The sequence below is a fragment of the Erithacus rubecula genome, assembly GCF_903797595.1.
Source record: "Erithacus rubecula genome assembly, chromosome: 1".
In the NCBI taxonomy this organism is placed as follows: Eukaryota; Metazoa; Chordata; class Aves; order Passeriformes; family Muscicapidae; genus Erithacus; species Erithacus rubecula.
In genome coordinates this window covers 107,009,694-107,144,852 of record NC_136658.1, presented here as the reverse complement: position 1 = coordinate 107,144,852, position 135,159 = coordinate 107,009,694, and the positions used below count along the sequence as shown (strand labels likewise).

Sequence of the window (135,159 nt, the reverse complement as noted above, 5' to 3'; positions counted from 1 at the left end):
ATGCCCTGCTCATGCCCAGGAGTGCTGCTGAGGATGAAAGGAGCTGGAGTCCTCACATTCCATGGACTGGGACTGCCCAATCCCAGCCCTCTCCATGGCGCAGGCTGGTTACCCCCTGGTGGACTTTTTTTCACCCTGTTTTCCTTTAATAAATAAGTTTAGTGGCAAACACAAAATCATTACAGGCCATATAGCCAAAAGGAATTTTAGTGAAATAATAAAAGCTACTACCACCTCCCTATCCCATGCCCCCCTTTAATTCTAAAGACTGGCCTGAATAATAAGCATAAATTCTGAACAGGAGGGTAATACCCAAGGTTGGCAGCCTTTTGATTCCAGCTGAATTATGAGTCAGGCCCCACAAATGGCTTCAGGAGGGCTGGAAAGCCATGGCATTATTCATAATGCTCATTAGCTGCCTGCCAGGACAAAGGCAATTAGAGGTGCTGTCAGCAATCCTCAGCTGCAGGGAAACCAGGGAGGGATTTGACATCCCCTTCATGGGTACCAGCATCCAGCACTTCACTGCATCAACACATTCAGGTGCCTTCTTCAGCCTGGGCTCCTCCAGCTGGGGTTTTGGGGCTGTGCTGTTAACCAACAAGGCTGTTTGAGGGCAAAAAGCAACTTTATTAATCCTAGAAAAGGTTGAGCTTTGTGTTTAATATTTAAACAATGGCTTGCTAAATCACTACTAGAAAAGAACCCTTGTCAGTAAGAGCAAACACTTCCAAATAATCTAAGGCACACTTTTAGAGGTCACCTGTGTAATTCCCTGGATGTGAATAATTCTTCAGTATTCTTGAGGCTTTTTTGCCCCCTTGACACAATTCAGGTTCTTGCAGCAGACAGCTGAGCAGCCCTGGATGCACCAGGAGTGCCTTGGATGGGTCAGGGGGACAGGGGCAGGGAGAGATGAGGTTTTCAAGTGTGTGATGAAATTTCCACGTGCTGCTGGTTAAATACACATGGTTGAAGGCAGCTGAGAGGTGGATTCAGGGCAGGGCACTGCAGAGCTCTCCCTCCAGCTGCCAGGGAAGCTCCCAGTGAGCTGTTTCAAGGAGCTGAAACCACAGCTAGCCAAAAATGGGATTGCTTTTCACCTGGATCACTCCCTGAGCCCCTGCCAGGGATAGTGCAGGGGTGAAGGGCTGCAAGGAGGAGATAGATGCTCAGGAAATTGCTTGGGACCTTGTAAAGACAGATGGTGAGATCCTCACTTCATGCAGACATAAATGAGGGTAAGGAGAGGGCTGTTCCTGGGTCCAGGGACATGGTGATTTTGGAGTGATTCTGGAGGAGGGAGGTGATTTTTGTCCTCCAGGCCCTGCCTGTGGGAATATTCTGAGAGGGTCTGGGTGGAGCTGATTTACCCCACCACAGTCCCCAGGGATTGTTTTATTGCCTGTCAAGTGCAGAGCAGAGGAATGCATGAAGTAATAATGATGCAATAGCTGGGAAACTGTGCAGCTGCTGATTTATTGGGGCAGTAGGAATGTTTGACTTCACTTTTTATTGATGAGAGAGAGACACAGGGACTACTGACTGGTGATAAGAATCCAAATTTACTGTGAGCTGCATATGCTTATATACCACTCTAGGAAGGCTAATAATTTTTTATTACATTGATTGGGTTAAACATTGCACAAACAATTTTAAACATTTTGCAACATTTCCATTTGATTAAATCTTCATGGAAAGCCCTCTTATCCTTTTTGCATCCCTAAGTGGCATTTTAAATTCGCTGCTACGCAGCCTTTGGGGGCTTGCAAAAGGCCAAGGAAAGGCTGAGAGAGAAGATCTGCAAAGTGGTTCCCATTCTAAAATCAGGAGACTCAATCCAAAGCATTAACTCAATAATTATAAATTGAGTCTGGTCCTGATTTATTATTAAATGTCTGGGGCTTTTCTTCATCATTTTTCTTGAAGGGTCTTACCCCAACTCAGAATTGTGAGATCAGCCTGGGGAAATCTTTTATAAACCCTGGGGAGGGAAGATGGAGCAGCCAGAAATTATCCCAGTTTACATCATCTTGCCAGTGCCTGTGTGAGCACTTGGGAGTTTCTTCCCAGATCCTTATTGTTACTTTGATCATTAAATCACCCAAACCTCAGGTTTGCTGAAACCAACCCTGACAAGCTTCAATAAACAAAGCCAAAGGGAGTTGAAGATTGGATATCTGGGATCTTAAATTTATGACCTTTCAAGAAGAGAAATTAGAAGATAGAGAGGAGATAAAGGCCTGGAAAGATGATCCCTATAGCAAGTATAGTATGAACATCTCAGATCTATAATTAAACCACTATTGTGACTGTAGTAAATCCTATTGATTCACTCCATAAATGTTTAGTCAATGATTAAGTGCTGCTAAATAAAGTTTTTCAGATAAAAACTATTGATGAAGTCTGAGACTAAGCTCACCTAAGCTTTTTTGGGTCCAGCTCACCTAAGCTTTATCGGGGTTTAGAAATCAAGAGGGTCCTCTCTGATCAGTGGGAGGGTTGCCCTTCACCTTTTGCATCTTCAGCCTGTGTGTAAATCACTCTAAATCAATTTTAACTCAATTTTCCTTTGTGTGTTTCATCAGTGTATTAAGTAATAGAGTGACCCTTGCTATCATAGTTTGTTAAGTCCAACTTTTGCAAATTCCTATGTAATCTGCTTCTGCTAATACCTTTGATGGTGAAACTTTGAGCAACCTGAAACCACAAATGCAGAACAAAGTGGCAGAGTGGGCAGGATGCAGGTGATATCCCTGATTCCTTGCCAAAGCATGGAAGGAATCCAAGCCCTGAACCCTCTGAAGAATTCACTTGTGATGACTGGAAAGCTGTGGAAGATTACCTAAAGGTGGCCAGGGACTACATACAGGAGGGAAATGGAATTATTTGTAAAATGTTAGGCAGCCACACAACAGCTGCTTGTCAGTTCCTGAGGAATGATAATAAAAGGGAGCAGGACCTAAAGGAATAAATAGAAGGCAGGAAAGAAGCTAAGTTATCACTGTCTTTGAAAATTGGGCAGCTACAGAAACAGGAAGGAAAGGAGAAAAAACAAAAAGTTGGAAGGAAATTTGAGATGATGAACATGCAGAGTCCTGATCCCACAGACACTGCACAGGTCAGAGAAATAACATGCCCTGAAGAATGGATGGAAACATGCAGGGTGGCCCTGACAATAATAGAGAAGACTGAACATTTAGCCAAACTCAGTATAAAAACAGAAAAAACTACTACAAGACCTCGGGGTGGAGTGGGAGCATCGTTCCCCAAACCCCACCCTGTTCAACCTGAGCACACAAGGAGACATCCTGGGCTGGGGAACAGAGAAACTGGAGAGAAAAGAGCCTGTCCATGCACATTAAATCCTTGAGGGAGCTCTGCACAGCTGGTAAAAATGCTGCCTGTATCAGGCTGTGCATGGTATTCCCTCCTGATATTCCCATTTCAGCAAATGTGGATCATGACGTGCTAAAGGCATTAATTAACAGCCCCTGCTGTACTCAAACCTTAACTCAGGAGCCTGGGTTTGCTTCTTTTTCATCCTTTGTGGAATATTTGGCAGCAAAAAACTCCAATCCATTGTTCAGCAAAGCCTTTTCCTCATTCCTGAAATCCCCTAGGTTTGTTGATTCTCCAGTAATAGCCCCCACTGATGGAATAACATCCCAGAGGGGTCCCAAGAGTCTTGGACAGTCAGAGAAAAAGAAAAAAAATTGCAAGTCACGTTCCCTGAGTTTTGCTTTTATCTGTCAATAGAGAGCAGCATTAATGCTGTTCTTTGTCCTTGTAATGTTGATATATTCTAAATGTAAATGTAAATTTTTCTGTTCCTGCTCCCCCATGGCCACCCTCCAGCTTTACCAGGGCAAATGTGTGTATTTTGGGGCAGGGATTTGAAACCCATTTGCCAAGCAGGTGCCCTGATGTGAATTGCAGTTTCTCCAGCCTCAGAGGGGTCCCTGACTCCTCTTTGTGCAATCACCTTTGTCTGTTGAGGGTGCATTTGTTGTCAAGCACTGGTAATTCCTATAAGGAGCATTTAGATCTTGTTCTTCTTGAGTCACCACCACCCAATTTACTGTAATTCTTTAATACATTCTGAAATTTCTTATTTGATCTTCTCCACACACTCCTCTCTGTGTCCCAGTGCTCATCACTTCACTTCTAATTCAGTGACATTTATTTGCCTTACCTGCTTTCTCTGCTTTGGATGCACAGTGAAAAACAGAGAAGCAAAGGTTTTTTGAGATGCTTTATATTTTCCCCCCATTGTCATTTTGAGTTTAAAAATAGCCACAGGGCAAAGAAATGGCGATTTCTAATTTAGTGGTAATTTGCTAAGGAAAAAAAAAAGAATAATTCGTGCTGTTAAATGTTAAATTTGTTATCTGTTTAATTACTGTTAGCTGGGTTTCTTGAGGACCTCATTATCTAAACATCTGGTTTTAGAGATGCAATTCTTAAGGTCTCAGATGCTTCCTGCAATTATCTAGCTATGACTGAGAACTCATTAGCATATCCCAATAATCAGTGCAAGGCAAGTAAATTCCTTCTGTTCTGTAAAGCCTGAATGATTAATTTGTTATCTGGGCAAAGGACCACAGGAGGGGAACACTTCCTGCCTCCCATGGGACAGATTTTGTTTTTTGCTCCTTCCTCAACGTGACACTGGGCTGCAGCTCAGGCAGCCCAGCCTCTCCCAGGGTAACCCAGAATCTATCCTATGATGGGAAATTAGCTGCTTTCATCAAATCTCTAAAAATCCAGGCCTTTTAATCACCTTTCCCTCAGGTCTCAAACATGCACGATGGATGAGCTTCATTTCTGGGGTCTGCACCAACTCATCACTTTATACCTGGAGAAGATGGGGCAGTGCTGGAAATGAAAGGTCACTTTTAGCTCCTGCTTCTCCATCATTTCACCTGGCTCTCTTGCAGGAAAAAGGCCCTTTCTGAGCCACATCCTTTGACACTCTGAGAGCCCTGGGGCTGCAGGCAGTGTCAGGTCTGCAGCTCATTACCATTTCAAGGCTCTTTTTCTTTTTGCAGTGCTGTGGTCAGCCCAAGGGGCTGATGAATGCTCTGAGCCCAAATCAGCTCTGGAAGGTTTCTGGCACCCTGAGTGTTGCTGGCAGGCTTTAAAGCAAGAAACTCGTGGTAACCTGAGCAGACACAGCCCAGCTGTCAGTGCAGGCTCAGCTTCTGCTGGTGAGATTGTTTGTGTGCTGCTCTCCCTGCTTCATCTGCACCTAATTACCTCCTGCCACTTGTTATCCTGTAAATCCTGACACTTTTCTCACCTATCTCTTGGAAGTGCAGTTTTGGGGGGTACAGTGAGAGACTATTTTGACATCCCAGGGACGATTTGACCCTAAATTAATTAAAAGTACTTTCAACTCTACCCCCATTTTAGCAGATTTCCAATACATTTTTATGACCTACATCCTCTAATGATCATTTCACTTAAGATTTAATTTACTAGAGGAATTTCCTTCAGAATGCTAATATGGACAGAAGAGAATAGAACAGCTTTTAATCTGTTCATTAGCAGCAGTCAGTGTGGCAGGTAGCACTGCTCTGCCTCTTGATGCCTGTGCTCATTTAACAGGGGAGAGCTTAAACCTTTTGTATTCAGAGTATTTTACAGGCTGGATGGCTTCCTGATTTGGAATTCCAACCCTGTTATCCAGGGTTTACTGGCCAAACTGGGTCTAGTCCTCTTGATGGGCTTAGTTAAGGGAAATGTTCAGTATCCTAACCTGCTTTGTGCAGATCTTTTTTTAGCTGAGTGTGTTTTGGAGGTTGGGATGTGTAAATGTATGTACATGAAGATGTGAAAAGAGGTTGAAGAAGCTTTTGTGGCCCAAAGAACAGTCCTCCTGAGAGGGGCAGAAATGCCAGCTAGAGGGTATTTAGGATGGGTAGCAGGAAAACTCCATCAAAGCATCAAACCACACAAACTTTGTGTGGTTTTGTTAACAAATGAACTTGTATCAAAGTCATCTGGTGCTGCTCTGCCCCTCTTCTCACACCTAGAATAACATGGGCATCTCATTTGATCAAAAAGGACAGCAGATGGAAAAAAACCCTGGAGTGTTGGATATCCAGGAGCCTAAGAGCAGTCTGCTTTAGTCAGTGATGAAACCCCAAGCCTTTCCCATGGTATATAATAATAATATAATGCAATGATACACCCACATCCAGGAGGGGTTTTTCAGCCAGCTGAGCATGGTGACTACATCAACTGATTCAGGGTTCAGCTGGGGGAAAGGCTGCCTTTTACAAAAAAGTTATCTTTTCCAGCCCAAGATTGCCTCCTCCCCCACAAGTCTGCAGAAAATTTTTTTTTTTCAATGTGCTCTAAACTCCTGCTGTGAGAGCACAGACTGGGCACCTTGTGCCTGCAGGGGAACAAAGGCACTCCAGTGTCACTGGAAATTATCTTCCCTTGCAAGAAATTAACTGGACTTAAATACCCAATGAAGCTGCCATGAAATCTGATGCATTTATCAGAAGAGCTCAGGTTTTTTTTTTGTACCCCAGGCACTTTGAAATGAGGAGATTAAAGTAAAAGGTTTTGCTACATAAAATGAAGAGTGCTTTCATAATTGGTTTCAAGGTACATCAGCTACTTTGGAAGAGCCATGTTGGAATTCTCTTTTACTTTGTTTTTTCCTGGTAAGCACCCTTGCTGACCCAGCCCTGGCTCCAAGGAGAAGGGGTGTCTCACCCTGGCACCCCTGGGAGCAGCTCTTCCCCCACCTGCAGCTCACCTGCAAGCACAGACCTGTGCCTCCAGCTGACCCAAAACCATCCTTCTTTTACACCCCCTGCTTCCACAGTCTGATAGAGGCCTGCCAACCACCAGAGCTGTGTTTACCTGCCAGGAACCTCCCTCACTGCCAAGCTGCCCACAATGAGCTTCAGAGGCTCAGCCTGCCTCAGGCACAGTCACAGAAACCTGGCAACTTTTACAGCAGGACAGCCTGGGCAGCTTCAAAATGCTTTTTACTGTGACCTCTGCTATGTTTAATATCAGGTCTGCTCATGAGTGTGCCCAAATATGGGTTTTTTCCCTGTTTTGTTGGTTTTTTAATAAGCCTGTATGTTTGCTCTCAGCAAACCATAAGGATGCAGAAACCCAAGGACAGCTGCTCACTGGAAAATGCAAAGGCTTAATCAAAACTGCTTCTGCCTTATTGTTGGATACTGCTGGGAACAGGGGAAAAGCAGCCTTGAAGCCTTGGGTTTCTGAGCCTTCACAAGGACAAGAAATGATAACAATGATTATGCACCTGCAGGGTGTGTGAGAGCCATGTGAGTGTCTTGTGCTGTTTTGCAGAAAGCATGTTTTCAAAGAGGTGTTGTCTTCTTGGACCAATGAGTCTTTTCTATTCTGTTTTGCACTAACTAGCCTATATATGTGCAGTGTTTCCTTAAATAAAGCTCTCTTTTGCTTCTCCATTACATGAAGAACTATGTTGCATTATCTTTTTTGCTGCTCTCCTGTAGCCAAAATGCAGCACTGCCTCTGCCCCCATCCCCTCCCCAGCCCATCCTGATCCCCTTCTCTGCCCCAGTGGCTGCTGAGGCTGCTCCAGGCTGTGCCCAGACCTGCTCTGAATAACTCCCAAAGACTGGCTCCCAATTCCCAAAACCTTCCCCAGGAGCCTCCACTGCATTTCACCTGGTTATGATCAGCCAACATCGTTCTGTCCTCTGCAGTGAAAGGGGCAATTCCTTCCCTCACTGCCAGGCCATCAACACCTGTGGGGTTTTACATCTCTGCCTGGCCAGGCTGGAGACCTAGGGGAGGTTTGGTCCCTCCTCATCAACCCCTGCCTGCTCCTCTGACATTTCTTTGCTGATTTCTGCACTTTCACACAATCTCCTTCCCAATAACTGGTGCCTCTGGAGCAGGAGGTGTCATCATCAGGCCATGCACAAGGGGACACTTCCCCTCCCCTTTTCCCAGGGAATGCCCCTGCAGAGCATTGGATGTGGATGTGAATGAGCAGAGTTTATGGCAGTTCAAGCCCCAGCCTCAGACACAACAGGCTTTGTTCATCACTTGGCCACATGGCATATCACTGAGCACTAGTGTTCAATTTTTTTTTTTTTTTCTGGGTCCTTAAAAGCATCTGTCTTAAAACAGAGGTGCTTTTAGCCTGCTAAAGGCTGGCTGGATTTTTTTTTCCTACCTGGAATTGAAATACTGGTGCTATTACAATCTGGCATTTAAATTGCCATTGGATTCAGTGGGGCCAGAATGTTGAGCTGTGTTTTTAATATGGTTGAGGTATTTCAATATACAAAATTATTTTTCCTTTGGAGGAGAGCTAGCTAAGTGAAACAAAATGAATCATGTACTTTAAAAGGTGAACTGGTCCTGTGTGCATGTGGTGCATATTGGACAGCTGATCTTTCAAATGTACTGCAACTACAAGCTGTTTTTATATATATTATATACTATTCTTATAAATTCACCATCAAGTCTCCTGAGGGATAACCAGAACAAAAGGTAACTGTTCTCCTAAGATTAAAAAAGTGTATCTCAGGAGAGGCTTCTGCAATACACTTAAAAGAAGAAAAAAAAAAAAAAAGACTGTCAAAACAAAATGTAAAATCAAATTACCACTTCAAAAACATTTCTTAATTTCTGATTCAATAGCAGCACTTTCTTGTTTTTGAAGGAGAGAATTTCTCTCCTGATTTGATCACAAAACTGCATGAGTGTCTGTGGCCACACTGCACAAAACTGACTTGTTTCAATGGATGCTTCTCTAAACAATGAAAAAATCAAAACTGACTGATCGGGTACAGGACCTTCATATAATTAACTGAGAAAACTCTACAAATTATCAGAATGAGCTATTTTCTGATGTTCCTTCCCATTTCTAAAATATTCAGCAAGGTGAATGGAAGCTATTTGCATTTCAAGTGACTTCCAGAAAATTCCTATGCTGTTGTTGGAAAAAAACCCAATAAGGTTCCCTGACTGCCAAAAGCAAACCCAGGGCCTGAGTCTCTGGAGCAAACAGCAAGCTCCAGCTGCTGAGCTTCTTGCACACAGCTATCAGCAAGCAATAAAATAAGAGAAAATAACCTGTTTGCCAGAGTTTCTCTGAGATTCTTATTTCCATCTCAGGTAGGAAGTCAAGGAGCATGTGAGCAGAGGCAGAGTCACTCTCATGGACATGGTGGGTCTCATCCTTCCTTTGGGGTACTCATTGATCTTGCACTGAGGGAAAGGCTGCACAACCACTGCTCTCCAATTTTCCAGAGCTATTCCTCTGACACCTTTCCCCAGCATTGAAATCAATGGATTTGATTTAGCTGCAGATAAATATGCCTGAAGAAATTTAAAAGGCAGGACTAAAGAGCAGGGGTGCATAACACGTTTAAAGAAGCTATTTTTTGCTATTAAACCTCGAGGTCAAAGAAACAATTACTTGGTATCCTGTGTCTCCTTGCTGTGCCCCTTGGTGGGCAGCATGCAGGAGGAACAAGGTTGGTTTTTTATCAGCAGAGAGCTCAGCAAGTGTTGAACCAAGCTTTTATTAAAATAGCTGCGAGTTATTTTCCACAGAGATCCTTTCTTGGACCCACACTGGCTTCCTATAAATGGATGAATTATTCCCTCTGCTGCACACAGGGAGTCAGGTCATGCATACCTTTTACTCCTCTGTGACTGCCAGGATTTGTCCTGCTTCCTTGGGAAGTGACATCTCATTATAAGAATGATATATTTCCTATGACTGTGCTGGTTGGGGCTGGGGCAGAGTTGATTTTCTCTGCAGTGGCTGGTGTGGGGCTGTTTTGGGTTGGTGCTGGAAGCAGTGCTGATAGCACAGGGCTGTTTTAGCTGCTGCTGAGCAGCTCTCACACAGAGCCAGGGCCTTCTCTGCCCCTCAGGGGGCTGGGGGTGCACGAGGGGAGGAGAGGGGACACAGCCAGGACCCCAGAGATGTTCACACCTCATGGGGCCATGCTCAGCTGTCATATGTAAAGATACACCCAAAAGTCTATATTCTATCACCATTTGCTGAAACCAGGTGGGGCAATGTTCTTTATCTTTCCCACAGCCCATCCTCCCTCCAGGGGATATCTTCTGTTAATGGCCATTGAGTCCCAGTGCATGACTGATAAAATTACATCATCCCACTGGGAGATGCTCCAGCCAGGGGGAGGAGTCAAGCCTTTCCTACCTAGATAAAAACTGAGATTTGGGACACCAGAGCAGCCCTTACCCACTGATTTCCAGGGTACAAGAGCTGTCAGGATCATTGCTTCAAGAGAACCACTTCATCTGGACTGCTGCCACCACCCTAAATCACAGGGTGTCAGGTTGGATTCTGACTCTGTCAGTGGTTTTTCTTTTGTACTACTGCAAGTATTTTATTCTTATATTTTTTTTTTCCTATTAAATTATATCTCTCACTTGGTGTCTCACTAGTTTTTGCTTTCAAAATCATCACATCAGCATAGAGAACTGGGGGGAGAAGGAGGAAGGGGGAGATGTTTGGAGTGGTTAATTTGTCTTCCCTGTCACTGTTACCTGTGATGAAACCCTGCTGGTCTGGGGATGGCTGAACTCCTGCCTGCCAGGGCAAGTGGGGAATGAATTTTGTGTTTTGCTTTGTTTCATGAGCAGCTTTTCCTGTTGGACTGTCTTTGTCTCAATCCAGGAGTTTTCTCACAGTTACCCTTCTGATTCTCTCCCCTATCCCAGCTCAGGGGGAGTTTGCAGGTGGTTGTTTTGGGGCTGCAGCAGACTCTGCAAATCCTCATCACTGTGACTTTTGCCCCTGGTAAAACACAATTAAGCCACCCTCTTTAATCCCAGCAGCAGGGAGTGCCTGGCACACACTTCAAGCCCCTACAGTGTAGCTCACTCTGTTTTAAATTGCTGAATACTAGCCACAATACTTCAGACATAGGAAGAAAAACATGGGAGCATCATCTTTTTGTCCTTACAGTGCCTAGTGGCTTTTTGCCCTATTGGTACACACCTTTGGGTCTTCTCTTTCCTGTCCAAATTTAGAGGCATTTAGGCAGAGTTCCCACCATGACCAGTTTAACAGGTATATTCCTAAAGAGCATTTCCCTCTTCTCCCTCAGATAGTGCTCACTGGTAAATTCAAAATCACTGTTTTTTCTTTCTTTTCCTTCTGTCCTCCTTTCTACCTCCTGCAGGACAGGGGGCCTGGGGCAGGGAGCAGCCACAATTCAATCTCCATCCCCTGCTGCTCTCACCTTGCCTTTGTGACAGGCACTTGTAACAAAAGGGAAAGGGAAGGAATTTATCCTGTTGGTGAAAATAAGGGAACAAGACAAATAGGGAAAGCACAGACTGGAGCTTTGACTGTCCTGGCTTCTGGAAACCTGAAAGGGGGAAACTGTTCAGGGTGTGGGAGTAGCTACCTCCAGAAGTGTTGGATCCCAGAAACCTGGTTTTTTGAGTTTTCTGTGCTTTCTGGCACTGACTCCCAGAAGAACACTGCTTTTGACCTAAGGCCTTGGAGAAGGCTTCCAAATTTGAGTGATGGAATTATAGCCATAGGTGTGTAGTTAAATAGAAGTGTGTGCTTTCACATGGTGAAGGGTTTTAAATTTCGAGTTTTTATAATATAGCAATAGGTATGGGACATGGAGGACTTTGGGTGTTGTTTCCTTTCTGTCTTATTCTTCCTTCTTCATGGGTTCCAGGCAGTAGTTTTTGATTGGACAGTGCTGCACTGCAGGTCACAGGAGTTTGGTTATTTGGTCAAAAGTATAGATAATATAGGTGTTAATTCTCTATTGGACTGTTTAGCTTTAAGAGACCTTGTAGCAGCTGGATTCACCTCCATTTTTCTCACTTTTAGCTGGTGGCTGGGAGTGTTGCAGAATTCTCTGTACTTTAGATAAAATTTAATAAACAACCAAACCTAAACAAGAGAAATTAATTTCCTTCGTGTTTTTACTCCTGGCTCTGAGTTAAGACAGAAGAAACTGCAGACAAGCCACTAATTAGGTGGTACAAATACCATCTTTACACAGAAGCAATACTCATTTCATTTGATAAACATTTTATTTTTTAGGTATTTTGGGAGGGAGGAGGAGGAGGAGGAGGTGTGTTCTGTGTGCTGACAGGATGTTTTTCAGTATCTGAACTGTGTGATTTTTAACAAGTGAGGACAGCACTATGGTCATGGCATGCAAGCCAGGGACTGACCAAGAAAGATTCCTGCTGCAGATGCTGGATGTGTCTGTTTGCAGTTCCTCCATGCCAGTCCTCCAGAACTAGAGAATGTCAGTAACATATTGTTAAAAATCACTTGTGCTGTTGTAAAAAGTATTTTGTTGTCTCTTCATCCTTTTGGGACATCCTCCCACCTTCATTTTGTCTTTTTTTTTTTTTTTTTTCCTCTAGATTGGTTGGTTTGCCAATTTTCTGTTAAAAAAAAAGAAAAGAAAGAGGAAAATAAGTTGAAAGCAAAAGCTGTTCGTTTCTGAGTCAGTTAACTGGACAAAAAATTTTGTTTGTCTCTGCTCTTTAGCAAGGTTGAATACAATATTCAAAGAATTGAGTGAGAAAGGCATTAAGTGAGGTATGTGGAGGTGATGGATAAATGGTTTCTCACTTCTTTTTCTATTAATATTAAAATACACCTGGAATACAAACACTGCAAGGGAGTGTCTTAGGAAATTACCTTGGGAAATTTGAGATGGGCACAGGTACATTCAATAATAAATGAAAATTCATATTCTTATCTGTGCTCTTTCTAGGGAATTGAGATGGGAAGGTATCTGTAGGAATAGCTGGAATACAGATAACACTGGTAACTTGTTTAACCAAATTAGTGCAGGCATGGAATAAGGAGGCATTGGATTTCAAAATTTTATAGTTTAAATCATCTTTGCATATGTTTTGTATCCCCTGAGTCACTCCTATTTTTCAAACACACTGTGAAATTAAAAATCCTCAAAATCTGTGCAAAGTCTTCTTCAATCTGGGAAAGATGTAGGGAAGAAGAGGAATGAGGAAGGGAGAAGAAAAGGCCTGGGACAACATCCAGAACTGTTTGGCTACAGGATTCTCCATCTGCAAAAAGAAGAAAAATGTCTTTCCAAAGTGAATAGCACACAAAATGCTGAATGAAGTGAGCATAAGAGGCTCTCTCAAATTAATAGTTATTTGGTGAAAGGAGCCAGATTTTTCTGAGCTGGAATGCTAAAAAAGCCTGTTGCCAAATGTTACATCTGTAGAACTTCTGCTGCCTATTTTGTGGTGATCTTTACTAAGGTTCCATGGCAGGCTGCCTCCTGTGTGGAAAATGGGATGTTGCCCCAAAAACTGACAACAAAAAATGAATTCCAGTGCTCACAGTCAGATTTTGGGGTGTTCTGGGCACTGAAAGGAGGAGGAAAGCAGTAGTTGTTCTTACAGTCAACATACAGCTGTATTTTATCCTCTGAGATGTGCTGGACACAGTGCTGCTGGAAAACTGCTTTTCACAGGTCTGCACACTGGAGGTTTTTATTTTCCCACCTCAGAAAACATTAACATTGAAAAAAAAAAAATATATATATATATACCCTAAATCCCAGAGTCTACAGCAAAGCTCATTGCCTTGGAGACAAAAAAGTCAGAAGAAGGAAGTTGTGTTCCTCCTTGGGAAGTGTTGCTGCCCCTAACCAGGATCTGCTCATAAAATGAAGCTGTCCACCAGGCTTTTATTCATACAGCTCTGCACTGCTTTCAGTGGTGTCTCAAGATGCTTTCCAACTCCTGGCCCAGGGATAAGAAAGAATTCCTGCCTTTCTCAGAGCTCTCTTCAGATTTATTCTAACAATGAAGCTTCAGGCACTGTCTCAGCAGCTGCCCTGGCCCCATGCACCATCTCTAGGGCTGTGCAAGGAAGTGAGGAGGGAAAAGGGGAGTGAAAGGAGATTTTGGAGCAGCTGCCCTGGCCTGACTCCCCATCAGCTGCTCTTGGCAGCCTTCAGCTGGGCTCAGCCACGAGAGCAAGAGCTGGAGAGCAGAGCCTGAGCCAAAACAGGGCACAGGTCTCCTCCTTTGCACTGCAGGGCTTGGACAAAGCATCCTTTATCTCATTGGGGTGAGATATGCCCCCCACTCACAGCCAGGCAGAGCAGGGGCTGCAGGATTGGTGGGGCTGTGTTTTGGCCAGCTTCCCCTCATGGCTCTGCAGAAACTCAGAGGCAGAACTGCTGTAATTGGTGCACTCTTGAAAATGGAGAGGCTATAAATAGCCAAACAGAGCTTGAAGTGGAGGGCATGTCAGACTTGGGTTAATTTGTTGGGTTTTTTCAGTGCTACTTGTGATGAATAGAATACTAATTAGTCTGGAAAAACAATGTTATTTGGTCAGAGAGTTCAATAATTGCAGCATTCTGCTTTACTTTTATTTTCCTCCATCTAAAACTCTTTCAGACCCTTTTCCTTGGTTTCCAGATTTAGATCAGCTGCCTATTCCAGGTGGAGAAAGTGTCTATTTTAATTGCCTCAGGTTTGTCTTCTGTGCCCCAAGAGGGTCCTTCCCTTACTTCTTCCTTTGTTATTGCTCTGACTGTGTCTCTTGGGGTGATTTCAATGGTTTATGCTCCCCTCAAAACTACAGCTATGGTGCAAAGCTGTGAGACTTATATATATATATATATGTACACATTTTGGTGTTTGTGTGGAGCTGTATTTTGATTTAATCAACTTTCTTATTTTTACTTCCTCAAAGGAAATAATTTTTTTCTAGGCTTTTATCATTCATTTCAGTAAAGTGAAGTTTGGCCAGTCCCTGGCTTCTCTAATTTTTTTACTGATAAGTAAGGATTTTTTGTGTTCATGGTGCCTCCCATCTCTCATTGATGGACTCTCAAAAGCTCATGGTAAGAGCCATGAGGTGCCTCAAACAACTCCCTGGGTGGCCCCAGAACTGCTTTGTCTTCTCCTAGCCTGGCTTCTCTTTCCTGCCACCCACCAATCCCAGTTAAATCTTTTTACTTCTGTATTAAGTAATATAATGAAAGGACAAAGAAAAATCAATGAGGTCTTCACAACCCATCAGTAAATCAGATGAGAGTCTCAGCAAGGCAGTGAGTAAAGCATTTAACAGACTCTATGAGCTTCTTCTCCTGAATTAAAAACTAATGAGAAATAATAACTGGAAGGCTCTAAATTATCTGTACTTACATCTGGCCATAAAAATGAAGACATGAAGGACTCTTTTTACAAGACACTTGGGAGGATGATGGCTTGGGGAGGGAAGTTAAAATCTTCCTAAAATTAAACACCCCCTCAGCACCAGAGCTGGGACAAGCCCCTCTCTGGGGTTGAAGTTTTACCCCAGGAGAGGGCAGCTCAAAAGCCTGGAGCAAGTCCTGCTTGCTGTGGTCCCCAGGCAGTCCCTCAGCAGGTTTGTTCTGTGCTGAGAGTCCCTCCACACCCAAAGCAAGGCTGGGCTGTGGGTACCAGGACCCAGGAGAGCTCTGAGCTGGAACCCTCCCAGGGAGTGTTTTTTCTTCACTGAGGTATTTCTGTTATAGGATGGGTGGGATGAGAAAAGGTCAGCTCCTTTATTTCTCCCCCTCCTTCCCTCTTTCTCTCCTGTCCTTTTGTACTCTATAAAAGTCAGTAATTTCACAAGCTCTGGAGGTCACACAAGTGTCTGGACCTGAAGGATGAATAGTTTCATTATTGGAGGGTGAAAAAAATGTAAAGGTGCAGGTTCAAGCTCCTCTGTCTCCATAGAAAACTGTTTTATTGCCAATTTTTGAGATTTTAAATGAAATTTTATGAGTCATGATACTTGCTGGTAGACATTACCTAATCTCAGTATTTTATGAACACACACCCCTTCATGTGTTTTTTTTCCCCATAACTCTCCTCACAATAAGGAACCATGCCCAGGAAGCAAACACAAATGCACTGGGTACTCTGCAAAGTCCCTTTAGCCAAAAATGGAGTGGACAATGAGCAGATAACATTGTCAGGTGTGTTTGGTGGTCCTCTCTCATCCTGTGTGACCATGGAGCACACCTGCCTGCAGCAATGTGACCACAGCAGGGCCAGCTCTGAGCTGCTGCTGAGCTGAACAACCACATCACTCATGTGGTGCAACCACCCCCAGCTCTTGCTGAGTTTCTCAGAGCCTTCTGCATCCCAAGCTGAGTCTGGCCAAGGCCAAGCTGAGAAGCTGCAGAATTTAAAGAGCGTTATGTGCTGCAGAACGCTGACCCGTGAAAAACCCTGAATTCTTCACAGTTTGCAAACTTGGCTGGGGGAGGAGAAGGGGGAGGCTGTGATTACAATCTGGTGTTTATTCAGCCCCCATTGTGGTGGGCTGTGGGTCAGTGGGAGGGTCAGTGCTGTGGTGGTGACATGGAAGGTGAATAATTGGTACCATGCAGGCTCACACACAGGCGAGGGTGACAGATGGTGCACAAAACCAGTTCCTGCTGCTGGAGAGACAGTAATCTGTTAAAATCTGCAGGGTTTGTTGTCTAAGGGTAAATAATATGTCTTTACCTTGGGGCAATGAGATCTGGCAGGATAGCAAGTGCTGTGTGATCATGTCTCTGGTGTTAAGTGAGGCTCCCTGGATGTTTAATTGTTTTTATTTCCCAGTGACCCAACTCCAGAGAGATTTTCTGACTGAGCAAGCACTCTGACTCCTGCTCAGGATGATTACCTGTCAAACCATCAGCTCTCCAGCTCTGCTCATGTCCCTGTCAAGCATCTGCCAGCTCTCCAAGGCTCTGCTGCTGGGAGCACAGACCTCGGGGGTACAGCTCTACTTTGTGAGCAGGTTTTCATTAGCAGCTCATTTTAAGGATAAAGCACAAGCTGTATTCTTGCTTTGCTTGGTTTTCTTCTCAACATTACTGATTTTGCCCAGTTCTGTGGCACTAATTAATAAGTGACAGCACAAAAGTGTAACAGCTCACACTGCAGGAGCCAGGCACTGGCAGAATGCTCCCCAGCTTTTATTATATATTGGTGACCAACCATCCTGTAGCTCTCTCAATTCACTTGAAGATTTTCCCTGATCATATACAGTGCTCAATAACATCCCTATCTGCAAAAGAAAAAAACAAAAAAAACCCAAAACCAAAAAATCTGAAGCAACTAAAAAAGATGAGGCTGAAGCTGATTAATTTAATGAGGGCCACAGCAAAGAGCAGTCATGAATAAAAAAAAAAAAACAAGCCAAATCTTGATTATCAAAACCAAGAACAGAAAAGTACCAGCTTTTCTGTGAAGCAGAAACTACAACACTTAAATGGCTAGAGGCTCAAAATTGAAATGGGTGGACTTTTAAATTAAGTTATTGATGCAATGGACATACCAGAAACTTAGAAAACGAGCTGAGCCATGGGCTAGCACAGTGATAGGTTGCAACTGATAAAGAAATTGCAGATTACATTGTGCTACTCTGTGTTTAAAAAAAGCTTGGCATCAAACCAGGTAAATAAGTCATCTGTGGCACACAGGTAATGAAGAATCCCTGTGGTTTGAAATGCTGTGCATGAGAGGGAGGACAGAGGGATGCTGTCAGCCACCTGACCAGGCTGGTGACCTTGACTGAGAAATGGCAAGGGCAATGAGAAAGAGGGAAATGGCAGAAAACAAAGGAGATTGGAGGTCTTAGTGATGCCTGTAGAGTGCATGAAGGTTATGAGAAAAGGATGGAGGCAGAGGTTATATTGGCAAATGCCATTAAAAAAGTGCTTTTTGCAGTGCCTGAACAGGGAACACAGCTGAGAAAAACCAATTCCTGGCTCTGACTGAGCCATGAGCAGAGAATTGTGTATATAAATGTCACCAAACACCTTAGCAGGGTGACCACAGCACTCTCAAATGCAGCACATCCACAGGAAACAAAAAAAACCCCACAAAGTCCCCAGTGCAGAGCTTCAGAAATGACTAAAATGTGCAGATTATAAAACATTTTAGATATCAACAGCACAGTTTAAAAAGGTAAAATGCATGCAGGTGTCATAGACACACTTACTGATATTGCAAGTTCAGAGTCAGGATGTGTTTTCTGTTAAAAAAAAAATACTTTCAAAGTTAGGACTCGTAAAAAGCAAAGTAAAGAAAACCACAAGGAAAGAGTTACTTTACAAAATAGAGGGGAATGTACAAATGACTAAAATAGAAGAGAATGCACGTTCTGGGAAAGGAAATGTAAAACCATAAAAAAGCAATGGGTAATGAAAAGGTTTTTGCCAGCAGCACACTAAATGCATATAAGTAATAATAAGAAAATTTTCAAACATGCCAGAAACAGAAGGTCACAGTCAGAAACTCAGTATAGCTGACAAATGATCAAAGTGTAAAAGGAAGGCAAAGCAATAGCAGGAATGCCAAATGGATTATTTGTCCTGGTGTTTGCTCCCACTTAGGAGGTCAATGGAGTTACCACAGTGAAAACTTTAATTGGGCAAGTCTGATGAAAGGTCCCAAAGTGAAGTGACATTAAAAGCCTTTTTAAAACAAAACACTAAAACAGATAACAACAGATCAACAGGACCAGATGGCACTCGTGCAGGAGCTTCAGAGCAGCTCTGATATGAAATTGCCAAACTATTAACTGTGGTGAATAACCTACAGCTGAAATTGGCTTTGCTTAAATTAGCCTCAAGGTCAGAGAAGTGGGACATGTGATGCCCACTCCTGAAAAGGTCTCTGGAAGAACCCAAACAGCTTCATACACATAACCTTGGTTTTCATTTCAGAGGGATTTGTGAGAAGAGTTATGAAAATGAAAATTAGTGGGCATATGGAGAAATACAAAATAGTGGAGAAGAGTCAGCACAGCTTGGAAACCACATCTTATAAATCTGTTGTTAAGGAGTTTTTTGACAATCAGCATGCACAGAGATGAAGTTGATCCAGTAAACTCCATGTACTTGGATTCCTCAAAGCCTCTGGTGAAGTATTTTCCTTAAATAAACAAAGTTTTCATTAGGATGAAGGTTGTCTTGTGGAGTAGCAAGCAGTTTGAAGACAAGGAACTAAGGGCAGGCAGACTTGTCAGCCTGCACAATAGGACAAGGTCACCACCCAGGGTCACTCAGGGATGGGTGGTAGCCACATGGCAGCTCCATGTACTCTTAAATCACCTGAAAAGTTATTGGAGGTGACAGAACTTGCCCAAAACTTTCAGTGACCTGGAGTAATCAAAATGAAAACTAATTGCAGAGAGTTACAGAAAGATCTTGTTGTGCTGAATAGCTTGAGAATAAAATAATGGATGAGAGTGTTATCAAGTGCAGAGGAGTAGACTTAATTTAGTGCCCATAACTCTACATGCACAGTGGTGGGCCCTGAAGAATTGCCACTGAAGGAAACTATATTGGTGTTCAAGAAACTTCCAGTTAAACTCACAGCAGCTGTCAAAAAGGTAAATGGATAATTAAAAACCAGCAGGAAAGAAATGAGGGAATAAAGTGGGATGTTTTGCTATTCTGTAGGCCCACAATGCTCTATCATTATGAAAGGTTCATGTTGGGCTGCTCATGGCACTACAGGAAAGATGTCAGAGAAAAATCAGAGAAGAAAGGGGCAAAGCTGGTGAGAGCTTTGAAGCAATTGCTGTATGAGTAGAAATGAAATAGACAGAGAGAGATCAGTCTGACAGTGTCTCTGTTTGAAAGACAGGTGTTTGTCAAGAAAGACAGAAGCTTCTCTTGAAATGGACAATGTAAACCCCCTCCCTCCAAATTATTATAATTTTGAAATTATAATAGATAATAACAGGCAAAGACATGGGAATAGGAATAAGAGTTCTTTACTAGGAAAAAAAAATAAAATAAAAAATACAGTAATACAAAAAAACCTAAACCCAAAACTCTGACAGAGTCAGAATCCAAGCTGACACAGTCAGTCAGTCAGGGTGGTGGCAGCAGTCCCATTCAATGGTGCTGCATCCTCCTGCAGTGGCAGATATGGATCAGCTGGAGCAGTTCTCCTGGGGAAGGTGCAGTTTTCCTCTGGAATCCAGAGATGATGTGGAAAGGTCCTTCTTTCCACTGGAATCCAGTGGAAAAGGCTGTCCTGATGTTCCAAATCTCAGTTTTTATCTAGGTAGGAAAGGCTTGGCTCCTCCTCCTGGGTGGAGCATCTCCCAGTGGGATGATGTAATTTTATCAGTCATGTAGAAGGACTCAATGGCCCATTAACAGAAAATATGTTCCTTTGGAAAGGGAGAAGATATTTCCCTTGGAAAAGATAAAGAACACTGCCCCACTGTTTTTCAGCAGATGGTGACAGAATACAAACTGTTGGTTACATCCTGCTTAGTCAGCCAAACACAGAGACAGCAGGAGAGAGAAGGTATGATGGGTCCTGAAATCAAACACTCCACAGAGGATGTGATGAGATTATTTGCTCTGCCTGTGCTTGGCAGCTGAATCCTTCAGTGCTGCTGCTCCTTGCCACAGCTGTGGGTGAGTTTGCCAGCCCTTTGCCCTGAACAAGGGCCCCTCACATCCCTGCACTCAGAGCCTCCCACCCCAACAAATTTACACCTCATTCCCAGCAACAGAACAAAGATTGGGTTTTTCCCCCTCTCTTCTTTTTTTTTTTTCCCCACTTCTTGTAATTCAGTGGTGGTTTAACTGGGGCTGTTGAGTTGTGAAGAGCACTGTGACCACCACAAAGTCATGGTTCACAGGGTCACCACTGATTTTCCTACATTTTTTTTTTCAGTGTGATTTCTGCCAAGTGAGGAGATAATACATTTTCTAAGGAAAATATTTCAACTGCTCAAAATATTTCTATCACAATATTTGCTGCAGGTTGTCTCCAGAATAGGAGATTTTTTTGTTAAGGTTCAGTGTTTTATGACTCTTATAAAGCAAGAACAGTAATCTGAAATCCTGTTTAAGCAGAGTGTCTGATGGCATTTGTGGTCTCTTGTGTAGTCTTGAAATTATTGTTTCTTTTTTGACAGTTTGGTTTTTTTTTTTTTAATGCTCCTTTTTTTTTTTTTTTCTCCATTCAGTAACTCTGCTGCTTCAACCTTCTGAAATCAGATGAAAATTTCCATTGCTGAAAGGGATGAAGCATTTTTGTGTGAACAAAATAGACATTTGAGCAACCTGATCTAGTGGAAGGTGTCCCTGCCCATGGCAGGAGAGTTGGAACAAGATGATCTTTAAGGTCCTTTCTAATCTAAATCATTCCCTCTCTATTCCTATTTCCCTTTACTCTGAAAACGGCTTACTCATTCAGGACTCCTCAGATCAGCACAACTCTGTGGGGGTTGAGCCTCAGTTCAGCTCAAGGAAAGGCAGATTTGTGCCACCCAGGAGTCATGTCCAGGTGGAAACTCAGATTTTCAGGCATTGAGTGATGCTCTCTGACTGAGGCTGATCCTGGGCACAGAGAGTGCTGTGTGCGTGATGAGAGGGGTCAAGAGCAGCCAGAAACAGATGGATTCCCAAGGTACACTGCAGGTTATTGTTTTCACCAAGTTTGGTTTCAATTCTCAAATTTCAGTGCTGCCTCTCAAGAGCTCTGTGACTTCAGATGCATCCAGGGTAAAAACTGTGGGATGCCCAGAATCAAAAATCAATCTGACAAAGAGATTTTCCTCCAATAATTCTGTGAATGTTTGCAGCCACACTGATTTTTGTGGTTTGTATGATTTCCTCTCAGAGAAATTATGGATCTAATGTATTAATATGATAAGAAATAGAGGACCTTAAATATTATATGTAAAGCATAGAGAATTCTCAATACAAAGTAATTGCAGAGAAAAGGGGGAAACAACTGAGTTTCAGATTAAGCCACATCACCCTAGGGATGCAGGGAAGTGTTAGAATAACTTCTGGAGTTTTGCTAGAGAAGTTCCAAGGAATAAATATTCCCAAATTTAGACCTGGATGAAGCAAATTGTCTCTCTAGCATTGTATGGATTAATACTACTGAGAACTGTTGCTTACCTGATAGATCAAGGTTAGTAACTGTAGTGGGATCCAGATATTTGAAAAATAAAAATCAATTATTTCCCACAGCTACTGAACAAATTATGTGGATACACTGAAGTTTTGATGTGATAAAAAAATAAAAATATTATAATACATTAATTTTAGAAATTAACTTTGGATTAAGTGATTTCTTCAAACTAAATGAAAGGAATAACAGGCTTATCAACAATGTGTTTGATTTTAAAGGGCAAATCTTTGTGAAGTTGGCTGTTGTGGTGTGCTTAGAAGCTTTAATTGAAGAGTGGGCTTTGAAAGTTTTTGAATCTTTTATTTCACAACAATGGGGAGTTTGGATCTGAATAAGTGGGTAAGGGTGTTTAGGAAAAGGCCAAGGTCAGCAGGAGAGAATAACAGCCAAATGGCAAGAATCAAGCTGAGAGAGATGTTGCAAGGGATATAAATAGAAATAGTAAAAAACTCCAAATAAACAACAAACCAATGAAGCAAAACCCATAAAAATCCACCAGCATTAAATGCTTTGGGTATCAGGAAAGTGAAGAAGTGGGTCTGTCACATGGTGAGGGCAGGATGGAAATAAATACAGCCACTTTGTCACCACAATACAAATATTTCTATTTTGCTCTCAGAAGAACCAGTGTGGTACACAGAGAAGAATAAAGGAGAGTGACTGGTGGGATGGGAACAGAAGATGTAATTTCTCAGATGAAAGCCAATTAGAAGCTGCTCAGCATGCTTATTTCCAGGAAATGTTGATAATAGTGGTGTCTGAGGTAGATGAAGAAATTACACAAACTCTGAACATCCCACCTCAAGGCAAAGCAAAAAGAAATTATCTGACCTTACAGTGCACAGGACTTGTGGTTCAATCCAGCAAGGGGCTGAAGGGGGAACTGGGCTACTTTCAGAAGTGATTTTAGAGGCTGGAAGAATTTCTTCCAAGATCAATATTTCTATGAGAGCATGGTGCTTCAGGAATCCTCTATGCAAAACCTTTGCAGAAATGTTTTATCATTGCTTCTCTTTTGACTGTTTTTGTTTCAGCAGTTTGAGACAGCTCTGGAGAATAAATATCTGCCAGAACAGGGGCCACACCACAGGGGCACCACCAGCCCCTAAGAGATTTTACAGCATGAGGTTTGTGGTTTGCATTCACATGTTGGCAGATGTGGTAACACAGCTTTTTCCTTTTCCAGAAGGGAGGAAAGCAGCCCCAGTGTTTTGGTTAGCTGACTGTGTCAGGCTGATCCTGCCTGGTCTCTCTCTGGGTGTTACCCAGCTCAGCAGGATCTTGAGATGGTTCTGCTTTCCCATAATATGCAGTAATACCATACATGATTTGCTTCTGCTCTGTTGTTTGTTTTGTTTTTTTTTTTTTTAATCTAAATAATAAGCCTGGTTCCTCTGCCCCATGCCAAAGATGTTCATTTTCTAGGCTTTAATTAATTCCTAATGCATTTTAAGGAAGATAAAATTATCTGTTATGGAGAAAACACTCAGAGGTTATGTAATGAGTCTCTCTTAATTTTCCATTACCTGAAGAAAAAAGCCTTATCTTCTCTACAGAGAATATAATTTTGCAAAAAATAATGACTTTTCTGAGGTGACAGTTTGACTGATCACAGATGAAACCCACCTGGTATAAGGGGAGGTTTTCTGTGATGGTGATGAGAACTGAAGCAGCCACTCATTTTTTTTCAGAGAATTGTGTGTGGTTTGCACAGATTCATTCTGAGAAACAGTCTGATAGTTTCAATGTTCAAACTGTGAAATGGCCAAATTGTATCAATCAGTGGTTGCAGACCAGGTCACTGAGATTGAATCGGTTTGGTTTATTTAAAATAAAATAAAACACACCAATGTCTTTTTGTAAGTGGAAAAAATCAGTGGGGAAAAAAGAAATAGGTGCATTTTAGTTTGGCTGGAAATGAAAGATCCTGCCCAGGTGCTTGTTTGCTTTTTTGTTGTTTTTTTGGGTTTTTGCTTCCCAGAAGGTGAAGAAGCCTTTTAATTAAAAAATATTGAGCAACACCTGTGTGAGTCTCCAGTGAGAGAAAACTGATTTGGGTTGTAAATTAATGTGGGATATTGTGTTGATCTGGGTAGCACATGGAGAGGAGGGAGGCAGAACATGTTTGTGTTCTGGATTTTTCATGTCACTGCCCCTCTGCCATACAGATTTTCCTGCAGATCACCTGTGATTTCTACAATAGCAAAGCCACCAACAACTCAGCTGCAGAAAACATTCTGTCCAGACTTGGCCCATTTAGCATCCAAATGTTGTTTGGCAGTTAAAAAAAAAAAAAAAAAGAAAAGAAAAGAAAAGAAAGAAAGAAAGAAAAAACAACCCCTCAGACACAGAAGGTGTCTCTCATTGTATCAGCAAGCCCACATTGTGTCTCATATTTTGAACAAGCAACTTCCTCTTGTGTGGGTTTGCTAACACATGGTGTAAAACAGTTTTAAGAAATAAAATATCTGTGCTATTATTCTAGAAATGTGAGTGCTGAAAGGATGATTCTCTCTTTTGTAGTTCAGAGGAGTTCTCACCTTCTAAAAATTATTGGAGAAGCACAGAGATTTTTTTTTTTCCTTCCATACAACGTGTATAATATGTGAGGGAAAAAGATCTCAGTTCTGCCAGAAGCAGAAGAGCTACCATAGGCAACTGCCTGCTCCAGAGTGATAATAGGGATGATGAGAACTCAGTAACTTTATTGTGTAGCTGAACTGTTCCATAATTTACACAGGCTCAGATAAAAGCAGGTAGAAGTGCCTTCAGTTTGCTGAAGCATTATTGACCAAGTTGAGCCTGGTTTTCTAACATTTATCAAGCTTTTCTTCTGAAGTGATGTGTTATCACACACACACACATATATATATATAAACATTTGAGATGAAATTTGAAAGTTGCCATTTTTTTCAGGAATGTCTATCATTGCTGTCATAGAAATCCTCCTCTTCTTCTGAGTAGGAACAGGAATTTTCAAGGCCAGAACTTGTTTCTACAAAGCCCCTGGCAAGTAAAGCCATAAACCATTTCTTGCTGACTACTGTGAACCATAAGTTTGCACTTACACAACCTCTCCCTTAACCAGGCTGCTCACATTTCTGCAGGCTCCTGCTGGTTGCAGACCAAATAGCAGATGAATTTTTTGTCTCTTCTCACCAAAGGGGTGGCAGATGGGTGTGATTCTGCACAATCACAGAGTAAATCTGGGAAAAATGTGGGATCAAATCAGGAGGCTTTCCCCCTGCTCCTAGTATTTTCATTTTAATGAAACTGCAGTACAGATATAAAGCTTAACATCCCCCAGCAGGCACACAAATAAAGACTTGCACAGGTGATTTTCTGGCTCATCTTCTTGCTGTTCTCCATTGGGCAGCAAGAGAAACCCTCAGCTTAAGTTTTACAGGTAGGGCAGGAAACTGAAAGGTCCCAATTTAGTCATGGAAGTCTTCAAGAGGACAGAAGGGATGGGGAGATGGCATAGTTCCAGCAAAAAGAGGAGAAAATGGTTAATTCTGGTCATCCAAAGGCAGCAGAGAAGGAGGCAAGAAGAACCCAGGGAGCTGTGGGTCACTCTGGTGAGCAGCAGGGCATGGCACTGTGGATTCTGACAGCTCTGAGCTCTGCTAAATACCTCTGCCCTGCTCCAGATATGCCATGACTCTGCTTTGACTCCTTCACTGTAAAAGCCTTTCAGGCCTTGCATTAAAATATGGGAACATGCCCAGTTTTATGGTAGTTGTGTCTTTAATGGCTCTCTGAATTTCAACTTCCTGAAGAACAGAGAAGAGCCACTGAACCTATGATAACTCTGTGGCAATTAAGTGGAGAAAAATGGTCAATAACCATTAAATGCCAAATAAATAGGATTCATGTCTTGTATGAATGGAATATTGGAAAATACATTAAGCATTAAGAGTCAGGTCAAAGCAGAGAAGGCACTGCACATAAGAAGGGACTCTGCAGAAGTGCTTGTTTTGAAGACAATAAAAGAAGGTTTCAGAGGGATTTGACAGGTCACAGCCTGATGCTTCACCTCATCTTGATGAAATTCTGGGTTCTTGCTGCTGTCCCCAGGTGAAGGCAGGAATAGGAAGTGCTTTGGAGAAGAGGATGAGTTAGCTGATTGCTGTGACACTTCCCAAACACAGGGATCTGTAGCTGGGATCAGGAGGAGAGGCAGGAACAAGGAACACATCTCACCCATTCCAGTAAAACAGCAGGAGGAAGAGAAGACCTGGAAGATGAGAGAGATGGATTTGGGAAGCCACTGTTAAACCCTTTCCACCTGCTCAGCTACTTCAGATAAAGATAAGTGCTAATGAAAAAAATAAAAAATCAGGTGGTAAGTGCAACCCTTTCAGGAGCACATAAAACCATGAGTGAGGGGGCTGAGCTGTGAACAGATCAGGTCTCAGAGCTGTGAAACTTTTTATTTGTTGGTCTCTATGCTTTCAGGTGCAGGCAAACAGAACAGCAGAGCTCAGAGTGATGTCTGAGGCAGGTGTGAGGGATTTTTGTGCAGATTTCACCCTCTGCACTCACAGCCTGTTACAGTCACACACAGAGGTGTGAGCCCAAGCAGTTTGGCCAAGGACACTCGTGTGCAACATGGAAAATAAGAGACTCAGGCAGCCCCCCTTCACTGGTGATGGCTAGTTGGGTTTGGATGGGTTTTAATACCTTTTAGAAGCCAGAAATTATGGCCAGCAATTATTTGCCTGAGAATTTTGCTCATTCCATCCTTCTTGACTGTCAGCAAAACCTGTTGTGGTTTGTGTTTTCCTACTTTGGGATTCTTAGAGGTTCCTGTAATCTGGTTGCCCTCCTACTGTGGGATCTGCTGTTGAGGAACCATCCCAGCTGTGCTTTTATCAGAGCACAGACCTTCTGCTCTAGCCATAAACAGCTTCATTAGTGTATCATAGCTGTCTGACCTTGGCTACTGGCAGAGGCTGGTCTTTTAACCCTTGTTTTGCTGTTTTTTTCCTGGTGATTTCACAAACACATTTCCATTTATGCTTTGTTCCAACCAGCCTTATTTCTGTTACAAATCTCCACATAGGAATAATTTCTTGGTGGCAGACATGCTGTGTACTCTTGGTTTCCCTACTCCTTCCCAGCAGATGTTTTAAGATATCCCTGGGCTTCTTGTATTTTATGTGGGTTTTTGATTTGGAGTTTTATTTGTTTGTTTCTTTTGTTGGTTCATTGGTTGATTTTTTTTTAAGGGGAAAAAAACAGGGTTGTAATTTTGGCTATAGGAGAGTGGTGGAAAGGATAATGTAACATAGTTCTTTGTGTAATGGGGAAGCAAAAGAGAAAGAGAGAGCTTTATTTCAAGAAATATTTATTATATTATATTATATTATATTATATTATATTATATTATATTATATTATATTATATTATATTAGGTAGTATGTGGAAAACAAAGTAGAAAACACTTATTGATTTAAGAAGGAAACACCTCTTTGAAAACATACTATCTGTAAAATACCATGAGACACTCACATGGCTCTCACACACCCTGCAGTTGTATAATCATTGTTATAATTTTTCATTCTTGAGCAGGCTGAGAAAGGCAAGTCTTCAAGTCTGCTTTTTCCCAGTAGTATTCAACAACAGTGTTCTCCTCTGGGAAAGAGTGCAGCCTGACTCCTGCAGGTCTGCCTGACCTGAGGGAGGGTCAGTCCTTGGTCAGATGTCCAAACCATCAGCACAGCTGTGCCTTGGGGCTGGACACAGCAGAAACTGCCCCTGACTGAGCACATGGGAGCAGGATGGAGGTGGGATGAGCACATCCATGGGATGCAGTGATGAGGAGATGTGAGGGATGCTGGAGAAATCAGAGAAGGGTGAATTGCAGGAGACAAAGGTAGAAGGGGATACTGTGTGAAGAGTTGAGAGAAAATGTGTAGGGTGGAAGATTAGAGAAAACTGAGCTTGCTCAGCTCTGCTTCTCTCAGAGCAGGGCTTGTTTTCCTTGATGTCAGCTCAGGGAACTGCAGCCACACAGCCTGAGCCTCATCAAGGGTGATGACTCAGAGGCACATTAAAATCAAGGTGTTTGGTCTCTAACATCACCAAGGTTTGTCTACATGTGTGGAGGCACATTCTGAGCTCTTGCAGAGGAGTCTTGCAGTCTTGCTTGCAGTAAGATGGCAGGTTTGGAGCTGGAAACAAGTTCCTGCATTTTCATCTTTCTCAGGATGCTTTGCTGCATTAGGAAAAAGAGATTGACTTGTCAGGGCTTGTGCAGGACAGGGTATAGAGCTACCACTGACATAAGAAGGGAGTGATGAAATTCTGGTGTTTTATTTTAATTTAATATATTTAATTTTAACAAGGAGAGCAGCCTTAGAGCCTTCCAAGAAAGCTGGAGAGGGGTTTTCACAAGAGCATGCATTGACAGGACAAGTGGGAATGACTTAAAGATGAAAGAGAGAAGTTTAGATCAGGTATTAGGATGAAATTCTTTGCTGTGAGGGTGATGAGGCCCTGGCACAGGTTGCCCAGAGAGGTTCTGGACAGGACATTTTTGCAAAGATTGTGATTGTCACTGTAGGTTATTACCCAGCCTCCACTCAAACATTTCCACTGTTGATAGTTGTTCTCTTCAATGAGTTCTTGATTCACTGTCAGCAGCACAAATTAATGCTGCAGTTTTGGAGATGAGTGACCTGCTGAGAGTTAGAGTCAAGTTTTCTGCAGTTTGAAGTTTCTTGCTGCCAACAGGATGAACAGAGAGAAATATTACAAGCATATAGAACCTGATACATTGCCTGCACAGATTAGCTGGTCTCCAAGTATCAACAATATTTACATTTCTTATCACTACTGTTGTGTTTTTATGACATCCTGCTCAATCTTTATAGCCTTACAGCAATTACTGTCACTGCTTTAGAGCTGAGACTAATGAAATTCTTGTGGTAGCCTCCACCACATATAACTCACCACAAAATTAAGCTGGACATTTATGGAGTTACACAATCAGTGCTGTAAATAAGCAGAAATTGGAATGTGTATTTTGCCAAACTAGGTGAATTAACTCATTAGAAAAAGAAAAAAGAGCAGTTAAGCAGTCTGATAAATTAATGCAAAATTATTTCAATAATTTTGTGCAAGATCTTGAATTAACAAAGCCCTGTATGGTTTTTATTCTCAATATATTACCAAACCTCCTTCTCAACAGAGCAGTGTGATAGCAGGGGGAGGCTCATTTCCTGGACATCAGAGATAAGACACCAGATGTATTTGTGGGAAGAGTTCATTGTTTTCAGAAGCAGGTCCATGTGCAGCCTAAACAAAACTGAGACTTGTGACCTTCAAGCATAAAAACAAAAGTCAAGCCAAGGTTTGTTTAGATTTGGGTTGAGTAGTATCTCTGGAAAAGAGAAGACACCAACAGCATCCCACCACTGGATTGCTTTCTCTTCACTCAGTCCCACAAGGGCAGTGGAGAGTTATTACTGATTTCTGTAAGGCTATGGTTACACCTGGAAACTTTATTCAAATTACAAGCTGTCTGCAGTAAATAGTAATACTAAATAAAAAATAAATGTTCCCTGCCCTTTTTATGTGTTTCAAATCTACTTTGCAAAGTAACGAAATATTATGCAGCTATAGAAAAATGAAAGGAAAAAATCCCACAACAGTGAAATTTTTCAGATGTATTTTTCCTTTCCTCTTGTGACTGCATTTGAAAAGCAAAGCAGGGAAATTCTCTGAAGAGCCTTGAATAAAAGCCAGTTTTAAAGCAGAATCCTCCATATGGATTCTGAGTTGTAGGCAGTGAAACCCATATTACTCTCAGAAAAAATGTCAGACTAACCCCTTCACAGACAGCTATTTAGCCCTCCCAATTCACCCTCTGCAAGACTATGCATGAGCAGCCTTATGCCAGGCATGTTAAACTCCAATGTGTGACTGCAATCCAACAACAGCCTTACATGAATATTATGAAATTATTATTTACCTTGCAGTAATTCCCAGGTACTCCAGTTCAGAGTAGAGCCCCCATAGTGCTGCGCAATTGTAGACTGAAGTTCAATTTAAGCCCTGGAGAGCAGCTTTCTAAAGGTAAAAAGAGAGTCCCTGCTGTACAGAAGGAAGTTTAATTGCCTTCTGTTGGGTGTGCTGCATTGTCCCTGCTGAGGGCACAGCCCAGAGGAGCTGGGACACAACAGGGACAAATGTTGGGCTTGGGCTGCTCCTGCCCACAAGCCACGTGCATTTCCCCATCCTTTTTAATATGCCACAGCAATCCCATCCCACATCCTCTGTGTCCCTCCCTCCTGGGGGTTCTTTGGCTTGCTTGGTCTTTAACCCAACTTTAACCCACCCCAAACTGCTCTGTGATTCTGCAGCTCCCCTGGTGTGTTCGTGGGCTGCCCTCTCTTCATCCACCAGCTCCCAAATGCAAGCTCTCCTCCAAGCTCCTCTCTGTGCCTTGCCCTCTCCAGCCCATCCCTTTCCACCAGAGCTGCTTCCAGCTGGGATTTTCTGGCAGCTGGGGCAGAGGGTCCCATATCCCTGACAGCAGCATGCTCCAGGGGCTCAGCACCCCAGAGACAGGGGCAAGATTTGGGGCAGGGAGGAACTTGTCCTCATCAGCACAGATTGCTGCAAATCACCTATTAATTGTGCTGAATGAAAAGCAAATGCCATGAAGGTATTGCCCAACACCCTGGGAATCCCAGCATTTTTAATTGAGACAGAAAAAGGGGAGTTTGACTTCACTTTTTTCCCCCCCTGAAATTCCAGAGAGCTCAGCCATGATTGCTTACACAAGCAGTAACCCACTGTTTAAATGACAAGTTAAAGCTCCAGGGTTCAGCACTCAAGGGCTGCTCAGAAGCACCACAGTGCTCGATTTTGATTCATGTGAGCTTTGCACATGGAGCTGGTAGAAATGTCTTATTGCCTCTCCTCTCCTTGGCTGTTGATGTATAATGCTCTAAGCTGACTGGTTTGATGCAATTCTGGGAGATGAGGAAAAAAGATATGTTAGAAAATATCCCAGAATACATCAGAATGTACTAGGGTAGAAAATGAGCTTCAGTTTGATACAATGGATGGAAATGTTCCTTCTCAAAAATCTGACTGTGATCACATTTTTTGTCTGAATTTCTGAAAAGTGCATCATTTTTATCTTTCTATGTGACACTACAGCACTACTGTTCCAGCACCCCTGCAAAATCCTAGCTGTGCTTTTGGCACTGCTGCTGCTTGCTGTGGCTCACACAAGAGCTGTTCCACCAGTATTCTTCAAAATCAAAGTTAAAAATAATTCTCTCTAAAGAGAAGAAGATGTTGTCACATAGAAGGAGATTTAATTAAGAAATGGGGATTTATTTTGCTTGATTTCCTCTTTTTTTTTTAACTTTAGGAGATTTTCTTGGAGAAACATCTTTTGTACACAATTTTCCTTGGGGGCAAATTACTGCATTTAATTTGATTTTAAACCTTGCTACACAATCAATAATGCCTCGAGTCTGGAAGCAAATCTCGCAGAGGGTGACTTTAATCTGAGATTTCAGATCAGTTTCCTTGAGATTCAGATGTAAAATCCTTCTTCCTCCCCCCAAAAATAAAAGCAGTTTTCTTTTGACCTAAACCATGTTAAGAAGAAGGCTATTTATGTTAATTAGAATTGATAAAATCCTGCTGCTGCTCTGAAAAGCTGCTAAAATAAGATGTAGAAATAACCCAAGGATTTCTTTCCTTGTCTTGGTAGTCTACTTTTATATATGGACATATAATCCATATCCCAGTGATGGTCACTCCTGTTTGCCCAAACCCTTGGGCTCCAGACTCTGTAGAAAAGTTCTACCAGCCTTGGATGGAGAGGGACAATAGAGGCAGAAATGTTATTTTATTGGATCTCTGCCCTGATTTTTTAGAAATTAAGGCAGATCCCAGACTGGGCAGTGCTATTGGCAGTACCAATATCTGCATCATCCACAGGAGACCAAAGATGTCTCCACTTATACCAGGACTGGATTAAGCTTCTCTCCTCTGAAACTTTTCTTTTTATAAACCACCAGATGTGGAGCTTTTAGAATTCTCTTCACTCTTTGTCCAATTTCATCAAAATTCTCTTAGTGCTCACATTATGGTCTGTTTAGCCCAGACTGTCAGTTCGTGGCTGGTGGGAATCTGGAAGCAATTCTTGCTTAGTGCAAAGTGCCAGGCTTAAATCCAAGATTTGATGTATGTGACAGTTAATTTCAACTGCAGATATTTCCCTTTGTCATGTGAATCATTTCGGTTTCTTTCTGTTTAGATATACTTGAGAAAAATCTCTCCAGAACATTGTCATTTTACTGGTGCTGCTCTGCATAGCTCTGGGTCTTTATCTCACACACATTTGTGATCTCAAAGTGAGGATTCCATGAGAATGTCACATTAAGGGGCTACCAATGTTTTGACAAGTAATTCCCACCAAAATTTTCTCCTTTAACTTGTGATACACCCTGCTAAGAGTCCTTGAAAAGACGAGTTTGCACAAAAGAGGGATTTGCAGATTATAAATAACATGGAGTTTTGATTATGTAGGGTGATCATGTCTGCAACACAACCCACCTTCCCAAAAATCTTGTTAAAACCAAGTATTTTGGGGGAAAACCCACTTAAAAAACCCCAACAAAACAACAAAGAAACATAACTTTGGGGATTTTTTAGTTGTAAGATTATCAGAAGTAGGAAACCCACTATTCCATAGCTACAGCTTTCTAATGGATTCAAGAAATGGGATTTCAGCATTATTACAGGTTGATAATAGTTACCTGTCCTCACATTTCAGACTTTGCATATAATTTTTAATTTGAGTTTATAGCTTCATCTAGGCAATTGGACTTTTTTTGTTTGGTAGGTGGAAGAGCCCTCACTAATCAGATTTCTGCTCCCCTGTAGATAGATATTTACAGCTTGTCGTATAATTATCATTCTCTCCTTATTAAGCTAAACAGGCTGAGCTACTTAAGAAATCTCAAATCTCATTTATTACCCAGTCATAAAGTCTGATTTATACAAAAAAATACTTTCTTCCTGTCATGTTCTTGGTGCCTTGATTAAATTTCTCTTCAGACACGAATTTCTGCTGAACCAATGCCTATTTGGTGGTTCTTCTTTGCCACTAGTTGCCCTCCTGAACAATTCAGCCAGGTTTATCTCCTCTGGGGACAGGTTCTCCTTCAGCTGCAATGAATCCACTCTGCACAGGTTTCTGCCTGCATGCAAGCTGGAGCACCAAAACTGAATCCCTCACCTGCTGGGTGTGCATGGCTCCCACAGCTTGGCTGCACTCCTGTTCTGGTTCAGGAATTATTTTCATTCAGTAGCCTCCAAATTCCTCAAAAGTCCTGAAATTTTGTAAATGTCATGTGAGACTGCTGTTGGTGTGTTCCAGTGGGATTTGGAAGATTTACACCACAAGGCTCAGCCCCAGGAGAGGGAGAGCAGCACTTCTGTGGTCCCTTGTTTTTTTGTTTTTTTGGGTTTTTTTTGTCTTGGGAAGGAAATTGGTTTCCCTTTTCACAGAGTGAACTTTGCAACACCACTCACCTCTCCTGGGTGGTCAGATGGCTGTTTTGGAAGGAGCCCTGACTGTCTCAAGGTTTCCCTTGAGTAATCAAGTTTTAGCCCATCCCACCTTCCCCTCTTTTTGATCAAATCTATCATCAGTTATTGTTTGTTTGCTAATAATGACTTCTGGCTGTGCAGAATTCCCCAGACCACCTCAGCACCTTAAAAAGCATCCCCTGCCCTTCCATTTAATGGGGACTTCTTGATTTTAACTAGTGGGTGAGTTTAGGGAAATGAAAACAAAACTGCACTATATTACTTAGATTTACTGTAAATATTTTTGCATATTTTCTGACATTTTATAGGATATAGCACTACTGTACAAAGTGATTAATGTGGGCAAAGTGGAGAATAAAGAAAGGGAGGAGGGGGGAAGTTTTCTGTGGAGAGGGTTGTACTGGAGAGCTCCTTGGAGCTGCCTCCTGCCCAGGCTGTGCTGTGTCAGAGACCAGAGCTGCCACTGCCTGGCACAGTGCACAAACACAGCCAAATCAGAGCCCTGATTGCATCAGTTTCACTTAATTCCATTCCTTGATTTAGGGGAAGAGGAAGCAACATGAACATGACATTCCCTTCCTCTCTCTGACAAGGCAATTACACTCAACTAAACTTTTTTAAGACCTGTCTTAATCGTTTTCTGGCTGTATTGCTGGGTTTCAGTTGGTTTGGTTTGTTTTGTTTTGTTTTTTTTCCTGGAGAGAAGCTGCCCTTAAACCCCTGACTTAATAAATTCAGACTACTTCAAACAGCAGATTTTGCAAGCAGCATCTGTAAAATTTAATGCTGTGAAGGCAATAGTTGTGTCTATCTATTATGGTCATAAATGCTTATGATCTTGAGACAGTGAGTGTAAAAAAGCCCTTTAATTCAAGATTGCAGGAATTTTCCCTTATCTTGGTGTCATTTAAAAGCATAACTTAAGGAAAACTCCTCTCTTCTGTATCACCTGATGGTGATGGCCAAAAACTCCCAGCACAGGAACAGTACTTGATAGTCCAGCACTGCTGCAGAAGCTTTGAAAACCTGTTAAAAACCCAAACCACCCAAGCATGCTGCTCCTCCTAATCACAGTCAATGCCAAGGAGCAAGTTGGAGTAAAAAACAGCTAAAGGAAGGTGAAGGAAGGTTAAAAAAACAAACCCTTCCATGCAGACATCCATGGTTAGAGTGTCTGTATCCCCATCCCAATAAATCCCATACAGACAGGGGCTGTCTGTATGGACTGGAGACAGGGCCAGAGCTTGTGAGACAAACCAGCTTATAGAGCTAGAAATGAGGGGCAGGGGGGATTCAGCACCCTGAACATCCCTGGGTGAATTTAGGATTTCCCTCCCATTTAACCAGTGAGGCTGCCCCACTGGGGAGACGTGGGAGGATTCAGAGAAGCCACTCAAAAGGCACAGGAGGAATTTTTTTTCAGGCAGAGATGCCTCACTGAGCTTTACAATCAAATAATGAACACCCCATAAAACCTAGAAAGACTGTTTGCCTTCCTCTAAGCAAGTTCAGAGGTAGGTAAATAAACATTGGGATGTTGGGGTGTATCAGTCACTGATTTAAAGACTGCTGCTGCCAGAAAAACCAGAGTCCTGAGCAATTAAAACCAAGGAAAAAGTTACAGAAAGCAGAGTAGATTTATTTTTAAAGTCTCCAAGGAGTAACAGAAAACATCCCCTTTGTTAAATATGTCTTAAATTTAAAGCAAGGCAAATAATCCATCTTGTAACAGCCTACCTTGGGATCTTTTTGCCTTCTTCTTTCTCCCTCTTGGCATAATTTGAGCTGATCTCATGCCTTCTAATGAGCTGTCTCCCAGTTGGAAATGGCAACTTCTGTAGTTTTTCCCAAAAATCCATGTTCAGACTGTCTTATGAAACACTCTAATCATCAGCACTTGTTCTGAAAGCTGCATGGTGGATGGAATATATTGTAAGGAGGTGATGTCTTGTTGATTGGAGAAAAAGAAAAATCAAGATATTAATTTCTGCTCTCTTCCTTTCTCATACTTTCAGATAGTCCTGTGACTGGAAAGCAGGTCTGTGCACTCAGGCAACAAATGCATGCTGATCTATGACATTAGGATTTTTTTGTTGTTGTTTGGTTCTCTTTTTTTTTTTTTTTGGGATGGGGGGGGTTGTTTGTTTGTTTGCTATTTTTGGGGTTTTTTTTTGCTTCAGGTTCCAAACCAGAAGGATTTGCTCCTCCTTTGTGCTTTGTTGCCACTAAAATACAAATTTTTTCTCTTTTAAACAGTAACTGGGCAGCTGTGAGTCAGGCAAATTGTACCTGTATATTTCAGGGCTGTGTGTGTGCCTGTGTCCTATCTTTACATTTCAACTCTAGGGTTTTAAAAGCTCTGCTGTGAGGAATATTCCCATTTCAATTTCTGTGTGAAGAAAAAAAAAGCCTTTTCTTAGGGACAAAAGTTTTTCATTGATTGGAAATTGTAGTACCCAAGAACTCTAATTTTGAATCCATAGTCACTTCAATCATCATTTAAGTGGTTGGATATTCACTGATTTATATACTCAATCTTAAACTTTTTTTTTTTTTTTTTTGGTTTTGGCCCTTCATCCTTTTGCTATTTTTATTTGGAGAAGCTGGTTATTATTGCATTAAAGCCATTAAAACAGGTCACTTTGCAATTATAAATAATTTTACACTGTCAGATATTTTTCTTGCAAACAAGATCTGTGTATATACTTACTAAATTAATTACCTGCTTTAACATACATTTATCCAAATGCTTAATTTTTGCATTCCCAATGTGCTGAATGATACAATGACAGTAAAAAAAAAAAATTTAATTAGATATGAATTTGTGCCAAGCACTTTTGATAAAGAATGAAACTGAAAAATATGTGGGAAGTCAGTATTTCACATCTGTTATTTATTTGCCTAGAACCTTCTCTGGTACCTGTCTGCATTTAAATTATTTGACAAACAAATGATTACTCACTCCTTTGCTCTAACTTAAAAGCTTCAGAAAGTATTTTTCAGATGTTCTGATTGCTCAAGTAATTTGACTTCTTCAAATTTTAGAATTTACCAAGACTTTATTCAGTCACTGGGTAAGAAAGTCTTTCAACTACACTTATTCTAGTACTGAACAGCTGCTGATTTTAATAATTTGCAGGTACTCTTTTTTTTTTTACCTGTTTCATGATTTGGTGATATGAAATTCTATTGAGATGACAATACAACTGCAGCAAAGCCAGAGCACACTGCTTCTTTCACTCTTTAAGGGTCATGCAGCCAGTGAGACAAGTTTGGAAATATCAGCTCTTGTTATCATAGAAAGCAGCAAATTCTAAGGATGCTTTGTTGGGGACATCTCTATTTCCAGGCTTGTTTTAGATATAACCACCTTGTCTTTGTAGCACTCTCTCAGTTAGTTAATGTATTTAATGTAATGTTATGTAATTCATATATTTATGGCAACCTCCTCCCATTAGTGACAAATATGCAAAAGTGCTTGAACTTCACACAGTTACAATTAGAAGATAAAGTTGCAATACAAGTACCAAGTACCACCACAAATGAATGGAATATTACTATTTCTTGATGAATGCCCATAATGTACATTACAAGACACTACTATGATACAAGATGAATAATTCCAGCAACATTGTTGTTTTTCTTCTCCTCCAAACCTTAATTGAATATAAACAGGGCACACAGTAGGCAGTGAGAATCTCCAGATTGTCACTTGCAAGCACTGACATTCCAGGCACACTGGTGGCTGCTGTGTCTGGCAATAGTGTCTGGAGTTCATCCCTGTCTCCTGGCTTTATCTGCACCCACATCTGGCACAGGCAAGAACCTTGCAGCACCCAGAGACACCAGCCTGTGGCATGGGAATGCCACAGCTCCTACTGGGAGCTCCAAGCCTGCAAGAAGCCTGGCAGCAGCAGGGCTCCCAAGGCTCTGCTGACTGCAGGAACATGTACAAGCTGTGTCTCATCCCAAAAGCCACTCATCAGGGAACATGTATTATTATTATTGTTGTTATTTTTATTGTTGTCAGAAGGTCTTGCCTAAGACTGTGTTTCAGAAAAACAAGAAGAAAGCAGCAGCAGCTTCCCAATATTGCTGAATCCACTAAAGGCTTCTGTGCTTTAGTGATGGTTGATTTGGTCCCTCACCCTGGAGAACGTGGGAAGCAGCACATCTGTGTGTGTGTCTCCTGTGCTGATTGCAGCAGCTCAGTTTCCTCTCAGTGGTTTTTGGTGAGGCTGATTGAGGGTCCATATCTGGGACATTGATCTTTGCCATGCAGCTTCTTGCTAGAATCTTCTCCATTCTCAAGTGATAATTTGATGAACCCTGGATTGTAAATAGGGCTATACAAAAATGGTCTCTGTTCTCAGACTGTGTCTTGTGGGTATGTTACAGAAGAGGAATTTCTTTTGCTTCTTGTAGTGACTTTATTGGATCTCCTGGCAGATATCAAATGCCATGTGAAATCCACCACTTCCCTTCTGGAGTGCTAATACACTTCTGGAAGGTCTGCACATATCCACTCATCCTTTTGATTTGATTCAGTTTGTACTGCACAGCAATTTCCTGGGATGGTTTCAGCTGGCCTGTTCTCTTCTGCCTGTCCTTTTCCTCACAGTGATTCACAGGGTGTTACTAGAGAAGTCAGCTCTTTGCCATGATGCTGCTCTGCTCAAAATCTACTGCCTCTGTGCTGCTTTTTATTTGCTTGGTTTGAGCTCTGAAATATCAGCTATATTTTTACCAACAGATTATCCATAGGAGACATTTTCCAAACAAGTTACCTGAAAGTTTTTGGGTTTGTTTTTTTTTTCTGTCTTAACAGGGGTGTTTGGTGGTTCCTTGAATTCATTCTCTCATTTACAATGGGAAGTGTTTCTTCCATGAATCCTCTAAATACTGAGTTACATATGTGATTTCACAGAGGTGTAAGTCTCATTGTGAAGCCAGTCACAGTTCTTGCACTTGGATTAATGGATATCCTATTTCTGACCAGAAAATATTTGCATTAAGGGGCATATTCTAATCTAGACTCTAGACTTAGAGTCCCATTCTTAGTTCACTATGATGACCTCTTCATTCTCAGTGTATACATGGGACAAGTACAATCACAACAGGCTTTTACAGCCCCAGTCTCTCATAGGAAACTTGGGAAGCACCAATTGTTCATTTCCTTTCCAGCAGATTCCTTTACTTGGGCATTTGGTCACTGTGCATTACACTTACCAGCACTTGAAAAACCCTTGGTTCTTTCAAATATGGCTACTTTGGGATTTTGGGGGGTTTTTTTGTTGTTTTTTTTTTTTTTTTTTCATCTGAGAGGAGACAGTCTGCTTCATGTGATGATGCACTTGGATGTGCCTCAGAGACTCCCTATCAGTAATTGCTGCTTTTCTCTTCTGACACAAATACTTCCAAGCATTTCTTCCCAGCTATAGATGTGCTGAGGACACCAAATCTGCCATTCCCTGCTACCATCCCCAGCTCTGGCAAGTCCAGGTTATAACACGACTGTGGAATTGGCATTTCTCCAAATTTGCAATTTGTGAATGTAAATTTTGAAGCAGCAATGCATCAGCCATGGGGTTTCTAAGGCTGTGTGAATTACTAATGCCTTTCATGCTCTTACAGAGAGGGATGTCCACTGGCTCCTTTCTCTTCTCCACTTTGCCTCAGAAATGTGACAATGACACTGAAATCTGCAATAAAATATGTATGCACTCTAAACAGCAGAAAAATTCACCAGCCTGCAAAACAGAACACCAGTAACAGATGTACAGACCAAACAAATTGCGTGACATTCAATTTTAATTTCATTGTGTGGGGGAAATTACTCATGCATAGAGATTAACACATAGAGAAAACCATACAAATAAGCCTGACTTAGAGAAATGTTGCCACAACCTGGTTACTAGTTCCCACTTGATCTTGGGAGCTCATCCAGTACCTGTGCCTACAGCCTTAATTGATGGCAAAAATAGGGGCTGGTTTTGCTCTTGGGTGCATTGTCACAATGCCAGTCTGACTCCAGAAGCATCACCAAACCACAGCTGAGAAAACAAGGAGTCAGGCCCATAAATCAGGGGTTGTAAACAATGATGGCAGATAATATTGGACAATCATCTCTGGCCTCATTCATTCATTAATAAATCAACGGAGATTTATGGTGCAGACTGCAGCACCACTAAATCTTTGCCCTTTTAAAACCATGTTTATTGAGTTTCAGGCTGGCAAAGTAATCGATTACTCCAGAAAAGCATTTTGAAGTAAATCAAAACCATGATGGGAAAGCACATTCCTTTCCATGTAATGGCAGCTCACTGAACTGCAAGTGCTTCCAAAACCAGGCAAAGAGCAACTTCTTCCTCACAGAGGTAAGAAATCATGTTTTCATCTATATTAGGGATCTGGCACGCTGCAGTCTTTTATCTTTTTGTGGTTTACATGTTTATACATAACAGGGCAGCCTGCCAGCAGCTCTGGCCAAAACCAGAAGAGACAGCTTAGCTCTGAGTGAGGAGGTTGCTGCTGGAGCTGTTCATGAAATAGGTGTGCTGGTCTGTCAACACTCAGCTGGAAATCTGGAGCACTGTCTGCAGTGACCACCACCAAAAACACAGCAAAGCCAAGCAGTGTGTGAGTGCCTCTAGAGACAAGGTCCTGTGGTAGGCAGAGAATTCTCCTGATGCATTCCCAAAGCTGAGGGACCTCATTTGTATTCACATTTTGGCCCAGCTCCACCACTCTGGCTACGCCAAGGGAAATCAATTGACTAAGCTTCCAGAATTACTTTAGAGACTCAAACAGTGTCAAATCGATTTCCTGTGTCTGTGGCAAACACCAGGAAATTCAGAATTAAGAATCCCCAGTGGACTCCACTCTGTTTCCTTGACCACATGTGTTTAGTGGGGGTTTCATTACACCATCCTATTTCTCTGTATAGATGTTTTCAGTAGATGAATTCTTTTCCACTCTGTGATCTGGGGACTGTGCACAGCTCATGGTCTGTCAGAAGGTGGAACAGGACACTTAAACTCAGGCTCAAACCTACATGCATGCAAGCAAGAAAATCAGTTCATTAAAGGAAACCAAGTAAAGAGTCACTCAAAGCTGAACCCAAGGCTTTCTACCGATAAATTAAAACCTTCATGGGCACATTTCAAGTCCCCTTGATTTTATCTGAAGTGGTTATGTAGCACTTGGACCAGATAAATGAGCACTGGCCTAAGTGATCTCCAGGGTCCCTTGCAGACCTGCACTTCTGCAGCCACACAACTCAGCATGTGCTGGATTCATTTCCCACTCAGCATCTAAAGTGCAGATGTTTGCACTGCCTGTGTTATCAGTGGGAAACAGGCCTGGGACAGCTAGCCTTGCTCAGGCTCCTGAGGCTGAAAATAAACTGCAAAGAGAGGGGGTGAATACATACTGCTAAGAGGGGTTAAACCAAAATTGTGCTTTTCCAGTATTTCCTCAGATCCAATTACGTATAGGACTGTGATTCTGCTTCCTTTGTACAGAAAAGCTCCCACTAACATTAATGGGTACTTTTTTTTTTTTTTTTTCCTTATAAAGTTGTACAAAACACAGCCCCTAGACTACAGGCAAAAATATGCAATTCCAGTATAAATCAAGAGTGTTTGGTTCAGCTCCAAGTGCTGTGTGAGAAAAACAGAACTAAAATTCACCTTCGGGCATCCCAAGACAACAAATGAAATTTTGAGAGAAACTGTAGAGATTGTAGTTACTGCAAAACGTGTATTCTGTGTTTGTATTGTGCAAGGTTTTGTTCTTTGCTGAGCAGCATGACCTATTTCCCAGCATCATGTGATTTTGTATTGGAAGACTCTTCTGAAAAGAAGTAGCATTCATTTTCCAGTGGAAAGGAGACCACACTGATTTTCCTTAACTCTGCCCAATGAAACAGTTTAACATTGCATTACTTTTTATGTATCTTTTTAAACTTCACCCTTTGAAAAGATATAAACAAGTAAAGCATATGCACATACTTATCTATGGCTGGCAATACGACGTTCTGTTCAGATTTCATTCAAAGACATGTACGAGGCCTCAGGAAAATCCAAATTAAACTACACTAGGATTTAATATGATTTAAAGTCCATTTCCAACCACAGCAGCAGCTAAGCACTTAGGCATTTAAAGTGCACAAAAGGAATTTAAGCTGCCTTCCACACCTCCCACCCCACAGAGGTGCCTAAATTTCCTGCTTAGATTCTGCTTAGTTGCCTGAAGTTTTTTAAACTCTGCACATGGAAATGAAAATTGAGGGATGTCACCTCTGGCTAAAATCATCTGGCATTCCTAAAACAGGAATTCCTGTATTCCAGTCTCCTAAGCAACTCTCAGACTTTCTGAGTTTATTCCTAATTGAGCTAACACTAAATCTGAGAGGAGACAGAGAGAAAAATAACAAGCATATATATAACAGAGACATCTGGAAGGGAACTCAACAAATATACAAACTCAACAGCTTTTGAAAAGCTGGGCCCTTGAAGTATACACAGGCACTCCAAATCAGCAGTCCCTTCTGAAATGCCCTCTATATATGTATTTTTAGCTTGCAGCTTCTTTATTTCTAGTCATTTCTTCTACCACACTGGAAGCCTTTGGAATTATGGTGATAGGACTTTTTTTTTTTTTTTTAATGATTGCGTAACTCCAAAAATGGCCAAATGAAAGCTGACTACACTTTCCCAAAGGGGGAAAAAAAGTTTTATGCATTAAGAACTTTCAGCTCTGACAGCAATTAGTTTTCAGGTAACTGGTAGAAAGCTGTGCTCACAGTGCAGGTTTCTGTTCATTTGTCATTAGCAGCAGCACAACACTGCCAGGAGCAGAGGAAATCAGGGAATATTGCAGTGATGAGTAGCAGGCAATGCTGAGCATTTGGTAAACTAAGCCGATATTCACTTCGGTTGGATTTAAAGCATTAACCACTCCGGGAGATGAATTCTGCCTTTCCCCATCTTTTGTATCACATGCACGTGATACAAAAGTGCATTGTGTCAGCATGTGTTTTTTTCTTGAGACCTCAAATTAGAGCTTAAATTTAGGATAGGATGTGTCAGTATTAGAAAATGAGTGCTGGTGCTGTTGTGCTTCACACATGTGACCAAAGCTGTGCATCTGTGCTTGCTGGAGCACCCCTGAATTTTTAAGGATAGATGAGTTCAGTGTCAGCTTCAAGCCTCCTTGACACTTCAGCAGCTCCTGCAGGACCTGCTGTAGCAATATCCAAGTGGTTGCCTGGATTCTGCTCCCTCCAGAAGGGAATTGGGGCTTCTCTGCACCTGACTGGAAAGAAGGAGCTGCCTTTGCACCAGGGTGTTGAACATGCCTTAGACACAGCTCAGTACTGAAAGCTAATATGGAAACGTTCTCCAGTGATTTCTAACCAATGGTTTGAGAAGCCAGACTGGGATCTGGGGAGGGAGAGGCTCTGGCAGGTAAAATGGGTACTAAGAGAGTGTCTTCAGGTGGAGAGAAAATTTATTTCTGATTATATTCATACTTCCAGAAAAATTGACAAGTGAAGATCAGTGAAGGAGACTTTCTTTCCAGGATACCCTGCAGACCTGTTGGGGTTCTCTGAAACAGCTGCTTCACTCATGCTTTTAAATAGATTTCAACTGCTTTGATGTGTTAAGTGGATTTTATTCAATTTAATAGGTTAGTAGTGCTTTATTTGAAATCTTCCTTCATGCACACAGCAAACTCTTCCATGGAAGGGTTTATTTTAATCCTGGGGATGATAATGGATAAATATCAGGACAGCTGCTCTCAGTTTCACCCCAGAGGTAATGGCCAGAACTTCAGAGAGCTCTCTTAAGTGCTGAGAAAGAGAAGATGTCATTTGCCAGAAGATGTCAGAACACAGCAGAGCAGGAAAATAGAAACTCATTTCTTGGCAAACTTTGCAAGTTCTACCTCTGGGGATTTTTAAAATGCTGTTTCTGTATTCACCATTTTTATTTCTAAACTTTAGAAGTACTTCCTTTTGTTGTTGTTGTTTTTTTTTTTTTTTTTTTTTTTTTTCCTTTATCTGTCTCATGCTAAAATACTCCATAAATGCATCATCCTTTCAGATTTTGGTTTTGATCATTTGATTTTTATGTGCACAACACTCTCACTGGACACAATAAGAACTGCAAAGTAGGACTGCCAGTATATAATAATATAGGGAATTTATACTTTGCTGTAGTTTAAATTTGGGTAGATCAGAAACAGGTTAGGCAAACTTAACTGTTGTCCTGTTGGTGATATAATCTGAGTATTTTTCTGACTGAAGCATTACATCATGCTCCGTTTCTGCAGTCAAACTGCCATGAGCTACTTCTATGAGATCATTTCTCTGAACAAGCTATTTCTTATCTGGAAAAGGACCTCTGAGGTACACCAAAGTTCACATAGAGAAAAAAAAAATTAAGCATTACTCTATGAGCATTCTTGTCCAAACACAAAAGTTGCAGAAAAAAATGAGCTGCAAATACCCATGTGGAAAATGAAGACAAAGAGGAGGCTCAGCACTTCAGAGGAACCTCAGAGGAATTGCCTTTGTCTTGTCTCCATTCCATGGAAGGACTGAAATACACCTGAGATGTTCTCCAGGAAGCCAGGGAGGCTGCTGGAATTTATGGCAGCCTCCTATAAAGTTACACCAGCACAGGAGATCAGCCAAAGAGTTTGTGGTTGGCCAAGCTGGCGTGGGCTGAGCAGCATGAGATGAGGTGAGCAGAACTGCCAGGAGGAGGCTGTGCTGGAGGAGAGAGAGGGATGGAAAAGCTGCACACACCCAGCTGACCTAAGGGAGAATCTCTGCCACAAAACTAGAAACCAGTTGAGAGTTCTGTGATGGCAGTAAAAGTGCAGCAATAAAGGGATTTAATGGCACTTCAAGTAAACACAGAACATAAATATTTAGATATTCATGGCATGTTCTTTTCTAAAGTAGGTCGAGTTATGATGTTCTGAATGTTCTATATCACAGGCAAAAGAGGGAGAACATTTGGAACCTAAACCACAGTTAAATGCACTTTTTTTACATAGGTCTACCATAGCTGCTGAGGGTAACATTTGCTTTACTGTAAAGATTCAAAGAACACTATGATCCTCTCTATCCATGTTACTGGCTAATGTTAATCTCCTCAAAATCTGTATTCTGGAACAATCTTTCAGAGATGCATGTGATCTTGAAGAAAAAGCTTTCAGAGCTGCAAGCACTCACCATGTTGGAGATTATATCTAAATATTTAGTGACATCAGTAAGGTGTTTGAAGGTACACTGGGAACTTAAAAATGTTGTTGTTGTCTTTTCTTTTCTTTTCTTTTCTTTTCTTTTCTTTTCTTTTCTTTTCTTTTCTTTTCTTTTCTTTTCTTTTCTTTTCTTTTCTTTTCTTTTCTTTTCTTTTCTTTTCTTTTCTTTTCTTTTCTTTTCTTTTCTTTTCTTTTTCTTCTTCCCATGCTGCATCCAAGAAAGCAGAGGAAGACCTCCCTATCTGCATTCATTATTGTCCATAAAAACCTCTTCATGCTGAATTTTTCTGGCCAGGACAGATCCTGCATGCAATCCTGTCACACCCTGAGGAGAACGAATATGATTCCAAACAAAACCATTATATTTTAAGACTTACTCTGGAAAACGGAGCGACCTTGCACTGCCTTGGATGTGTTCCGACCTGCTCCTTTATGTTTATATGTGCATAAAAAGACACCGTCAGTCTGCTGGTGCCACATTTGTACCAATCAAAGACCAAGCAAATAGCCCAGGTGAGATCCTGCTCCTTTCATGGAGCGCTTCCACGTCCGGTCCTTGGCAGGGCGTGGATTTACAGCGTCTGCAACCGAGCCGGTTCCCGTTCCAGCGCTTCTCCTCCATCCCGCCCCGGGACCGTGCCATTTATCATCACCGCTACCTGCCCGTTTTCTGCCTTACTGAGACTTTCCGTCATCGATCCCCCACGGCTCCATCTCCGCCTTTCTCTCGCACAGATCCCCCGCGCCCGGCGGCTGCCGCTCCCTCCCAGCCCCGCGGGGCGGCTGCGGCGGGGCCGGGCCCGCGGGCACCTCCCTCCCTGCATCCATCCCCGCATCCATCCCCGCATCCATCCCTGCATCCATCCCCGCATCCATCCCCGCATCCATCCCCGCATCCATCCCCGCGGGATGCGCTGCCGGGCGGGCGGGCGCGCACGGACCGCGCTCCCCGGGGACACAGCCATGTCTCCGCTGAGCGCTGGGGCTGCGGGGGAGCCGCGCTCCGGGCCGGGGAACCTCCCCACGGCCACCAGCGGGTGATGGGCGGCGGGGCGGGCGCAGGGGGGGCGGCTCCGCCGCATCGCGTCCCGCAGCGGCGCGGGCAGCGCGGAGCCCCGGCGGGCGCTGCGGGGCGGAGCCGCGCCGGGCGGGAGGAGCGGCGGCGGCCGCTGCCGCCCCCGCTATCTGACCCGACCTTCCCCCTCTCCTCCTCCTCCTCCTCCTCCGCCCCCCGGCTCTCCTGCCCCCAGCGGCCCGGGAGGAACTGAACCATCGCCGCACAGGAAGTAGCGGCTGCGGGGAGCGGCGGCAGCGACAGCCGGGGCTGCCGCACTCAATGAGCGACGCTCCCGCAGCCGCCCGCCCCGCTCGCCCCTTCCCCGCCTCCCGAGGGCAGCGGCGCCCCGCCAGCCCGCCGCCGCCGGGGGCTGGAGGCTGAGGCGGGCACAGGCAGCTCCGGCTCTTCCCGAGGAGGAGGAGGAGAGGAGGAGGCGGCGGCGGGGACTGCAGGTTGGTGCCGCTCCGCCGGTACCGGGGCGCGGGGGGAGGCGGGCGGCGGAGCCCGGGCGGCCGCGGCTGCATCCCCCGCAGGCGGGGGCTCGGCCGGCAGCCCTGGGGAAAGGCCCCGGCTGCCGCCCCCGCTGCGGCGGTCGGAGGAGCCGGGCCCGGCTCGGCTCGGTCCGGCGGTGCCGGCGGGGGCAGCGCTTTGTGCGGCGGCGGGCGGTACCGGCACCGGTACCGGTAGCGGTGCGGGGAAGGGCGCCGTGCTCCCGTGCCCATCCCGGCTGAGATGGATGCCGTCCCGGGAGGAGGGCGGCTGGGCTCCCCGCCGACTGCCGGGGATGGATGGACGGATGGATGGACGGGCGAAAAGTGGGGGAGCGGTTTACAACAAAAAGAAAGAAAGAAAGAAGGAAAGCCCGTTTTGGGAGAGCCGGGCTGTGCCTGGGTGCACGGCTTGCGAGTGCAAAATGGAGAAGAGCAAACCCTATTGATCTGAGAGGCAACCAAATGGGATGCTGTTGTGCCTGGATTCTGTTCAGAGGATGCTGATGGATATATTAAGGTGTTGGCCAAAGGTGTAGGCATCTGAATGAGCAAGCACACTGATTATCCCCTTAGATACACTGTAGATACATTTGATACATTGTATTCTGATGGAAATTTTTGTGTTGAGATGATTACCTATTCGATGCCACACTTGTATCTTCTTCCCCTCCAACATTTTTTCCTCATTTAATCTTCATATTTCCTCATTGATTAGGCAGAGAGCCTGTGTGGTATGAGAAAGGAAAGTACCAGAGTTTCCAGGAATCTTGCTGCTCATTCTTCAAAGCATTAATAATCTCATTAGCTCATCAGGTTATCTTACTCATTAATTTCAAGGCCAAAATAAACTTCATGGCCTTTCCCCTTTCCTGCTCTGAGGGGAACAGGCTGGAGTCCAAGATGGCATGTTTGCTGTCAGTGAGCTGCTGATGTGACAAGCGTGTTTGGGAGCAGAGTGTGAAGCTCTGCTCTTGACTTGGCTCTGCTTCTCTTGTGGTGACGCTCTGCACTCGAGACTGTGCTTGAACCACGGGTCCTGTGTGTGAGTTTCAATGTAATCTCACATAGGTATTTGTGTTTCTTTTCTCAAATTTGATTCTACAAGCAGTAGAACTTGTACAGTTTCCATTAATTTTTTTGCAAGCCGGCAGCTGTGTAGGAGATGGTGAAGTTGAATGGAGTTGTGGTTGAGCATTGGGCAGGTAGAGCACTCCTTCTGCTGAGAACAGTTCTGATCCTTGGATTTTAAACATAAATGTTCTAATATTTCCTGTAACTTTCACAGTAGCCTTGACTTTTGGTTCCCTTCTGTGTACTTTAGTCTTTTTTCCCTTTCACATCTATTGTTACTGAACCTCCATGACTAAGATACTGCTCAGTACTTTCAGTATGGTTTTCAGCCTTTTCTAAGAGCACTTTTAAAAAAGTCTCATTATCTCTTTCTTGCCTAATTCCCACCTTCACCTTTCCACCCTTATACACACAGTTAATTGGAGAAAGCAGGACAGAGAACAGTTGGTCTCCAAATATAGCTGGAATTCAACAAGCACAGGAGAAACACCTGACCAGATTGTCCCTGCTGAGCATGATAAAAATGGCAGGACCACTTATCCAAACTTTGTAGTGGAGTTTAACAGTGCACTGCAGATGGCTCTGCTGAGAGTGCTCAAGTTGTGCCTGACAAGGGCTGAAATCAGGATGGGCTTTAGTTGAGGTAATGTTGGACAGAAAAAAACAATGCCATTTCCTCTTCCCCTTGTGGTGTCTTTTGTGTCTGAGGAGGTGCATTAACAAACTGGACAAAATTCCACTTACAGTTACAGGGAACTCTACTAGCACAAAGTATACATTCTTTTTCCAGCCAGAGCTAAAGCTTTCTGCCCTGTGTTAATCTTCTTACAAAATGAAATTATTGCATAGTCCTGTGCTGCCTTATTTTTTTTTTCTTCTCTGCCTCTGTTAGCAGAAAGATGCATTGTTTTCAAATCCTAAATGGTGTTTTGTTTACTTGCAAAACTATTGCAGAATAATTGGATTTGAGGCTTACATTTTGTGGGGAGCCCAGTGTGAAGAAGTATTGCTGTTAACTGTAATGAGTTCACCTATTCTAAATTTATGATAGCCATAAATTTTGGGATGCTGCTTCTACACTCTATGCAAATTTAAAAAAAAAAAAAAAAAAAAAAAAAACAACCAAGAAAGGTTGCATTCAGTCTTGCTGCTTTGGTTTATGAGAACATAATTCTTGATAAGAATGACCAGGGTACTGATGAAGAAACTTAATTATCATCTGCAGAGGCTAAAAATGTTCTGTTCTTTCACTGGGCTTTTTAATGTTCACACTCGATTAGTGCATGCTTAGCCTGGTTCTAGTCGGTGCCTGAACAAAGACCAGGTGTTTTGGTCTTTGTTGGTACCCAGAGTTCTGGGAGATAAAGAACAAAAGAAATGGCAAAACCCAAGGAGAGCCTAGGATTTCATTGCTTATCACACTGTTCTACTACCCTCTGGTGCAGAGACATCTGTAATAAGTACTCTTTGTCTGTGTATTCCATGTTAGGGCCAGGGAGCTTTTGCTTGTGGGTAGCTCTTAACAAGTAATTGATAATTTTTTTTTTAAATTTTTTTTTTTTTAAACCAAAATGAAAAGGAAGGGAATAGAGAGATATTTGAAGGCGTTATCTAAATTTCTTCTTTACCCATGATATTAACCAAGATAAAATAAGGAAAAGGAACACTAATCCCCAGGCCTCTGAGGCGTGCTTGATGAAGATACTCTTAAATGTGTTGCATGAAAATCAGTTTGCCATCTGATGCAGGATCCTGGTAGGATTCCAGGCATGAGTCAGCACCTAAGTTAAGGACTGATTATCACTAGGGCACAGGCACCTCTGGGCAAAATCAAGATAGTCCAGGAAGTGTTTAATTTGCTGGTGTGCCAAACTTGGTTTATTAATTGCAGAGGTCCAAATTTTAAATGGTTAAAAAGGAAGTGAACCCTTGCTTATGCATTTCTTTTGATTCCTCCAAAGTCAATACATATTTATGATTTATCTGTAACATTTCCTTGTGATTGAGAGTCTGGACACATTTAGGAGGATGCAAGGCATGGCAGCAATGAGAGGATGAACACTTAGACATGTTGCACACAAGTCATAGCAAACATGAAGGAAATATTTGTCTTTTTTGTGAAGAGCAAGCTGCAAGTGCTGCCTTTGGACCATCCTTTGCAGCAGCTCTGCCTTCTGCTGTGCATGTATTTGGAGCTGTCTAACCAACATAACTGGCATTTGTCTTGGGTTCTTGTTCTTGCCCAAATGAGTATTCAGTGTTACAAGAAAGAACTGAAAGCCTATGGAGCTCTTCTTTGCAGGTAAACCCAAGTAAAACTCAAATAGTTTTAGGAGGACAGTGCATTGACCAAGGAAGTGCTGGGTGACAATTATGATAAATTATAATAAAGCTTTCCTGGCCTTGGTATGAAATAAGGCACAGCTCAGGGTACATGAGGATACTTCACACTGGGCAGGTGGGCAGAGGAGACAGATTGACTTCTCTGTTTTGTGCCTGTTTTGTGAGAGGGTCAGAACTCGATCTCTGAGACAAACCTGGTGAAAGCAGGAATTGGCAGTACATCTCCTTGCTGTTGGTAAAACAGCCCTGTTGCTCCTGTTGCTTTTTTTGTCTTTTTTTTTTTCTTTCCCCCCAGCCCTTGTGGCTATTCTGAGGCATGCAGCTTTAAGAAGAGCAAGCATGTAATTTTAATTTTGGGCTTGTGTCTCCCCTGGGAATTGGGGAACTTGGGACTTAGGCTCCTTGAGACTTGCTACTGCAATGCTGCATTTTTGGTGCACCCATAGGTGTCAGTTCCTTAATGAGGAAAATAAAGAGGAATAAAGACAACGAGATTTCTGTTCCCTCTTGGATGGGGAATGAAAGCTGGTGTGCTGACTAGTCTTAATACTGTCATTTATCTTGCAGTAGTATCAATAATGTGGTGTTTGCTTTCCAAACAAAAGATGTGGTTTGTGTCCCAAAGAGTTTAAAGATCATTTGAAGCCTGGTGTAGTGGAAATGGTCGTTTTCTCTGCCAAATCCTCTGGATTGCAACCTTGTTGCCTAATTGTGTGATTACTGCTAGAGTTTCAGACTGCTTGGAAAAAAAGAAACAAAGAAACAGAAAATGCTTATCCTTGAAGTAGGTGTTGATTCCCCTGTATTTTGTGAGAAAGAAAAGCCATTTAGATTCTTTATACATTTGGACTGAAATAGCAGAAGTTTTCCATACCAGTGAGGTATGATCCAAGTGTGTTGCAAACATTTAGAATCCAACAGCTCCTGTGTATTCAGGGAGAAAAAAACAAACCCTTATTTAAACTGCTACAATGTTCTGCATCAATGCTAAGAGCTATTTAATGGTCAGGCATAAGCAGTCTGACATTGGACTCTGTGTGTAGCAGCTCTTCTCCATGCAGACTTTCTCATTTGCTGTAAATGAGATTTCAGTGACATTTTTAGTTCCTTTTTTTCCTTCTCTTGTTGTTCTTGTGTGTTAGCATTGCTTAAGTAATTATAGTGTGCTCACCAGAAGCCCTGACAGCCTAAACTGAGTTCTTTGTAAAAAATGCAGTGTTTCCCTAATTAAGAGAGACTAGAAACAGCACCTGAATCTATTAATTAAATAGTCAAAGTTGATCTCTATTTAGGATATATTAACAAGCAAAACAAAATACATTTCTGACTAAAATATTGCCCAGAGTAAATGAGCTACTGTAAGGCACCTTTTTTTATTTTTTATTTTTTTTTTTAATGAAGAAAAATAATCTATTGGTGCTGCAACTGTCACACATGCACAGTCATGCAAAATTCATGTGAGATAGTTCCCAATTCTATGCTACTGAGAACAATAGCCACTATTTCTTCTTCAAAGCTCTTCAGAGATGTTAAATAATCCTTGTGACAACCCTATGAAGTGAGTATTGTAGTAATTTTGTATGGATGGCAAAACAATTAATGGGCATTGTCTCCAGCTGTAATGAGAGTGGGATTTGCAGCATGCCCAGGGCTTGGCCTCCTGCTTGTGTGAGCCAGGCTGGGTGAGCCTGTCCTGCTGCCTCTTCTCCTCTGTCTGTGCTGATGGAAACAGGCTGCAGATGCTGTGGTCATCAGCATGAAGGTGTCTAGGTCAGGGTGGAACCTTCATGACCTGATAAGGGATGGATTTAGCTCTGAATTGTCCTGGCATCACTTCTTAGGGGAGAGGTGTGTGCTTTATAAGTTTACTCTGCTTAGTGGCAAGGACTTTCAATTTCAAGTTCATACTAGCAGTGAAACAGGACAAAAGAAAATATGCCCATTTCTGATCTACAGAAAAAAATACTATGTCAAGAAGAAATGGTTTTCTTCTCCTGGCTGCTCAGGCTGACTCCAGAGAGCCAATTTCCTCATTTGGGGGATGAGATCCTAGCCAGCCACTTCCCACTGGAATCTTGCCAGCCTGGGCTTGCTTAGTTTGACTTGAGGGTGGTCTCCTAATTTCCTTGGATCTGAAAAAGGTGTGTATCCCACTGTTGTCTCTGCTAGGTAAGCACCAGCTGTATCTCCAGCTGGAGGAGGTCTGGATAACCAGGACATCAGTTCTGTTCAGGTCACACCAGTGTCACAGCTTTCCTGTGCAGCCTGCCTGTGGCTGCTGAGATGCTTGTGTCTCCTCTGCTCCACCAGCTCTGCCTGCTGCCCCTCCAGGAGTTATAAATGCCACAGCAGATGGCTTGGGGAGGCAGTGTCTGTAATTACTGCTGTGAGATTCCCCGAAGCTTCACTCTGCACAAAGAACACTTTTTTTCCCCCTGGAGATTCAAAGTTGTACTTCAAATGCAGATTTGGTCTTTTCAGGGGAACATGATGGAGAAAAATGTGTGACTTACATGCTGGTTCAAAAGCAGCCTTTCTTCTTGACATAATTCATATCATACTTTATTGTTACCAGTTTTCAGTCTTCTCTTGCTAGGTCAGCTTTCATGTTCCTGGTAGTGATATGGGTTAGACTGCTTATGGACCAAGTTCTGATAAGAGCTGACATATTGCTAAATAACACAACCAGTTCATTTGACAAAGGCAGGAAACCTTGCAGCAGGTTTCAGTGTGAGTGTTGTTCTCCCACCTGAGCAGGGATGTGCAGCTCTAGGTTTGACACATCTTTATTGCCTAATGCAAGAGCTCATCTCCCAGGGGCAGCTGTGATTGATTGACCCAAGGTTATGCTGCACAATGTCTTATTTTCTATGGGCTCCTTGCTCCAAATACCTTTCTGAAGTCTTCATCAGTGTGTCTGAGCTCAATCTTCTCTTGCATCTCTGATGCTGATGGCCCTTGGGTTATTAACCATGTAGCCAGCCAGGTTTGAATTAGAAGAGGGCTGAAGCCAAAGGGAAAGAAAGGTTTTCATTTCCTGAGGTCAGTGAAGAGGCTGTGACCCAAATCACCCCCTGAGCAATGTTTTTTCCTTCTGGTGGTCACAGCAGAGGTGGTGTCTGGTTCCTCAGACAGCTCCCTGTGGTTATTGATGGCACAGGGGGTTGGAGCCCCTCTCTTCCTAGGGAGTCTCCTCTATTGGAGGGATTTTTTTTTTTTTTTTAAACTTGCTTTTTGTAAAGTTCATTTGGGTAAATGTATGAGCAGCAATGGGACTTTGGGCCAGATTGCAAATTGTTATTGATCTCCATTTCCAATGACATATCACTAGGATCGTGGGATCGAGGTGGCTTTTGTGTTTTGAGATTTTTATCTTGTCTTGTGCTTTCCTGGCAACCCCATGGCAAGGGGACAGGGCTATGCCTTTTTGCAGTCTCTGCTCACAACTAACTCTTCTGAAACTTGTAAATGGTTTTGATGTTGAATTTGTCTGTGGTATTGCTCTTACTTGTGGAAAGAACAACTACTTGAAAACAGATGTATATCATGTTTAGCTGGCACTGTAACAAGGATGTTGTTTGTAAAATCTTGTAGGAATTGAGATGGCCTAATCTGAAATAGGATGTACTTTGAGTAATTCAGTTTGTTCTTTATTGTCTCAAGTTGAGTTGTTTCTGTCAATGGAAGCTGAACTGGCTGGCCTAACACTCCAGCTGCATTTTCCCCAGCATCTTCTGTGATGGTACAAGACCTATTGCTGCCAAACACTGCTGCTTCCTTTCAAGCTTTCCTGCCCAAATATTCATTGAAAAACACTCTGCCTGCTCTGAAAAGAGTGATTTTGCATTCATTGCCTAACAGCAATGGTGCCTTAAACTGATTTTAGAAGGCAGCAGCAGAGCAGTGCCCTGGCTGTGGGTCACTGATGTTAGGCAGCAGCAGGGTCACAGTGTGCTTGCCCTGCTCCTCTGCTCTTCCCTGGCCATCAGCTGCTGTCTGCTGTGTTGTGATAAGGGGTGGACCTTGGCTCTGACCTGCTGCAGATGTGCTTGTTTGCTGCCTGGGTCCTGCTCAGACCCAAGAAAAGGCATTCAGCCTCACCTTGGAAACTTTGGTTAAAAATGGCATTGCTTCAGCTTGTTTGTTGCAGCTGGAGCTGTGGCTGTGGGTTGAGGACCATAACTTATGTTAAAGGTTTTTGGAGTGTGGAGTCTAGGAATGAAGACATGTCCATTAAATATGTATGTTTATTTAGTGTTAGATGTGTACTGCTGCTGGCAAGCTCTCCTGGCTGCAGCTCTGCCTGTACCAAATCCCTCTTGATGGTATTTCTGTTTTTTTAAACTTTGAAGCTTTTGCCAACAACTTTCCAATAATAAGAAGTTTAATTTTTGTCTGTATATAGGTTTTTTTTTTCCTGGTGTATTCCAGAGCACTGCTGGAGTGGTGTGGTGGCTTTTCAGAAGCAATATCATTCTGGAGAACAAGAGCTGGCCCAGGTGGTGGTGATGAGTCCTGGGGCACTCACAACATCACCTCAGTTATGTTACTCCACAGTAAAAACCACGTGGATGAACCAGAAAGTTCATCTTTGAAATAACAGGACCTGCTGTATGCAGCACACTATGAGCCTTACTTCATTCAGGTGTGAGCATCTACCTTTTCCTACAGCAAACAAAAGTGGGATAATCCTTTCTTACCTTTCTTTTTTCTTGCACTTTTTATATTTCATCAATTTTTTATTGCCCTAAGCCTTAAACATTTTATAACATTTTCTATTTCTGCAGTGATCTCAATATTTGTTGGTAGATCTGGTCTGGAGGTTGAAGGTTTTCCTTCAAGGCACTGAAGGCTGCAGAGGCTGTACTCTACATCCATCTACACTGATCCAACACCAATTCTGAACCTGTCCTGATGCTCCCAAGGGAAGCTGTGATCTGCTGGGAAGGGTTATCTGTGGGTGACTTGGCTTGCTGGGCCTGACAGAGGAGGGGGAGGATGTGTTTTTGTACAAGGGGAGCCAGCAGAAGCTTTACTGCTCTTGGTGTTCATTTGAAACTGGCTCTGCTTGCTTTTCACACCACTGCTGCTGTGAAGGAAGGCACATCCTTTGAGAACATGGGTTGATAATGGCAGTGAAGGCTTCCTTCTCTGTGAAAGAACATCCAAAAGAATGTGGTTTCACATTGGTTTAACAGGCATTTCCTTTGTTGATTTATTTTAATAAAATTTTGCCTAGATGGCTTTTTTAATTGAATGTTTAAGCAGGCTGAAAGCAGGCATTTTACTGTCTCTTTAATTTGTGCTGATACGTGGTTTAGCATAATTATTTTTTAATGCCCTTTTTTAAAGTGCAGTGCCCTCATCCTCCTGACCCTCTTCATTCAAGAAGTGGATTTAATTTGGAGAGAAATGTCTCTTGTATTGCTGCCCTGTGGCAGGGAGGTATGTGGGAGGGGTGGGCCTGGTAAAAAAAAAAAAAAAAAAAAGAAAATACTGGCTTTTAAAGCAATGGGTTCAGGCCAAAGAGCATAAAGAATGGTCTGAAGCATGCTGTGGTGTTTGTAAGCTGCCTTTCTGAACCTCATGAATTTAGTTCTAAATATGAACCTTGCAGCATTGCACAGATGCCTTGGTTTTACTGTGTGACCTAAAATTACCAACTTACAGTTTTTCTACTTTTTTTTACCCCCTCCATTCCTCTCACAGGCCTGTCCTTTCTTGTTGGCCAGCATTAACTGTCCTGGATCCCTAAAGAGGAAACAGAGCCATGTTCCTCTCTTTTCAGGTGTCTGCCTGATCCAGTGTGTGGAATGGTGGAATACTCCTGGGCAGGGGGATTTTGTCACTGAGCAGATAAAACTGGCTACCTCCTGTCTAGTTGGCTCCTTGCTCTTCCCAGTGCAGTAGGAATTCCTGGAACACTGGAAGAAAAATGGTTGGCACTATCATTTACAGGGCATTGCAGTTTAGTCTGGAATGGAGGAGTCTGCTGGTACTCTTGAACCCTCCCTTTGATTAAGATTAATCACAACAGCCTCAATTTTTGGTGATACCAGTGCCTACATTGATTTGTGCCTCTGTATTTACTCTGGAGGATTTTCTTTAACACTGCTCATTAACACAGCAAGGTTGGCAAAACTTCTCAAGGGGTAGAAAAAGCTCTAGGCTTTCTTGTGTTCCTACCAAATACCTGTTTTGATAATAGCCAGAAATGCAGTGCTGCTACTTAGCAGTTTGAAACTTGAATGTGGGTCTTAGGTGATTGCAAAAAACCCCCTAAGAACCTCAAACTCTTCCTTGTTTTCTGATTCCAGAGGGAAAAAACCAAGCACCCTAGATGAGGGTGTGCACACACACACCTGCAAAATGGTCTTCTTGGCATGAGCTGGACTGTGGCATGCAGCTGAAGGCACCTTTTCCTGTGGACCAAGCTGTAAGAAAAACTGAGTGGGAAAAAATTCACAGAGATGTCTAGAAAACATTAATAAAGGGAAGGTTTAAAGAATGAAGATGATTCTATGTAGAGAATAGACTGCTGCAGGAGCAGAAGGGAGTGAGCTGCTGTCTGTGCCTGCTGTAAAGAGGACAAGTTAGGGATTTAAAATGCAGAATGGAGAGCTGCAAAACTTTGGGAAAAGCTTTCTGTTGCCAAGCAGGAGTTGTAAAATTGGTGTTGCTGGAAGGAGCTCAAAAAGAAAAGATCCTGCCAGATGCTGGAGTAAAGTTGGGGTTTGGTGTTTCTGCACTGGAGACTGGAGTGCTTGGTTCCTGGTGGGAAATGAGCCCTTGTGAGATGTGGCAAGGGGCAGGGGAGATCCAAAGAATGTAAATTATGGCCTTCCCTCCTCATCTGTTATCTTGTTGTTAAAAAAAAAAGTCTAACTAGGAGGGAGTGAGGGACAAGTAGTCACGATGAAGAGAAATAAAAGGTGATGGAGGAGCTTTGCTGTCAAAGGCTGGGGACAGCTGGGCTAGGTGACTTATGGAAATCTTCTTTAGCTGCACACCCTGCAGTTTTATATTGGGAGAGACTCGTGTTCCAGCCCTGCTCCACTCTTGGAGCCTCACGTGCTGTGAATTCCTGCACAGGGCAACACTGACCTATCTGAGTGTCAGATCAAATAACCCTGGGAAGGATATTGGTATTTTTGCTTCACTGTCAAGTGGTCCTTGCAGATAGGGGCTGCTTCTTATCTTCCTCCTGCAGAAGGTGAAGCAATTCCCTTGCAATCCATGAATGTTACCTGGAGAAGATGGAGCAAAGCCTTGAAAGTGGTGCTGGAAAAAGGTGCTGGAACCCAGCTACCAGAAAGGCCATGGTGCCTTCAGTTTGCTATTCTTTATTTCAGCCTTTGGGCTCTCTGTGAGTTTCTGTGGCACAGTTAATTCCTGATGACCAGCCAAAGGAGAGTGGTAACTACAAGGAATGCATGGAGGGCACTAAACAAAAGCTGAAAGGCTGGGTAAGTGCCTGCAGAATTTAAATGCAGGTGCTGGTTTTCTCTACAGCACAGTCCTGCCTTTCTGGTACTACAGCCATTCCATGAAGCTGGTGGGTGCTGAAGTAGTTTTGCAGAGCCATAAGCACTGAATTAAAATCTGAACCAAGTTCTGGCTTTCTGCACCAGGGAATGCTTGCAAGCATCTGAGACAAAGTACCAGAAAATTTATGGACTGTGATGGTCTGTCACTCTGTGTGAGCAGAAAAGAAATACCATCCAGCTTCCTGAATTGATTTCTTTGGTGCATGGTGAACCTAAAATTATTTGGCAGGACGTGTGGTCTTTATGTGTTGGTAAAACATGGGTGATCTGGGATGCTCCATGCAAGGAAGTGCAAGTGGAGCATCTTGTTCTTGGAGTTCTCTTCCCTGCAGTGACCAACATGTGACCTTGGCAGTGCTGAGCTCTGGTCAGCTGTCTTAATAAAGCATCAAAAATGTGTGCATCTCTAATGTTTCTCTAATGTAAATGAGATATATCAATGAGGCACGACTTGCCTCCTGACCACAAGGAAATTCAGTATTATTGTTGCTCTCTATGGGGCCTGTGCTTACATAGGGCAGACAGAACTAAGATAAACTGAGCCTCCATTAAATAACTCAGTAACTGTTGGGGAATCTGTAATTTGCTGGCTTTCAAAATACCAGATGCTCTTCTGAGAGGGGAGCCCTGCTGTGTTTCTGCCTTAATTCCAGGACAACATTAACATGGGGTTCTGTCCACTGGAAGCATTTTGGATGTTATTGTGAGGTGAATGGACATCTTGGAAGAATGTCTTTGCAGATAATGTAGTTTGGAGTCCACAAATCTGGTGGAGAGAGGGTATGAAGAGCAGAAAGCCAGTTACCTTCACTCCACAGTGCATATTTGCTCTGGATAGCAACAAGTCCTCATTAACTGTGTGCTTCTAAACCTGTAAATAGTTGTTACACAAATTAAAATCCCCACTGCACTGATACAGGTTCTCTCTGCAGGGGTGTCTGACAGCAATAGTATTTAACAGATTCCAGCAGCATCAAGAAGATACAACCTGATTACAAAGTGGGGATTTTTTTTTCCTGCACTGAGCTTTTTTGCTTGAAATTTTAACTTGCATGTCTTCCCTAGAAGAGGATGGATCTTCTCAGGCAGGTGAAATTGTGCATCTCTAACTTGTCTTGGTATAATTGTCTCTTGTTCACCTCCTCCTTCTCTTCCTTGTTTCATCCCACTTATTGTGGGTTTGTCAGGGCCCTTTTTTAGGCATTTAGAATCAGTTCCCAAATTACAGTAACAAGCAGGTAAGTTTAGCACTGCACAGTGTGATAGATGCAGTAATTGTACTAGTGATGCTTCATCTTTGTGGCTTTCATTTTTGTGCAGTATACTCAGGTTTTCTTTCCTGTACCTCTAACCACTTTTTGGTACAAGTTGTGTGTGGGGGGAAGAGGAGGAGCATGAAGGCAATGAAAATGGCCTTTACTCCTGGTTTTTCTTGGGTTTAACATTCATGTTACCATGGCATGGGGACTGCCAAGTCCATCTGTGGCCAACCAGCAGACCTGCCCACATTTGCACATGTAATATTTGGGCAGCCACTGCTGGTTTTTCAGCTGTGAACTAAGGCAGCAGGTCCAGGGGGTGGCCTGGGCTGGAAGAGAGGAATGTGTCAGGGAGATGCTGTGGGGCATCATCTGCTCAGCCTCTGCCTTCTGGGACTCCTGTTGCCTGTCTGCTCCTGAATTCCTGGGGCACATCTCTCCTGGCCTTGCTCCTTGGGATCTGTCACATCTTGAATGTGCTGTTTGTCAAATGCTTTATTTTCTCCACTAGGAACTTGTGGAGTTGTTTCTTCTGCTTCTTCCCCTGTGTCCCACCAAGGCACTTTGTGCTTCTTTGTCAGAGGCCAAAAGGTTCAGACACTCTCTGGAGGGCTCTTACAGCCATTTAAGAGCTGCTGCCCATTTTTTAGGATGCATTATCTCTTCCCTTTTTTTTGGGAGTCCTAGTTTTCTGTCTTGGGTCTGGACACAGTCCTAATTTATGTAGAAATCCTATCTTGAAACTTGTTCAGCTGTTAACTTATCACAGACAGCTTTGCAGTTCTTGTGATGGAAGTGAGAGTTTCTGCATGTGGAGGGGGCTGTGCTAACTCACTAAAGATTTTAGTTATGTTGGCCAGTTCTTGACTGCAGCTTTTTTAGTTCTTTAATGAGAGGTTATTTTGGGAGAAAGAATGTGATCCAGTCAAAAATCAAATTTCAGTCAGGGCTGGTTCATTTTGTATGGGTATGTTTTGTTGCTGGGCATTGCTCACAATAGAAGTTAGAAGAATTGGAGTGTTCAAACTAATTTTTGCTAGGTCTTTCCCATTGGTAGTGATTGGCTTTTCTGACATGGTTTCATTTCAGACTTCGGAACACTAATTTCTGTTTTGTATTAAATGTACTTTTGACTAATGAAATGTGTTGGGGAAAGTAATAAAGCCCAAAGGGGAAGAAAACAATTTCTTCTTAACAGAATGTTTTTTTTCTGCAGATCAGAAATGAACATATTTTCTTTTGACCTGTTTCACTGCTAGTATGAACTTGAAATTGAGAGTTCTTACCAGTGAGCAGAGTAAACTTATAAAGCACCCAAGTAAATTAAGGCAGAGTATTTTGGAGTCCAAAAGATGTCACCTCTGTTCACCATCATGTCATAGTTCCTATTAGCAGTCATTGTGGCTTTGGAGAACAAGATGGTTCTGTGAGGTTAGAAAACACTTTCCAAAAGTGTGAAGTGTGCATATCAGGTAGTTAATATCTGTAATGTCTGGTGTCTAAAACCTGCTTTTTTTTTTTTTTTTTTTTCATGTATGCTTTTTCATACTGGAGCTTGGTTGATTTTTTTTCTAAGAGACAGGGAAACTGCCATGATCACTCACAAAGTAACAGATGGAAATAGTGTTATAAATCCCTTGATGTGTTGTGAAAGCCTAGACCTTTCCTATTGCTACCTTTTATTTTCCTCCTGTGCACATCAGGTTTTTTATTATGTGCTCTTTCTCTCATGGTCACTATTCTCAAAAGTTTCTTCAGGCAGACTGGTACCATGCAAAAATATTAAAAATCTTTGCACTGAGACAGCAGGTTTTTTTTCTGCACACCAAAATATCCATCCATCAAATGAACTGTCTGGAATGGGACAGGATGGAGGGACCAGGCTGGTTCTAAACTATTATCTCTGCTTTAATTAAATGTTGTAGGGGCTTGTGGGGTAGCTTGATCTCATGTCCCTTTAGTAGTTTAGGGTATTTCTCCTGGCCTGGAGCCACCACTCTCAAAGGGCACTGGTTTCCCAATGCTCTAGGGTGGCATCTGCCAGGCCTGTGTGGATGTTTTGGATGTCTTGGAAACATCTCAAAACATCCCTTGATGCTATGTTTAGAAACCCAGATCTCTTCCGTAAGTGTTGGTTAGAAGTTCAAGGAGTAACTATTTTTCTTTTCTGTTAACCTGGAAGCCTTTTCCTCAAACCCCAGTCATCTTTTCATCTCCCTGCCTCAGTGTCAGTGTGTTCAAAGCCAAAAATGCTTTAAGTGCCAATATGAAATATCCATAGGTCAGTGCATAAATTCAGTTTGAGATTATTTTACTCTCTTGAAGATGTGATTTCATGGCTATAAGCATTTAAATCACTCTGAAATTAAAGTCTCTGACTAATTTATAATAAAGGAACTTTGCAAAAATGCAGGTGCATAGGAGTAGGACTACTCTGCTTTCAAGGAAAGGTACATATGGAACTGCAAGTGCTGCAAGCTTTAGTATTTTCATTATTTTGATCCAGTTTTTGATTATGCATTTAGCAGTTTATGGGCAGCTGAGCAATGCAGTGTCTGCTTTCTTGCTGTCTCCCCTATTTCTGGCCCCCATTTCAGTGAAATGCAATTCCTCTGCATGGATCAAGGCAGAAGGAATAACTTAGTGATTGGGATGGTGAGATTTTTTTTTTTTCCCCGCTACTTTCCCATTGTGTTTTAGCACAGTAATTCCAAACTAAACATTGTGTGATAGCTTTATGGTGGCTCTGGTGGTCTGAAGAAACTAAATGAAACAACTCCAGTGATTAGCAGCTTTGGAAAAATATTTGTGCTGTGAAGAGAGAAGTTGTTCCCTAGCAAAAATTACTTGCACCTCTCTGCTTTCCAATCCTCTGTTATCCAGAGAATAACACTCTGATAAATGTTTAAATCCTTTTGATTTCAAGATTCCCATGTGTCCTGAATGAAGTGGCTTTATTATTTTTGGTTTTATCATCATCCTAAAGAGTGATTTGTACTTACAAAAGGGGCTGTTGTTGCAAAATGCCTTAGAACAAAAAGTATGACAAGCATCCTGAGCTGTGGAAAGAGAGATAACTGTAGACAGTAGGAGAAAGTCCAGTCTCTGAAAAGCAGCCACATCAATAGTGCAAATTGGGGTAAAGTTCAAGGAGTCTCTGAATGTTGTTTTTATCTGAATACCTCTCAGATATTAATGTGGTGCAGGTTACTTGGTCACTAAGACTCTGTTTTTGTTATGACTCCTTTTATATAGGTCTGTATAGATTCAGTTGTTTAGATTTTGAATAAGTATTTCCTATTTTTGAATGCCCTTCTGGGAGGCAAGGCATAGAATGGAAGGGGAGAAGTTGGAAGGGAGGTTACATATATATTCCTTTTCTCTTAGTTTTTTTTCTATGTCCAAGAGAAAGACAGGAGCAGAGTTGATTGTTTTTAAGAATCAAGTGATAAGCAGAGCTTTAAACCTAGAAATAATAACTAGAAATCTTCCCTGCAGATCAGTAACTCGTGCCCATCTCTCTAGTGACCAGCACTTAAAATGATGCTTCATCCAGATTATTGCACTGCTGAAAGTAAACATTCTTCCCTTTGAAGTGGATCAAATGCTCATTGCAGTAGTGCTTAATGTGCCTGATTTCAGAAGGCATTATGCTTATTTTTACCTATTTTTCTTTGTCTAAAATTCAGCCATTACTTTGAATAGGGGCCAGAATATATTCTGTTTGCAAAGAGTCTCACAGCAGTGTGTTATAAAATGGTAATGGATAAGTAATACTATGGGTTGTGCTTTCTAAATATTTCAAATTATGTTTTAGGACTGTAATGAAATGCTGCTTTGTGGTATGACAAATCACTGGCAGCAGGGCTGGTAAAGTTTGCAGGGGGGTGGATTTAGCTTGGGAAGGAGGTGACAGCAGAGCTGGGCAGTGGGGCAGGACATGGGGCTGAAAAACCAATTTTGGCTCTTGGCAAAACTCACTCGTGAGGAATCATAACCTTTCCTTGGAACCATAAAAAAAAAACTGTCAGAGGTCCAGAGGGCAGCTGGGTGTTTGCTCTACCTGCACTTTACCCTGCCTGTGTGCCTTTTCCAAGGGGTATTTATATTTTGAGCAATATGATGTTGCAGCTGGCCTCGTGCAGGACGTGAGGGGTGGTTTGCACGTGTGGCTCAGACGTTTTGGCTGCTCCTCTCTGAGCTGCTCTGCCATTCCAGCAGAGCCTGGTGCCCTGCACCTGCACACATCTGGAGCGTGCAAACAGCATCTGGCCAGCTGTGCCTTGTGCTGGGGGTGCTGTGGGGCACTTCTTTGGTGAAAAATCCCTGGATGAAGGAGAGGGCATGAAGGTGGAGCTGGCCATCCCTCCAGGGCACTGAACCTGAGCTGGACTCTGGTGAGCAGAGTCAGGGGAGCTGCTGCTCTGGCTGTGCCTGAATCCCTGGTGAGGGTCCTGTCTGCTGGAGCAGCTTTCCCTGTGCTGGGTAAGACAGGAGTGCTCCTGTGGGTCTGTGCAGGTGCTGCAGGGTCACCTGTGCAGTGGGAAGAATGGGGCAACCTCGTTTCTCAGTTTGCTGAAACTGAGATTTGGGATTTGAGATTTCGAGGTGATTGTGCTGGGGGGCAAGGGGAAGTTTGGGACTCATTAATGAAAAGCAGCAATCCCAGAATCATAGAATGTCAAAGATTGTATGGGGCGTTAAAGATGATCTTGTTCCAAACCCTCCTGCCATGGGCAGGGACACTGCCACTACACCAGGTTGCTCCAATCCCCATCCAACCTGGCTTTAAACACTTCCAGGACATCCACAACCTTCCAGTGTCTGACCACCCTCACAGTAATGGATTTCTGCCCAATGTCAAACCTAAATTTCTCCTCTTTTAGTTTGTACTGGTTACTCCTTGTCTGTCACTACAATTCCCCTACATGTCACCTCTGCAGTGTGTATGAGCTATTTACCACTGAATGTGCTGCACTTGGGATGCTCTGTCAGCATGGAATTCTATTTTCTATGTGCCAGTAAATATTTTAACCTTTAGTTACTAATACTGTTTTATGGATTCCATATTCCTGAAATAGCAATTACTTCTTAAATTTCTCATCCACTTAGGAAAAGTTGTCTTTGTTCATGTATTTATGTTCCCTCTGAGAATAATGAGACATTTTGCTTCCCATATGAAACTAAATGAATGTGGTGAACGTAGAAAGGGATCTCACTTCTTTTTGATTTCTTTATGTAGGAAGTGGCTCTACTGTTCCATTTTGACCTCTTGTGGCACCTGGAAAATAAGAATCAGGGAAAGCTTAACCCTGTACTCAGGCTGACAAGGAGGTGTGAAAACAGACTACTGACATGTAGATGCAACTGAGTCTTTTTGGTGAAGCTTAATGCAGTCAGTTCTTTCTGTAGGACCCAAATCTGTCAAATTTAAATGAAAAGGAAAAATCTGTTTTTTTGGGGATTTGGCTGTTTAATTTTTTTTTTTCCATTGCCTTTCCTTGTGTTTAGAAATTTTATACAGAAAAAGGGAAAAAAAAAGTCTAACTTGCTTATTTGGGCAGTGTTAGTTTCCTATGATCAAATGTTATATATTGTGATTTCTTTTTTTCTTTCCCTTTGATTTTAAAATTTTAAAAACCATGCTGTGAAATGAATCTGGAAAGCAGTAGGTAGATTAAAAAGGAGAGTGCACTTTAACACCAATAATGGAGCTCCCAGGAGCAGAGAGACTGGAAGCACAGGGAGAGAGGCACAGGCAAGAAGGAATAAATCTCTTTGACTGTGCTGCTGAATGCTCAAAAGTCTTTCTGCATGTGGTGTGAGTAGATTGCCAGCTGTCTTTGGTGCTCAGGAATAATGATTCCCTTCTTCTTGAGTCATTCTGGAGTCATTCAAGTCTATCTATACATGAGCAGGGCTTTTTCTGTTTCTTCTGATACTCCAGAGTGAACACTGCTTGGCACCACCCTGTGCAGTGTGAGGCTCACTGAGCTGATCCAGGGTAGAATTGCATGAGTTGTAAAGAGACTCTGTAGGATTTATTGAAGGGGAAAATATTTTTTAATATCTCTGCTTATTGCAGGGTTGTTTTTATTTTTGGTTTGTTGTTGTTGTTTGTTTGGTGTTTTGTTTTTCTCAGTCTCAGGTAGAAGTTGTGTGGATGAAACATATAGGTGGAAGTAAAAGAGGATATGGTAAACCTGCCTGGTTTTACTTCCCTAAGACTTTTAGCAGACTTGTTTCCCTAAGTTGCTTTTTGTCTATGGCTTTTTGTGTGCATATGATGCTGTGTGCATTTTCTGCCTCAGATAGGGCTCAGCTGTTGTAAGTTTCTATGCAGTGTTTATCCCTTGAAAGTTTCTGTTTATGTGTTTTGCTGCATGTGATTTTTACAGCAAAACAGGAGTAAACTTGGATCTGGTGAGGGAATTGCTCCCTCTGTCCAGCACCCCCTGGAAGTTGCCATCCCATACCTAGCAGAGGTGAGAGAAGCCTCTGTGCTGCCCTAAATAAACTTTCTTGCTGTGTTCAGAGAGGCTGATTGGTTTCATTGATAGAGCTGTAAACGAGACAAAAACCACCCTGCTCTAAATCCTCTCTGCCTAATGAATCAGTCAGGATGTTTTGATCTGTCCTACACAGTTTTCCACCTGAGCTACTCTTGACTATAAAGACCTGAACTTACACCATTATGTGGCAAACCCTTTTAATTTGGTTGTTGTCACTTGATCCTGTGGCTGTTGCTTAAAGCAGCCAGGAGAAAGAGCCTGGCAGGGCAGTGCCTTGCTTTTGTGTCCCTGTTCCTGGTGTCCCCTTTCCTTCTGCATAGATCACAAGGTCTGCACACATCTGATCCCCCCCCCAGAGCTGTGCCAGGTAAAGTTTCTCTGCTCCCCCTTGTCATGGAGCTCCAAACAAATAAATGAACAGCACCTGTATTGATCAGGGCAGCATGGAAAGGAAAAAATTAATTTAAAAGAGCATCTGCTCCCATGTTTTGCTTGGAACAGGGGATCACTAAGGATGTGTCACCTGGAAGAGTCAGGGTGAATGTGTAGCATCTTTCTGGCTTGCTGTCATTGTGTGCTGACTGCTCAGCTCAGCACTGGTCAGTGTGTTGCATGGCCAGCTGGATCCAGGCTCCCTGTCTCTGCTACAGGAAATTTTGTGCTTGGAAAAGCAATCCTTGAAATACTCAGTGATCTGAGAGAAAAAGCAAATAAAGTTGTCATCTTTCCCCTCACGGCCCCTGCTTCAGCCCCAGAATAGTTTCCTGCAAAGAATTGTTTTGTCTTGTTCCATTTATTTTGCCCCACGCATCTTCTATTGAAAGGAATCCACTTACTTTATCTTTTAAGGCTGTTTTTACTCATTCTTCTTCATTATCAGCATGGTTTCTTTGCTTGCCTCTGTATCTTTTTATGTACTTTCTCTTATTTTCTTTTCCTTCCCCTTTTTTATTCCCTGATCCCTTTGCAGAGCCACCCCTTGGCTTCTCAAGTCACAAGCCAAAATTAGAGGGTGCAGGAATTATCCCAGGGATAAACCCATGTCTCATAAATCTGGGTGCAGACTAATTTCCCTCCAAGGAAAGCTTCAAAACATGATTTAAAAAATTATTAGTTACAAAGACTATTCTGGCCCTTAGGAAGTTGTTCCAGGGGATGCTGGTCTTTGCTGAATTATGTGGCTTGTGACCTCTGTGTTTTTTAGTTTCATGCAGCATCTTTGTTCACTCACATTGCTTCTCCTGCCTCTCCAGTGGAGTTTTCTTTATCTGCTCTTCTTCCCCTCTCTCAAGAACTATCCCAAAATCTGATGTGCATGTTTTCCTCTTCACCATTTCTTCAGGACCTAATTTTTATGCCTTTTGGGTGGAATTACTGGCTGGTTTGAAAGCCATTGAGTTAGCATGGTTCTGCTCTTCAGGCTGACTTTGGAGAAAGCAATGATCTCATGTCCTGAGTCTCACTGGGCTCAGGAATTTGCTGTGTATGTAGAGCCCTCCCTTAGTTTTCAGTGGCTCAGCATTTAGAATTTAAAAAAAAAAATCTGCTGCTTTGCTTTTCCAGGTTCCTGTCAAGGCTGTTGTGGGGGAAGGTAGACCTTTTGGTGACATGGAAAAAAACTCGTGAAAAAAACCAGCAGGATTCTTTCACAGGACTCTGTATTTTTACAATCCAGATAGAGTGTTGTAGTTTTATTTGTATTACAGCAGTAAGGTCCTATTTGCTTTAAGCCTTGTGTTTTGCAGGACTGGAAATAAGTCCTTGAGGCTGTTGGTTTTTCAATTCATGAAGGTAGTGCTGGAAGTTATTTGAGCAGAACAAGTGGTTTTTTACCACCCTTCAGTTTGACAGTCAGACCAAAGCTTTTCTGTGCAAAACTGGCTCTTGCCTTGGAAAGGTCAAATATGTGTTCAAATAACAGTGTGCAGAACAGAAAACTCTTCCAGAGCAGGTGTCCAGAGATGCAATGGGAGTTATCTGCTTGTCTCTTATTATACCTGTCACCAGAGAAATCTGGTGAATGAGTCTCCAGTTGCCAGCAGGAGAAATAAGTTACAGTGAACAATAAGAGGCCCATGGGGAGTGCCCCAGGCATCGTCTTTCACACAGACTGAAAGCTCTTTTCTTCTGTGCAGGAAAAGAACAAATAAGGAAAATGTTAGTCTGCTACTGATGGGACACATGTGAAGCATTAGGAAAAATTAAAAGATCGGGTTACTTGCAGTTCTCTGAAGTTGGATCTGTATCTGTGCTGACAGAACTGAGAGGAGGTTGTTTTTTTCTTTTTTTTTGCTTCCAAGAAAAAGGAGAGGACCAGTCAGTCTGGCACAGGAATATAAACCCACTTCTGTTCCTCAAAGTATAAAAATTGCTTGGTGGAACAGATTGAATTGTGTGAAGAGCTCTTGGAGCACATGTACATTTACAGTTGTAATATTTTGCTGTGTGCTTCATGGAATCATCAACAGCATCATGGAAAGGGAGGGGTTGGAAGGGGACCATCTTAACATGATTATGTAGTTGATTTATTGTTTATTTTTAGTTTTAGTTATGTATTTTAAGGCTATTGTTTACACAATTATGTATATTTTTGATTGGTGTTTTTGTTTTTTGCACATTGGTTGTTTAGAATTTTATTGTTTACGTTTATTTTGGGTTTTTTAATTTTGGTATTTTGTTTTTTAGTTGTTTTTTTATTTAGTATAACTTATGTTTTAGTAGTTTTGAAGGATTTTATCTAATTAGGCTGCAGAAAAACACTTAAAATGGCTTGTTAAGTACACTCGTTATAAATATTGGTTTAAACTAAGAAATATGCAGAAAAACAGTTAGGTATGTAGAAAAACAATTAAATATAGTTTGTCTGGTGCACCCAATACAGCTTATGACCCTGACTATTCAGATACATTACTACATAGTACTCTTGTTTTATTCTGAGGATTCTTAAGGGTCTTATAAAATAATTTAATAGAAAAGACTTGGATTTCATTTTGCATTTAATCTTATGAAAGAATGAGTGAAGCTAACAGCACAGACTTAGGGCCAGTGGATATCTAGCTGCTGTAAAAACTTGTACAGGTTTCATGAAATCCAGATGTGGGCATGTGACAAGCTCATCACTTTTGGCTCACACAGCTGCAGTCCTCTCAAGGATAGTATCATGGATATGTTTCCTTTGATATTTACCGTGTGTATTTCCTGTCCTGCTGTTACTTGCATGTGCAGCACCAAGAGCCTTGGGTTTTGCTGTGCCAGCATTTTGGAGTTGGAACGCCTGTGAATTTCCTAAGGGAGTGTGCTTGTTCCTTTTCATGCTGGGGATGAGGATTTTGGCCAAGAACACTGCACCAAAATGTTCCCCACATGATGGGCTGCTTCTGCATCAAATCCAGCAGCTGTTTCCTTGTATTGCTGTCTTCTGCAGTGCTGTCCTCTGCCAATTCTCCCTTTTCTCCCTAAGGAGAATGCACACTGGAGAGCTGATTCATCAGCCCAGGGAAGAGCTGTGCTCAAATTAGTCCTTTCCCCAGGCTTCAGAGTGTTGTCCAGACATGAACAGGAATGGATGGCACTAGTTATGAGTGCACAGCTCTGGTAAGGATTTATCCTGTGTGTTTATGTGAGTCCTGTTACCCCATTTGGAAGTAGAACTGTTTCTGTCCCCTTTTGCAGGCAGCTGCCAGATCTGCTTAGTCTGTTCCCTATATTAACCTTTTTTTATACTTTTTATCCCTATTCCCCCAGTTTGGCTGTTCCCTGTTGTCCAGCCCTGTAAGAGAAGTGAACTGCCTGATAGAGAATATTCCTATTGTTCTGCAGCTGGTTCTTCTCCATAGGGGAGCCAATACTGAGGATTTACATCTAGCTGGTGATAATGTGAGTGCATGAGAGATCTGCTCTCCCAGATTTCAGTGCTTATGGCTGGAGAATAGGCCAGCATGTATTATATATAGAGCAGGGGAAGTGAAAGCAAAGAAACACAACAAGAAATTACTGAAAAATTATTTCAGTCTCCATTATATTCATGAAGATTTGGAATTTCCTACACGCACTTGAGTTAAAATATTACTCCTCATGTTGCTTGTGTCAGGGGGAGCCTGGATGTAAGGAAACCTTCCCTCTCTCCTTTGATATTCCCTTTGTGAAGGTTCTGGATGCTCATCCAGGATAGTGAAGACAGAGAGGGTCAGGGTCAGAGACACCTGCAGTGCATGTCTGAAGCAGAGCCCTTGTGTGGGAGCTGGTGATGCTTCATGGTGAACTGTAAAATGGAAATATTTGGAAAGCAGTGGTTTAACGAAACACTTGGTGGTGTTACTTGCTGCAGTGCTCTGGGACACAAGAAGACAATTCTGTAAAAAAAAAAATGTAAAAAAATTATTTTAAGAACAGGCCCCTTGTCATCCCCCACTTAGATTATCCCCTGACTTGTTTTTGACCAAATTTGGCCTTCTGGCCTTTCTTGTAGCAGCAGGGGTCAAGCTTAAGAGTAGAATTTCAATAGCAGTGGTTGCCTTGCCTGGCAGGGTGCGTGCCAAAGTGGAGTCCTGCTCTTGCCTTGAGCTCTTCATGTGGCTTGTGAATCAGCACAGGGTCCACTGGAGAAGAAACAGCTTCAGCAATTGCCCTGAGCCCATGGGATTCATATCCTGAGAGGCTGGTTAATACTACTCTGATAACCTCTGGGTGTTTGAAGGTCCTGTTGGAGGAGGAAGGGTGGAAAACACACCCATGTGAAATGTTCAGGCTCAGGATGTTGCTCAAACTGGAAGTCAAAGGACTGTGTGGTGTGCTTTTCTGTCTTTATCAGTAGTTCAAACAGACATGCTGATCCCTGTTTTTTCTAGTAGCTGTGGGGATTATAACCATAGTGAGAAAGGTACATACTGTAAGGAAGATTGAAAATTCACCTGTCCATCAGATATCTAAAGCAAAATTTTATAAAGACAAGCAACCCCTCAAGCAACACAACTGTACTGCAGTGTGGCTTGTAATTCTCTCAATGCTTTTTAGCAGAAGTCCTCTCTTCCCTTTAGTGCCAATGCTGGGCTTTGGCTGGGATTTTGGAGCTGTTCTCTGATTTTTCTCCACACAGGGCAGGATCTCTTTGCCAGGGCAGCTGAGTGGCTGTATCTGCTTTAACCCCATGTGCAGTGCAGTAGGAGCAGGCCAGGAGTGCTGATTTCAGTTTTACTTGCTTTGTCCTCTTCATGTTCTTTACATTTGATGGACTCTTCTCCCTCAGTTGACCATCCTTCCTGTGCATGTGCTGCAGAGCTCTCTGGAGGAAACCTGTTCCCTGCATCTCTGCTCCTTGGACTGCTGCTCCAGGAAGTGTCAAATTAATCCTCTCCCCTGTTTCACAGGGATGATGCTAGTGTCATTTCCCTGGCAGTGGTGTCTGTGTAAGCCTCTTGTGGGAACAAGCTTTATTTCTCTTCCTGCTCACTTCAGGGACCTATGGAACCTGCTGCCTGAATCCCTGCTTGATTTCTGAGATTGCAGTGGCGTCAGAGAGTGAGTATTTTACACCATCAGCTCTCCTGAAGCACACCCAAAAGACCAGGGTCTCACCTTTTTGCATATCCTGTTGTTTGGGGAAGAGAGAAAGGGTGCTTTCTCTCAAGTTTTGCAGCTGCTTTTCCTCTGATCCAGTGAAGAAGTTTGGTCCAGCTGGATGCCATTCCTGTCAATATGTGAAATGATGAGGAGCAGGCACTAGAGTGTTGTAGAATGCTGCTGGGAACCAGGGGAAAAGCAGCCTTGAAACCTTGCCTTTACAAGAAGAAGAATTTCTAACAATGATTATGCACCTGCAGGGTGCATGAAAGCCATGTGATGATATTTTGCAAAAAGTTTGTTTTCAAAAAAATGTTGCTTTCTTGGACCAATAAGTCTTTTCTATTTTATTTTTCATGTACTATCCCATATATATGTGTAGTGTTTCTTTACATCTCTCTTCTCTTTTGCTTCTCTGTTACACAAGGAACTATGTTGCATTATCCTTTTCACAGCTCTCTATAGCCTAAAATGCAACATTAGAGTTTGTTGTGGGAAGAGGCATAGCCAAAGCCTTCTTCCACCCTGTGGCACAGCATCTCTGCAGTCCTGGAATGGAATTTGAGCAGCTCAGGCCTTGCTCAGAAGACTGGCTGTCACCTGTAAAGTCACCTGTGAACCTCAGTCCCTACAAGCTGTAAGCTGGGGTGAGCGAGTCTGGTCTGGCTGTGGTTATTCCAGTGGAAAGAAGGACCTTCCTACATCATCACTGTATTCCAGAGAAAAACTGCACCTTCTCCAGGAGCACTGCTCCAGTTGAACCACATCTGCCACTGCAGGAGGATGCAGCCACCATTGAATGGGACTGTGCCACCACCCTGACTGACTGATGGGTGTCAGCTTGGATTCTGACTCTGGCAGGGTTGGGATTGTTCTTTGCATTTCTATTTTAATTTTCCTAGTAAAGAACTGTTACTCCTAATTCCCCTATCTTTGCCTGAGAGCCCCTTAATTTTAAAATTATAATAATTTGAAGGGAGGGGGTTTACATTCTCCATTTCAAAGAGAAGCTCCTGCCTTTATTGCCAGACACCTGTCCTTCAAACCAGGACAGATTTTATGATCAAGGTTTCCAAGGATGTCTCCAGATATTTTACCTCCATGTAGTGGGAGTTACCTACAAGGTAACCTGTGCCTTTTCCCTCTGTGGATCCCCAGGCAGTGTGAGCAGTACTGATTCCAGCCTGGTGCTGTTAAATAAACAGTGGGGGCAGTTCTTTGCCAGTCCTGCTGACTGCAAGGATATTTCCAGGCCAGTACCACATATCTTGCCTGATGGAGGTGGCATGTGCTGCCTGGTTCTGCTGGCACAAAAGGCTGGATGCAAATATCTGCAGGGTCCTGTGAGTCACAGGTGGCTGCTGTGGACATAATTTCACACATCTGCTTCAAGAAGTTGGAGTACCCAGCATGGGTTTCATCTAAGACACTTGTCATGCAGGAGAAGCATTGTGATCAGTGTTTTGGAACAGGCACAGTGGGACAGGGCAGCCAAACTTTGTACCATGACTTAGTGTGTGAGCACTGATGAATAAAAAGCAAGATATGGATCCTGAATCTGCTTAACCTGCCCTCCCCATGGTTTCATGCAGGTGTGTGCACTCAAATCAACCAACCTTTTGCCCCTTTTGATTGTCCTGTACAGCATTGATTATGCTGTCTCTACTGATATCTTTTACAGGATATCCTGAATATCCTGTATTTTTGGTGGGCCTCCAACCCTTTGGCTCTTCCTCCTTTCCAGGTTTGTGCCTCTTGTCACCTTCCTTGAGGAGCCTCAGTGGGAATGGGCTTTAGGGCACTTGCAGTGATATTCCTGCTTTGCTGGGCTGGGGAAGGAAAGGCAAATTTACCAAAACCTCTGTGAGCTTTGCCATCTCAAGGGAAAAAGTTGCTGGGGAAAGGCAGTGGTATCTAGAGATTTTAGGATGGGGATTATCAGTGAATTATCAAACCACCCAGGTGTCCCCATATCCCAAGTGTGCCTATGGGGGATTTAGGCCAGGCTTATTTTGGAAGGCAGTATAAACCAATAGACCATGGTTCTGTGCTCATAAAGAAGATTGGTCTTTGTCTTGGGAAAGGGCATTTGAATCAGAATGATACAAAATAAAGCTGAAAATAGGGGTGGCTGTTCAGCAATGATGAGAAAGATGACAGAAGGCATGGCAAATATTGAGGAAAGAGAAATGGCACAAAGTCTGGAAGGCAAAGCACATCACAAAGGAGTGAGAGCTGCAGAAATAGTGGTTAACATCAAACATTAAAGTGCATTACTTGTAACAGTGCAAAAGGAGCTACTCTGCCTTCTGTTTAGCTTTGATGCTGGCTGTGGCTGGGACTTGGATCTGTTCTTGCTGGACTTCCCTTGTTGCTTTTTCCACCTTCTCATAGCAGGGGCAGGTGCCAGAGGTCATGTTGCAGTCTTAATTTCTCTGGAAGAAGCTATTTTTGTCCCTGGTGTGCTCTTGATGACAGCATGGCTGGCCAGGGAGTGACCCCCTTGGTTGTCTGTGTCCTTGGGAGCTTTGTGTTTGTGCCCTGTGGTGAAGAACAGCTCAGGGTGTCTGCTCAGAGAAGGATGTGTGAGCAGCTCTGATTACTAATGGGCTGTGCCTGGCTCTGTGTGTGTGTCAGTGCACAGGTTGTATTGTACCCAAATCTAACAAAATCCATAAAACAGCAAAGTTTGGGCATTAAGTAATTGGGGAGAAGTGAAAGTTGCCAAGAGGCAAACCCTGCTCCATTCACAGTGCAGGTTTCTGAGCAAACTTCTCTGGATGTGCTTATTCTGGAATTTAATCCATTTTGAAAAAGGGATTATCCAATTCATTAATGTAGACAAACTGCCTCAGAATTTTCATGTGAACTAAATGGCTTTTGATCTAGGAAATAAAAATAAATCTAATGTGCTCCTTCTGCCACAGATGAACTTTTCTTAAGCAAAACTGTTTTGCTTAGTGCATGTGTTTTGTTGTTTGATTTTAATAATCAGAGAGGATAAAAAGCATCTGATTTCTCACTAAGGTTTTGCATGCTTCTGCTGTCTTGCTTTGGGGTACTTTATGCAGAAACTGTTCTTTTTATTAGTAGAGGAGGAGCAACAGTGAGAGAATTGCCTTTTTTTTGGTGAATTTTAGTTGCTATGAGAAGAGGATCCTTGAATTCAAACTAGGTATTTTCTTGTCTTCAGTTTTCTGCAGAAAATTAAAATGAAATCACAGCTGCATGGGAACCATTTTAATCAGCAGGGAAAAATATTTCCCAACAAGTTTGGAGAGTTAGGTGGGTTTGCTCAGTTAAAAGCTTTCAGAACAGCTTGTTTTAAGATTAACCTGGAGTCACTTTGGCCTCCATAGTGCAACAGTTATGTAGTGCAAGGTCTTTGTAGGCAAATATACAAAGGTCAGTCTGAGATGGAGGTAATTAGGGAATGTTTGTTTTTAACTTCAAAAGTGTACAATTTTTTGAAGATCCATACTTTTACCTTGTGGAAAAATCTCTGACTTGGGTGATTTGCACTGCATGAATGACCTGCCCCTGACCAAACCTGTTCACCTGATATCAGTGTGTGCTGAGCATGGTTTCATGCTCTGGAGTCCCTCAACCATCCCAGAGATCCCAGTTTACCCTGGGGTCAGAGAGCTGCAGGTAATGCCCAGTTGGTGAAACACCTGATGGGCACAGCTGAGTGATGGGACATGTCTGTCTTGTGGGCAGGGAGTACCTGGAGGGAAGATAGAGTTCTTCAAGGTCAGAGGAGATTTCAGGTAAATACACAGAGGTATGTTGTTGTCTTTCCCCACCCCATCTCCTACCTCCTGCTGTTTTAATGGGTATCTAGCATAATGCAAAAATCTAAAATACCTATGGCTGGATAACAGCTATCTTTCTAGAGCAGAAAATTAAAATACTGTTAGCTTCAAAATACAAGTTTTATTCCCAGTTTTGTTAATGTAAAACCCTGTCTTAAACTATTTTCTGTTTTTTAATGAAAGTTTCCTGCAACTAGCAGAAGCTTACTTGACACAGTTCTGCTTTTCCTGTTCATTTGACATATATCTTCCCAAACAAATAAGCCACACCACACCTTTGATTAACTGTAGCTTGTCCTCGAAAATACAATTTGCATAAGGTCAGAGTCACAAGGTTATTGGGGTAAATATACAGGAAGTAGAGGGCCAGGAGTCTTCAGAGCAAGAAGGTAAAAGCTATAAGGGAAGAGAAAAAGAAAGAGATGAAATAGTCTTGAGTATTTGTATAGGCTGAGCTGCTGCTGTTCCTGCTAACTTAAGGGTTTATTGCAGTATGGTGTGTCCTGGAGTTTGGGGTTGTGCTTTGTGTTGTTTTTAACAGGTAATTCACAAGGTGTCTTGAGGGTTTTTTGGGGAGTTAGACAATTAGAAATACTTAGAAGTGGCAGTTTTTAAACTTGAGTCTGAAGAGTGGCATCTAATCAGAATGACAGATAATACTGAGGGGTTTGCTTTCTGTGTGGATGGGTTGGGTTGGTCTCTGACTTTGGGCTGTTTTAAGCACTTTTTTGGGGCTGAGGAAGCATTGTTCTGTGTGCATCCTTAAACTGGTGTGGTTGAATGGGTGCTGTGATGTACTTGTTGCAGTGCTCAGTAGCCAGGAGTCATAAAGCAGACTTCCCAGTAGGGTGTATTTTCTGTTGATGCTTCATCAGAGATGGTGCTTTTTTTAGAAAGACATAAAGGAATAAATATAGAACAACTCAGATGCTAAAAATAACCAGTTGCATTGACGTCTACTTTTTTTTTTTTTTTTTTTCAATTTTAAGAGACATTTTGGATATTTAGCAAGATGCATCATATCAGCTCAGAATCCTTTTGGCTCCAATGATGTCTTGAGGGACAGACAAATCAGCTGATCTTAGAAAATAGCTTATCTTGATTTGATTGAAGAGTGCAGTGTGGGAATAGAGCAGATGCTGAGGAAGAGACTTGATGTGGGTAATGGAATGAGATGTGGGTAATGGAATGAGACTTTGGTTTAATTACTGCAGCTGGAGAAGCTGGGCATTTATGGTCTCAAAGATTAGAAGACTGCTCAGCTCTTGTGTTTATGGGGGAAAAAAAAGGACACTAAATACTTCATTTAAACCCTGAGATATGTAATGGATCTCACTGAAAAGATGATCCTTTGATAGGAAAGGTGCTCTCACTGAATGGCTTACAGTCCAGGATATAGTAATGCTGACATCCTTTTAACTATGAGATGAGGGAATGAATAATCTTCCAAAAGGTCTCTAATCTTAGAAGCTGAGATTTTCATGGCAGGAGAATGACTTACTTGAACTGGATTTTCAGGTAATTCTCAATTTGCAGATGATGTGTGGACACATCTCCTTGCACACACTTGGCCACTTGGTTCTGTTCCAAGCAGTCCTTTGAGATCTGCTGTGTGAGAGTGAGCTGGTGGATCAGTTAACTCTTCCAGACCAGTTTAAGTTTAGACTATTACTTCAGTGCTTTTTGAAATGCATGAGCTGAGTGCCACACTCCTTTATTTACAAACTGTGCAGACATTTCAGTGTCCAGGAGCACTGGGATCAGCCCAGGCTGCCCCTCAGCTGGGCTGTCAGGGGTGGGTGCTGTGCATGGGGTGAGGGCTCAGCCTTTGGGGCATCTCCCAGCTTGTGCAGCACCAGACAGATGCTGGTTTGTGCAGACCATCCCTGCTCCCCCCTAGGCAGGGTGAGCACATCCCTCTGCCTTCCCAGAGGAGCTGCTGTGGCTGCTGCTGCCTTCAATCTGGGGAACAGGTCAGATGCAAGCTGCAGTTTAGACATAAAAATAGCTGGCACCTGCTTGAGTCACGCTGAGCTGGGTGTGCTGGGGCTCAGTGCCAGCCCTGCCTGGGCACAGGGCTCTGCTGAGCTTTTCCCTGACTGTCCCAGCTGGGGGGAGCATGGACAGACCCTTGGCAGGGCTGCCTCTGCAAGCTTCATAAATTGACACATTCCATGCTGTGCCACCCTTTGGTCACCAGGGTTTTTGTCTCCTCAGCTCTTTGACTTGGTTTCTTCCCCCCCCCCACTCTGCTTTTAACCAAATTTATTCTCTTGTTGTGTTTGACCAAGGTAGGACAGTGTAAAGATAATTGTTCCTCATAGGAATTAATTACATTGTTATTTTAGATTGCAAGCCTCATCAGGCTTCTGGAAATCTATTATTTATCTATATTTCTGGTTAATTTAAAATGCTATTAAGATGGTATTTAAAAACTTGACTTGTGTAAACAAAAGGAAAAAAACTGGTTCAAAATTTCAAGAAGGTGAGCTAGGCCTTCTCTACCTCCACTGTTAACTCTATTGAATACTGTATTTTTGATTTTTTATTGTAATTTTATTGTAAGACACTGTTCCCTGGTATGAGTATGAATATCTATAGTATGAGTCTGCAGATACATAATTTTTCTGGGACCCTAAAGAGATGATGCATTCAAAATTATCATCTCATTCACTATGAGATGACTTCACCTATAACAAAGAATAACATTATTTCTCTCAGGGTAGAGGTGTATCAAACTGTTTTCTCCTGGTTTTGTCATGGAATGAGCTATGATAGCAAATGTAGCCTGTTTCACTGTTGCCTCTTCAGATCTTACCTGCAGCAGTTCAGAATTTTAAAGGTTTCTTTAAAAGACCTTTTTTAGTGCAGAATGCTAAGGATTTTGGACAGGGAACAACCTTCATTAGTTTAAGTGCTTTATAATAGATTTTATTTCTAAAGTGCTCTTCATTAAAGTTCTTAACTAGATTGCTATCCTAGAGCCTTTTAATTTCAATCAAATTTGAATTACGAGTAGTGAATAAACAGAAATACTGGTAGTTCATCTAACCAGGGGAAGTAAAATATCTCCTGAAGAGGAGGATCCCTGAGCTACAAACAGGTCTGTGCCCAGTGCTGGGATGTGGTGGCTCCTGGATGATGTCCAGGTGAGGTGGATGACAGTGAGGCACACCAGGGACAGTATGGGGGATATTTTTAGCCAAACCTGCTTGACTTGTGACCCTGGTGACATTCTCTTGCTAAAGGGGGCTTAAAGTAGGCTGGGAAAGGGTGTGGGTGAGCTCAAGGTGATGTACAGGTGGCTGAGAGTTTTAATCTGATCTCACTGACACTTCACCTACAGATTTTCATTTTGGAGCCTTACAGATTCAAAGCTGGTGAAGGAAAGGTATTTCTGCCAAAGACTTGCTGCAACTCTCAAATCCCATGAGACAGCTCCTTCCTGTTACCTTTGCCTGGGAGTGCCTAAGGAAATGATTAATTTGGAGTAACTGGAAAGTCTTTTTGGGGAAGATCAGAGCATGAAAGTTAATGATCAATTACTTCTGATTACTGGGTAATTATGAAGAATTGTGTTTAAGGACTTTTTTTTTTCCCCTGGCTGAAGTCCACTTAAAGACCTACAGCTCTAAAAGCTACATATAAATCTACTGCAGACCAAAGAAAACATCACAGCCACAGGAGAAAAGCTGCTGCAGCACCTGGGGACAGTTCAGGGACCCTCAGCCCAGGGTTGGAGGCAGGGCACAGAATGAAGGTGGCAGAGCACCACTGCAGGGAAAGGGATGTGCTACAAGGGTCAGCCAGAGGAAATGCTGAGGAAGGATGGAAGCCAGAGGAAGGATGTTTGTCACTGATTTTTTTTGTTTGTTTGTTATTTAAGAAAAAATGAAAGGGGAGGAGAAATTAGTAAGTTAAGCTTATCCCTTACCCTGCAGATCATTCCTGTGTGTGTGTCCCACACTTATTCCACTCAGATCTGTCTCTGTAGTATTTCAGTGCTGATTACAGCACCTCTTCTTGTTTCTGTGGAAGGCTGTGCTTTTCATGTTCTGTGTTCTGCTGTTACTATAAAATTTTTCTATACTGGGTTTTGTCTAAGCAAAAGAATATTCCAGTGTTTAAAAGAAAAAAGCAGTTCTTAGAATTACTCTGAACATGACAGACTTACATTATATATTGCAATAAGAAAAGTGTACAATTAATGATAATTTTAAAAAACAATTTAGGGCCTTTTTCAGAGCCTACTTCTTCCCAGAAGTCAATTTAGGCAATGCTTTTATGGATGAGCTTGCATCAACATTCAAGGTTTATTCACAATTTAAATTTCATTAATAAACCCATCTAAACCCCCAAGCATTCCCAAACATGAGGAAATGCAGAACCCTTGGCTAAGCCTGCTCAAATTCCCTTCTCCCACTTACTCTCTTATGCTTTTTTCTTGCAGACCTTTAATCAGGGATAAGTCATGGGGAAACCTCAGAGGTAACCAGGCTGTAAGAAATTGCAAGGCTGTGAGAATTTACTCTGGAGACTAAACCTGTCTGGACTGTAACTGGGATTAGATTTCCCAGGACAGGGCACACTTCACTTGGGTCAAAGATGTTCTGCCCTGGTTCCTCAGGGAAGCTGTGTTTTTCCCAGCTTCATTTTCACATGGCCATAGTTTCCTCTCCTGTATTTGAAATTTTGGCCCATCTGAAACTGGGAATGAGCTGAAAGTTTTCCAGCACTGTAGTGCTATATTGAGTTAACTTCTGAAGACTTGCCCTGATTCTGGGCTCTGGCAAAAGGAGAATTACAGCTTCTTTCACCAAGAATAATTCAACCTATTCAGCTTGGACCAGGCATCACCTCCTCCTCCAGGTGTTGCCAGCCAGTGCAGAAAGGACCATGTGCAGCTGCTTCAGCCCCAGCAGGTCACAGCTGGAACATTACAGTGCAGTTTGCCTACAGAAAATAAATAAAATCATGGTAAGAACCCACATATTTAGAGGGTTAAAGTGATGCTGTGGATTGGAACAGCTGAGGTGGGTGCTATGGAGCAGTGATCCCTGGCAGAAGGCTGGGATGGACAGGAGGGGGAAATAAATGTTCTAGGCTGCCACAGCTGAACCTGCTCCAGGATGTTTATCAATCAGAGCCCTGGCTCCACATGGTTAGGGACAGAGCTAGCTGCAGCTGATGGGCTGCTGATGCTGAAATCCCCCTGATGAGTGAGCACAGAACTTTGTGGAATATGAGGCTGCATATATTCACCCATTTCATCTTGTCTTAGAGAGAAGCTGAAAACTGGAGTTTGGTTGCAAGTTGCAACAGAAAATGAATGGCTTTATTTGCTGAAGAAGTCTAATTTCTTTCATGGAAAGGAGAGAATTTGTCTGTCATTGGTCCATCTAGTGGTCAGTAATCAGGTTTTATAATGGATTTCCTTACTAAAGGATTTACAGTCAACACAGTGACTGGTGTTTGCTCTGTGTCATTCAGGATTCCAGTTCTCTTTTCACTGTATTTACACCAACTCTGACAGCCATGGCAAGAAGGTTCACAGGTCAGTTATGGTTATGAGGGGAAAACCACTTCTGATTTCTTGTTGGACACCCACCATAACTTACTGACATCAATGGTTTTCCTGCTGTGAGTGAAGACTTCCTTTTCTGAAAGCACCTTCAAGTCAATCATTTCCAGTTATCTTCAGGGCAGTGTTTTGTTTTTAGAGGCTCTTTTTCTGAGAGGTGATGGTCTCATTTGTAGGATGGTAAGAGAAGGAATTTCTTGAAGTCATGCTGCCAGTGATGGATGATTCCATAAGACATTGAGAGAGGAGCACACCATTAAATCAGCTTTGCTATCTAGGGAGACATTCAACTTGTGATTAAAAATACATCATCATTTCCCCTCTCCCCCTTCTCCCTCCATCAATATCAAGTTATTATATAGAAAATGGCTTTAGAGAGGGAACCAAGCTGTGGAACCAGGGGAACCAGGGATTCAAAGATATTGATGCTTCCTATAGTGAGGAGAAAAGCTGACCAGAAAATACATTCAGTAGTTTTAATAAATTATTTAAGAAAAATGAAAGAAGGGGTAGATGAAATAAAAAGGAATGAAATGTTCTCCTTGTGAGATGATGCTGAAGATAGAATTGTGTGTGGCCACTTCTGAGTCTTGTATGCCTTAAATGTTGAAGCACTGAGAATATTTTCAAAGCTGTGGTATCACAAAGTAGTTAATGGAAACATGGGTTTGAAGGTTATATTGAATTCAGTGCAAGGTACTGTGCAAGAAAGAAACCATGGGTTGAAGTGCATGCACATTTATATTTAATTGCAGGGCTGTTGGAAATGGAAAAATACTTCTGCTTGTATGCTTAAATGTGACTCTCATCCTCAATGTACTGCCTAAATCTGTTTCTTCCATTTTAGAAAACATCAGAAAAGCAATTTGATACAACTTGCAGTGTCCAGTACGTGGTGTTTTATATATATATATATAAGTAATTTTTTTTCCAAATGAGGAAGATGAGGATTTCAAATGGGAAGAGCTCCTCTCTTATTGTTTGGGGCTCAGGTATCTCTTAGCAGGCACCAGCACTAGATCAAAGCTTGCTTTCAGATCCTGTTCTCTTGCATAACGCTGCTGTGCTTCAGCCTTGAACCAGAAATTATTCTCTTACCACCTGCACTCTTTCATTCTGGGAACTTTGACCTCAGTTTTATCAGTTTTAGTAAAATATCTGCATGAGAGTTGCTGTACACAGGCAGTGAGAAAGGCAAAGGTCCCTTTGATAGCCCATGGAGGGAGTTTTCAAGAATTGCTTCAAGACCAGAGAATGTGCTTGTTCCAAGGAGCAGCTCAACTTGTGCTGTATTGGTTTTAAGGCTCCCTTTGTTGTGGGATAATGGGAGGCAGGATGAGATACAGCTCGTGACTTGCTGAGCTTTTTTAATGAATGCTTTTTATTGCTATAGTTGCATGTGTGGATTTTAATGAAAGCAAAATGGCTAATGCTGTTATTTTAAATTTAGCAGTATTTGTTTTTGTATAGGTTTGCAGGAATGTTATGGTAATTTTTTATACTTCAGCCTATAAGCTAGATTCCCCCCAGCTCTGTAATTCAGAGTATCACCTTCCCCCACCAGCACTGACAACTGAACCACCTGCTTTTGGTGATGCTTTCATAGACTCTTTGATGAATATTTAGATGAAGCAGCTACAAAGATAGTTGAAGCTAAAGAAAGCTGGTAATGTGTCATAATAGGCTTTCTTAAGCATGTAGGTTTATTGTCACCAAAAACTTCTCCCAGAGCTTTGCTATTCTCAGGGGTTCAAGCCTGAACTTACTCTTGACCATCTGATACCTCTTTGTTCTGGTTTCTGCAGCCTTTTTTGCCTAAAGTGGTTTATTTTCCTTCCTAGTGGTTGTCTTTACAGTTTTTGAGGAGCAATTCCATCCCAGTCCCGTGGCTGCAGTCTGTATGGCCATGGTGCCTGTGGTGTTAACACCTCACTGCACCTTCATATTCAGATTACTTCCCAGTTTTGTCACCAGCTGCCATAATTACTCATTTTTTCGTATGCAAGCCATTAATCAGTTAAAAATGAACCAGAAGACTGATTGTTGGGGTTTGTCTTTTCATCAGCTACTTCCAAGAAGCCTGCAGATTTTTATTTCTGTGCTGTCAGGCACATCTCTTTTGGGCAGAATCTTTAGTGCTGTCACAATTCCTCTGTCTCCAAGTTCACACTTTTAATGTGATACCACATGGAAAAGTATGTTTGTGGAATATCCAGCTAGCTGAGACTTGTATTTATTTTGAACACAATCCCAATAACCAACCTGTCTTGTTATAATCTCTTTGTAGCTTCATGTTCTGATTCTTCTTTGTCAGTCTTTGCTGAAATCTCACATGCTGTTGATGAGTTTTGCAGCCTTTCTTATATGTGGCAAGTCAAACTGGTTCATAAAAGCACTGAAATGAATCTGCATTTTTAGAGGTTTGAATACAGTTTACTTTTAGCTGAGTGTTGAGCAGATGCACGTGTTGGTTTTGCTAGAGAATTTAGAAGGCAAAAAGTTGCAAAAAGCAGTGTGTGTTTTTCAGATGTTTGCCTGGTCATGTTTTCCTTCTCTTTAGTGGCAGTGGTGGAAGATGATGCCCTTGCAAAAGCCAGGGAATGTGTTTTGCCATAAAACTGGCCTTGGACAATGTCCCAGCCTGGATGGACTGGCATTGCCCGTCTGCAGAGCTAAAGCTGAGCTGGAGGGGCAGGAGCTATCAGGATAAATGGTGTTTCCTAGCACAGTTTGGTTTCTACATTTCTACATTTCTACATTTTATGTGAAGTAGGTTGGAATTGAGCAGTTTTCCAATGCCATCATGCCCAGGGTCAGTGTGTACAGTATGAACCTCCCTGTTTCTGTTCCTCTGATAACACTCTCATAGAATCCTTTAAGTGTTAACACTTCTCTGAGTGTTTCATCACTGGTTACATCCTGTGGCAGGTACCTGCTGGGCATCCTAATCAAACATTTCTGTTTGCAGAGTTCACATCCTGGTTAAAATAAGTTATAAATGAAGTGATCCATGTGAGAGGAGCACTCTTTGTTCCCACAACCTGCTGAAGGAGTGGTGGGTTATAGAAATGCTTTGTGCTCACTTTTGTGATGCATTAACTTGCTGGGCACACCTTTGGAGAATTTTTTATTTTTTATTTTTTTTTAATAAAGAAAAACAGGTTTGCAGTCTGGTAAATCTGAGTGTCTTCGGGGCTTTTCTCATTTCTGAAGTTTGGGATGTAGATTTCTTCATGAAACTTTCATGGTGTGAGGCTTGTGAAATTAGATAACATGCTTTAAACAAGCCACCTCTGGGTAAAGTACATCTCTAATTACTGAGACTAAATTATGTGGAAAGTGAGCTGGTGTCTGAAGTAAATCTCCAGTTCAGTAATCTAAAATTAAATAATGATTAGCTTAATTGCTTCAGGATCATAAAAAACACTCTTAATAAAATATAGGGATTAAGTGTGTGTTCTGAGAGCAGATCATTGCTTCTGCTTCCTTTTCACTAACTTCTCTCAAGACAGGGTTTGGAGGTAAGAGAAATGAAATAACCTTTTGTTATGCTGATTAGTAAAGCCAGAAAAGTAGGCTAGTTCTTGTGTATGCAAGCCCTTGCTCCTGTCTGAATAGAAGCTGCAATTTCACTATTAGTGGTAAATTTAGAACACTTGCTTTTAATTTCATAGACATGTGCCAGTTAGTCCCTTTGAAAGCAACAGCAGTTGGTACCTGTGGAGCTGAGTGTAAATATATATGTAAAGAAGGATCAAGTAGTGTTATTTTCCTACAGGGAAAAGAAAAAGACTCATAATATTAATAAGAAGTGTTTGAGTTATTCATTACCTGGGTTGCCAGCTGCTCGTTTGCATTGCATTTTGCTTCTAAACAAAGTATTTTCACCTTCATTCACTGGAGAATGTCTTTTTTGCTTATAGGCAAATGAGAAAGCAAATCTCTTGAGACATAAGCAGTGGTACTTCCCTGGAGGGAGGAGATGGGGATTCTGCTGTTGCTCTGAGTGTTACCAGGTGCCAGAAGTGGTCCCCAGTGGTGGTGGTAAGAAAGAAATCTTCCCCCACGTTTCTGTATTTGCATTTTGTCTGTAGCAATGTGCTTTTGGGGTAAAAACAAAAAGGGGTGTACAAATCCTGTTCTTTTCATAGAGCTGCATGAGCTGCTGGGAGAGGTGTCAGAAGTCTCCCCCACTCAGAGAATTTTAGTTTAGGAATGAAATCAGCACTTGAGCTTGTTGCTTCTGCTGTCTGGTGTTTGCTGTATCTGCTGGTAATCATTGTGGCAGGGATTTAACCACAAATAAATTCCAGTGGGACTCTAGAAATATTTATCTGTCTACTCCTTCCTTAAATGTAGAAGGGAAACTTATGCCCTTGAAGTGCTCAAAGGACCTCCTTTATGGGGTACATAGAAATCTCATCAATGCTGATTGGGGTTGTCTTAAGATGCTTTAATCTGAACATCTTTAAATTTTATCCAATAACCAGGTATGAAAATGTTAAGTATATCAGCCTGCTTCCTACTTTTTGCCTTTTTCTGTAGTCTGTCCTACAGACAGTGGCAGGGAAAGTGGGAAACTGCTGAGACCCCGCTGACACAGCAGTAGAGCAGGTATTTTTCAGGGCAGGATATTAAAACCTGTGGTTACTGTCGGATGTTGACATTTTAATGATGATCTCTGGTACCCTTCAGGAGCTATTAGTATTTTTTTTTTTGGAAGAAAATAACTTAATCTTAGTGATTTTGCAAAGACCTAAATTATTGCTTTGGTATTCTATCACCTTTCAAGGTCTGCTGTAGGACAAGTAGTCTCCCTAAAAATGTTAATTTTTTGGAGATATTTCTCAAAGCTGTAGTTCATAAAGCAGCACATACTGGATCAGCCACAATCTGTGTTCAGGGCATGGATTGACCCTGAGCAGAGTTACATCCCTGTGAGATGTACATTTTCCTGCTGTAGAGGAAGTGAAAGCATTGATCCCAGCTCATTAGCTGGGCAAGGAGACACCTCCTGCAAGCCCAAAATATTCTTGGGTCAAAAATTTTACCCCCAAAAATTGCTTATTGCAGCTGAACCTGGCTGAGTGCCTGCAGCTTTGGTGTGTGCAGGGACACCCAGCAGGTTGATTCATTTAAGGAGCCTTGTCCTGGTGTCATGGTGACCAGCTGCTTTCAAAACTGGTTGTGTAAAATGTTAACACACTGGTGTAGGAGCAATGCCCCAGAATCACAAAAAGCCCTTTTTTATGCATTTGCTGTTTTGTAGGATACTTTTCAACTTACATTGCTCCAATTTTTGCTTTTCTTCTTTATGTGTAAGGCTTGAAAAAGCCATTGATGAGTTACTGAGAAGCTAAAATATGCTGGGATAGGGGGAGCAAGATTTTTAATTGTAGCAGCTCTTGAATTCTCAATCTATGCTTCTATTCAGAGAAGAAAAAATCTGAGTTTCTCATACCCAGCCCTGCATGCTGTTCTCTGTATCCCTGTGTGGTGCTGCCTTGTCTTGGCTCACTAGAACCTGCAACAGGGAATAATCTGGAAATTAAATGTTCTGAGGGAGGGGGATGGCCATGCTGGAAGCTGCATGGATTAAATAACCCCCTGAATAATTCCTCCAGCCTTCACTTTGATTGTCCAGTTGTTATAGGTTATGTTTTAACTAGTTTTTGTTTACTTTTTACTATAGAGCTGCCAGCTTTTTTTTTTTGGCTGTTTTATTTAGCTGAGTGTTTTTTTAGCTTTTTGAGCTTTTTGCTGCTGCTTTTGCTGCTGCTTTGGCTGCTGCTTTTGCTGCGTGTTTTTACTTCTTTTTATTTTGCTGCTTTAGCTGCTTTTTTTTTTTTTTTTTTTGGCTGCTTAAACTGCAGCTCTATAGTGAAAGGTAAAGAAAACAACTAGTTAAAACATAACCCATAACACCAGTGGAGGCCACCCAGGTGATGAGAGGGCTGGAACACCTGCACTGTGAGGAAAGGTTGGGAGAACTGGGATTGTGGAGTCTGGAAAAGAGGAGGTGACCTTAATGTGGCCTTCCAGTGCCTAAAGAAACCTGCAAGAAAGATGGAGAGACTATTTATAGGGGTTTGGAGTGACAGACAAGGGGGATGGCTTCAAACTGAAAGGGAGTAGGGTTAGATCAGATATTGGGAATAAATTCTTCCCTATGAGAGTAGTGGGGCTCTGGCACAGATTGCCCAGAAATGTGAATGTCCCATTGCTGGAGCTGTTTAGGGTCAGGTTGGGTGAGGCTCTGAACACCCTGGGATAGTGGAAGGTGTCCCTGCCCATGGCAGGGGGTTGGAACTGGATGATCTTTAAGGTCACTCCAGCCCAAACCATCCTGTGATTCTGTGCTCTGTCATCTGCTGCTGTTGTCCTTCTTGTGTGTCCTTCTGGGGGGATTTCTCTCTCAGACTAGTCAATGTTATAATTTCCATAAATTGCTGGAAAAATCATTATTAATAAAAAGCTGGGACCACAAAGAGGAAAGCAAAATAATTTTTGAATTCATCAGGCTAGGCCTGAAAGCAGCTCACAAAAGCAATCACAGCAGTCACAGTTTCAAGAATTTCTACAGTTCAAGCAAGGCAAAATGTGAAGTATATTGGAAGACCAGTTCCAGTCCCTGTTTTCATACTTAATTTACCAGTGTGGAGGCTGTGGTTAGTTTCAAAGCCTGTAAGACAGAGGTCTCTCCTGTGGCAGAGTGATGTTCTGAAAAGCTGCTCCCAGAGGTGTGATCCCTGCTGTTTATCTGGTTTTTAGGCAGAGTCTGATTTGCACAATTTACAGAAGTAATGTTCTCTCCTATCTGTTTTTAATAGATAGGGCACTGAGTTGCTGCACCTTTTATTTGGAGGAAGGCAGCATGACTGTGGTATTTTTTCTGTAGCACTCAGTTCTGCTCTTCAAAAACTGCACCCCCTTAAGCTTTGTGCCTCTTTCCTAGGGAAAATTTCCTATTGTTCCTTGCTGAACAGTGCTGGGTACATTTATTTAGCACAGTTCAGCCCTGCCAGGGTGGTCACTGCTCTGGGCCAGCACAGGATCCACTTCCAGCTGGGGGTACCTGCTGGTGGAACTCAAGGAGCAAACTCAATCTCCTGGGTTTGTTTATTTTGAGAAGAAAAAAGTAATCCAAACTGAAGGTGATTTCTTAGAAGCCATAATGGCATTTACTCTTTTGTAATTGTTTTGAAAATGTCAATGTTGCTGTGGGAGCAATTGTTCTCACATGTAAGAGTTGTGAAGGTCACACATTCAGGACCTTTGGCAGTAAAAAAAAGCAGCAGAAAACACAGATTTAAATACAAATACTGTCACAGGATGTGCCTCAGGACAATATTCCTGTGCCTTAGCAGCAAGGCCACTTTTGATTAATTTGCCCAGTCTCTGCACCTGTGTCTCCCTCTGGAGAAAGCCTCCCTTTCCTCCTTGGCTGTGGTGTTTGAGTTTAATGGGATAAGGGATGCACAGGAGTGAATCTTTGTGCAATTCTTTTTCCTGTGCTGAAGATAAACAATGCCCCTTACTACTGTCCTGTGGGCCCTGGGTTAACTGTTTCCTAACATCTGCTGAAATGATCTACTTCATAAAATATAAAAAACCCAACAAATTAAACAAAACCAACACCAATCTCAACAAAAAACTCCAAACCCAACAATTTAGCTTAAGATGTATGTTGTTGACAGAGATGTGGGATGAGTAATAAGTGTAAAAGCAGTTATACAAGCAAACCTTGAGGACAGGCTGACCTTAAACATGAGTTTAGAGTGAGCCTATGGTAGTGCCTGGGAGGAGAGGCTTGTGAGCAGTCAGTCAAACCAAGCATAGAAAAAGCTCTCAGTTGCCTGGAAGTAATGAACTTTCAGTAAAATACTCCTGATTAATGCAGTGAAGTCTCAGTTATTCCAGTTATTTCGAAATCTGGTTTATTACAGTAAAGGTAAAAAGAATTTAAGTAGAACTAATAAAAAGTAGTTTACGTTTAATGGGCTTAAAAGTGAACAAAATCTGCAGATGCAAGAAGCAATTTTACATTGCTGAGTAAATAGCATGAAAGTCCTTGTTATATGTCTTGATTGGAGAAATATTGGTTATTTTAGATTAGTTCTGGTAATTAGACCAGGCTGCTTGTTTGTTTATATTAAATGAAGCTAGTCTGGTTTGCTAAATATGTCCTATATTAACACATTACATTGAACTGCAGGCAGTTTGTAATATCCTTGAATATCTGATTTTTTGGCACATAATTGCAGATAAGCTGAGGGTTATTCTGGCAGATAAAAAATTACTCATAAGAGCATAAATGCTGCTTCTCAAACCTTTACTCAGCCCAACTGAGGAGCTTTTGAAGAGCAGTGCCAAGCTAGCAGTGGTGACATCCATAATTCCAGTTTGGCACATAGGGTCTTTTGAATATGAAGCTTTGGTACAGTGAACACCTCTCTTTACTAATTACCTCCTAATTTTTCAAGTGATGGGGAGCAGCTTTTGACTTGGCAATCAAACTATTCTGAAACACTGCAAGTTCCAAGAGAAGTGGGTGCTCACTTTTATACCAGTAATTTGACATTCTGCATTTCTTCCAAGACTTTATAACTGTTCCAGCAGGAAACAACCCCTGCATTGGTGGGTTTTTTTGTGTCTGACAGAAGTGGAAGCAGTACAGAGGAATGTATGGAGATGGAGATTGATAAATTTCCATCAGGCAGCTGCTCACCTAGTTGGGGTTGTGATCACTGAGATATCTGTGTTTTTTTTATTTTTAATTTTTATATTAGTATCAGTGTTTGTGGCACTTGTAGGACTGAAAAAGTAGTCACAATGGCAGAATATTTGGATGTCCTTTTGTCTAGGTCTGTCATGATAAAGAGAGCATCTGTGAAAACTCCCAAAGTTCCACTGTCAGCTGTGGAGCAGCCCTTGTGCAGCATTGCTGTCTGAAAGGCAAACATGGATTTCTGGGGGGCAATCACTCCTGGGATTCCTGCAGCCCTCAGCAAAAGGCTATTTAGGTCATGTCTCTCTCAAACATTGCATTAAAAGGCCACTGTTCAGAAGAAGCTGAACAAGGAACACTGAATCGTGACAGGGCTGACCAGTCCTGGATTTATGATCTTTTGTTGGCAGCATCTTTCAAAGACTGTGAGTTACCATAGAAGGGTCCCATGCTCTGCAGAATCCAGAATGGCCTGAATTAACTATAGATGCTGCTAGAGGCCTATTTAGGAATAGCATACCAAAGCCACCCAGGAGATGGGAGATCTTAAGAAGAGGTGAGAGCTGTAGATGTTTCTTTTCAGGTTTTTCTCTGAGGTGAATTTTAAGGACAGATGGGATGTTTACAGAGTGGCTGCTGTTTAGTTTCTCAGCTAACAGCCAACAAAAGCCTGAATTTTCACAATGTACAGTCTTCCCAATTACAAGTTAAGTTTTTGAACTGTAGGCTACTGCATTTATAAAGAATTCTTTAATTTATAAAGATTTCACCCTGTACAGAAGTGAGCATTTCTGTGTGTGCAGTTCAACTTTGTGTTCAAAATGTAATCTTCAAATTTGCACAGGAGAAGGGATTTCTCCTTTTTATAGTTGCTTGTTTGGGGGTTTGAGGGATTTTTGTTGTTGGGTGGGGAGCTTAGTGTAAAGGTTGTGTGGTGCTGCCAGTATTGGTGTAGAGACCAGAAGAGACTGGTGTGATCTCAACAGAAAACAGAGAACAATAAAACTTTGTTCAGCATATATTTGTTTTTTGCTATCAGTCTGCTTGATAAGTCTGGTCTATCTATTTAGAAAGATACCTGCTTTTGTGTATATGCAAAAAGAGATCCGACCACAGGGGTAATTATGGACTCAGGTTGATACCAGCCTTGTGCAATATTTGTCAGTGAAATAATCCAAAAGAAGAATAGATGTCTTATTCAGGAATGAACATGCTTCTGATGGCAGGAAGGGTGACATGAAAGAGAATGAAAGTTGGGTCCCACAGCCCTTCCTGTCTTGTTTTTTCCCCCTTAGGGCCATGAGTAGCAGATGCACAGCTCTGTGTGAGCAGGGTGAATGCACTGAGCAGGATCCAGCTCCCCATCCACTGTAATTCAGGCTGCCAATTCTGCTCACTGGACCAACTGAGAAACTCTTTGCTTGTGTAGCTGCTGTGTTTTCAGGTCATATTTTTCACCTGTTATTTGTTGTTGGCTGCAGAACAGTGGGTTTTATCTGAAGCTGCCTCAGTCACTCAGCAGAATGCCTCCTTTTGCTGTTAGTATTTTTGCTTCCCTGTCTCTCCTGTGATGAAGATCTGAAACATCTGGATTTAGAAGAATGGTGACTTTTGTCTTCCCTCACTCTCCACATGGCCTCTGTCTCCTTCTAGGCTCAAACCATGGAAAATATCATGGTGAAAGCATAATTTTCCTATATAAAAATGTATAGGCAAGGTGTGTTTGTCCATGTGACAAATGTCAGCCTGGTGACAGGAGGCTGGTTGGTCTTCATCACTTGTCATAATCTGTGAGAAGGTTTGGGGACAGTAAAGTCAAAATTGCATGGCATATATTCTGCTTCTGAGTTTTAGAGCTGCCTTTCTTCATTGCTGGTAAGCTGTGAGCAGTTCCTGAGGTACATTTGTAGTTGAGATCATGCAAATGCTGTTCTGGGGATTTTTTAGGTTTAGTACAGCAGGGCACTGGCAGGGGAAAACTTTCCTTCTGTCTGTCTTTGGTCTTGCAGCTGTGATCCCTACAGCATGTGGATAGCTCTGGTATCACCTGAGACCTTTGCTTTACCCTGTTCATCTTACTTATTAATCATGAAAATAATAAATAATCCTGTTTAATCTTTCCCATCCTGGCAGTACAGCTCGTGGTAGCAAACTCTGGGGCAGAGGCATAAATGAACAAAGGGGATGTGCTGATTCCTGCTCTGAGCTGACTCTCAAGAGGTGGTGGCTTTGCCTCTGGACACACTTGTGAGGTTATTAAACCTCCAGAGCTCTTGCTCCACCTTCATCGGTTGTCCTAAATAAGCAAAGCAGCTAATAGTTGCTAAAAAGGTTATTTATTACAAAGCACATCAGTCTCAAAATGGCAAAAGCAGTAGCAAAAGGCAAGAGGAAGCAAATGGCAAAAAAGCACCAACTCTCCCCAGTACAAACTCTTATACAGGATTTTCCCAACAAGGTAAGACACAAACTCAGACACCACTCCTTAACCTATTAGAATTCTAGTTTATTAGCATGGTAAACTACATATAGACTACTTATGCAACCTATCTTGTTCTATCTGAAAAATGTAAGCAATATTCTTACTATAGCTCTATTATGTCTAAGTGCTGTCTACATCCATGGTTCTGGAGCCTCTACTGAAAACATCATGTTTTTCAACCTTCACTAGAACTTTCACTGCCACTCTGGCCTTTGAACCTTTCACTTACTAAAAGCATTAGAGCTCACCCTAAAACTTACTAACTTCTCCTTAAATGTCTACTTTATGTGTAAGTGGCTTAATACACTTCAATCCCTCCAAAGGCTTTGATTAAATCCCTGCACTTTGATTTCTCTCTGAAGAATTCAGAAAGACCCCTGACTCACTCCAACACACACTAATTGAGGAGGTGGTGGATTTTCCTTTGGACACACTGGTTCAGGAGGTGGTGGCTTTGCCACCAGACAGCCCCAGGAGCTTTCCTGTCCTTGCCCATTCCCTTGCATCAGGAATCCTGCATTACTATGGATCAGAGAGCAAATCACCCTGCTCCTCTTCTGCAGAAGGTAATGTTTTATACCTGAAATTTAAAGCAGCTCAGCATTTCTTAGAAGACAGAGTTTCCATTTCTTCCCAATTAGTGTTCATACTTCAAAGGAGAGCTTTGAACCTGGGCAGGGCTGGCAGGCATGAGCACAGTGTTTGCTGAGAGCTGTGCAGCAGCAGTCAGAGCCTTCCCCCTGCTCAGCCACAGCACATTTGCATGCAGACAGATGTCTCCTGGCTGGCTCTCTTTCTGTCATATCAGGCTTAATTTTCTTCTCCTGAATAGTTTTTCATCCAAAAAGCAAAGTGTTTCATTTTCCCTGTAACATCTCGCAGGTGAGACTCTTGTTTATCCATTATTTTGCATCCCTGTTTTAACAAGTGATGGGCCTGTGCCACAAAGCATTTTCCAGATTCACCCAATCTGTCTAGCAGGTGGCTCCCTACATTTCACAGCTTGGTGTGTAAATGCATTTAACACTCCTGAGGTTTCTTTTGTCGTTTATTTTTATCTGAATACAAAGGATGAGTTCCCATTTGTCTTGAAAATTCAACCACTTGGAGTGAAGAGGAGCATTTTATGTAGTCTCAGAGATGGGTAGACATGACTGAGATTTTTTTCTTAATAATCAGAGACTAAGATTGGCAGCATTTTGTAATTACATAACACTGATCTATTTTATACATTGCAAGAGGCCTATTACTCAAATAATTTTGTACTAATAGGGCTTCTGTTAGATAACTCCTTTTCTGTTTGTTATGTAAGGACTGGTATTATAGAATTGCTGTTTGAATACCAGCACTATAATTTTAGAATAGCTTTTATAATAAAAATACTAAGTAAGCCTTGTTCCAAATATAGGCAATTATTTCAATATTGTAATTATTTTTTTTTCCAAATGAGGCCTCTTGATAATTGCTACTTTGGGTTTTGTTTTCATTTAAAAAATCACGATGCTGTCTTGTGCCCAGTCATAATCCATTATGTGCATTTTCTGTAATGAATGTTGTGCATTGGGAAGGTATTGATCAGCAGTCCTGGAAACTGGTGATTGAGCTTCACCTATGAAAACACTGCAAGTGCCAGTTCAGTGACTCTGCATGTCTGAAACCTCCCTGTCATCTTTGAACTGGCTGTGTGTTTGTCTCTTGGGCTTTGGGGTTTAGTTTGATGCTATTTAATATAACCTTATTTCTGCAATTGAGAACAGAAGCAGTGTGAGCAATCTCAAAATGAGATTGGGGAACACAATCAGTAAAAATTCCTTTGGAGTCCACAGAAACTGATTCTTCCTTGCAATTTGGTTACAAGCTATGTCCTTCACTGACAAAGATGTAGATGGTAGTAAGGTTTTTATCTTGGAGTTGATTTGAGAAATGTGGTTGAGCTGTGAGTGAGGTTGCAAAAGATTTTGCATCAGACCTGGACTTTGTGCAGGATACCAGAGGGCAGGAGCACCTATTGACTTGGTGCATGGAGAGAACCTGGAATTTTCCTTTATTTCATGAATGTTGTGGTGCTTCTGTCCTGGTTTTCCACCGGACCCTTACTTAATGCACTGTCAGGAATATATTGTATTTAATTTGTGTGTGCTTTTAATTCTTATTTCACTCAGATCTGCTAAATCAGGTAAAAGTTCCTATTTGTCTGTAACTTTTAAATTCACAGCCTCTTATTTATTTTTCCTTTTCCCATTTTGGCCAAATAATTCCAAGCACTGCCTGTTTTTTTGAATGTAAAAACATTCTTGTTGCATCTTAAGTGGTTTTGTGCTGCCTCTTTTAACTTTATTGAAATCTTCTAATGTGACTGTACCTCCAGGGCAGCCAGGGTTTTAAGAGGGGCTTACCCCATGACTTTGCTCTCTTTTGTGCTGTTGCTAAAGTGCAGTCAAAAAATGGGAGTGTCAGGGGCCTGTGACTACCACTTAAATTTTATATTTGTTATTTAAGCTAGATTTTGTTTGGATTTATTTTCTTTAGAGGCCTTAACTCTGAGCAGGTGAGTTATGCTGCACCTTCAGAGGGCTGTGTTGATAAATGAGAATCACTGTCCAGCCTGATGTGCCCCCAAGTCTCTCTTTACCCAGACTGTCCAGAATATGGTGCAGAACATCTGGATGGACCCTGAGCTTCACCCACCCCATCACACCCTGTTCCTGCACAGGGTGTAGCTGCTGCCACCTCATTTCTTCCTCTTCAGCCTCCAATATCTTCTTTTTGTTGACCAAACTCCTGGACTGTGCCTGCTCAAGCCTTCCAAAAGCCCTGATTTTGGAGCAGGGAGAAGAGAGAGGAAACACTGTAAATAACTGCAGCACCTAATTATTGGCTTGTCTTCATTTTCTTCTGTCTTCACTCAGAGTCAGCATTAAAAACAAGAAGGAGATGAATTTCTTGTGTTTGGACTTGGTTGTTTATTAAATCTTATCTAAAGTACAGAGAGCTCTGCAACACTTCCAGCTACCAGCTAAAAGTGAGCAAAATAGAGGTTAATCCAGCTGCTGCAAGGTCTTTTAAAGCTAAACAGTTTTCAATGAAGTGTTAACACCTATATTATTTATACTTTGGACTTTTATACTCCTGTGATCAGCAGTGCAGCACTATCCAATCAATCAGTATTACCTGAAATCATGAAGGAAGAAGACAAAGACAATACTCAAAATCCTCCATCCTGTCCTATACCTATTACTATATTCTAAAAACCCCAATTTTCAAGCCCTTCACCATGTGAAATCACACACTTCTATTTAACCACACACCTGTGATTTTAGTTCCATCACTCAAATTTGGAAGCTTCTCCAGGGCCTCAATCAAAAGCAGTGTTCTCCAGGGGGTCAGTGCCAGAAACCACAGAAAGCTCAAAACTCCCAGGCTTCTGAGTTCCAACAGAGCACCACTGTGTCCTGCAGTGGGAGGCTCCTTTGTGCTAAAATCTAGATTTAGTTAAAATCTCTTGTGGGGTCCTGCAGAACCAAGAAGTGTCGAGTGGCCGTGCTGAGCACACGCAGGACCACGCGAGCCAGTCCGCTCCATTGCAGCCTGGTAATTTCCTGTAAGGAGCTTAGTGGATTAGAGCAAAGCTTGGTTTGTCAGCAACACCACCTGACTGTCATATTTATTGAGCAGTATTACCTGTTTTAAATATTAGTGCACTTCTGCCCCATTCATGCCTTCATTCTTGAGGTAAGGGGGGCTTTTTTGGTTCAGTGGCTGGCAGAGCCGTGTAGTGGAGAGGACACCCAGCTGTTTTTTCAGGCTGCTGATTGGGCAGTTTTAGTAGCTGAAGCACTTCCAGATTTACCTCGATGTGCTTTTGTCACCATAATCCCTCCTCCATGTCAAGACTGATTCTATTTCCTAGCCAAGACTCGCATCGTGCGTTTTTGCCGTTCCATTTCTTCTCCTCTTTTTTCTTTTTTTCTTTTTTGTTTGTTTGTTTGTTTGTTTCTCTGTTTATTAACCAATAACAAATTGGGAAGATGTTGGTAAACCAGTCAGGTTTTTGCTTATTAGCTGGAATGTGTGCTTCACTGATCTTCCTGGCTTTAGCCTATTACTTGTATTGGTAAGTTGGATTTTTGTGTGGCTATGCTGGGGGTGGCTTGTCCTTTAAAATGCTTCCTTGGGGTGAGCTGGAGAGTGGTGCTCCTTTTTGAAGTGCTCTGGAAGGCTGATGTGTACTTACTAATGTGTGGCTGGGGTAGATACCTTCCCTGATTTGCTCTGGTGTTATTTGTTACAGGACTTGGTTTTGTTGCTTTTTGTGTTTTTATTCAGCTGAGAGCACAAGGATGCCACTTGGGCAAGATGGTGACTGTGTATTTCCATTTTTTCTGCAAGTCTTTACAGAGCTCTTTCACTCTTATTTTGTGCTCTCAGTGTTCTCACAGCTGTCTCTCAGCACGTAACACAGAAATTAGGCTGACAGGCTCAGCAAGTATTAGGGTGTTTGTGGGACAACTATGTCTTCAGCATGGAAAAGGGAATTTTCAGGCAGGTGAAAATTAAGATTCTACCCCTGGGCATGGGAGGGTGGTGGCTGGGAGCAGCAGAGCCAGGAGCCCACACGTGCCTGAGTGTTTTGACTGGGTTTGGGAAGGGTAGGAGCAGGGCAGGGCTGCCCTACATTTCTGGGCTGGCCTTATTTCTCTGTGTCCCCACATATGTCCAAGACTTTCAGCCAAAACAAATCTTGAAACTTTTTAGAACCTTGTCTGGAGCAAACAGCAACTTTTAGAAACCCAATCTGTTGACTAGATTTAGTGATAAAACACACATCAACTGTAAAAGGAAAAGCTTGTGGAGTTGGAATTAATATGGCTGGAGAACTTTCCAAGGGGTGTGACGTTGCTGAGAACAAGTTTCCAGAACGACACATTAATTTGTTGGTTGGTTTGTTTAGTTTTTTTTATAAGGTGTTTAATAAACAAAAGAAATTGAAATCTATGTAGGATCATCTTGGTTTTATTTTGCCAAGTCTTTCCTCCAGGCAGTTATGCCTGTACTATTTACATGCCTACGATCCTCTGTGTGTGTGTATGCACACACTTGTAATATTAATGAGTTTATTTACATTTAAGCTTTACAGTGATTCTCTGCAGATATGTAAACTCTCAGCTATACAGTGTGGCAGCTCAAATTAAAATGTATGTGATTACTAGTCTCTGTGGTCCTCAAAATGTGCAAGAAAATAGGGATATGTAAGTGACTTTACAGTTTTAATGTTAAAATCAGGAGATCTAGAGCTTAAGGGCATCTGCTGCAGTCCTGCTAAATGTAATTTTTAAATAAAGGAAGTTTATGTGCTAAGTATTTACATGAACCCAGTGTTGTTTTTCATGAATTTTTCATGTCTTAACTCAGTATTGGGGTGTGGTGTGTTCATCTGATAGCAGTTAGATTCTGTACTGATTCAAATATAAATTTGTGTGCATTATGCATACAGCATAACATGTACACATCTCTTACAACTCATTTTTCCCCCTTATTTTGTTCCCTCTTAAAATTCTTGACTTGAATCCAGGTCAAATCTGGTTTGCAGGAGAGATTACAATTCTGCACACAGCAGGAATTAGCTGGTATTAGGTCAGATCCTCTTCTTCGACAACCTCAAGGTTCAGGAGAAAATTAATTACATCACCTGCTTGTTTGTGAAATAAGAGCTTATTCAAACCTCTTGATTAGATATAGATGAGACTTAATGCCAGTAGCTCGGAGCATTTTTTTTTTGCCTTTGTTGGTTTGGGTATTTTTAACTCTTTATTGTTGCTTGAAGAAAGCTGACTTTGATAAATATTTTAGTTCATTAATTTTTAACTCAAGTCTGCCCTGTAGGAAGTAACTAGAAAGACTAATTATTTCCTTTTTCTTCTTAAATGTGTTAGTTTGGCTGCTGCAATTCCCTTAGAATATCCTCAGACAGAGCTGGGGTGATTAAGATCAGAGATCACCAGTTCAGCAGGGAATCAAATTTGCATATGGAGAGATTAACTCGAGGTTGTTTTTTTTTTTCTGTAATTCCATCTGATCTTTTGCTTCTCCTGGGTTGGAGCACCCTTATTAACTTGCTGGACCAGATATATTTTGGTCACTTTCTGGGCTAAATTTGATTTGTCCTCTCTAAGGAATTCATCTGTAGAAATGGAAATTCTTTGTACCCCTGGGACTTGTGGCACCCTCCAGACTTGGGGCTCCTTTGCTGATGCAATATCACCCCAAGCCTTGGAAATCAGCATCACCATAGGAAAAAAAAAAAACAAAACCAAAACAGAAAGATAAATATGCATTTCTGGAATATAGAAAGCATGGTGCTCAGGCAGTGGTGGAAGGGTGAGGGACCACCACAGGCTCAAAGTTTCAGGCAGCTGAAATAGGGGTATAATATAGGGAATAATCCAGAGGGTTCCCCATTAGCCAGCCATGTCTCCTCACGTTCTGGTACCAGCTGTGAATCCTCACAGGATACCCCCAGCATTCCCCAGCAGGGCAGAACCAAAGTACACAGAAATTATAAGAGCATTAGACATCACGTTTTCTTCTTGGCTTAGTCGTTGCTGCTTTAGAGAGTTTGTTTGGTTAAATTCTCTCCATGACACGAGTCCCTAAAAAAATTGTCCTTTTTCACCAATCAAGAAACATCTTAGCCCATAAATACTTGATTTATCACTCTGTGTAGGCTTGTCATCACTTAATATATAGGATAAACTCATAAGAATCCTCTGCACTTTTTTTGGTGTGTTTTAATTGTCCATTTCCAAGTTACAAGATATTTGGAACAAATGCTTTTTCTTTCTTTTCCCCCTACTGCCAAAATCTGCTTTCAGCTTCTGGCCACTAAAGGAACGTGGAATACTAACACGTGTTTAGTGTGATTGATTGGTGTATTTTGTGTTAGAAATAAAGGTAATTTGACAGTGATTTTACCTCATTCCTAGAGCTATCCTGTTGCTTGAGTGATGTGCCCAAATGCTTGAACCTGCCATGAATGCTTTGGTTTTGTTAATGCACCCTAAGAGCAAAATAATTCAGATCACAGTGTTTTGGCACTGCTGTATTTTCAGCTGTAATAGATTAATGTTTTTTGAGAAGGGAGATCTATGCTAGACATATAGTTTTAATGAACTACATAATTTCACAGCCCCATGGGTTTTTTTGTTGTTTTTTTTTTTTTTTTTTTTGCTTATTGATTGTAAGAGTGCTTTGCTCTCTCTGTTTCTATTAGATCTTTAATGATGTCTATCTTGGATTTTATTAGCAATTCCCATAATGGGTTTTTTTTAATGTGTGCTATTTCAGCCACAATAGCCTAGAGGTTCCTAATTTCTACATGCTGGGGGGTGATTCACAGACAATGGGAACGGGTTGTTTCCTTGGGAATCCTCTGGCCATGGGAATGGTTTGGTGCTCTGGGAAGTGCAGTGTGAGCCCTAAACTAGTGAAATGTGACCCCTGAGCCCTGGGCTGGGCTTGTGTTTTCTATCATTTGTGGATAATGTGCCCATAATCTAGTGGCCTGTGCTTGAAATATCACCATGTTTGTGTAAAAGCCAGTGTGCTCTGCTGCTTTATTTAGGCAGCTTAAAGAGAAGCACTGAGATGATAGGTGTCCTACATTGACTGAGTCTCTGTCTCTGAGATAAGTGCCTGGAGATTAAAACAGCCTGTGTCTTCCACAGCACCAAACCACGCAATCTGAGGAGTGTAGAGTATTCATCTAATTCAGGACTTTGCAGACAAGTTGGAGCTTTGAGCAGTGTTCTCAGTGTGCGTTTCAGGGGGGTTGTTTCTGTGCTGTGGCTGCTGCTTGTGGAATATATGGAAACCTCAACTATCTACAAGCTCCTTACCCAAAGAATTTGTGACCATGCCCACGTGCTTAAACCATGAATTTGTCTGGGCTAACAGCATTGCTGTGTCTTTAAATGGGATGAGCTGAAGAGGTTGAGCTTGGCAGATTTTTTAGCCTGCTTTGCTATGGAAATAAAAGTGTTGTCCTGCTCAAATACATTTATCTGTCTCTCTGTGGTATGTTTTGAGCTCATGGAGGAATTTCCAGACACACTTGGCTGGCTGGTGAGTGTCTGTGAGGGTGTCTCCAAAATAACTGGAATACTACAAAGTTTCATGGAAGTAGCCAGGGAGAGGAGAAGGGGGTGCTAAGAGCCTCTTATGACAAAGTTGGATTTTCTTTGTTACTCCTATCTCTACATGGATGTGAGCACTGTCAGCACTAAAATCCAGGTTCATAAGGAACCAGGCTTTTGGAACTACATGCTAAATTCCTTTCTCTGGCAGGCAGCTCTCTAAGCTACTTAAGCTCTTCTCTGCAACCAGAGCAATTGTTATCCAGGAACTAAAGAGATTCCTATATATGGGTCTGACTTGGAGGTTAGGTAAAATATGAGATGGGAAAGGCTGGAAGAGCAGCTGTTGACACTGCACAGGCTGTTTGTTCCTTTTGAACACAAACCAAGCTGACCTCAGGGACTTGGCTGATCCTGCTCCGTGCAGTGGTTGCTCTGCCACAAATCTCTGTCCAGAGAGGCAGCAATTCCCATTCCACTGAGGATGTGCAGCAGCACAGTTCCCCAGGCACTTGCTCCCCCATGGCTGATTTGGTTGCCCTTTGCAAAAAAATGATGTCAAACTGTGATGTGAGAGAGGTGTGATTTAGTACTCGGAAATCTGGAAGACACTGTGAGAGAGATCCATCATTTCTATGCTAGCAAGGAGATTAAGAGGAGCAAAACAAATGTTGTAAGAAATACTTTAACTTAGGTCTGTCTTAAGGAGGATGAATGTGTTTCAAATCACATCTTAGATTTAGCTGGTAGAGCTAAAAATGAATCTGTGTCTGAGTTACCTGGTAGGGTGTGTCTGTAGTGCAGCTGGGATGTGATTAGTTTTAAAGGAGGGATGAAATGCTTGTAAGAGTAGCCATGACAACATAAAGCTCACTGCAGGCTGCAAAAACCTCCTGGGAAGTGGAGTGAAAACTCAGGCAGTTTGGACTTAATTATTATTGCTCCATGTGCAATGCCCATTGATGGCATTTCAAGGAGAGAGGTCTCAGGATGGCTTCACATGGTCAAATGAGAGATCTCAGCATCTTTTTTCCTGTGGAGATTGTCATAGTGGGTTTGTCATTAAAAACAGAATATAGTGGAATATAGAATATAGTTGGGTGGGTGTGATTTGAGGATGAGGCAGCTTTCAGCCAAGCTCATTTCAGAAATAGGTTGGTTTGCTCAGGGCTTTGTCCAGGTGGGTTTTGAAAATGTCCAAGGATGGTGTTTCCTCAGGCTCTTTGCACTGAGCTTGTTGCAGTGCAGTGTTCCTGTGTTGTTAACACAGCTGGCAGTAATATAAATTGGTGTCATCTTTAAAGAGAATCTTATTAGTCTATGTCCAAAAGTGAATGATGAGTCACTTTTTCCAGAGGCCATTTGAAAATGCAAACATCTGAAGTTTGGTAGACTTTGAAACTGAAATAAACCTGGAAGAAGCCTGTGGGTTTTCTTTTTTTTTTGGTGGCCCTTTTTTTGCCTGGAGAGACTCAAACCAGTGCAGGTGCCCATGGTTTGGCCTCATCTGTGTGAAGTGCTGATTTCTCATCCTGCATAGGAGAGTGCCAGGGAAACAGATGCTCTCAGCAGCTGGAGTCACTCCCCTTCTTCTGTTTGTCCTATAGTTTGAAATATATATTCATCTGTAATTGTTTGAAGATGCTTTCCCTCAGATCTCTGTTGTACCTGTATTCTTATTGCTTGTACACAGTCCAGTACATTTATAAAACTGGAAGGTGAAAGCAAAACTTTGATGTGTATAGCAAAGAACATAAAGTGCTTGTAGGAACTGCCATCCAAAGAAGGATTGAGGAGACCAACTGTGTAGATAGGAGGGAGCAGGTAGGATGGCAAAAATGAATATATAAATACAGATAAGAGGGAGAAACTTTGCAAAGAAAACCAACTAGAAATGATGGTATGAGATATCAGGGAAAAAATGTTGTTCTTAAAATGTAATAACCTCATTCAAAACTTCTTTAGCAGAAGACATGACTGGGGAAGTAGCTTGTAATATCAGAATAAATAATGGGTACTTGTGGTCTTGTGAAATTACTGTAGAAATAAAACTTGCAAAGCATTAAAACACTGTTTTGTACCTTGAGTTCAGAAATAGCATTGAATGCACTCTACTAAATAGACCATCTTTCTACTTGGTGCATGTATTGCCATGGTGAGGGGAGAATTAAAAACAAATCATTTGCTGTCGAGAGATCAATAATAGAAGCTACAATTCTGAAAATAGATGTTTACATGGAGAAGGAGATGAAGCAAGGATATTTTAGGTTTACTACCCTCTTGATACGTCTGGGAAGTTTTTGGATTAGCTGGTGATTGCTTTTCTCATCCAGTGGGAGCAGGTTTGGTGGAAGGAGGCTGATGAACAGGGCAGAGCTGCACCAGGTGGGGAGTGTGTGTGGATGGATTCAGCTTCTTTCTGTGCTCAGTGGACTGGGGAACAAATAGCCCAGGCCAGAGGGTTTTTTCTGGCGATTAGTAAGCTTATCCAAGTGTTAGAGTGGTTATGGTTATTAATATAATGCCATGTCCCCGTGGCATGATAGTAGCTAGCATCAGATTGATGTCAGGACACCAGATTGTCATTTTATTCGGTGGATTCAGCAAGTAGGGGAAAAAATAAAGTCAGGAGGGTTTCTTCTGACGTATAAATAACTGCTGTAGTTGCATGCAGTGTGGGGAGGGAAATAGCATGCTAAATATTCTGGCATGGAGGTGGAGAGTGATGGATGGAAGACTTGTTCATGTTGTGGATTCAGGGGGGAGCATGGTCTGTACTCCCCCTCAGTTTCTCAGCTCTTAAGCTATGTTCATTTATCTTCCCTTTTCCCTTCTACCTGAGCAATTGTGAATCAGCATTGGGCCCCTTGGTCCAGAGGGTCGTGGGGAAACTGCTGTTTTGCATGAGGCTTTTTGCTCTCCCTGTGCACTCCTTGGATTTAATTTACTGTTGATATCAGCAGTGGCAGCCCCACAGGTCAGGTTTTCTGTTCAGCAGTTGTGAGGCTCACTTTGGAAATTGTTCCTTGTCCTGGTTAGGAGGACAGGTGTCTGCTAAGACAGGCAGGAGCCTCTCATTGAAATAGACAATGTAAACCCCCTCCCTTCAAATTATTATAATTTTGAAATTAAAGGGTTCTCAGGCAAAGATATGGGAATTAGGAATAGCAGTTCTTTACTAGGAAAATTAAAATAGAAATACGGTATTACAAAGAACAATCCCAAACCCTGCCAGAGTCAGAATCCAAGCTGACACAGTCAGTCAGTCAGGGTGGTGGCAGCAGTCCCATTCAATGGTGGCTGCATCCTCCTGCAGTGGCAGATGTGGTTCAGCTGGAGCAGTGCTCCTGTAGAAGGTGCAGTTTTCCTCTGAAGGTCCAGAGATGATGTGGAAAGGTCCAGTGTTCCTCTGGAATCCAGTAGAAAAGGCTGCCCCGGTGTCTAAGTCTCAGTTTTTCTCTGGGTAGGAAAGGCTTGGGCTCCTGCCCTGGCTGGAGCATCTCCCAGTGGGATGATGTAATTTTATCAGTCACACACTGGGACTCAATGGCCCAGCAGCAGGTGATATCTTCCTGGAGGGAGGATGGGTTGTGGGAAAGATAAAGATGATTGCCCCAGCTGGTTTAAAGATGGCCCATTAGCAGAGAATATGTGCCAGGAGATAAGGATCACTACCCCACTTGGTTTTAATAGATGGTGACAGAATCCACATTTCTGGCCATATCCTGTATTGCAACCCAAGACATTCCTCCATCCAGGGGAGTGACTCCAGGGCACACCTGGAGCTGTGCACTCTGGTCTTTGGGGGAAACCATACACTCATCTGGAAACAGGCAATATTTTCTAAAAGATGCCTTTCTATATAATATTTAACTTCTTTAAACCCATTATATTGGCTTGGTGGTGTTACAAAGTTTATTGGGGCAACCTGGAAAAATTCAATATAATTTACTGTGTCTAATTAATCTATTAGTTATTAATTACTTTATCAATTTACTATTAAATTATTCCAGTTCATCTGATTGCTCCATAGCTCTGCTCTGGCCACTTACTGTCAGTGAAACTGTCTTCAACAAAGGTGGAAAAACTGAAATTTTTTGCAACCAGGGAGTTGTACAAAGCAGAGCAGGTGACTCAGGAAAGGGCACTTCAGCAAATCTACTGCCAGATTGAAAATCCCTGCATAAAAATACAGAAATGCTAAAGTCAGAAATGCTAAAGTTTCTCTTCTCCCTGAAATATTTATATTTCAGCTTTGTTTGGTTGGTTTGGTTTGTCTTTTTTAACAAAAAAAACTTTTTTTACCTGATTAAACTTCGGAATTTGGGACCTAATGAGAGGTTCAATTAGCAGATACAAGGCAGATGTTAATCTCAAATTAGAAATTAGGAGTCAAAGAGATGACATATTACCTAAGCATACTCTTGAACTATTTGTTAGCATTTTTCCCACAGTGTTCAATTAATGCTTAAAAAGTGTCACTGTCACAGTCTAGACATAAATCTGACTCAATCCTGTTTTATGGTGCTAGTTGTAATTGTGGTAGGTTCAGGTTTTTGTATTAATAAAAATGCATTTTCACCCATGCAGTCAAACTATCCATCTTAATAAGTTCAGAAAGAATGAAAAGCTTTGGGAAGATACTGAATTACTGTGAAAATCCACTCTGGAAATTGTTCTTGCCACTAAAGAGCAGCCACAGTCAGAATGTGAGGGAGAAAACAAGACCTAAGTGCCAAGGAAAGTTTGGCTGCTTTAAAATTCAGAGACCTCATTTTCTCCCACCTGCTTTTTATTCAGAGATTGCAAGAGGCTCATAATTTTTTTTCAACTCCCAGTTGGGTTTTCAACTTTGAATGAACTAGTTGAAATGAAGAAAATACTCACTACACCTGCTAGCTCTATCAAAAGCAGGAGTAATTAAGGCAGAAAGTCTTTCTTTGCAAGAGAAATGGAAAATACTTACATTTGAGGGCAAAAATTTCAGTGTCAGTATTTGCTCCATGGGAAAGGCTGAAAATAATAGAGCTGCTAGATGCAGAATGTGATTTCCTGGTGGTTAAAACTTGACATTATTTCCAGTCAGGTAGTGCAAAAGTCTTGAGTTCTTAAAAATTAAAAAATGCTTATTTTTCAGCTATAAGAAGAACTTGCAGAGCTAACTTACAGCTCCAACTGTTTCTGTGAAATTTCATATTTGTAAGTTTTGGTCTCAGTCCTCTTTCATCATTTTAAGTGGATAGAGTTTGCTTTGCTTTTTTTAGTGTCTGGTGTGTTGTGTTGTTTTGTTTTTTTAATCAAACTAAAATCCTGGGTTGTATTTTTTACTCACAGTATGTACTTCATTGTTGATTTTGTCCACCTTCATGTCAAGTGGAGGGGGAGATTGCAGCTTTTCTTGGGAATTGTGTCAGCAGTTCCATGGGAATTGTGTCAGCACCCAGCCTGGTCAGGGTTTCTCAATATTCAAGGTGTTTCTGCAGAAATAACAGTGACCTGCATGGAGAACAAAAGTGGAGAAACCAAATACCTATCACATTTTTTGCATTTGAGAAGTTAAGCTCAGGGCAGGAATATTTTCCAGTTGAGAACTGGTAAGAATTGCTTCCTTTTGTCTGTGCTTTTTGCAAGAGTATGTCTAGAATGTTCATTTTAACTTTCTTACTACTCTGTGTTGGTTAATGTATGCATTGAGTCAACAGGAAAAATTCAACTGGCAGCAGTCACTTTTGTGTGGAGGGAAGAGATTTGATGCTCTTGCCACATTGCCTGTAAAAAAGGAAACATTAGTGCTTGTGTCCAAATGCAAATTTCATCACAGATTTGTGGGATTGCTGATACAGTGAAGCACTTACATAGGGGTTCAGACTGCAGGGGGATGGGAAAAATAATGAGCTGATTTGAGAAGAGCATTGATTATGGCCAGCCCATCCTTGTGGCATTACTTTTCATCATGATTTCCATGCTCTCCTGCTTTCCACTTCCCACCCTTTCTCTGATTACAATGCTGGTTTCCTACACATCATTTCTTACCAAATACCAGCATAACGACTGGGTTAAAATGAAGTTCCTTCAGGCCTACAATTCCTATCTGGAAATTGCTGGACCTCAGCCTGTTTTTGTATCTGTGGGTATATTGATATATAAGCAAAGTGATTTTCAAATCCAGTGTTTTCTGCCCTGATAGTGAGACCTGCCTTTGGCTGAGGGGCATTCTTTGTGTGTCAGTGCAGTGCTACCTACTGAACTCTCTGAGTACCCACACTGGGAGCATTAAACAAGGCTAAACGTGGTCATTCCCTCCATCCTGCTCCTTCCAGGGAGATGGATTGCTTCCTTCTGCCCCACCCACAGCTCCATAGACCTTAAAGCCACACCAGTGTGGTGCTGAGTACAAACTGGTCAGTGGTGACTTAGTGCAGAGAACAAAGTGCAAAATCAGCAGGTCCCTCTGGGGATGTGTTTTACATCTGCAACCCCCTAAAGCTGTGTGTTGTCATTATGGAAAGGGTTTCCCAAGCCTTGGGTATAAAAAGAGTAGGAAGCATGCAGAACCCTGTGGTTGTTGGAGATTTGTTGGCTTATTTTCCATGATGAGCATTTTAAACTGCTTCAGTGTGGTGCTGGTGGTGATTTCACTGCAAGTGCAGCATGGAGTGGTGTGTGAGCTGCTCCTGCCTCTCCCAAGCATCCCTCCCTTCGTGTACAGGGTTAAAGGGATGTACTGTGTTTTTACTGCCCATAATCTGCCCAATTCTAACTCAGGCAGGACACCCTGCCATTCCCTTGGGGTGAGATTCCAGGGAGCAGATACCAGGACTGAAAATATTTACCTGTCCTTTAAAGAACAGCAGTGGACCTGCTGGAGTGTGCTGAGTTGTCCAAGAGCTTCTCCCAACCTGCTTTTGCTCTCAAAGCAAGCTGGAAACTTGATAGATTTTCAGAATTTGGGATTGGCACACAAACTGAACACCAGGTGAGCAGACAGTGCCTGTGATGGAGTGGGCTCAAGTCCACTGTGGCACAAAGCAGGGCTCTTGCACAGACCTGGGAAGCTGGTGGTGTGTGTAAAAAAAGAGGAGAGTATGACATAAGGAAAGGAATAGGAAACTCAGGTGCTAGCAAGGATTAGCATCCTGCTTCTCCCTTTAGGCAGTTTTGTCCAGAGTGTCAGAGTGGGGAGACTGGCTGCCACCAAGCAAACAAAAAAGGCCAGGGAGAAGTTTAAAAGTTCCCAAGAGAAGGAACAAGACTGGCAGAAGGTGTTTGACAACCATTCCTGAGTGAGTCACACTGAGCTGTCTGTCTGGAGCCAGGAGGAATTTGCAAAGCTGAATAATTGTTCCTATTTATTTCTTAAAATATACAGATATGACAGTGTTCTAGCTCGTGTGTTTCAGTGTAAATGTCTTGCAGTGGGCTGGCATTTTCCCCTGGTTTTAATCCTTTTTTCTTTGAAATTGCAGTCTTGCTTATCTGCTGCTGCTCCATCCTGCTGTGCTGGTGGGAGCAGGGATCCCCCTTGTCCTGGGTCAGTGGATCACATCTCTGTGCCTTCCACTGAACATGAAACCAGGAGTAATCTGTGTCCACTTGATTTAGGCTTTCAAAATCAGGATAATTATGTGATTACGTGCTTTGCAGAACAACAAAAGTTGCAGGGTGTTTATTTTTCCTCCTGATGGCAAACAGGTAAAAGCAAACTTGAGCTCAAATGCTTGCAGTTGGGTAAACTTTGGTGATCAGTAATATTGAAGTTTGGGATAAGGTTTGTTGAGGCTGAGTTCTACAAGAGCTCTCTTGAGTATCTGTAAATATGCATATACCCACAAAACCCATCTGATCCTGTGAGAAATGAGGCAAACTTGGCAAATTCACAATTATTATCTAATCTAAATTTAATATGCAATTAAGCTGTTGCAATTCTAGTTCTAAGAAAAATTAATTTTGCATTGCTCATAGTAAAACAAAAGCATGAGACTGCAGACTGAGGGATGACAAATGAGTGTGTGTGTATCCAGGGGAGAAGCAGCACACAAACACCTACAAGCAGTTGTAAGTGACATACTCTAACAGAAGCCATTGTAAGTTTATTAAAACATAACACAGGGATTCTCTTCCTGAAATAAAAGCAATTTGGGTGCACAAGCAAATGTTGAAGTTGTGGGGTGCCTTCCCTGGAAAGCTCAGTGCAGAGCCCTGTGATGTCTGTGAGTATGGGAGGCTGTTTTGTGGGAAAACTGATGTCAGCCTGCTTTGGTGAGACTAAGCCATGACATCAAAGCTGTTTGAGCTGGTTTTGCCCAGGAAACTCGTGACAAACCTCTCTAGTTTTAGTTTCCCTGTTATGAACAGAAAATCCCTATGAAAATACCATTAATTCCTTTGTCAATAAAGAGGTGCTTGCAGTGAGAGGAATTCTGCAAGGAGTTCTGCTTCCTTGTGGGGGTTTTCTTGCAGCCAGCAGATTTCTAAGCAAGTCAGGTTCATTTTGGTTATCCAATCCATTTGTTCAAATAGAGGCAGTGTTAACTGAGAGCGTATGCTGAGGAGAAATTGAATTTGTGCACACTCTCTTTTTTGTGCCAAGTGTGATGCAAAGAAATGGTTGAAATTAAATTTGGAAAACAGCCATTTTAATATTGCTGGTGTTTTCAGCTGTAATAATGTATAGCAACAAGTTAGAGGAAATATAATTTCATCCCTAGTGGTGGCATAAGCACAGTGCTCTTTGCAGCTGTTGAGGAGGCTCAGTCATGTCACTAACATTGCATTTAAGGCAGGGAAGAGGGAAATCTGCCCCTCAGCTGCACTGATGTCAAGTATTGAGAACTGTTTTTTTTTTTCCTGTTCTGGTTGCACTGAGTTGTTTGAATGCTTTTCTTTGTTTTGTTACTATATTCTGTGGTCTTCTCACTACAAAATGCAAGTTAAACAACTGGTTATCTTGGCATTTTTTTCTTAGAGCAACCTAGATAAGAAGGAAATGCAGAAACTTCTCAGTAAGTCTAATTCTGTATGCCTGTGAAATGATCATGAATGTCAGAGCCATGTGCCCAGCTTTTTTTTCTTTCTTTATTTTTAACCTCAGAGTATTGGCATCTCATTAAGATGATGAGTCAAACCAAAGGCTTTTTATTTGATGGAAATAGTCTTATCAAAAATCTCTAGAGATACTGAGCCAAACCTATCGACATAAGTGAAAATTTCTGTGGCTTGAATGCCTTTAGATCAAGCCCAAAGTAAGGAATGGGTTTTAGACAGATAGTGGTGATAATCTTTCACTCTTGACCTTTTCTGGAAATTGACTGTGGTGCTACTTCAAGGCCAAGATGGACAACATTTCAAGGAATGAGTTTTCATCAGATTTCATGATGGTACCATTTTTTTGTTTTTGAGATCTTATTCCTGGTTCTTAAAACTCAAAAACAGACTTACATCTCTGTGACCTCAGTTTAGCTTAAAATTCTTTTCCATACCCTTCAATTTAAAAAATTCATAACAAGCAGGGTTTTCATTGAACTCTGAATCAGCCTTGCATCTCACTGAGGCATGTTCAGGGAAATTAGATCTATATTGTGTGAGAATCTAAGATAATCTTTCTGTCATGCTTAGGTTTCAAAGGCTGGGTCTGTAGTAGACAGTTTGTAATGCTGTGTGGGATGCAATTGAGTGGCTGTCTATTTTTACAGTTTATCTGGAGAATCCCTGGTACAGACTGTTCAAATGGGTACCAAAACTGTTGTTATACCTTATTTGCTTATTTGCTTATTCTCTCTGACTCACTGCTGTTGATCTAAGCTCTGTTTTCCTGCCTACTTAGACACCTGTGGTTGCCAGTGGTGGCTCTGAAATAAATGAGTGGATATTGCTTTTAGTGCTGCCATGGCAGAGTGGGCAGGAGTCTTGGGATGCTTTTTTGCAAAGCCCTGAAATAATATTCTCTCCATTGGTGCTTCTGCATCATGGGGTTCAGGCTCCCAAATTCCTCATCCCAGAAAGAGATGTGGTACAGTGCAGGAAGTGGGAATCCCATCAACAACCTGTTGTCTTCCTGAATACTTTCCTGTTATCAGGCTTGTTTGCTGTGAATGTCTCATTTTGCTTTTAAAAGCTGGATAGCCACTGCACTTTTGTCTTTCAGCAAGAAGAGTATTCTGTATTCTGCAGGGAAAAATTATTGATTACTTATAGGCATTGATCATAAGATAATCAATGTATTTTTGTGTGGAATGTCCCAGAAATGTCCAGGAAAATAACCTGCTACCCCTGTGGCAATGTGGTATTTCTGAAGGGATCTGTACTTTCATTTATCTGACAAAGAAGTATGGGCAGAGCCACTGGAAGCTTTCCCTCATCTCTGCCCTGGCTCTTGGGTAGCTGCTGAGTATTATTGAGTTTTCTGATTTATTGATTTATTGAGTTTCTGAGTATTCTTGGGTTTCCTGATCTCAGAAGAGGTGAGGGAATAGACACACTTAGGCTGGTGATTTTCTTGCCTTTGAAAGAGAAATAGCCCAAGTTGGATCATCAGAAAGGTTGGAAGGGCAGAAAATATACTGAGAAAAAAAAACGTTTTCATGAGCTCCTGGTTTCTGCTGCTTTCATCTGTTCCCATACTCGTGAAGCAGCTCATGCAACAGGTAGATCTCATTTTGAATAAAAAATAGGTTTTATTTTCCTTGTGTGTTTTTGATGAGCAGTGTTTGTAGAATTCTGAAAAATTGTCAGGAAACTCTTGATGGGCAACAAAATGTCTTTTATCTTTTGCTTCTGACTTGCAACATCATTAACCCTTCCTCACAGGCAGGGTTTGCAAATTTATAGAGACATCAAGGAGGCTTAGAAAACCTTGATCTGAAAAATTCAGTATTTTGAAATGTGGTGGTGAAAGGCAAAATTCAGTGTTCTAAAAGTTTCACTCATTTCTCAAATAGCAAAAGTAGGTAAAATACCAGATTTCAGGGTGGGGCCAAGATGATCAGGGCAAAATATGTCTGTAATTGGTTTCATGGGTGTAGGTAAATGTGGCACAGCAGAGATGGCAAAATCATGTTTAGAGAAACTGAAGGCAGAGGTCTAAGATGTAAATACTGCTTGCCACAGTTTTGTTGTTGTCAAGCACATTAATTCTTGCTGGGTTGGAATATTAGGATCAGTGGAGAAATTTCCAATTTCATGCTCATATTCATGCAAACATCATGAAAGTCAGAGGGATTGCACACATGTGACAACAACAAATTAATTAAAATCTGGAGATCAAAATGAATATACTGTCTTACAGAAGAATTAGTGGCTTAATTTTTAATTTTGAGTTACATGTCATGAAATGCTGCAATGTGCATTTGGGGTTTTTTTTAACCTGACTTCTTAATGAAATGGGGCTGATGCAGTCACTTCTGTCATTCTCCCCTCTAATGGCTTTGAATTTTGGCACATTCCAGTGACATCTGGCAGAGGTAGAAGTCTCCAGGAGATTTAATCATTAGGACTTCCATGAATGTGGAAAGCTGAGTGAAGGAGAGCAGTTGTATTCTGACTTGTACTGGGAGGCATATAGGATCTTTTGGAAACCAGAGAATCTGGGTGAATGTGGGGACTCAGGACACAGCTCTGTCCTTGAGTTTAGGACAGTGGGGTCAAGGCTGAGCCCCTCAGAAATGCTGGTACCACCTCTGGGAGGGTGTGCTGGAGAAGGAAGGTGAGAAAGAACTCCACAGCAGGCAGAGAGAGGAGTGTAAAGATGTGGGAGAAGCCCAGGAGATTCCAGGGTCAGTGCAGGAGGGGTAGATTCCCCTGCAGCCCCTGGAGCAGCTCCTTCTCCCTGCAGCCCATGGAGATCCCTGGGATGCAGAGATCCACCTGAAGAAGGCTGTGACTCTTTGGGAAGCCCAGGCTGGAGCAGGTTTGCTGGTAGGACTTGTTAACCCTGCAAGGGACCCACTCTGGAGCAGGCTGCTCCTGAAGGATTTCGCCCATGGAAAGGAACCAGGCTGGAGCAGCTGGTGAAGAACTCACACAGGAGGAGTCCATGGAGACTGTCTGCTGTGGGAGGGACTCCATCTGGAACAGGGCAAGTTTTGTGAAGTTCTCTCTCTGAGGAAGAAGGAGCAGAGATGAGTAATGGACTGACCATTCCCTGTGCCCATGCACTGCTGGGCAGGAGGAAATACAAAAAAAAAATCAGGAAGTTGAGCCCAACAAAAAAGGGAGGGGTTGGGAGAAAGTGTTTTAAGATGTGGTTTTATTTCTCATTTCTGCACTCTGCTTTGATTGGTAATTAAATTGAGCTGATTTACCCACATGAGTCTGTTCTGCCCATCACAGTAGTTGGTGAGTGATCTCTCCCTGTCCTTACCTTCACCCACAAACCTTTCATTGTGTTTTCCCTGTCCAGGTGGGAAGGGGAGTGGCTGAGCAGCCTTGGTGGGCACCAGTCCTCCAGCCAGGGTCAGCCCATCACACCAAGACATTTGTCTCTTTGTCCTTTTCTTGAGAGGCATGGAAATAAGGGAGAGAACCCTGAGGGATGCAGAGCATTTAAGAACTTTGTCATCAGAGCAGATAAAAGATCAAGACCAGGCTGGATGGGGTTCTGAGCCCATTTAGGTGGTATTAAATTCTGCTTCCAACCCAAACCATTCTCTGATCCTGTGAAAGAAGGGAGAGTACTAAAAATCCCCACGGTTCTCAGTGTGACTGAACAGGAGGAAATGAAGGTTTTGTGGTGAAAGGTCAGTGCTAGAGCGTTTTAGGAAAACAAGGCAAAAATAATATTTTACCAGCAGGTCTTTAAAAATTCAGGGTAGGGTAAAAACCTATGGGTAGGTTTAAAAAAAAAAAAAAAAGATAATAGTGCTGAGACTTGCTGTCTTAGACTGGGGCAGATGTTTACTTCTTATGTTCTTCACTAAGCTGATCTTAATACATATGTCAAATGCAGAAGTGGTGCTTTTCCTTGTTTCAGCAAATACTGATTTCCACATCCTGCCATGGGACACAGCACAACAGCTGCTGACCACCTTCTGCCTGTCCCTAAATTGCCTCCTGTCCTACATGGGCAGGGATGCAGAAAACTAAAGAATTCCTGGATTAAGGTTAACTTCTCTTTATCCAAAAAGTCAAATACAGTTAAGTGAGGGGTTGTCAGAACAGAGACTGGCAGGTTCTGTATCCAGCAGTGGAAATGGAAGGATCAGACAACAGGATGAGAGGAAGAGGTCTCAATGTGTGCCAGGAAGACTCAGGTTGGACATCAGGAGGAATTTCTTCATGGAAGGTGCTGTTAAGTATTGAAACTGCCTGGGGAAATGGTGAATTACTATTCCTGGAGGTGTTCAAGAAGTGACTGGATGTGAGATTTAGGGCTGTGGTTTATTTTGTGGGTAGTGGTTGGCCAAAGATTGGACTCAGTGATCTTAGAGGGCTTTTCCAACCTTGATGATTCTATGGTGCCCAGCATGTGGGGCAGGATGCTGCTGCAGGAGTGATAAATCCTGTTTTCCATACCAGGAGGGATGTGTCCTTTGGGGTCTGTAAAACAGCAATGTCCTCAATGTAACAGACAAATACCAGAGTGCCACAGACTGATCAAAGGCAAGAGGCTGTGGAAGTGGAGCTAAACCATTTTATTTGAGGATAGATAATCCCTATTTCTCCTTGTGCCATTTGTGTGTGCTTTGTGCCCTGTCTGAGAGGAGCCAAGCTCTGAAGCAGAAGGCTGTAAGTGCTGCTCTAAGGACTGACATAGAATCATGTTGGAAGAGCTTCCAGGATGCTCAAGTCCAGCCTTTGAATGGTTTGACACTGGACACAGCAAAGCTGCTTGCACATGGCTCTGCAGAGGGCAAGCAAGAGGTCAAGAAATAGTTGAGGGTGTGGAGGGAATTGTTCTTTTCTTGTTTGTTTGAACTGGCTTTTGAGATACACCAGATGAAGAGAATGACTCTGGCCTTGGAAGTGAAGAGCTGGATGTTTAATGTCTGGCAGTATTTGTTAGAGTGTGCCAGTGGAAAGGACAAACAAGCCCAGTGCTGGGGAGTCACTGGATGCCAGCAATGTGTGAGCACTGGGCTGTTCTGGCTGTGTGAGACAACTGCAGCTTTAGGAGGACTCCACTTGTTCCTTTTTGAACAGAAGCCTCTGCTTCCCAACAGCTGTTCTTAAAATAATTTATTAATGGAAGAAATGTTTATTTCCTCCTTACAGGAAAACACTGGGAGAATTCAGATTATTTATCATGAGCTCCAGTACTATTCATCTTGCTTTGCTTTCTGTGGTAGGCACAATACTGGCTGTGTTCAACCAGGCTTTTTTCTTTTTGCCTCTCTAATGTGCTTCTGAAGTGGGTAGGTTACTAATGATGCAAATGGATGTTAATTGTGCAAAAACTAGACACTCTGTGCCTTGAAAAGCTGTACCTGATTGGTAGAAGAGAGGATAGAAAAACAACAAAATTGCTGTGGAGTTTTATAAATAGCAGTAGACTGTAAGCAGGTGGTGAGTGAAAATTATTTGATTCTCACAGCTGGCAGGGACTTTATTTTCGGACAGTGGATCCACATCACCTTGGGATGCCTCATTTGTCAAAGTTATTTGTTACCATCTACTGCTTGATCTGGGCTTTTGCCACACTTGTAAAAGCTGAGCATGAAAACCATCAGCAAGCTGTGGCTGTGGCAGAAAATCAGGCTCAAGTATTTAATTTTTGGGTGAAACTTCGAGGCTGTGGTTTGACAGCCTGGCTGGATTTGCAGTACCCAACAGGTCAAACAGGCCAGTCCTGGATAATGTGGGGTTTGCAATAAACTCAGTTTGGTGGCTTGGTAAATACAGTTTGCTGGGTTAACTTTGTGCTGGCAGGATTTGTGGTGGATCAGGCTTGCCTAAGCTCCTGTGGGGTTCTGCTGGTTCAACACTGCCAGTCTTTCTGCAGCTGGTATAAATGTGGCACATGCTCAGAGCTAAGTGCTCTGGCTAATTCAGTGGAATCAGGATTCTACACCAATGCCCTTTCCAGTTCAAGTTTGTACTGCTATGTAGCCTAAGGCTTTTTTATCATTTTACATTTCCCCCACACACTCTGGTATATTTGATCACAGAACTGTGGCTTGACAAAGTGAGAAGTTATTAAACCTGCTCCAGCAGGGGTTTTGAATGTGGGAATACCTGATTTCCATTTCCATGCCTTAGTGCTTGCCAGACTGATGCTGTGTGTGACCAGCCCTGCTCTTTGCAGGGTGAGGTTCCAGCTGCAGTTCAGCACAGCATCCCTGAAGATTCAGCCCCTGTTTGCCCATCAGGGCTCTGCTGCTCACTGTGAGTGCAGAGCTCTGTGTTCCTCCCAGCACTAACTCCCAATTATGTGGTATTTGTTGGAAGAGAGGTATGAGATTAGTCTCCTCAGCAAACAGTAATCTTCCTAGTGGGCTGTAAATTGTAAATAATGATTCCTTCCTATTTTGGGCAGGGATACTAACCATCACCAGTTCATTGTGTGAAAACCTGCACGAGGCAGCCTTAGAGAGCACAGTGTTTATTGGGTTGGATTTACTCTTAATGAATGAGCCTGGACTGTTTCAGGGCTTTTGCTTGTCTAAATCCACTCTCCCTCTGACTCTTTTCCTCCTTGTTGGTTTTTTTTTCCCTCCTCCAGGACAATTATTCTGAGTGACGGCCCTTGCACACGCTTCTGAGTGGTTATCATGGGCTTCATTGCCTTCCTGAAGACCCAGTTCATAGTTCACCTCCTCATTGGGTTTGTCTTCGTTGTCAGTGGACTGATCATTAACTTCATCCAGCTATGCACCCTGCTGCTCTGGCCCCTCAACAAGCAGCTTTATCGCCGAGTCAACTGTCGCCTTGCCTATTCCCTCTGGAGCCGTGAGTATGCTGGGGTGGGATGGGAGAGGTTTGGCTTGCTTTTGCTTTGGTTAACCAGAAAAAAAAAAAAAATATATATATATATATGGACATGCATCTGTTTGCACATAGAGGTGAGAGAATGGTAAGTTAGATGTAGATTCTTTCAGAGCACGTAAAAAACAGTTTTTTGGGTTTTTTTTCTGGAATGCTGGGAATTCATACAGAAGTCAAGGGTCTGATGTGTATTGTCACTCTGTCATTCAAAAAAAGTGGGAAGTGAAGCTCCTCTGCACCTCCAATCTTATCTGGACTGATAGGAGTTCCTTGTGTCTCAATGCCTTTTTCATCCAGGACCAGCACCTGTGCTGAGGGACAGTGAGACTGGCTCAGGTCCTGAGCACATGAGCAATAATGGTCATGTAGGAGCCCAAGTTTATTGTGTGGGCTGCAGAGGCAGAGGTCTATCTTAAAGCATCTTGTGTAGATGTCTCTGCAGCTGAACTGTGACAAAGTTCAGAATCCCCTTACACCCTTCAGTGCCTGCTCTGAGGCCAGGGTCTCCTTTTGAGAGCAATTTGTTGGTGTTTCCTCTTCTGCCCATGGGCCAGCTCTGCACTGAGTGCAGCTTCTTTGTTCTCCTCTTCCAAACCTTCCTCCCTGTGAATGCCTCCTTCTTCTCCTCACAGAGCTTAATAGAGGGCTGGATTTCTGAAAATGTTTAGAGTGTTTAGAAGGCTCCTTAGCCCAAATGTCACCTTCTGTTTCAGCAGTGAATCATCTAATCACTTTCCATTCTCCATCCCCCCCAGTCTGCTCGGCCACTTACCTTAGTGCTCAGCTCAGCATCCAACTCCCACCTTTGGGTAAATGAGTCACCAGAATGAACACTGAAATTACAGTTCAGCAGTCCACTGACAGGCACCCACATTTTGTAAATCATCAATACGAAGTATCACCAACAAAAACTCTCTGAGGTGTCTGGTTCAGTCTGTTTCTAACCTTGTTGTCCCTGCCTTTACTGTGCTTTTTGTCCTGCCTACTGAGAAGCACAGGAGAGAGGAAATTAAATAGACTAGCAGGCATATTGTCAGAAAAAAAGGTATTGTCATAGAAGAGCTTAGTAGAAACTTCAAAATTAGTTTGATTGGATGAGAGTGGGGACATATAGGGCTTTTTATTTTTAATTTGCTTGTAAGAATTTCCTTGTGCTTTTAATAATCTAGAATCTGATCTCATGCTGTAAACTATTGCTACATTAATAGTTAGGTTTTTTCTGAGGATATGAGCTGCTTGTTCTGTAAGGCTTTAGGCTCAGCCCCTAGTTAGCATTGTGCATGAAACAATCACACTGTAAATGCTGCTGCCTTGTATCCTGTAAACGCTGAAATAACCCACACAAACACACACAAAGAGGTTTGGAGAAGCTGAGTAGATAATTGGGTTGTATGTAGGATAACCCCTAGTGTATAGCCTGTTACAAATTAACACATTGGGAAATTAGACTATGAAAATTAATGTAAATGTTATGTGGGATTGCAGAGAGCTGATGGCCTGTAATGGAAGAGCTGACAGAATATGCTCTTCAATTATGATTTATAGCAATTTAGATAAGCTGTGTAAATGCAGTGTTGCCATTCATAATGAGATATATTTCAGTATGGAGAAGTTGCAGGTTGGTGTTCTGCTTTGGATACTGCATTTTGCTCACTTTCTCCAAGCTGTTTGTGGTTTTAGGCTGAGGGTCTGCAAGAGAAGCTGCTCTGTCCATCTGGCAGAGGATCAGTGTGCAGGGAGGGATACACAGGTAATCCTGTATGTGGCTCTGTACTGACAACCAGGCTCTGTTCTTACTGTATCTCCTCTCAAATACACAAAGCCTGGCTTCCAAAGGGGAGTGAGAGAGGCTCTGTCCAATGTTCCTGACAGGCATTTGGGGAAGGAAGTCTCAGGCCCCAACATAAACCCATAAATTCGTGACAGGTAGTCTGTACTTGCAGCTCTCCCACGTCAGCTCCTTCCAGATGAATCACACCTTTGGAGAGTGCAGCGTGTTTGGGTTAGTCCAGTTGCAAAAATAACCACTCAAATGTTGGTGCTCTCAGCTGAGGGATGTGCTGTGCCCCTTGTTTTCTTTGTTTTGAGGGGTTTGTGAGGCTGTAAATGCACCTGCTTTGGTGTGTGGAGCCCAGCCACAGGGGGTGGCTGCAGCCAGGTGTTGCTGATTCCCTACAGGAGCTCTCCTGGGCAGTGCAAGCATTCCCATTCCTTCATTCAGAGGGATCTTCTTGCTGTAGCATTGGCAGGATGGGTGCCACACAAAGAAGCTGTAACCCACACACCAAGAAAAGGAAATGAGCCCACTCCTGGTTATAATTACATCATTTGTCAGCACACTTGTAAAGGACAATCTGTTTCCTCGTGTTAATCCTTGGGCTCGTCAACCCTCCTCTCTCAGTATGAACTCTGGCAAATCCTCCACTCTTTTAGGGAGAAAGGTGAAAGAAATGTTCTGCAGAAAGTCATCCACACTGACCTCTGCAGATTTTTTTTTTCTCTGATTTTGAAGAAGAAACGCACCCAGGTGATTATTATTTTTGTAAGAAAATGCAGCAGGTACACAGTCAGCTATGGAAAGGGACAATTGCTCAGAGTACCATGATGTGTTTGGTTCCACTGCTCCATTCTCCTGGCCATCTGCTTGGAAGGTGCTCTGGGAGCACTCTTGCTGTCCTCTTTCCCCTTTTACTGAGCCAGGATAACCAGAGAAAAGGAAGTGAGTGAACACAGAGCAGATGAGCAGAGTGAACACAAAGCTGGGAAGCAATGACAGAAACCTGCACCTGGTCTGAAAGAACAAGACAATCCTGCCTTTCCTCTGCCATATTTCTAGTTGATTTGGGTTAAAACAAAGTGCATAACTTTGTAGTGCCTCCAAATGAGCAAGTGCTGAAAGTGATACAGAGAAATAACCTGGTGGGTGAGTGGTCATGAGTGAAAAAAAATCCATTCTAGGTGAGCTCTGTGCCCTCAGCAGACCAGGGCTGGTTTTCCCCATTGCTCACCTAAATCCTGTGTTTGCCTTCTCTCTGATGGTGCAAGACTGGATCCCAGACTCTTGTTTAGCAGTGTGATTGATGACCTTGTCTGATCCCACTGATCAGGAGCTTTTGTGCAGGAAGATGCTGCCCTGTTTGGCAAAACCAGAATCTCCCAGTGGGAAGCTGAAAAACCTCCAGGCAGAGCTTGATAGAGGGAACAGAGGGGGAACCCTGCAGGTGTACTCATGTGAGAAGGGTTGGACTCTTTTTAACTGCTGTATTTGTGCAACCACATTTTTATTTCATCCCTGTCTCATTGAAATGAGAAAATACCAATGACTGTGGTTTGCAGGGAAGCAAATCTTCCTACTGGGAGGATGAACTATTCTCATACTTTTTATAGTTGTCCCATGATGCAAGCAATGCCTTCCATCTGCCTCGATGTACTGAAATGAGGGAAATAAGCTAACCATAGCAACTACAGTCAGTGCATGCTGAATTTAAGTAGAAGGGGGTTTTATGATGAAAAAAGGGGAGGTGGAAAATAAGAAAGGGTGAAAAAAATGTTCAGAGTGGAGTCAGAATTGCTGTGTTACTTTAAAGCTGGAGTACATGGAGGGAAAAGGGCTCATTCTTTTGCAGTAAAAGGAAGACACAATTTACCATTTTTGTCTTTTCCCAGGTATTTTGATAAATTAGCTCAATTCTCTGCTGTTTTTAACTCTGTGTTGATGATCATAATGCAGAACAATTAGAACCCTGTGTTGTAATATTAAAATCTATCACAGAAGATCTATGTCACTGCATCCCTGGAAAAGACCTTTATTGGTCTGTTTACCTCCATAAGGCTTGTTTCATGTGGAGCAAAAGCATTAGGCTGCATCTATACATAATTTGTACCCCACCTGGGAGGAACTGTGCTCATTTAGTGGAGCAATCAACAGCTCCACTGTCTGTTTTCAGGCATAAAAGTCTTTGGGCTTTTTTTCCAGTGGTCATGAAATTTTGCATTTGTAATTGCAATGCCCAGACATGCTGTTAAAAACTTGCTACATTATCCATAATGCATATGTGTGGTGCCTTAAATACTGCTTAGGGGTGGTAATGTGGTTTGGTCTGTACCCTTCCAAGCTTTTTTTTCCCCTCTGCTGGGTGGGTTTGGGAAGGGGACAGTGTCAGGGGAGGCTGGGCAGGGAATGGGGTTGAGGATGGAACTCCAAATGCTTTCTGTAAGGGGTACCCCTAACTCCCCTCTCCACCTTCACCATGTCTGCTAGAGTTGGTGATGCTGCTGGAATGGTGGTCAGGCACAGAGTGCACCCTGTTCTCAGACGAGGCCACGGTGAAAACCTTTGGGAAGGAGCATGTCATCATCATCCTCAACCACAACTTTGAGATCGACTTCCTGTGCGGCTGGACCATGACGGAGCGCTTCGGGGTGCTGGGGGTACGTGGGCCAGCAGCTCTCCCTCCTCTGCTCTCTCCAAAACCCATCTATAAACAGTTTATTTGCATTCTAGTTCCCAGATACACCTCCACCATCTTAGCTTTAATCTGTTTGACCTCGTTGCACAAATCAGCAAGTGACATTTTTGGATTGTCGCTTTTGTTTGTTTTTTTTTTTCTCCAAAGAGTTCCAAAGTTCTTGCTAAGAGAGAGCTGCTATATGTGCCCCTAATTGGCTGGACGTGGTACTTCCTTGAGATTGTTTTCTGCAAAAGGAAATGGGAAGAGGACAGAGATACAGTTATTGAGGGATTGAAACGTTTGTCTGATTATCCTGAATATATGTGGGTAAGTGTTGAGTCTCTCCTCTGCTGTTGGCTGCTAGGAGTGAAATGGTGACAGACTGGTGCCTGTGGCTTTGTGTGTCAGGAGAAGGTGTGCTTGCTCACTTCCAGGAGCTGTCACAGAAAAACCATGCTCTGTTTCAGGAGGTTTTGGGATATGCTGGTAGGAAACTGCTGTTGGAAGGGAAGTCATTTGGGAAGCAGCTCAGAAGCTTGATACTCACTGATAAATCAGTGATGCTAATGATATTATCCAGACTTAATTTTACCCATTAAAAGCCTGTATTTGCTTACTCCATCTGTATAACATCTTCTGAGGTAGGCTGAAAAGACTCATAAATAAAAATCCTTTTTGGAGAAGTGAGTGAATTTGACTGCACAGATCATGGATTTTGATAGAAAGTTTCTGTTAGTGTGTTCCTTGATCTGTGAAATTACAGGTTTCCCAAAAAGTCTCTGTGAGAACATATGGCAAGCTTATATCTGCTTCTGCAGTTATATTTTTTTTCCTTTTTATTTTGGCATTATTTAAAATCAAGGGTAGAAGATCTCTGTTTTATTGTGTGCAGTTCTGTTAGACTTCACTGCAGCAGCACAGTGGTGTAATCAACCCATTAACCTTCTTAGAGCTTCAAATGCAAAGGTTTTGATGAATTATCAGTTCTGCTTTTATAGCAGCACATGTAATGTACAATTATTTGGCTTATAAAACATTAAGAGGCTTTTTATGCATTTTAAGTTGATTTTCAGTGTTATCCAGCACAGCTTGTTAAAATGAATAGTGAAACATTAAGCCTTAACTAGAACATTGTGAATGCATTGTAATTTTCTGCCATTACAAAGATAGAAGAAGTAAGAATCTGGGGAATGTATTTTAAGCTACTTAATTGCTTGAATATATGGATATGAATTATATTGAATATATCTTCCTGATTAGTGTGGGGAAGAAAAGAAAAAACAGAAAAACCCTACCAATTAAAAAATCTCAAGACTGAACTTGAGCTTCAGATCTATACATTTTAATGATTCTACAACTGAAACCAAAGACTAGTCACTAGGGAAAACAATTTTAAAAATATAAGTGCAAAATGTAGTTAGCATTGATTATTTAAATCAAGACTTCATGCTTTGTAATTGAAATAATGATTAAAATTGACTTGAGCAGATCAATTTCCTAATTTCTGTGCATTCTAAATGCCACAATTAGGGCTGTCTTTTAGTCACCTTAATTTGGTACAAGTGTTGTTAAATGCAAAAATGATGGTAAATGAGTTGGGAGCTGGTGCTTATGCCTAATACTTGCTGAAGAGATGAGACAGTTGAAATGTGTGCACGTGTATGTTTATTTTGCACAAATTCTCAGTGTACTGCTGGACTTGTTTAGATATCTCAAGATCTCCTCGTGTGTTTTTTTGCTTTTGTCTGACACAGTTTCTGCTGTACTGTGAAGGAACTCGTTTCACAGAGACCAAGCACCGCATCAGCATGGAGGTAGCTGAGTCCAAGGGGTTGCCTAAACTGAAATACCACCTGCTGCCCAGAACCAAAGGTTTCACCACTGCTGTCCAGTGTCTCAGGGGAACAGGTACTGCCAGGCTTTGCAGCACTTGCAATGTGTCTTTAGCACACTCTGTGTAGCTGGGCATAGTCTGCTCTGTTGTTTATTACAATTAGTGAGCTGGCAGTAATGAGGATCTAGTGTGTCAGCTGGTAATTTGCAAATTGCCACAGAACTGTCAGATGCCAGTCTTAAAAAGTACTAAAAACCTTTTTGTGTTGCTTAGTTCATCAAGTCATCTGGTGTTTTAGAGAGCTGGGAGTGTCAGGGAGCTGGTGCAGATAAATGTGATGTGTAAACACAAAATAGTGAAGGACTCTGGTACATCATTAATGCAAGGCTTGCACAAGGCTCTGTTGCTATCTCAAGCAAGGATGCCAGAAGGTGCTTGCTAGAAGTGCTGTTGTAACAGCCCTGTTTTCTTTTTTCTTTTTTTTTTTTTTTTTTTAACAGTTTCAGCAGTGTATGATGTAACACTAAATTTCAGAGGAAACAAGAACCCGTCTTTATTAGGAATTCTTTATGGAAAGAAATATGAAGCAGATATGTGTGTAAGGTAAGCATATACTGATGGAGGTGAGCACTAAGGTACATACTTGGGCACATTGAGGTATATTCAGATTTTAGAGGGTAATTTCCTTTCCTACAGTCCATTTCTTCTTGTCCTTCAGCTTCAGTGGTCCCTTGTAGTAAATAGTCAAAACTCCTTTACATGCCAGTTTCTCTCCCTCACTCAACATGGCTTGATCAGCAGATTAGAAATTTAAAAATGCTGAAATTCTGACATTGTAGGAATGAGGTGGGACATTGCTCACACTCCTCACTGCTCCTTTTCCTCAAAGAGTAGCTGCTAGCACCTAACCCCATGCAGCAGGTACACGTTTGCATGCACACACCTCCCCCTTCTCTTTCTTGCTTTCTCTTTGCTGCCTTCTGCTTCAAAGGCTTCCTTGTGATCATAAACACTACCAACCCTGTTGAGTTTCTTCTTCTCCCTTTTATGTTTGGGCCTGAGACATGACCTGTTTATTCTTTCCACAGTTATTTGGACAGTTTGCTTCTGCTTCTTTGGGGGTTTCACCCACCCTTTGGAAAATATTGCTGTATTCTGGTGACGAGGCTAATGATTTTTTTTAAAAGTTAAAAAAACAACAAAAAAAAGCCTTTCTCCTTTCCTCCCTGGCCTTGGGTCTGTGTGTTGCTGCAACATCCACAACATTTTAGTCTCTCAGCTGAAAAGATGACTGTGGAGCTGTCCAGGGAAATGTGGAGTTGCTCATTTGCAAGGGGTTTCATTTTCTCTATTTACACTTGCCAAACATATTCTTGATGAGGAAAGTGAGCAGACAATTTGCCAGCCAGCAAAACAGCTGGTCAGGCAATTCCACCTGTAATTCCACACTGATAGCAGGTGCATGTGGAATATCTGTCTGGATCTGAGGTGCACATGCATGGATGCACATCTGTATAATCATTAATTATATACTGAACTGTGGCAGCCTTCAGTTAAATATCCTTTTTTTTTCTAACAGAGGTGCAATTTTATTGCATTTCTTGGAGGATTAATGAAGAGAAGAAGAGAAATGTAGTTTACAATAGCATTAGATGAGGTTTGGGTTTGTAAAATTCTGTTGAGGATTATGTTGCCAGGTAAAATTACTAACTATGCCCTACAATAATAGATAATTTATATTATTACATAATTTTGATTTAAAATGTGGATGGAATGAATATTCTCAAGGTGCTTTTCTACACTTTTTCTCTGTTGTGGGGAAGTAACTATGAGAGTAAGACTATTTTTACAGATTTTTTTTTGAAAATGGAACATGTCCTTATTGTTCCAGGAGATTTATTGTAGCTCAGAGAAGGGAGGCACATAAGCTCTCTTGTTCTTTGTGTGTGCAGACGTAGTTACCTGTGCAGAGGTAAGCAGCTTAGCTCTGCAGTGGATCCAGTCTTTATCCCCACTGTCTCCAGAGGAAATAATTAGGAATTCACCAAAAGTTATTGCTGTGACTCCCCTCTAGTGGTGACAGCAACAGCACAGCAGCTCCACCAGAAAGCTTTCAGCAAATGACTTTTCACTGAGCTTTTATTGAGCATCATTTATATGAATTGAGCAGTTTATCTTGTTAGAGCTCATGTAAGTAAATCTGCCAGATCTGGTGTTTAGTTGGCTGATGGGATGCAGAAATCATTAGAAATGTGTTGGAGCATATTCACAGAATCACAGAGGGGTTTGAGCTGGGTCTCAGAAAATGAAAGGATGCAGGGGAATGCATGGTTGGCTCAGGCAAGGCTCCTGTTCTCAGGGAGGGCAGGGCAGGGCTGACATGGCCATAATTGCCACACACCCCCAGAACTGCCCCCTCATCTCTGGGACTGCAGGGGCAGAGGGGCAACATTTTCCTTAGAGATGGTATAAAGTGCATGTTTAGCCTCTCCCATTTCTTCCAAAATAGGGTTTTCACTACCTTTGTACAAAATGTAACAGTTACCCTTGGCTTTTCCACTTGCTTGTCTTTTCCCAGCTCGTCAGTCTGAGCTCACTGGGGATTAGCCAGTGGTGGATCTGGTGAAGGAGGAACAGTGATTGAATGGGAAATGCTTATTTTACTGATGTGCTCTGAAACTGACAGGAGCTTGTACACTATATTTTGTCTGAAATAGTACCCAATTCCCAACCTAAAACCTCAGATTCTTAAGTCCCAGTTCTCTGTGTTTAAGACCTCTGCCATCAGTGACAGTATTGCCTGTTATTTTATACCCTTTAGTGAGTGGAAGTCTTCCCTAGTAGAGGGATAAAATCAGATACCTGGATTTTCCCTTCATTCTTTTTTTTTTTTTTGTTTTCCTTCTTTCCATTTTTTAATCTCTCTACTAAACCAGGAGATTTCCTCTGGAAGATATCCCTCAAGATGAAAAGGAAGCTGCAAACTGGCTTCATAAGCTTTACCAGGAAAAGGTAAACAGCTTTGCTTTCTTTTCTTTTGGGACTTGCACAGGGGAGTGCATTAAGGCAGTGAGTAATACTCACTCTTGCCCTGGATGGAGAGGATATTATGAATAACTAGGCAGCCATCCCTCAAAGTGCTGGCAGGAGCAGGGCAGAGGAGCCCCTTTGGCAGCAGAGGGCTCAAATTGCCAGGAAACAGTGGAATTCAGAGATTTGCCTGAGATGTGGAAGACTAATAGCAATCCACTGTCTTTTTACATTTTTCAGTGCTTGGATCTCTGTCCTTCATTTCTAAAAGCTCCATTTTCCCTGTGGGTGTTTTTAGGCACTTGAGAAGAGTGATAACTGTCTGTCAGGGACAGCCAGTCCTGGCTTTCAGCTGCAATTGTTCTTTGCTTTCATTTTTCTCCCACTGTCACTTTCCTTCTGCCTCCTGGTAATATTCTGCAGTTGTGTGTGACATGGGACAGACAGTCCCTGGGATCTGCTACCAAAAACTGACAGAGCACATGCCCACTGTGCCTTCAGATGTCTCAGAGCTTTTCCTTGTGTCATTTCTTTTTCTAACCTTAGATGGTTATTTTCTCAACCAGAGATTTAACACTTCTGTGGGGAGTAGGAGAGAGCTGTAATTGTTGTCCAGCCCTGAGTGGTGGATTATTGAACTTGAAAAGTGTATTTTGATTTCTGTGTTGCTTATCCTTGTGGGAAGATAGCAGAGCACAGAGAGTTTAGGTATCCTGGGCTTTCCCAGCTATAAGATCTGTGCTGCAGCATTGCCAGGCTTATGCTCAGCCTCTAGGTAGGCAGCAAATTGTTTTGAGTTTCATTATATTTATTTCAACCTAATTTGAATATCTGAACTCTGATTCAGTTAAGGAGAGAGGTAATCTTACAAAGAGCAGTAGTTCTTCTTCCCCCACTTTCCCTTAGCAGGTCTGTAGAACCAAAGAGTCTTTGAGGTTGAAAAAGGTTCTAAGAGCATAGAGTCCACCTGTCAACCCAGCAGCACCATGTTCACCACTAAACCATGTCCTCTAGTGCCAAATCCATATGGGTTTTTTTAACTTCCAGGGATGATGACTCCACCAGTTCCTGACAGTCTTACTGCCTGACAACCCTGAAATTTTTTTTTCCTAATGTCCAATCTGACCCTCCCCTGGTGCAATGTGACACCATTTCCTCTCATCCCTGCTGATGTTGGCTGTACCTCTGTTCAACTGTGTTGTGAGATGTTGACAGGGAGTTATTACACATGTTGATTTTACAGTGTTAGCAGCACTTTGCAACTGGAATCCTCTCATTCCATTTATTACAATGACTTTGTAAGGGAAATCCTCTTCCTGCACAGAGGATGTGTCCTCAAAAGGCTGCTATTGGCAGGGAATGCCTTGCACTTCTCAGCCCTTTGTAAGAGAAATTTAAAAAACAAATAAAAACAAGAATTAATCAGACTTGAGCCATCCTTGGTAATGGCTTGGAAACTTTAAGGGACAATTTTACAGCCTGAGGGAAGGTGGTGGGCTGTGTCCAGGATTGCACCTCTGCAGGCTCAGCCTGGGATGCAGTGGCTCAGTGGCAGGGCTGGGATTTGGGCTGCTGTGGTGCTGTCTCTGCTCTCAGCTCATGCCTTACCCTCCCCTCCTGGCTCTCCATACAGCATTTTTCTGCTGAGCTTTGCTGAATCATGCTGGCCTTTCTGGAAGTAAAAACGGGAAGGAAAAGCACCCAGCTAAGAGGGCTGGCAGTGTCTGAACTGGTCTGTGGCCTGAAGCTGCCCTAAATTCCTAAGCAATTAACAGGCAAGATGAAGGTATATGGTAGTGGAGAGGATGATCAGGTTTCAGTTTGTGATGGTGCCAAAACTGCCTTCAAAAGGCTTAAAGATCACTTGGATGGTCAACAGAAAGAAATGCCCAGACAAGTGACAGCAGATGGAATTGGATGCTGTGCACTGTTGTGAGTTTGTACCACAGATACTGTCTTGGAGCTGACTAATCTTGGGCTATTTGCTGCAAACATTATGAACCTGTTTTCTTTCTCTTTCCCCCAGGATGCTTTGCAAGAGATGTATAATCAGGAAGGTATATTTCCTGGCAAGCAGTTTAAACCTCCTAGGAGACCATGGACTCTCCTAAATTTTCTTTTTTGGGCCACAGTTCTCCTCTCTCCTCTCTTCACATTTGGCTTTGGAGTATTTGCAAGTGGATCACCTCTCCTTATCCTTGCATTCCTGGGACTTGTAGGAGCAGGTAATAAAAGCAGAGAAGATGCTAATCCCACACACAACAGGATCCTTTGTTTCCAATAAGTTGTGTGTATTAATTAACAAGAACGGGGCTTGAAGGAAAAGCTTTGGAGCTCACTTATTAGTCTTTCTATTGTACAGCATTTTTATTGTTTCCAAAGCTTTAATCTGGGCAAATTTGGTTTCTTATCTTAAGCAAAAACTGTAGTACTAGCAGGGGAGTCTTGTAGCCCATTATTATGGTGCCTGAAGGAAAAAATACTTTTACTGGACAACTTATCTGTGAATTTTAAAAACAAACAAACAAAACCACCACCACAAACAAAAAATACATAAATACCACCAAATTTCCCCCCACCTCCACAACAAAAAACCCCTAACAATAAAAGTAGGGAAAGTAGAGGGAGGGTTCATGCTACATGTCCTGTTAACGAAGAGAGCAGTAATTATATTTTTAAATCTGCATTTTCCCTCTATTTAAGTGTCATTTGACCTGTGATCCCTGTGCAGCCTTGTACAGCACACTGGTGGTCAGTGCTGACTTGGGGATTGGGTTAACTCATGTGGGTTCTGCTTGTGTGTTAACATGTAACTTCCTAGATGCTTGGACTGGTTTTAACATGCCTCTCATTTCTCTGTTATATTTTAAAGCTTCCTTTGGAGTTCGTAGACTGATAGGAGTAACTGAAATAGAAAAAGGCTCCAGCTATGGCAACCAGGAATTCAAGAAAAAGGAATAACTGACAGCTGCAGTTCAGCACATATAACCAGACTATGGTATCTGATTAACTTCAGTTAAAAAACAACAACAAACACTTAGAAACTATCTTTTTCTTAATAACTGATGACTAATATTAATGAATAAAACTTGAGCCAAGAATGAAGAAGCTGGAGGCATCGGCTGAAGAGAATGCACCAACCTTCTGCCTCTTCAAGGATTACTGTAGTCAAGCTGTGGGAGAAAATCTGGGATGGGGTGGAAGAAGAAACTAATTTTTCTTGCTTTGTTGGGGGATTGGGGTGGGGGAGAACAGAGGGCACTGGCCATGGCCACGTGTATCTTCAGATGACTGAAAACACTGGTTTCTGTCAAGAGCACTACACTCACTTTTACAACAGGAGCCATTGAATGTTTCCTCTTGCTAAAGCCAACATAATGTTTATTGATTTTCAACTTCTCTTACTAATGAGCCAGGAAAAACACCCTCCTTAAATGAATTGACAGGTGTTCCTTGGGTTAGAGTCTTTTTGGCTGTGTTGTCATAGCTACAGATGAAATCCTGTTTGTATGTTACACTGACATTTCTTATTTTCAGGCAACATCTTAAGACTTTTGTAATGCAGGAGAATGGACAGTGCAGTTTGGAAGCAGCATGCCCAAACTCCATCACATCCCATAGATGTCCAATCCATCAGCACATCCCATAGAACAGATCCAGTAGGAGAAAATTCTCATCCTATCTCCTGCTAACTGCTCAAGGCTGTTTAATTTCAAAATATTACATCAGTCTTGAGTGCTATTTGCCCTGTGTCACATCAAACATGTTCCATAATTTTTAATCTGTTTGGGCTTGTTTGCAGTTGCTTGAATTAGTGGTTGACTGTGGGATTTAGAGTTGTGCAAAGAAGGAAATTTTTTCAATTCTCCTTCAATTTCTGTTCACATCTCTCATTACCAAAGTCCAGTTCAGCCAACCTCTCTCAGTAAACTGGGAGGCAGCACTAGAAATCAGCACAATAGTTTTCAAAATGTGAAAAGGAGAAGTCTGTAGCAGTCAGATTTTGAATGCTGACATCTCTTGAACTTCTAATGAGGGTTTGGACATGGATTCAGATGGGGCCAGGACCTTACCCTGTGTGTGTCAGGATAGGTGTGCTGCTCTTTTGACTTGGTCACGCTTTAGATGTTCATGTGAAGTTTTTTGCAAGGTGAGCTGTGCTGTTAAAGCATTAGAAAGAGTATAAGGTCTCTTCAGGGATTTTAAGTATCTTTAGTTTTGCTTGTTGACATTTTAGTCTTTTTCACTGAAAATTAGAGCTCAGAATCATGTCTGTACCTTTCTCTTTTTTTCTCCTTTCTTTTTCTTCCTTTTCTTTCCATTTTTACAAACGCACATTCAGAGATTTCTGTAGGTTGCTGCTGTATGCATAGCTGGAGAATCATTTGCAAACAGATGGTACCTATACCTGTATGTTCAAGTCTGAAGGTCACAGTCTGTGTTTGGCTGCTGGCAGTAGTGGGTGAAATGAGTTGCAGATCTGCAGCTGAGGGCAGAAGCTCACCCTCAGGGTCTGTATCTTTAACCCAACTGCCACTAGAATATTTATCTCACTTTTGTAAAGAGCAGATTTTATCAAAGCACCGGTTGTTGTTTTCATCTTTGCTTCAGTAATCAAGATAAGAGTTATATTTTACCTTCTTCCTGAATTTGCTCTTAACTGTTGGAATGTAACCTCTTCTCCCGCAGGTTTTTCTGTTTTCAAACACTGGAAGAGCAATTTTGTAACTTAGAAAAATATTTTACTTGGGGTCATTAATCACTTGTTCTGTCATGCACTTGATTTTTATTTGTGGTCTTTTCAACAAGAGCATTTGAAGGATGACCTGAGTTCTGTCTGTCTCCTGTTAGACTCCACCTTGCTGAATCCTTGTACCCAGACCCCCAATGCTAGTGTGTCACCTTTGTCCCCTCAATAAATCTTCCCTAAGAGAGGGGCTGCAAATCTGTTGCAAATGCTAGTGGAATTTGAAATATCCTTTGGGAACTGAGGAGAGCAGAGCCTAGCCATAACTCTGTTTTCCTTTCTGGATGTTTTTGTACTTTGTCTTCAAATACAGTCAAAATACAGACATCCAAATGCTCATAAAGTTAATTCTGGATTTTCCCTGTTTTTAACCAGAGGACTGAGAACAGTGGGGAGGGTTCTTTCTTTTTTTTTCTTTTTTTTTTTTTTCCTTAAGTAATTCAGTAATGGGTATAATTCTTGCTTCCTAGAAAGGTGTTTTAAATGCTGTATACTTGCTTCCTGAAGATGATATTGAGTATATATAAATTGTACTGGCTTAGCAGAAGAGGCTTGCAAAGCAGGCTGACCATTGACTATGTTTTATACTTACATTTTGAGCAGTATATTAATGGGCATGACAAGAATTTCACAAGATAAATCCCTTCTTAATGCTGAGAAGAGGGGAGCTACTTAGAGGAGAAAGGAATTAATAGCCTTTCTCTTTACAGGATCCTTTTCTCCTCTTAGTGCATGTAACTCCCTATTCAGGATCATGGGATTAGTGCATGTACATCAAGGGGAGAATAATCAACATGTCATATTTTCTTATCATAACTTATTGGTCATGCTTTCTTTTTGAAAATACAATAAATACATCATCAGATACTTAAATTTTGCTCTTCTAAACAGACATATCAGCAACCACTTGAAAAACTGAAACATACAGCAGTGCACAAAAACAGTCCAAAACCAACACAAATCTCTTCATTGTGGATTTTCTCAAATAGGGGTTTTTATACACGCGCACGCACACGTACACAGAGTATGTATAAATTACAGTGACTGGAAATAGCTGAAGTTGATGTTACTAATGAAGATTAGCAGGTGGATTGGATTGGAAAAGTGAACATAGATTTTATATCTTATTTTCTTCTGGTTTAATAGAGCATAGCTTGTATATTTGACTACCAAGCCCTTTAAGAGCAATAATAAACAAAAATATATCATGTTTTTCGTCTTTTGCTTTTCAACCGTGCTAGGTTTAATAAACTTACAGCTATGGGAGTGTTTTTTCTCTCCACCTTTCAGAATTTTCATTTGTTGCTTATTTGTTTGGAGTGAATAGAGTTTTCCAGTATAGACTTGCAAGCTGACTGCCATGGAGTTCAGCATTGACTCAGAAGAGGAATCTCAGACTAATGTGGACAGATGATAGCTGTGTGCTCTTGGCCTTGGCAGCACTTGTCATTGTCACCAACAGCAATGCTGCTGCTCTCCCAAGTGGGATTTGCAGTCCCAAAGTTGACCTACTCTGGGAACCTGGGGAAAGAGCTCGGGGACTGCTGGCCAAGTGGCATCTCTGAGTTAGGAAGGCACAAAGAGCTGATGCTGAAGAAGGATGTGGTATCCAGAGGCCTTGGCTCAGTAGGATTACAGTTCTCTCTTGCTCACTGTGGGCTGAATGTTCTCTTGCAATTGACTTTGCATCACTGAGCAAAATATCTCTCTCCTGCACAAAGAGCATGGGCAATGTTCCTTTGTTCTGCTTTAAGGGCTCTACATTTAATTGCTGACCAATGAATCTGACTGCTGCCTGTGTCCTAATTGCCTGGTATTCACAGGAAAAGTGAGTGTGTCTGCTCACTTCCACGTGGTACCTCTTGTCTCCATCACTGATGTCTGTATATTTGCTCACCTGTATCTTCTGCAGATGGCTTGGTTCCAACCTCAGCAGGAAATTGGAACTTTCCAGTTCAACCAGTCCTACAGCAGTTGTCTCACATGGCTGGGGTTTTCTCTTCCTGAATTTTGGAGCTGGTTGAAGAGCCCTAGGTCTGAAGTGACAGGGTTGTGTTTGTGTTATGTGATAACACAACTTTGCTGCTTCAAAGCAAAACTTTTAGCAGGGAAGACCTTCCCAGGCCTGTCCACCCAGGCCCTCCCTACCTGGCAACAGGTCCCTCTGGTGAAAGGGAGTTGGGACAAGGTTTTTACTAAGAGTTGGAATAATGGGAAAGCAAGGGAGTCACTGTCCATCAGATATTTGCTGAAAGTACTGTTTCTGTCTTGGGACTACCCCAAAACCTGGTTTTGCTTCATGTACCTTCTGAAGAAATGTGGAGTTGGAGGCTTTTAATAATGCTGACTTCATGCTACACAGAGTGTTTCAGATTGGAGGCAGACAATCTGATGTACTTTGGCATCTTGGAGAAGTATTTGCTAAGAAGTCTAAAGCCAGGCTTGGGCAGACCTCACCCAAATGTTTCATGCAGATGCTGGAGGCCAACACAGATCAGAGTGAAGAATCCATTCCTTGATCTCCTTTGAAGATGGGATGCAGCAGAATAGCTCACAGCATCTCCTGGATGCCATGGTGTGAAGTTCTGATTCCCAGCAGACAACTGCTGCAAGTTTTGCTGCGTGCCTGCACCAAGAAGCTCATCCCTGTGATGGGAATGCAGAATTTGTACTCCCACCCAGTGTGTCACAGCTGCTTGTTCCTGTATTCCTGAATTTTCTGATCATACCAGGCAGCTCCAGAGCTGCTGGAGTAGAGTGGAGCTGGGGTTTGAAGCAGGTGACAGCAGTGCTGGGAGCTGTGAGGACAAGGAACACTGTAAGGTGCATCTCTGGGAGGAGCAGGAACACTGACAGGTCCAGCCAAATTCTTGCTCTGGGAAAACTGAGTGATCATCAGGAGCTTTGCAAAGCAGAGACAACTATGTGAGAAGCAAGCTCTGACTCTAATGTGGATGTGAGACCTCCCTGTGACAACTTAGATAGTAATCCTTGCTGTGTCCAAGTGATTTGGGTCAGAATTCCTCCTAAGGGCTTGTTTCAGATAGGGACTCTCCTTCTGCCCTGTTTATCTTCAGGCTGGTTTGTCTGATTGTCTCTGCAGCAAGGTGCTTGCAGGCTGTTGGTTGTGTGTTAGTTACCTGCTCTGGTTTGGAGTGAGAACATTCTAGTTACAGGGTCTGTGCCACGTGTGTTAGCCACCAGAAAAAGTCATGAAAATATTTCACACTTCAGAATTGGGAAGACATGGGATTGGCATCTAAGAGAAATGTGTTTCTCTGATCCTTGGTGTCTCTAGGCTTTTAGAAAGCTGCCTGTATTTCTTAAAATGTTATACCTGTAATTACCAGCTCCTGTTCAGTTTTTGAAACTGTAAAGAAAGATTATTTGTGCACTTTCACTGTTGAGAACACTTGAGTGCAGATAAGTCTATTTCTAAAAACCACTAGCAGAAGCAGCATTTTATCTTTTTAGGAGAAAAATGTCTTTTAAAATTAGACACTTCAATGGCAATCAGAATATAATAGCACTTTTAAAATTTAAATTAGAAGTATTCCTTAGTGTGGGGGTTACCACTACCAATTTTCAATCTTACACAACTTTTTTCATTTTGGCCAGCGTGCATTCTTAAGCAAAAAACACTGAGTCACTAATTACTAAAATACAATTTGTGAAGGAAGGAAGAGTAGCAGAGCCTGACGAGGAATTAAATTTTACTCCCTTAGGCATGAGCAGGTTCTGTGTACCTCCTTTACTCCGTGCATGTGCATCTGTGCAGAGAGCCAGGCTGTGTCCCTTCGTGTCCCTTTGCTTCAGCAGTATCCCAGCTGTCCCCTGTGACATCTGAATGCTGAATGCCCGGCTGCAACTCAGATCACCAGCAACTACTGTAGCTTTAATCAAAACCTTCTCTCCGAGGAAACTCGCCCTCCTTCAGCTGATTGATGTCTTGCACACCCGGCATTCGGAGGGAAGAGTTAAGTCACCAGATGATCATTATTAGCCAAATCTAACGAGTAATAAAACTATACAGGGTATGATGCATTTACTGTGCATGTGTATATATTTTTGTACATTTTTACAGTTATTTCCTACACTTGATTTTATGATGTTCAGAAGAAGTGTGTCTGAATCTGGTGAAAAACAAGAAGCTGTTGAGAAAACCTGACCCTGTCACTTACTGTAGTTTTTACAGAGAACTGTGCCCAAACAAATACGCAGATTTACAGTGCTATGCAAATTTTACTTTGTAAGTTGCCTCTTAAATTTTGCTTAAGTAGTTGACGCTGTTTTTACTGGGCTTTCAGAAAAAAAAAGATGAACGCAAAAGCCTCGTCTTGTAAAATAAAATAGCTTTGGCTGTGTGAAAGTACTGTATATTAGAATCATTCATGCTTTCAGTTGCTTATTTAACTGTATGTAACATACTGTGATGGAATAGAGGGTGTTTAATTGTGCTTGAATGGAAAAGGGTGACTGCCCAGCATTTGTTGGTTTTTTTCCCAGTGTTTATTGAGCAGCCCATAATGTAACTAGGAGATCTGCATCCTTTTACTACTTGCCACTCTGCTTTTTGTAACTAAACGTGCACTAAGGGCTATTTTATTTTTGCTTTGCTTGGTTTCATTTCCATTTATGCTTTTTAGTCTCAGTCTTGCAAACTGACCCATGTGAGGGCCACATGTCTGCAGCAACCTGGATGGATCACTTTGTGGGGATGGGAGGCAAGAACCAGATTAACCCTAAGGGCATTCCCTGCACAAAGCCAGTCCTTGGGAACTGCACAGGGATGGATCACTGCTGAGGCACTCATAGCAGCAATATAGAAAGCTTTGCATGGCTCCTCCAAAAGATCAGAAAGTGGATGAGGGTATCTTCCTTTCCTGAAGAATCCTCCAAAGTAACACCAAAGCAGTATAATCTAAGAAGTTGAGACTGCAGCAGGGTAGGGTAGCTGTACACAGAGATGCTATAGATTAAACTAATTTGTCAAACATTTGTAAGACATATTTTGAGTTTGTATTTTTCACTAGAAGATAAAGCACTTCCTCCTGTGTACAACAACATCATAACTGTACCTTGATAGATGCTCTGTCCCTTGGGCTATCAGCTCTTCTTTAGCCTATGTGATCCTTTAGCAAATTACATTTGTGTCATAATATCACATTTCTGGGCCATTTCTTTCCTACCCTGCAAGCACTGGGTTCTTGGCTTCTCCTGTAGGTTTTCTCTTCCCATATCTGTTCCCCTTTGCATAGTCTAGGTTGGGCTGAGCTGCCTTAAAATGGCAGATGAGTGGTGTCATGTGTCACTGTGTGGGAGGACCTATTTTTGTGAAGAGGATGGGCTTCCATTCTAAGAGTATGCCACCAGAAACCTTTTTGTGTTACTTTTGAGTTCTCACAAATACAGCTTTTCTTACCTCAGTGACTCTATTGGATCTCCTTGGAGCCATAATTCCTTTTTAGAGGACAGTGATTTTGATCTGGAACCAACCAGTGTCAGACATCACAAGTACACCTGTAAGAAGCAGTCAGCAGCAGAGTTTATGGGCAAGGGGAGGCCAATGGGGCAATGTGGCCCTGCAATGTTTGACATAAAGGAGCTGTGGAAATAGAAGAACATGCTTGCTCCATGGATAAAGGCACAGGGAATATTGTTAGGTGGTTTGTTTCTGTGCTAAGCAGTCCACATCACAGTGATCTTTAGGCTCTGGGAGCTTCTTACACAGCCTCTCTTTAAGTTGCAAACACCATTGGAGGCTGCTTGT

General features: G+C 42.2%; 1 protein-coding gene across 4 annotated transcripts; it reads left to right on the top strand.

The window, feature by feature from the left end:
- Nucleotides 1-45,961: 45,961 nt before the first annotated feature.
- On the top strand, nucleotides 45,962-130,599 carry AGPAT3 (1-acylglycerol-3-phosphate O-acyltransferase 3). Of its 4 annotated transcripts, none has more exons than XM_079307528.1 (10): nucleotides 45,962-46,341; nucleotides 83,991-84,111; nucleotides 115,065-115,291; nucleotides 119,589-119,758; nucleotides 119,944-120,105; nucleotides 121,533-121,686; nucleotides 122,113-122,215; nucleotides 124,549-124,624; nucleotides 126,669-126,867; nucleotides 127,515-130,599. In XM_079307528.1, exons 3-10 carry the CDS (start codon nucleotides 115,114-115,116, stop codon nucleotides 127,601-127,603), a joined length of 1,131 nt encoding a protein of 376 aa, XP_079163654.1. In that variant the 5' UTR covers nucleotides 45,962-46,341; nucleotides 83,991-84,111; nucleotides 115,065-115,113; the 3' UTR covers nucleotides 127,604-130,599. The 4 variants fall into 4 exon arrangements, with proteins under 4 accessions (XP_079163654.1, XP_079163656.1, XP_079163655.1 ...); XM_079307529.1 differs by lacking the exon at nucleotides 45,962-46,341 and adding an exon at nucleotides 63,003-63,085; XM_079307530.1 differs by lacking the exon at nucleotides 83,991-84,111 and having other exon boundaries at nucleotides 46,076-46,341.
- Nucleotides 130,600-135,159: the final 4,560 nt, after the last annotated feature.

Excerpts from the sequence above, each read along its gene's own strand:
- AGPAT3 (XM_079307528.1), top strand. The coding sequence starts at position 115,114 with ATGGGCTTCATTGCCTTCCTGAAGACCCAGTTCATAGTTCACCTCCTC. Across the intron at positions 119,759-119,943 it reads AGCGCTTCGGGGTGCTGGGG|AGTTCCAAAGTTCTTGCTAA; the intron begins GTACGTGGGCCA and ends TTTTCTCCAAAG. Across the intron at positions 120,106-121,532 it reads ATTATCCTGAATATATGTGG|TTTCTGCTGTACTGTGAAGG; the intron begins GTAAGTGTTGAG and ends TGTCTGACACAG.